Source organism: Tachypleus tridentatus, chromosome 3, assembly GCF_004210375.1.
Source record: "Tachypleus tridentatus isolate NWPU-2018 chromosome 3, ASM421037v1, whole genome shotgun sequence".
NCBI lineage: Eukaryota > Metazoa > Arthropoda > Merostomata > Xiphosura > Limulidae > Tachypleus > Tachypleus tridentatus.
Genome location: NC_134827.1, coordinates 92,582,823 through 92,727,001, shown reverse-complemented (window position 1 = coordinate 92,727,001; position 144,179 = coordinate 92,582,823). Strand labels below are relative to the sequence as shown.

At 33.1% G+C, this 144,179-nt stretch overlaps 3 protein-coding genes and 1 long non-coding RNA gene across 5 annotated transcripts in view; 1 reads left to right on the top strand and 3 right to left on the bottom strand.

Annotated features, from left to right (window-relative positions):
* Stip1 (Stress-induced phosphoprotein 1) overlaps positions 1 to 40,750 on the top strand; it is a 50,819-nt gene extending 10,069 nt beyond the window's left edge. The window contains exons 2-9 of the mRNA XM_076495692.1: positions 6,250 to 6,376; positions 11,422 to 11,524; positions 14,248 to 14,368; positions 18,233 to 18,329; positions 32,035 to 32,196; positions 33,875 to 33,978; positions 34,313 to 34,476; positions 38,820 to 40,750. Coding sequence (XP_076351807.1) covers positions 6,250 to 6,376; positions 11,422 to 11,524; positions 14,248 to 14,368; positions 18,233 to 18,329; positions 32,035 to 32,196; positions 33,875 to 33,978; positions 34,313 to 34,476; positions 38,820 to 38,892 — 951 coding nt within the window. The 3' untranslated portion in view covers positions 38,893 to 40,750. The remainder of the gene's footprint in view (positions 1 to 6,249; positions 6,377 to 11,421; positions 11,525 to 14,247; positions 14,369 to 18,232; positions 18,330 to 32,034; positions 32,197 to 33,874; positions 33,979 to 34,312; positions 34,477 to 38,819) is intronic.
* A 23,265-nt stretch (positions 40,751 to 64,015) lies between these two features.
* Positions 64,016 to 94,510, bottom strand: LOC143247477 (transmembrane protein 115). Of its 2 annotated transcripts, XR_013026564.1 has the most exons (4): positions 93,777 to 94,510; positions 87,337 to 87,513; positions 68,354 to 71,311; positions 64,016 to 68,146 (listed from the first exon to the last, which is right to left on the bottom strand). XR_013026564.1 is itself a non-coding variant. In XM_076495690.1 (3 exons), the coding sequence occupies exons 1-3, from the start codon at positions 94,481 to 94,483 to the stop codon at positions 71,053 to 71,055; spliced, it is 1,143 nt and encodes a 380-aa protein (XP_076351805.1). In that variant the 5' UTR covers positions 94,484 to 94,510; the 3' UTR covers positions 64,016 to 71,052. The 2 variants fall into 2 exon arrangements, 1 of the variants encoding a protein (XP_076351805.1); XM_076495690.1 differs by having other exon boundaries at positions 64,016 to 71,311.
* Positions 94,511 to 108,626: 14,116 nt separating this feature from the next.
* LOC143247478 (ubiquitin-conjugating enzyme E2 N) lies at positions 108,627 to 128,391 on the bottom strand. Its single transcript, XM_076495691.1, has 5 exons — positions 128,225 to 128,391; positions 120,103 to 120,204; positions 119,105 to 119,249; positions 111,048 to 111,188; positions 108,627 to 109,602 (listed from the first exon to the last, which is right to left on the bottom strand). The coding sequence occupies exons 1-5, from the start codon at positions 128,252 to 128,254 to the stop codon at positions 109,565 to 109,567; spliced, it is 456 nt and encodes a 151-aa protein (XP_076351806.1). The 5' UTR covers positions 128,255 to 128,391; the 3' UTR covers positions 108,627 to 109,564.
* On the bottom strand, positions 111,196 to 119,098 carry LOC143247479 (uncharacterized). Its single transcript, XR_013026565.1, has 2 exons — positions 114,441 to 119,098; positions 111,196 to 114,237 (listed from the first exon to the last, which is right to left on the bottom strand). It is a non-coding gene; the product is annotated as an uncharacterized LOC143247479 (long non-coding RNA).
* Positions 128,392 to 144,179: the final 15,788 nt, after the last annotated feature.

Sequence of the window (144,179 nt, the reverse complement as noted above, 5' to 3'; positions counted from 1 at the left end):
AGGCTATGCATTTGTCAGAGTTTTTTAACTCCTGTTTTCCTTTATTTGGGACTGATTCACCAATGTGACAATAGCCCACATTTTACTGTCATGCCATCGGTATAACTGAGAGCAACTGCAACGTTTTAAACATTTTTATCATGAGTTTACTCTTGATGTTGGATAGTGTCATTAGTGATGGTGACACTGTCCACTTCAGTTGTATTTTTAAGGGCCATTGGTCTTTTTAACTGATTTAAGATTTTAGTTTGAAAACAGGACTGTTTTAGTATGATTCTTTTTCTTACATGTTTTAATTTTACCTTTTTCCTGGTTGTTTGGTGTTGATAGCCCAGTTGCTTTGTGCCAATAAATGCTAAACAACCAACAAACAATCTGTTTGTTGCACCAAGAAGATGAAGACTGATGTCTCGTCTCAATCAATTCCAAGACCATCAAAAACTCGTATTGGAGTCATTCCTTACTCTGTGTTAGAATTTTTTGCTATGTTTGTCGATGACAAAGCTCAGTTTTTGCCAGTGCCTATCTACAAAATCTCTCAGCATATTTGTCCTGTCACTATATGCATTTTGTGCACAAGGATCTAGTGCTCCAGTTTAGGACTCTTCAATTAGGACTAGCATTGGCTCCATATGTTTTGCTGAATCATGCAAATCTCTTCTAATCGCCTCCTTTCTCTGGACCTACTTTCATACTACTCCATGTACATATGGCTACTGCTGACTCCATCTTGTCAGTTGGAGGTGTGTCATATCTAGATGCTGTTTTCTAAAACAACCAAGGCAAGATTTCTTATCAGGGTCAATGTCTCACTTTTAACACAATATAACATCCATCTTGGTGTCGATTTTTAACATTTATCTCAGTCATTTTCAGCTGACTTCCATTCAATACCACCCAATGATACAGGCAGTCTTACACTCATGTTTCCGTCTTCCATGGTTCTTTACTTATTGGGTTGAACCCACTTCATCCAGATGTACCAACAAAACTTAGTTTTGGATCTAGCTCTTTGACAGGGATTTTGCATCTTCCAATGATTGTTCTATATTGAGCTGCTTTATTGGCTACCTTTAAATACTCAGAGACAGTAATTATTTAAGTCCTCAGTTCTCTGTGGCCTCCTGAAGCTGCTTTTGGTCCTTTGCCCTAAACAGTTGGTTCAGTTACCTAACTAAAATATAAAGGGGGTGCTACTTGCTCTTCAATGTTTGTTTGAACCCTTAGCCTCATGTACCATGTATTAATTTTCTCTTAAGGCTTATTTTTCTTTGCTGCTGGCTTGCAGATGTCACTGTTTGTTTGCACTACATGTGCACAAAACACTTTATTATTCTATCTTCTTGTGCCCATCAATGTGGATTTTTGTACATGGTGAGGGGACCTCCCAGAGAAGGTTCTGTACCAGTTTACCTCCTCTGGGATCTAAATATCCACCTGTGTGTTTGCCATGTGTGGTGACCCATGAAGGGGAGGAGAGGATCCTGGTGGTTGAGGGGTCCAACTCCAACACACCACTTTGGCCTTGAATTCCTGTAGATGGGCTGTCTTGAGGTGCCCTCCATCCCAAGATCAATTGGCTAGTCCATTTGGGCCAGGGTCAACTGAATGCTAGCATAGGACGTCTTCAGCAGGTGTAGTGGACATTATGTCTGATACTGGTGTTTGGGTATAGTGTTCATGAAACCCTGGCATCACTGCACTGTTGTGCATCCCCTCTAGGGCTTCATTGTGGGTGGAGTCAGTGGGCACCAAAATATTCTTTTTTTTATTATGGATACCCCTCAAATAAAAAAAAAATAAACAAGCATGACAGTATAGAGAAAAATATGGCTACTGGCAAATAACCATGCATTAATGACTGTATGGTCAAACTCACAACTTGAATCTGTCCCACAATTTTTAATTATACATTCTTTAACTGAGAAACCCTTAGGCAGATGTCCCCATTTTTTATCCAGAATGGTGTAGAAGGGCTTGCTGGCTCACCTAAATTGGTTAAAAAAAATATGGTCTGGGGACATTTTAGTAGAAACAGCTTCATCACAACATTCCAGACTCCTCTTGAAGTTGAAGGCCATTGGGGACATGCCTGTTAAGGTTACTCCTCTTTCTACTTTGAATTCTTCCAGAGTTCTTATAGTTGAGAGGGATTTAAAGACCATTCCAGAGTCAGAGATCTTCACAGGTTTTACCAACCAAGGTGTTAGAGCTGTGTGCCAAATTTTTACTTGTAGAGATGGGATTATGGAGCTGACAAATGTTCTAACATTGACATTTACAACATTGCACCCTCCTACCACAGTCAAGGCAGGATATCTGAATTGTAAGGTACAGCTTGTATATTCCTAACCCTGTTAGATGTTTTCATTGTCAACGATTTGGTCACTCATAAACTTCTTGCCGTGGTTCCTTAACATGTACTTGTTGTGCTGGTAAAGACCATGATGATTTTGAATGCCATCTAGAACTGCATTGTGTTAACTGTAATGGTTGACATCCTTTAATGTTTCATGTTTTTTAGACCTAAATACAACTTAGTTACTGAGCCTTATAAATTAGGGAATTCTGTTGTAACGACACTCTAATTTATGATATTTTGGTGGCTTAACTGTATATATAAAACTTAAAAAATATTTTCACTCGTATTCTCCACATACAAGATTTTAAGATACTTCATGGCCTATGTTCAGTGGCAACTGAGTTCAATGGTCGTAGTTAGAAGAGATAATTGTTTGCTTTACTTCTCTATTGTCTATTGTTCTATATTTTAAGAAAAATGTCTCATAACTTATTTCTAAATAGTAATGTTCTATATACATATATAATGTATAATAATTAAAATGTTAGAAAATACTAGTCCACTAAACCATATAGAAGATGGTCACTTTGTAAAGGCCAAAGGTCAGTTATATTTTTGGACATGGTTACATGAATGCATGTGCACTGTGTCAATGCGAGTTATGTTATGTTAGCCAGGAATGAATGGAAGATTGGTGTAATAAAAAATATATATTTTCATTTATAGTGTTTTGAGACTTAAGCTACTAAGACTAAACATTTGCATTTTTGTGTTATAACATGCTACCATTCTAGCACAAAAAAGCATGACTTATCTTTATTTCCTAACTTTTTTAAGATAGTTATGAAGTCAGTCAAACTGACAGTTTCCACATAGAGAAAATAACAGACAAAGTATAAAATATCACTGAAAATAAACATTTAAAATGTAATTAGGAGTTTTTTATAGATTATACAAATAATAGATTTTTGGGACAAAAAATTATTTTTAATCATATGAAGTCACTTTGCACCTGGACTAGTAATGAAACAGACTCAATATTTTCCCAAACAGATCTTTAGTATAAATACTTCATTAAAAATCTTATTTTTTTGTTTACAAAAAAACTTGTAACCTTCATTAAAAGTTTACCAAATTTTGTGAGGTACACTCACACTATCAAAAGTTATGGTATAGATACTTGTGTATACGAACCCTCTTATACTATATCGAGCCTGCTGCGAAAAGGTTAAGGGCTATGGCCCTATAATTCCAACCTTGTGTCGTAGAACCTTGGCTTCCTGGTTAGGGCCTGGCCAATGGTGGTGACAAATCATTTCAAATTTAACCAGTAGTGCATTATTTAGGTTATGGGTGAATAGTTGATCTGTTCTGAATGTAGTGCAGTTCCACTTTAGGGTTCTAATTTTCTGTCAGAAAGGTTATGATCTCTGCAGACTATTTTATATGGATATTACTCTCACTAGCTCTTCCACCTTTTCTGTGTGGGATTGTAGCTGTGGTGTAGATGGAGGTAAGTATGTTTTGGAAATTAAATTTTTGTAAAGTGAAATGTTTTTCTAATAGTGCTTTACCTCCTTCACACTGCTGCTTTTTTGCTAACAGTAAGAGCTGGTGTTAGAGATTGTAGATCAGGACAGTCTCAGAAAAGTGATGACATTTGGTGAAGGTACTTTATATACAGTACCAAGATAGAGGGTGCATTGATGTAGGTGGAGATTTTTCTGCTTGTTATATTTTTCATGCTATAGGTTTTAAATTAGTAAAAGTAATTCACAAAATTTGGCAGCTTATTGGTAAACATTACAATGCTTTCGTATACAAAATATTAGATTTTTATTATTAAAACTTAAGATTTGTTAAGCAGTTTTTTTTCATATGTTTATCCAATGTGTAAAGAAATTTCCAATTTCAGATTTATAATACGTTTATACATCAGAATTTTAAATTTCACTTGCAAAATCTTCAGATATCCTACAATTTTCAGATATTTATTAAACATTTCCAAAGAAAAATGTTATTTTCACTAATGAATCTTTATATAGGTTTACTCAATCTGATTGATCTTTTCACTACTATAGAAAATAAATATAAATTGTGCCTTTTGATGGGTCTAAAACAATATGAAATTTCAAACAAATGAGGTGAACAGGGCTACCTTTATTTCATTCAGTACATTAGTGATATCTCTGCAAAAAAAAAAAAACAAGATGTTATTATTTTATATTCTAGCTTGTTAATATTGGTAATATGAGTTCTTAATTCATCCAAAACTGTAGACTGTATTTGAAATTGCAGACATCTGATTTGAACCAGTGCTGTATTCAAAATACCATATGACACACAAAAATTGAAGATTAAATGTGTGTTTTTAATATTTATTTGTAAATTATGAAATTAGATAATGCATAATATGAAAATTTGAATTACAATCTACAGTTTGATACTGAATTTAATGATATTAAGTCATAAAATATAATAGTCCAATAAAATTTTTAATGCACATCAACAAACAAAATGATGTCCTTTGACTTGTGACCTGTCTGGAAAGGTGTAATGCAACATATGATCCACTTGGAAAAATTAGCTCAACTTCAAAATGACATTACCAGGAAAAGCGTAAATCATCAGAGATAATTAAATTTGAAAAAACATAATGCATTAAATAAGGGTGTGGGATTCATGGAAGAGAATTTAAATAGACGGTGTAATATTCTTTAAAAAAGGAATGTAGGATATCACGTGATTGAACTGAGGTCACAAAACCATTACATATGTTCTGATGCTTCAAGACATCTTCAGGAGTGTGCAAAGCAAACCGTTTGTTTCCCCTTAATTTTATTTATGTACATATGATTTGCTATCTTCAAAATTGGTGTTGTTTGTGATACCTACATCTCCTATATCATCATTATTACTGAATTGATTTTCATTGTTTAGAAGTTAACATTATCTTCAGAAAGATATTTTTTGCAGTGTGTTGTATAAAATACGTGAAAATGCAAGCGGTACGATTCTATAGGTAGCGACTTTAAAAAGAAAAATTGTTAAACAAGGATTCTGTTTATCAGTGTTGTGGTTTGTTACTAAATATTATCATAATTTATTAGAAATATTTAATGTTATTTAAAAATATCTGAAATACTTTTTTATTTTAATACCAATTGTATTAATACAGGTGATTATATAAGTTTTGAAATTGCTAGCTTTAACCTGTCTAAGCATAAATTAATGTCACTTGAACTTTTTTTTTAGGTTATTTTAGAAGTATATAGTAATTATTGATTAATGTAAAAGAACTTATTATCATGACAGTTTCTTATCTGTAAAATTCAAATGTGATTAGTGTTTACAACTAACTTTTATAAAGTTAATGGATATACTGTTATTGTAAAAGTTAAACATTATTATTGCTAGTGTGAAGTTAAATGTTATTTGTTAACACAGTAATATAATATCTGGATAGTTTCTAGTTGGCCCAGCAGGGCCAGGTGGTTAAGGTACTCGACTTGTAATCTGAGAGTTGCGGGTTCGAATCCCAAACATGCTCGCCCTTTCAGCCATGGGAGCATTATAATGTGATAGTCAATCCCACTATTTACTGGTAAAAAGAGTAGCCCAAGAATTAGAGGTGGGTGGTGATGATTAGCTTCCTTGCCTCTAGTCTTACACTGCTAAATTAGGGACAGCTAGCACAGATAGCCATCGTGTAGTTTTATGCGAAATTGAAACAAACAGTTTCTAGTTTCAGAATGCAAATTTTATTGGTGTAAAACATTGTGGAATATATATTCAGAAAACCTAGTATAAAAGCTGATAATTATATGTAATGAATTAATATGTCCAGTATATACAGATAGCTTTGAAAGTGATACTCTGTTCACGAATTTAGTTTTAGTTTTCTGTAACATTTTATGATGGAATGAAAAACTAAAATGTTTTTGCAGGCACTCAAAGCGAAGGAAGCGGGTAATGAAGCATATAAGAAGAAAGATTTTGAAAAGGCCTTGGAACATTATGATAAAGCTATAGAACTAAATCCTTCTGACATGACATTCCTACTGAATAAAGCTGGTAAGTACAAATCCTGATACTTTTTCATTTGCAGTCAAGAATGAGAAATTACAGTTGGTTAAATTGTGAATGCATTTGTTATATACAGGTCCTGAAACTAAAATACTGTTTTCTGCTGTATTGACTGAAAATGTTAACACATTGGCTTTTAGCATATTATGTTTTTGGATGTGTAAAAGTTACTAAATGATTACTATTATGTTATAAAAACATTTTAATGAAAATGTGTAGCTGAAATGAAAGTTTTGTATTTGTGAAAAATTAATGTTTATGAGAGATGTTCGTGTATGGACAGTTACTAAATTTTGTTTCAAATGTGGTACATAACCACTAATATTATGTTGTGCTATTTGTTTTATTATTACCACAGATTTGATCTTAAAGGTAAGCATTTTTCTGTTTTATTTTTACAATTTTTTTTAGAAAATAAATTAGAATAAGAAGTGGGGGGGAAAAAAGAAAAAGATGTTGGCACTGTGGTTACACTAGTCAAAGAAAATGTTTATGAACATGCAACTGCACAAGAAAATGTAGTAATAAAAACACGACTATACAAGATTATCATTTATTTACTTTATTTTTGATACAATACCATGTTGCTTTCTATAGACTAAGGGTAGTGGTTTGTTGTCAAAACTGAACAATGTGTTGCAAGTACATCCAACTATTTCATGAGTTCTTACTTTCTTCAATCATGGACAGTATGTACTAGTTGGAGCAGTATCAGCACACCAATTGAGAATTTATTTTAACACCTGTGTAATAAATGAATGTTGCTCCATTAAACTTAATGCTAAAGATGATTGAAAAAAACTTGATCTTATGTTACAGGTGTTTTTTTATCATAAATTAAATTTATGTACATGTAAATGACCATTATGTACATCACATTTAAAGAGGTCTCCGTTTCCTTCTTCTTTTTTGCATTAAATATAGCAGGTGGTCATAAACAAAAGTTTAGGGCAAGATTGGACACTATATCACAAACAGTTTCTGAGATGAGCGTTTTTTTGTGTCAAACTTCTTAAATATTTTTACATGCATGTTGATAAGATTGAATGATATCCATGAGTCTGCTGTGATTTCAGAATGGTGCACAGTTAATATCAGTTATATGTAAGTCTTTCAAAACCACTTTCTGATCTCCCATCACAGTAAAATTCTTGTTTCCACAGCTTGTTCATTTTGAGTACACAATAAATAGTGATAAAAGAACAGCATAAGTCTGAAAAACTGTGGTAGTAGTTAAAATTCACTGTTTTTAAGTGGAAGAATGATGATAAATGCAGATGTAAAGAATAAACAACAACAAAGAAATTATTTTTTATGCTGGTTATTTTGGAATAACCTTCTGCAATAGGAAAATTATTTTATGAATATTTTATATCTGACTGTGCAATCTAGGGTCAGCAGGGTTGTAAAGCAAAAAATTAAACAATGTTCACCTAACCTCTTCATTTTCTGCTCCTACTTTCTGCTGTTTTGTAGCACATAAAAATCTTCTTTCTTTGGGAATTTTTTTAAATGTTCTTGCATAAGATTCATGTTCTTTGCATCTCAGGGTGGCTGATATGGATATTAACACTTACTAATAAAGCAGAGAATAATATTTCAACTTCTTAGTTCATCTTCAGGTTAACAACCTTTTTACCTCAAGTGGGTTTTGCATCATCATAAGTCACATCCTTTATTGGCAAAATTTTTAAGCCAAGAATTGCTTGTAAATTTTTAGTTTTTAACTTTGTATTACATTAATCAAATCTCACATGTTTAGTTTCTCTTGGCACCTAAACAAGTACTCTGTGTGGTCAGTAGTGTAACTACAAAATATGCTCCCCTACCTCCCAAAATTGAGCTTTGCTGGCAGTTCTTCATATCATAATGTCGTGAATAAAACAAATGGTACAACTGAAGAAAAATCCTTTTTTTTTCCCAAAAATCTGTGTATACATGTGTTATATTTTGTAAAAGTTGTGCATTATTTATTAATTTTTAAAACACTTTTAAAATTCGCCCTTGATCATCAAAACCTTGCAGAAATTGGTCTAACTGAATTTATTTTCCTTTTACAAGTGAATAAAACTATTATTAGATAATCAATGATATTTAATGAGGATTCATAAGATAGATTAACCAGAGTTTATCCACTGTCATTTTCAGCATCTGGAAAAGGAGCCAAAATTGGGTGTTAAATTGGAGATAAGGTTATTGTTTTATATGAACTATAGTCCCTGATTTGGATTAATGTGTGATTATCAACAGTATCTGTCATATGGATCATCAGTTCCACAATAGTAAATGGTTGTATTAGTCATGATACAAAATACCACTTATCATGGGTGCTAAATAGGTAAAGTTGTGAACATGATTTGAAAATTTTTCTTTTTTACAGGAGTGATAATGACCAGCTTATGTGAGAAATTAACAAATGCACATAAAGCAATATTTGCGTGTATTATCTTTATGTCCAAGTTTTGTCAGCAAGTTCATTTTCAAGACCCCTTACTTTAACACATTTAAGAAGCATTTTTTTTTGCACAATTTACAAATTTGCATGTGATAAAGTACATGAGGTAAAAGTTTTCAAAATATTATTTGAGCTTTCAATCCTTTCAAAAATTTTGCAGGCATTTTAAAATTTAATTTTCATTGATCACTATGAAAATAACAGTTGTTTGTTATTAATCTTTTCTTCTTAAATAAGTACCAATTTAAAAACAATTTCTTTTTGCCAGCACGATTTGCAGCTACTCCATGTTATGAAAATAAGTGTTATCCCATGGAAACAAGCCACAGTGAACATTATTTACTTAAGCAAAGAAAATATAGAAAAATATTTATGTATTAACAAATGCATTAAAGATTTTGAATAAAAAAATGAACAAAAGTTTATGTGAGAAGCCAGAAAATAATTGATGCTAGTGGTATAAACAATTGTGAATATTTTGGAACTTGTATCATGAATTATTGTGATATAACCTCAGTTTTGGAAATATTATTGTGGCATTCATTTCATTAGTTGATAAGGGGAAATTTTAAAAGATTTTGCATTGTCAATATTGTCAGAAAAAAGTTGACTTGCTGTAAGTTTGTGTTAGTGATGGTTGAGTGCAGTGTTTCAAGGAAACAAGTTAGTCTTGATTCAACTTTTCAACATATATGAATCTGTCACAAGAACTACATCAGTAGTTGTATGGCTCAGAATTGTTCCATTGCTAAAAGAGTTTGGAAAACACTGCTTTAGAAGTGTATTTCCTCAATTATTTTATTTTTTCAATTGATAGTCTATAAAATAACATAAAGATGCTTTTGTATTTCTTTTAAATGTGTCAAGCTTAAAAAGATATTTGCTTTAATAACACAGTCTTGCAAATTTAAACTTCATAAATGTTTTGTTTTGAATAATAGATTTTCCATTTAAAAAAAATACTAGTTTTCTTTACTATCATGCAAGGATTTTGTTTACAATTGGGAAGAAGAAAACTTACTTAGATCAAATTTACCTCAAATAGAATATTTTAGGGTGATTTACACAACCTTTTGTAGCCATAGCAATGAATAAATTATATTGAAAAGAAAAAATGTGAAAGTGCATGCACAAATAAATACTAACCACAATTGATGCCATATGGTTGTTGACCCTTTATATACTAGTGGTGTGTGTCTATTTTATTTGGTTGATGTTGGATATAAATGAGATAAAAGCTCAAGAAAAGGAGAGTTATTTATGTATTTTGCAAAAAAAAAAGATTGATACAGTTTATCTTGGAAGACTCAAGTTTTAACCACTTCTTTAAGCTCTGTTTGGGAGCAATATTTTGTTCTAATGCAGATCATCATTTAGCCCTTGCAGACAAGTTATGACAGATTTAGGTTAAATATAGCTCTGAAAGGGATTTTCTTAAATGTAACTTCATTTAAAGAAGGTGGATCTGTAAAAGACAGTTTGGTTTGGAAGTGGTGATGAAAACAGAAATATTGTAGATTTTGTTGCACATTTGTGTGTGTGTGTGCACACGTGTGTTGGAGTGGATATTTTAGTTGTTTAGGATTGTGATGAATAGTTTTGTCTTCAAAATAAAAAAAAAAGTAATGAAGCTAAACTTAAACAATTGAGTTTGGCATGTGTCTTCATGGTGGTTCTCTTGTCAGTGATACTGTGCTTTACAGCTAGTAGTGACACAATTTGTGGTTAAAGGGATCATTAATATTTTGAATCTAACTTGAAGAAATTGAGTTCTGTCAGTGATAACTGCAAAAGTTTTTTCCATTGAGGCCTATTTCTAAAAATATTTTTTTGATGTGCAATATTGAATGTTAGGGATTAATTAATTACCTGGTGTTGTCCAGGTGATTGATGTTACATAAAGTTGTGCAAATAGCCCTTGTGTAGCTTTATGCTCAATTAAATAAAAACAAATATGGAATTATCAGATTAATTGAAAATATAATTTTACTATTTTTGTGCAGATATCTGATAAAAAATGTAACTTCAGTTATTCCATTACCATAATTTAGTTAAGTTTATTGTGTTTATAAAAGTATTTTTTTTTAGTCAAGGTAGTATGTAGTTTTATATATTCAAGGATGTTATCTGGTGCAAGTTTGGTTTTAAGGTGGAATCTTCTGTAAAGATTCAAGTTTTGAACTGTTAGAAATAGGTAATTTGTAAATAGGCTCATGACAAAAAATGACAGTAATTTTGAGGTATTTCTGGTAAATTCTCTGTTTATTAATATATTTACTGTATATCTATATTTTTTTGCTTTAAAGTGTTAACATGTGAATCAAGAGACAAGTTGGATGTACCATTTGTACTAATAGTTGTTGACTTAAATATTAGACTTGTGATACTTTATTCAAATCATACAAGGCTGTGAAAGTAGTACTGAGTTAGATACTGTGTAGACTTGTGCAGTGCCACTTACAATGAAAACATATTGCTGCATTAAGATTTTGTAATAAGTTAGGTTTTGACTCAAAAATGTGTTGCTTTTAGTTTGTATTTTATCATTATATTAAATGAAAACATGTTTTTCTTGCAGCTGTATTTTATGAGCAGAAAGATTATGACAAGTGTATTGAAGAGTGTGAAAAAGCTATTGATGTTGGAAGAGAATACAGAGCAGATTTCAAAATTATAGCAAAGTAAGTACATGATGTAATCATTGAGATTAAAATATTAGTTCAAACTTGCAAGAATTTGTATTAAAACTGCTTTAGAAACACTTATTCTAAATTGTCTGAAAAGTAGCACAGTTTCTAATTTTGTGCTCTATAACTGTCTCAATTTAGTTTTAGCTGCAGTTCACACTGAGAAAAATTTTAATTCTTCAACTGCAGCTAACTTCATATAATTCAAACAATTTGCATACAACACTTTTGAATAGCCTGCTGCGAAAATTTAGTGAATCTTTGCACATGGAATTAGAGGCAAATTTACACAAACTGCAAATGAAAGGTTAAAAGTTTAGTTATGGCCTGAAGTGCAATGGTTTTGTGCTTTTTCAGATATTGTTTTTCTCTTATTTTTTTTAGTGAACTGATTTTAACAGTATAGTGCTAAGTAGGTCTGCTTTATGATGGAAAAATTAACAAGGTAAATTACAAAGTAGGTTTAAATTTAACTACTGAGTTTCAAAATAAAGTATAAAGAGACTGGCATGACATGATTTACAAAATAAAAACTATTTATTCAATAAAAAAACAAAACAGCTTACATGTTTGCATTGGAGCACTGGATAATCATCTTCCATGGGACTCATAAATTGAGCAACCAGCATTTTCCATAAAGATGCTTTCCCATAAACCAACCCACTTTATCTGGTTTAAACTGTATAAAATGACAATGGGAACTGTCAGATTTACATATAGTGACTAGTGTGACATGTGTCTGGTCATTCCTATTTCACATGGGAGCTGCTGTAACCTCTAGACATAACCCGTCATTATAACAATATACTCTGTGAACAGAACATTATTATCCCCAAAAAACAACAAAAGCAGCTAAAACAAATAAATTTAATAGTTTTTGGATCATGTTGTGTGAAAACTGCATAGGCACAAAAAACTTTTTGCATATTTTTAGTTTACTCTATCTTGTGGTCAGGAGTCAGAGGGCATGTCATCACATTTGTAGACTTGCATCCAAAATTGTATTGAACTACTGTTTTATGAAGTTTTGTTAATATCTTTTGTATCAAGCTGTAGATCCTAATTCAAGTTGTAGTGTTATACATTAGTTAATTTCTTAACTTGAAAGTAAATACTGGAAAAAGGCCTAAATATTGATTTTTGTGTGTCACATGATATGTTAAATGTAGCTTTAGTTCATATTAGATTACTATGGTGTTCAAATATGAAGTATATATATATATCTGTTAAGAATTAGAAACTGAAATTATCAATATTCACAAGGAAGAACATAAAATAAAAACCTTCATTCTTTTTTATTTTCTGAAATAGTTATATTTGGTGAATCCTTACTGTACGCTTATCTCTTCTAGTTTTTGAAAATGTGTAATTGTGGTTTTTTTTTTTTGTAGTATGTGTTTAATCAACCAAAAGCTTAGAATGCCTCCATGTTATTTTTCTCAGTCTCTGTGAAGTGTTTATTCAGGAAAACCTTCCTTTTTGTATTAGAATTGAAGTGGAAAGTTAGAAGCTAATGGAGCTCAAAATTTCAGCTTGGTTACTCAGCCTGATGAATTGTAGTGGCATTCTATGTTACTGATTTAATAATTTATGATTTTTGTTTGTTATTTCAAAATGCGTATCTAAAACCTAAAAATGCTGTTTTACATCTGCCACATGTGCAATTCTTAAAATTTAACTTTAAAAATCTGAAATTTTGTATGGAAAAGGCTTGTAATAAATACTGTTAATATGCAAAATTTCATGTAAATAAATATACCATCTTAAAATTCAACATGAGAACTAAAACAAGCACAACAGGGTTACAAAGTTTGTCACTAGGACTGAGCCCATGGTAAACAAGTTAAAATGAGAAGGTAGAAAACACACTTGTACACACCAATGCAAGAAGTTTTCTCATATTTGTGTGCACTTACAAGGTTTTTCATTTTGTGGTAAGATATTGAGGTTTATGGGATAATATTGATATAATTTATGTAGTTAGATTGATCATACAAATAACGAATGTGAAATATTCAAATGAAAGTTGATTCTTACTAGCTAATTTTTTTGTTTAGCTTACTAACTGAATTCTAGAACTGGATAACTGGTAATAAATTTAAAAAAATATATCAAAACCTATTCGATAGTTTTACAAGTTTATTGGTCTGCAAGTTGTGTATTGTGGTTAGTTAATTGGTAAATACTGTTTTTTTAATAACTACTTCATAAGATAAAATTGCTTTTTTTAAACACATTACCATGTAGCTTTTTGTTTGTGCATATCTAATGTATGTCAATATTATTTAAATATTGTGTTTAGAAAATTTTGTTACTGTTAGAATTTGATTGTAAATTTACTTGTATGTTTCACAGTAAAATCAAGACAAAGGAGATAGTTATTTTGGAAAAAGTATCTTGGTATTATTTGAAGGTTATAAAATAGTTTTTTTAGCCTTATTTCAATTTTAAAAACAGAAGTATTATTATGCCATGAAACTTTCTAGGACTACAGCATCTAGTACATGGGATAAGTAAGTCATTTCAGGAAACCAAAAACTAGTTTGTAAGTTCTTTTTTAGAAATTATTGACAGTTTTGGTTATGGCCAATTAACTCTTTAGACATTGTTTAATAATTTCTAAAACAGTTCTGAAATATCTAACCATTTTGTCTTGCTTTAGAACAAAGTACGTATATAAAACTTTCATTCATTAGGGGAATTTTGTTTTTCTTCAGGGCTTATGCTCGAATGGGTGGAGCATATTCAAAGAAAGGTGATTTGTATAACGCAAAGACATACTATCAAAAATCTTTAACAGAACACAGACTACCAGCCACACTAACAAAACTTTCAGAGGTACAGTTGTTGTTTTTTTCATTAATTATGTGAAATTAATAAGAATATATCTGAATGTGTTTTAAGTAAATTGAGGTGGAAAAAAGTTAGACCTAAAATTGTATGGTTTGTGTTTGAATATTGTCTTTAACTGATGTATTATCAAAATACTATGTTTATATAAAGCAGACAGAGTTTTAGTAAACTACTTTATACCAATTAGAATAGCCTAAAATCTTAGCTAATAATCCATATTTTAATAGGATAAAAGTTTTAAGTTCTTAATTCTACAAGGCAATATTTTACTTAACACTCCTACGAAAAGTGGGGCCTAATAGGCCCCAGAGCAACTTGAAAGGTTATTAATATTAGGCTAATAATTTTATATTTAAATGAAATTGCCATTTAAATCCATTAATGAATGGATTAACGAGATTCACACTGTCCCTATCTACTATCTAGCAAAACCACAGCCAGGGGAACGGGCTTGGAGAAATCAGGACTAGAAACGTCTTTTCGTAGGAGTGTTAAAGAAAATTCTAAATTTCGTCTAGTGTGACACGTGAAACATTTTCCCTTAGAATGTAATTGCCCCTTTTTATCCATCACCCTTGAAAAAGTACAGAATTAAACATAATTTACCCTCTATACAATTGTCGCTGCTGAAATAAATCACATTTATAGTCTTCAACTTTGTTTGGTTACAGAGATTTTGATTAGAAAACCAGTCCATGTCTGTCATATCTTCTCTTTTATAATCTCTTCAAAGTTTACTCTTATGTTTAGTTATATATTACCTGTATATAACCTGTAGAAACTCAGGGTTTTCATTTGTTAAATGACATGGCAATTTCAATCAAAGTATGAACAGCATTCCCATGAGAAAGTTTAGATGAATTTGTAACAACTATCACTGCAGAGCTAGAAAGCCAGGAAATTTATATCTCTTCATGGACCCATGTTTAGTATTGTTGGGCTCTTACATTGACTCCTGGGAGTTGTTTTAGTCTCTGATCAAGGAGGCTTCTCTCTGTTTAACCTTTCTTGAGCCTTTGGCAATGTGCACCTGCTAACTCTGAGGGTGGTCATATTCTGTCAAGATTGGAGGAGTCTTCACATCTGTGCTTTCCCTCCTAATCAGTTCCTCCTTAGAGTTCTATCCTTGTTTCAAACCACTCAGTGTCTTGTTGTAGCTGGGGCTCTGTTTTAGCCAGTACAACCTTTGTTCCCACTGCTCCAGCTTTTACTTATACAACCTCCCCTGTCAGATGGGCATTGTTCATCCAGATTTCACCAGTTTCTTCACATGTGAAATTTATTCAGTACATTGTCTTAGAACCCTGGGATTGTCTCCACTTGTAGGATCTTTTGCCAGTCCATCAGATCTTTTTCCATTTACCACAGGTGCTAGTATATCTTCTACCTTTGGTATCTTGGATGTGTTTTTTGTCAATCTCACTTTTCATTTTTTCATCTTTCCTTGTTCTTCACTGGTTGTTTGAAAAAGGCTTGTCCATTTAAATATGTTTAACTATCACATGGCCTAGTCAACAATCTTTCATTTTTCCAAGCTCATCTGGTTTTCCTTCCTCTGTTCATTTCCCTCCTTTTTTCTTTCCCTTTTGAGTTTTCTTCATTTTCAAGTCAGTTCAGATTTCAGCATTGTCCTCATACTCTTCTTATGCTCCATTTAAATCTTGCTTTACTTGTTCTACATACCATCTCTCCTTCCAGATCTATTTCATTCTCCTTGCATGCAGACATCACCATTGAGATATTCATGCCATTAATGTTACTCATATCCTTTAACACTCTTCCTATGTCATCTTCTGTCCTGACCAGTTCTTCCTAGGACCTATGATGTCCATGAAGGCAAGTTTAGTTTTCAGACCAATTTACCACCTACATTTCAAATCTGATTCTGATCAACTTCTTTGTGTTCAGCTTGCTCCTTAAGGTGTTGTGACATGTACTGCTTCTTTTCAGGGTCCATGTTCCCTTATTTATTCCATGGAACCATTTAATTTTTCCTGATCTGTCCACTATCATGCTTACTGGTTTGGTTTGTTAACTCATGAAGCAAGCATATTTGGACTTATCCATGGAAGGTTGTCATTTTCACAGTGTTTCTTCTCATCAGATTCATCACATCATTATTTCCTTTGCTGTACAACTTAACTCCTTTGGAAGATATTATTTTGGCCAAAATATAAGTTATTTCCAATACTTTTGTTGATCATTATCTTTATGACCTGGCTGCATTTTGTTTTTCTTTCAGTTGTGTTGAAATAATTCCAGAACACCATAATGTTGGGTTGGTTTGTTTTAATTCCAACTTCTACAGTTGTTTTGGGAGTTTGTCTGGTTCAAACTGAAAGGTTACTTTCTCTTTGTATTTCTGCTTGCTTGACATATGATACTGTCTTTACTTGCAGTCAGGGTTGCTGAGTCTTTATATCACATTCCATATTCATGTACCCTAACCACTATGTTTATGCTACATTATGTTAACACTGTATATATTTCTAATATCCACTACCTCGTAATTCTGAGGAAGAATTATACACCTCATTTGTTGTCTGGTTGAGGTTCCATATGTACGTAGGTATTTCTGATAATTTACTATGCAATGCATCTCTCAGAACTGACAGTATTTTTGCATGTTTACCTAATGTCTGTCTGGTTGAGGTTTTGTGTGTACATATCTGATTCTGTTTATATTTTCATATGGATTGCACCTTTTAGAATTAATTGCATTTGTACATGCCCTTCTAATGCTGAGGACAACTTATTAAAATTTGTCTGTTTGGTTGAGATTATATATATATTTGCCCATATCAGATTCATTTCTTACTTCAAGGACGAAGAGCAAATTGTTCCAAAGTAGTACATTACCATGTGTGTGCTCAGTTCATCTCAGAGCACACCTGTTCATTCTGTAATGTTGAATTCTAGCTATGTTCTTACATGAAAATAGAGACAAACAAAAGTTATGTACCAGTATTAGACAGTGTAAGGATCCAATTGTTTTTGTTTTTTTTATATCTCAGTAATAGTAGTTTGCCATTTATGTGAGATGTATGGTAGTTGGTTGGACTTTACATACAGTGTAAGAATTTCCTGTTGACAGTTAACATTGTAAGTAGTTTTTTACATGTAGTTCATTTCTTTTTATGTATATTCAATGCAAGCAATATTGTTGATGTAATTAAAGTACATCATCAAGGGTTCCACAATTTCTCAGCATGAACCCCTCCTTCATGACATCAAGCATCACTATTGAAGACATATCTAAATAATATAGAAAAAATAAAATAATGTAGATAACTTACTCTTGTCTATTTTGTCTTTGCTATTATGATAGTGCACACTATTAATGTCTTATGTCAAGGTTATTTAGAGATAAATCTTGTACACGCTAACTCAGTTTTCTCATTGTGTTGAATAGTGCATACTGCTAATGTCATGTCATTGTTATTTAGAAGGAAATCATGTATGTCTAACAATATTCATTGGTACGTACTGTTGATGTTGGCATTTTATGTGTCAAGGTTATTCTGTACCAAATATTGTGTATGCTGGTAATGTTTTATGTTTTCTGAATGTGTTGAATGTTACATATCTTTAGTGTCACTTACCAAGGTTATTTATGAAGTGTTCTACTTTATGATGTATTTTTTCATTATACTGGATGAATCTCTAATATATTTTGATGTGGTTTAAGACATTCTGCCATCTGTTTCATTAAGCATTAAAACAAATCAACAAGGACTGAACAACAGTTTTTTGTTGTTTTTTTAAGTTATGCAATAAAACTTGTGAGGTTTAGATTCATTTAAGCCATATATACATTGTAGTATATTTATTTTGTACTTAATATCTTAGGTTGAAAAAATAATAAAAGAAAATGAGAGAAAAGCTTATATAGATCCTGATAAAGCATTAGAAGAAAAGAACAAAGGGAATGAATGTTTCCAAAAAGGTCAGTATTATCTAGTAATAAAATAATGATTTTTCTTTGCCTACTAAAATAAAATTAAAAGTTTAAACATAATGTTAGTAGTGTAAAGGTTTAATGTGTTTAATAAAGGTATGTAACACTTCTCATTATTAATGTGCTATGTTATAAAAAATACTGGAGCATTGGACATTGAGAAATGATTAGTGCCATTTACCTTTTGGATAATTGTCTGGATTATATTGCGAATAATTCCAAAAATCACTAGAGTACACCTGTTTCAAAGACAACTTCTCCACTCCTCTTGTAAAACAGCCCTAAGTATAATGAGATTTGAGCCGTCTGAAATATTCCAAGGAGTTTCCTTTAAATTCTTGTTGGAAGTTTTTTAGCTAGTGAAAACAGATATTCTTATTTCTGAAATCTTGTGATATGATGTGGCACTTTCTTTTGTGTAGTTTCTTTCTACCAGTAATGGTAATACAGCATTTTGAAATGGTGCATTACAGTAAAGAATTTACGATTCATTTTTCTATTGCTAGTGAGTCAAGCCCATATTAGCTTGCACCATGATATTATTCTCTAATATTGAACAACAGTCAAACCCAAAGTTGCTTTCAGTTCAGGTTGCCATCAGATTTAGACGTCTCCATCCACAGCAGTAAACAGTTAAAGTGGACTTCATTACCTAACTTATTTTCCATTATTTTTCACTGTATCTTACTCTGCACAGTTGTGATGATTTGGTTATGATATGAAACTATGTGTGAATGTCCAGTAGCAAGTAACTCTTTGACCTACACTTATGAACTGAGAGTCAAGATGTGTGGTTTCATTTCTTATATATACTTCAGTAATTTTCACTGATCAAAAATACTGAAATTTGATAGGTTGTGGTAGTATGTCATATAATGTCTAGTGGTATTGAATGTGAGAAAGCAGATTAGTGCACTAAGTAATAATTACTGTTTCAAATTTCTTAAACTTGTTTCTTTAAGGCATTTTGTTATTTCTGTCTTTGCCCTGTGGAATTTGCCTACGCATACTTAATGTGGATGTTTACAGTGCTAGCTGAGGTCTGTTCTCCTAATGCTTTTGTTATTGTTATATACACATATACTTGAACTGCAATATCATATTCATTGATTTTTAAATATCATTCAAAGATAGAATGTTCAAGCTTAACTATGAACATTAATCCTCTTACTACAGGAAAGTCAAAATGTGCATGTCAAGATCTCTTATTAGAGTTGCATTGAAAATGTTTAAATAGCTACCGCACAATCTCTGCACACAAATAAAGTTAGCATCAAAGATAACAAACCTAATGTTAATATTATATATGAGTTAATTACAAAATGAGACCCACTTACATTGTTTTATACAAATTGTCAAGGGTTCTATATGACATTTTGTACTATGTTATTTATAACCACTAGAATGTTAGTTTTAGTATATCAATTGATATATTATAATACATTATTTTCAGGACAGAGAATTGTCTGTTTGGTCTTTTGTTTGAAAGTTTCTCTTAGTTTTCATATTGAAAGGTTCTAAGAATTGTTTTAAAGTTGTTATACAACAGTTAAATTATGATAGTTATAGGGACACTGTTTACTTTGTTTATGGTAATATTCTGAGTTCTTAGATGCATTATTTAAGTAAATTAAACTTTAGTGTACAAGTACCATTATTATGAAAAGAAAATTTGTAAGATATGCTCATGAGGTATGTGTTCACTAAGTTATTTATAACTTGTGTGGTAGGATTCAGTTAGATACAATTAAAAGTGCAATAAAAGTAGAAATGGATGTATTTTGAGATTTTAAGCTATTTAAAATAAACAAATGTAGTTTTCTGTTGATAATCTGCAGTCATTTTCAAAAAGAAAAAGGTAATTTAAGGCTTTTGGTTCTGTTTTAAAGCAGTGATTACAAGGTGGGTCAAATTGAGTTTATATAGAGCTTATGTAGAGAAAATAATAGATAAGATATAATGTTTTACTCAAAAAAAATTGATACTTCAGGAAATTTTATGAGATGCATAAATGAAATTTAAAAATTGTCATTTGTCAAAGCACTCAATAGTTAACATTCATATCTCCATGGACACATTTTTAGTAAAACATTAATTAAAGTATTGATATATTGTGTACCATAGAGTTGTAATGTTTATGAAAGTACATCCCATTTTATGAAAAACAAAATAATTTACAGCTATTTTGTGGAAAATCTGATTGACCAATTTTATGGTTGAAAAGTTGGTCAATCCTTTGACCTTGTGAGAAAAATGTTTGACTAAACATGTTTTCAGCCATTATTATCATCTCAGTCCATGTATCTTTCTTTTATATTTTTATACATAAAATTTTTCTGACCAAATACCCTAAATACTCAGAGAAAAACTTTGTTTATGCAATAGTAGCAGAAAGACTAGGAAATTTGTTGTAACACTCATGTGGCCTATTGGAACCCCTATAGCAGGGGTTCTTAACCAGGGGTGCGAGGATGCCCATGAATAATTAAAGCAAATCTATATTTTTACATAAGAGTATGCTTTATATTTCTCCTAAGAAGAAACATTGAAATTAATTTTCATTATGTACCCTGAATTTTGTCTTGAAAAAGGTATGCTGTATGTATGAAGATTAAAAAAATTTTTGATTACATCAACTTTGTATTTTTAGCTTTTTTTATATTTAAGTTTCCAGGGGGTGCGAGAAATGATTACTGATTTGAAAGGGGTGCAAACACTGAAAAAGGTTAAGAACCACTGCCCTATAGAGTATTATGAGAAGAAATTTGCTCACACAGCTTAGATAGTGCCTGATTGCTAAGTCACTTAAAGGCAGGAAATAGTTCAGTTTAAAGTGACCTTCAAATAGTGCACTATTTTTCCATAAAAGATATGGCTTTATGAACTGGTAATCAGTTACATTTGAATAAATCTTTCACATAAAAAATCTCAATATTTAACACTTCTGAAAGTGTGGGAAGCATTTCAGTGAAAAGTTAATGTTGCCCAGTAACTGTTTATTATAATTAGTAACTGTGTTCATAATGTGGTGCGGAGGAGTTTATTCACTTATCTTGAATTTGTGCTAAAGGTCTTTGACCTTTGGAAGTGATAAAAGCTTCATATAATTTTTGGCTCTGTAATATCAAGAAGTTTTTAACAATGAGGTTTAAGAGACTGTTTTAGAATTTGAAAAAAAAATTATTTTTTCCCAGTATTGTAAATGACATCACAAAGTAAACCTAATTTTTTTCTGTTTTATTATTAGTTAAGAAATGTGTTTTATTTGTTCAGTTTTATTGAACTAATAAACTTTTGATGCTGTATGTCATCAGAAGAAGTGGTCAACAGAATAAAGATGCCATATTTAATGATGACCTACATGTTTTACAAATAGGTTACACAACTTTTGTTAAAGCTCTTATCAAAAAAGAAACTAGTATGTGAAATTGTTTGAAATTTCCTAAAAGTATGTAGTTTAAAAAAAAACTTAATTTGTTTTTTGTGCTATTTTAATAAAAGATTTGGTGTTAAATGCAGTCATTTCCATTTGGACTCTTGAATATTTAACATTCAAGATGATTATTTTGAGTACAAAAAATACTACTATATTACAGTTTTAACATTTAATTTGTATTATCTCTGGGATCTTCAAAATGAATTTCAAAAGTTTCTTTTAAGATGAATGTTTATACTTTATTTTACTTTGTTTCTATCATATCACTAACTAGCTATTATCATCAGTGTATAATGCAGTAAAATGTTTAACATTAATAAATTGAAATATATGTGTTCCTTTAATCACTTTGAATCATGTTTGTCTTTTCATATGTATAATTTCACATTTATATCATTTCACTTTGAGATTATTTTTGTTTTTCCATTGCATTTCTTACTATTTTATCATTTATGGTAACATGTCAGAGAATGCACAATGTTGATTATCATGTACCAATGGGAATGAAGGGGAAGATGAGTTGCTGTGAGCAAAATATATTCCTTCTATCCTTTTTATACCCCTCGGTGTGGATTCCTGTACGTCGTGCGGGGACCTCCCAGGGAAGGTTCTGTTCTATCTGGTTACCTTCTCTGGGATCTAAACATCCACCCACGTGTTTGCTGTGCGTGGCGACCCGTGAAGGGGAGGAGAGGATCCTGGTGGTTGAGGGGTCCAACCCTAACACACCACTTTGGCCTCGAATTCCTGTAGACGGGCGGCCTTTGGGTGGCCCCCCCCTTGGGTCAATCGGCTGGTCCACTTGGGCTAGAGTCAACCAAGTACCAGTGTTGGAAGTTCTCAACGGGTGTTGTGGACATTGTGCCTGATGCTGGTGTTTGGGTATAGTGCTCACGAAACCCTGGCATTGCTGCATTGTCCTTGCGTGACTTTGTAGTGCGTCCCCTTGTAGGGCTCCATGGTGGGTGGGGTCAGTGGGTACCGAAATTTTTTCCTTTTCCTATGGATCCTCTAAAAAATTTAAATAAAATTGAAAAAAAACAGTCAATGGGTAAGCAACCACGTCTTGAATACTCAGAACAGCAATCTTCAACATCAGTAACACACGCATACCTCATTTTCTTATATTACATTCTCTTTCGAAAACCTTTAGGGCAAATGTCCCCTTTTTTTTTATTCAAAAGGGACTAGAGGGACTTGCTGGCTCTCCAAAGTCAGTAAAGAAACTTCGATCTGGTGACATATTGGTTGAAACATCCACATCCCAACACAGTGAACTCCTCTTGAATTCAAAGGCAATTGGGGATATACCTGTTGAGGTTACACCCCATGCTACCTTGAATTCTTCACAAGGAGTTATTGTTGAAAGGGATTTGAAGAACGTCCCGAGTCAGAGATTCTCTCTGGTCTCTCCACTCAAGGAGTTTCTGCAGCAGGCATCTCCACTGCAAAGATGGAGTTACACCGCCAACAAGTACCCTCGTTTTCACATTTACTTCACCACGTGCACCTGCCACCATCAAGGCAGGTTATCTCGTTTGCAGGGTTCGGCCATACATACCAAACCCTCTTCGATGTTTCCAATGTCAGAGTTCGGCCACTCAAAGACATCTTGTCGTGGTTCCCTGACATGTGTTCGTTGTGGAGGCAAGGACCACGATGCCTATGACTGTGACATGAACCCACATTGCGTAAACTGCAATGGTTCTCACCCTCTTACTTTCATTCTTGCCCAAAATGGTTGGAGGAAAAGAGGTGCAGCGTTTGAAAACGACACATAACATTAGTTATCCTGAGGCTCGGAAATTGCTGTCCACAACTCCATCTCAGAATAATGCTGCTGCACTTCATTCCACAACTACAGTGGGAGTGCAGACAGATCTCTCTCTGTACCTCCAAGAGAATCGTTTTCAAAACAAATGAAAAGCCTTTTGACCTCCGTGGTTAAAAAGGTTGATGAATCGACTTCCACACCCATCTCTGTTCCTCCCATACCTTCCAACAAACCTCAAGATCCACGTCCTTCAGTTTGAAATACAGGCATTTCTTCTGATACATCTTTTTCTCCCACCACAAGAGAACAAAACAATTATTCGTTCGCGTCCTCAGTCACTGGATTCCCCTTCCAATAACAAAAACCGTCCCACCCGACCCAGAGCAGGATCCATGGAGGGTGATAGACCTTCTCCGACTAAAGACAGTAAAGAAAAAAGACGTCGTAAACCGAAGGGTTCTCCAGCCACTTCACCAACCCGTTCTTAAAAATGGCCACCTTGATATAATGGAACTGTCGAGGTTTACATTCTAATCTGGATGATATCAAAACGCTGATTGCTTCCTACCATCCTGTTTGTCTTTCTTTACAAGAAACATTTCTCAAAACTGCTGATACTGTCTCCATTCGGCAGTTTTCTCTGTACAAAAATGACAGGTTGTGTGATGGTCGAGTTCATCGAGGGGGAGCACTGTTGGTTGATCAACACGTGCCCACCCTGTCTTTGTCACTCAACACACCCTTGGAGGCTGTAGCCATCCGTGTTTCCTTGGGTCATACCATCACTGTTTGTTCTCTGTACCTGTCCCCTGGAGAGACATATGATCAATCAGATCTTGATGCTCTTGTTGAACAGTTGCCATCTCCATTTCTAATCCTAGGGGATTTTAATGGACATCATCCCCTCTGGGGAAGTGCTATTATTGATGGGAGGGGCTGATCTGTAGAGCGGATGCTCTCTGATCACAATCTTTCTCTTTTCAATACTGGTTCTTCCACTTACTTTCATGCACCTAGTCAGTTCTTTACCGCTATTGATCTCTCAGTTTGCTCCCCTTCATTATTCTCCCATTTTTCATGGAGGGTTGACAGTAATCCACTAGGCAGTGATCATTTTCCGATCCTTTTGAGAGAGACTGGCTGTGGTCGATGCCACCCTACCCGCGTGCCCCGGTGGAAGCTGGATCAGGCAGACTGATCCACTTTCACTGCTCTCGCAGAACTTGATCCTGCCATCGTAAATCGGCCATCAATAGACGACTGTGTAGCAACGGTAACTGACTATATTACACATGCAGCTGCTCAGTGTATTCCTAAAACCTTGACACCTTTTCCACGATATCCTCGTCCGTGGTGGAATCCTGCTTGCCACTTAGCACGGAAGGCTCAAAAGCGGGCCTGGGATACTTTTTGTAGATATCCCGCACTTTCAAACCGGGTTGCTTTCCAACGGGCCCGTGCACATGCTAAGTGGGTAAGACGTCAAAGCCAGATGGAATCTTGGATTAAGTTCACAACCAGCATATCTTCTACCACCAGTTCCAAGATCATATGGGACAGGATTCAAAAGGTTAATGAGCACTACAATTCTGTCCCCCTCTCGATCTTACTCTCTGGTGGTCAGGAGGTGACTGATGTTCGGAACATCGCTAACACTCTAGGTGAAAGCTTTTGCTGGGTATCTAGCACTTCTGCTTGTTCCTCCACCTTCCTTGCCATCAAGACTCGGGCAGAGCGATCACCTCTTTCCTTTTGAACTGACTGTTTCTTTGACTATAATTGTCCCTTTACCCTGGTGGAACTAAAAATGGCCCTTCATCGGTCTGCCAGTATGTCTGTTGGACCTGATGATATTCATTATGACATGCTGCACCATCTATCTCCTGCTTCTCTTGATGTCCTTCTGATTGTTTTCAACCGAATCTGGCAGGAGAATGTTTTTCCTGATCCCTGGTGCCAGGCTATTATTTTACCTTTCTCTAAGCCAGGGAAAGATCCCAAGATTCCTTCAAACTACCGTCCAATTGCTTTGACGAGCTGTCTCTGTAAGACATTAGAAAGGATTGTTAATGCTCGTCTTGTTTGGTTCCTTGAATCAAACAACCTCCTCTCGCCCACCCAGTGTGGGTTCCGTCGACAGCACTCCACCACAGACCACATAATTCGTCTCAAAAACATCTATCAGAGAAGCCTTTCTCAACCGCCAACATCTTGTATCAATATTCTTTGATATAGAGAAGGCTTACGACACAACATGGAGGTATGGCGTTTTGTGAGACCTCCATACATATGGGTTACGTGGCCATCTACCTATGTTTATTAAAAAATTTTTTAATGGACAGGAGATTCCAGGTTCCTGTGGGTTCGACACTTTCCCGTTCTTTTGTACAGGAACATGGAGTCCCTCAAGGCTGTGTATTGAGTGTTACACTCTTCAGTATAAAGATAAATGCCATCACTGAACAATTCCCTCTCACTGTTGCGAATGGGCTGTATGTCGACGACTTTCACATCTCATGTCAGTTGTCAAACATGAGATATATTGAGCGGCAACTACAAACCGCCCTCAATTGTGTTCGGAAGTGGACTCTGGCGAATGGCTTTAATTTCTCTCTCTCCAAAACTGTATGCATGCACTTTGTCGCCGACGGGTATTCACCCTGATCCTGAACTTCATATCGGTGAAGTTTTGCTGCCAGTGGTCCCGGAGACCAAGTTCTTGGGGCTTATCTTTGATCGTAAACTGACCTTTATACCACACTTAAAGCAGCTTTGGGTCAAATGCACAAGAGCTCTGAACATCCTCCGTGTTCTCTCTTCTACCAGTTGGGGGGCAGATCGCTATTCAATGTTAAAGGTATATCGTGCTCTTATTAGATGGAAACTCGATTATGGATCAATGGTCTATGGCTCTGCCAGACCCTCGGCCTTAAAGATGCTGGACCCCATTCATCACCAAGGACTTCGACTCTGCACTGGGGCTTTCCGTACCTCTCCAGTTCAAAGTATATACATTAAATCTCATGAGCCTTCTCTACACCTTCACCGTTTGCAACTATCTTTACAATATACTTCGAAACTTCATTCCTTACGAAAGCATCCCACCCGGAAATGTGTTTTCCTTCCTCGGTGGGCAGTACTTTTTCAGAACAGACGATCTGTCATTGCTCCATTTGGCCTTCGCATCTGGGCGCAATTGGATGAATTGGGTCTGTCCTTGGATAACATTGCAGATTCCACAGGTCGGCCCATCCCACCATGGCTTATTACAGCCCCCAAATGTGACCTTTCTTTCAGTCACCTAAAAAGGCAGATACTCCAGATTGGAAGTACCGTCTTTATTCAATGAATATCTGCTATGGTTTGCTATGGGTCAGTAATTGCATGCAGAATCCCTTCTACAGCTTCTGTGTTCATTGCTGAACTGTATGCCATATCTCTTGCCCTGGATCATATTGCAGCTGAGCAGTACTCCAACTGCACTATTTATACTGATTTGCTTAGTTCTATACTTGCCTTGGAATCGCTACACGTTAGCTCACATCCTATTCTCGCTGATATTCGAAACCGATTGGCCCATTTCTCATTAGCAGCTACTTCAATCCAGTTTTTCTGGATACCAGGCCATGCTGGTATTCGCGGGAACGAGCTTGCAGGCATGGCAGCTAAATATGTCTGCTTCAGCACCATCACTCCTATGCCTGTTCCGTACATGGACTATGGTGTTGTCTTCAAGGCTTGGCTCCATGCCAGCTGGCAGTCCACTTGGAGTGAGCAACGCGACAACACACTTTTTCAAATCAAACCCAAAATTGGACTTTGGCCATCTAGCTTCCATAAAGTTCGGAAGGAGGAAGTTGTTCTCACTAGGCTACACATTGGTCACAGTTTTTTAACTCATCATTTTCTTTTATCTGGAACTGATGCACCAATGTGTAGTTTGTGTAACACTCAAATCACTATCAGCCACGTTTTACTTTCTTGCCATCGTTACAATTCTCAACGACGGCAATATTTTAAACATATTTTTCCCAGGGTCAGTCTGTAACATTGGACAGAGTTATTGGTGATAGTGACTCTGTCTACCTTGATAATGTTTTTAATTTTTTAATGGCCATTAATCTTTTTTAATCTCATTTAAGTGTTGCATATTTATTCATTACACCTTTTTAATTGTGGTTCCTTTTTTACAGTTTTAATCTCTCTCATTCAATTTGACATTGGACAATGGCCAGAACATTAAATAACTCGACACCAGGACTGGAAAGGCCAACTTCAGGTGACTAACGCTACTGTTTGAACTACTCGTTAGTCGTCCTGGCGAGTTGTTATTATACTTTTGCTGCATATCATTTCACACTTTTACTACTTAACTTTTAGTACTGGCCATATTGACTCATAACCCGGAACCAGGACTGGAAAGACCAACTTCAGGTGACTGATGGTGGTTTTAACTTACCTGTTAGTCTTCCTGGCAGGTTATGATCATTACCATTCTGCTACAGGTATATTTTACAACTTTGTTGACTGGATGTCAACATTGGTTTTACACCATTTTCTGTTTTAATTGCTGTTTTGTTTTTACCTTCATTTACTTTTACAAATTTTACTCCATTTACTTGACTTTATCTTTTACTGGACATTTGGCTACTCATTATTACAATTTTGCTATGTGTCTTTTAAAACTTCTATTCTTTTACATTTTGATACTGGTTGCTATGACACATAACCCGGAACCGGGGACTGGAAAGATCAACTTCAGGTGACTGACGGTGGTTCTTGAACTTACCTGTTAATCTTCCTGGCGGGTTATGATCATTACCTTTTTGCTAGAGTAAATACCTTATAACTTCTTATACTCTGCCTTCTATCTTAACATTGTAGACTAGGTGTCAACATTGGTTTTATACTTTTTTGTTTTACCTTCATTTCCATTTATGTCTATTACTACATTTATTTTTTTTTTACATTTTTACCGAATGTCTGGCACAGGTAGCCTCGCTGCTTTGTGCCATAAAACACTAAATCAATCAATCAACTATCCTTTTTACAAGTCATGAAATAAGTAAATCAGTTAAAGTAATTATTAAATCTTTCAAACTAATTTTTGAAATGCAAGTAATGCGTAATTAACTAAATTACAAAGATAAAACCTAAATGCAAGTAAATCTAATGTATAAGGCAAGAAAGTGTAGCCAAACACTGGGGATCATCCCACTTTCATTGAGGTACTAAGTATTTTTTCTACTTATTACAAACAGCCAACTGCTAATTTCTCTTGGCCTAGTTATCTAAATAGTGGAAAATTTGCTCTTTCTGTTGGTTTAAAATTATGCCATTTAACTCAAAACAGTCATTTAGCAACTGAGTTTCTATTTTGAAAGTTGGCATGGTTAATCTTTAACTGTATAATTTTTAAGTCTTTTCTCCAACTTTAGTTCTGTAAATTCTCAGACTATATTGTACTTTGATCAAGTGAAGGAAAGCAAGCTCACATTCTTACACTTGTTTCTCTTAACCATCTTTCCCCAAGTATCCTTTACTGCTCATGACATACAGTTTTAGTGTCTTACATTCAAAATTTTATTGAACTACTACTTGTTAAAGTTATACTAGATAGCATAGCATAAAATCTTAGCTTAATAATTTATATTTTAATTGTATCTAAGTTTTTAATTTTGTAAGATAATATTGTTAAAAATCCTAAATTTCTCCTAGTGTGACTTGCAATATTTTCACTAGGTATTTTCTTATCTCTGTCTTAACTCCCACCCTAAAGAAACAAAGTGTAAATTATTCACTATAAAATTATCATTATTCAAAAAAATTATATTTTATAGCCTTCAATTTTGTTTCATTACAGGACTAGTAAGTCAGAGTTCCTGTCTATCAGGTGACATTATATAATGTTGAATTCTGAACAGATAAACTTGGATTTCACTTAAAGTACAAACTTCATTCTAGTGAGCACAAAATTCAACAAAAATTACTTACTGTAAAATCACCATTGCTCAGATAAACCATAATTTTTATAGCTTTCTATATTGTTTGGTTACGGATAGATGATCAAACTCCTCTTGCCACACCCATGAAATCCTGTCTTTCTGGATTTGTTAACAGTTCTCTTTTCCATTTAATTCTGTATTATTTATAACCAATAGAAAGCCAAGGTTTCCATCAGTCAAATGACAATATATTACACTGTGTTCTGAACACAATAGTTTTGCTTGTAATATAACTTTGGTTCCCTTGGGAATCACAATTTTTCAGCTAACTTGGATGTATTTGTAACAGCTCTTGTTGCATTGTTAGAAAGCCAGAAAATTGTGATTGTTAGAAAAAAGTATCTACTTTTTTATTTTTAGTCTATGCTATATTTGTGAATTATTTAGTTAAATAAAATCTTTAATCATTACTACCATTAGTATAAAAAAGGGTTAATTGCCATGAATAATCAACAGAAAAAATATGCAGGTAGATATGTTATTTCTTGTTTTCTGTGTTTATATATTACTGTCAAAATAACTGAAATGTGAATATAATCTAGATTATTTAAGGTTGGATTGGGTAAAATAATATAGAAAATATGTTGTAAGTTATGCATGTGGGTAGCTTTGAAATACCTCATGGGTAACTCAGTGTGATAGTGTAATGTGAGAAGCATGTTCCATAAATGATTTGAAACTTATGAATAGTGGTTACAGGTTTAAATGACAATAAGATAATAAACTTCAATAAAAAAAATAGAGGTATACTGCTAGGAGTTTAAAGCTTCTTAGGATAAATGAATGTTGTTTCATGCTACCTTTGAAGTCATTCTAGAAAGAAAAGGGGAATAATTTTGGAATTTTTTGATAATTAAGGGGTTAATCAAATTGACCAAACTTGTATAGCTAGGGATAGAGAAGTTAACAGATAAAATATAAAGTTTTACTGATTACACAAATGAAAATTGAGATGAAAAAAACATTTATCTTGACATGAAAATCACTTTATACACAAATTATTTAACAGAAGTAATCTGTGATTAAGGACAAACCCTCCTTATTACCGTGTTTACTCGCTTATAAGACTGGGATTTTTCCTCGAGATTTCAGGCTCAAATTGGGGGGGCCCGTCTTATAGGCGAGGTCTACAGACATAGAAAATAAATTTAGTTCACTCAGAACTGTGCAGATATTTCAGACAGTGAAAATAGGGAAGTGAGCTATCTTGTTATTATTAGATCTGTGATTGTGAGTCAGCGCATCGTTCGTTGAAGGGATGGTCAACGGTGAGAAGCAGCTGACGAAGGCGGGAAACCTTAAACGACCGGAATTAGCTACAGTTTGTCAGTGGATTGTGGACTCTTGGAACGAGATTCCGTCAGATATGGTTATTAGATCGTTCCTCAAATGCGGAATTTCGAATTCCATTGACGGCAGTGAGGATGATGAACTTTTCAGTGAGTTTATTGGCTGCAGAGATGACGTAGAGCAGGAGGAGAACATGGAGGAATGTGACCTCTACGATGATGGATTGTCCGAGGAGCAGTTTTATGAACTGTTTGGAGATAGCGACAACAAATAATTTGAAGGCTTTTGAATTTCATAACTTGCATACTGATTTGCTGTGTTCTATTAAAGTGCAGTTTGCGTAAACTCTTTAATACTTTGAAGAAATGTGGTTTAAAAGTTAGCATAAACGTACTTTGATACTGAAATATGTTGTGATAAGTTTTGTGCGTTAGATTGTTCTTTGTTATGTGTTTTAAATATGAATATTTATCATACAGTAAATAAAATAATTGATGAAATTCCATTAAACGCTTGAACACCGAGTTTGGATTTATTCATGTATTTTCACTTTTCTATCTCTTCTATTTTTCTCCTTCTAATCTGAAATCGAAATATCGATACCTAAACCCAAAATTAGGTTTCTATTAATTTCCATTTTTTCACTTTTCTCTTGTTACCTGCTTTCCTTCCTTCGTCTTATAAACGAGTCTAAACAGAATATCGACAATCTCTCAGGTGAAGTTGGGACCCGTCTTATAAGCGAATCGTCTTATAAACGAATAAAAACGGTATTTAGTTTATTTAGATGTATTAGAAATTTTATTAAAAATATGATTTGTTACATGTGAAAGGCATACGTTTACTGAGAGATTGCATAATTTGATGAAGGTGGAGACACTCAAAAGTTTGTTGGTAGTATAATAACTGTAAATTCAGTAAAAGGTCACAGTCTGCACATTTAGCACATGTAGAGAGAGTTAAATAACTGCAGTGGTGTTATGTTCAAGTTTTGTTACTGTTTTAGAGGTTCCTTTTGAAACAAAGGTATGTAAAACTTTGAATCATATTTCATAATAGTAATAATTATTTTCTTTAAATTTGAATGTAACTCAGTAAAATGCACAGAGCAGGGTTTAAGAAATTCCATTGTTTCCATAAAGTTAAAGTAAATTCTGAATGCTTATAGAGGTAACTTTTTGTTGTTAGGGGACTATCCAGCAGCAGTAAAACACTATACAGAAGGCTTAAGACGGAACCCTGAAGATCCTAAGCTCCGCAGTAACCGAGCAGCCTGCTACCAGAAATTAGCAGAGTTTCATCTAGCCTTAAAGGACTGTGATGAATGTATCAAATTAGACCCAAGTTTTGGTAAGTGATGAACGTATCAAGTTAAATCCTCGTTTTGGTAGGTGATGAACGTATCAAGTTAGACCCTGTTTTGTAGGTGATGAACGTGTCAAGTTAAACTAACATATTTTGTCCCCTTGTGTCTTTTCCTTTAGTGATTACAAGGTCCATCAAAGTTACTGGATATGTGTGGAATTATGGTTAAAATATTTCTTTGAATTTATTATGTTAATCTGACTTGTCGTAAATGAATATCAAAAGTTTTCTCAGTAAATTTTGTATTTGACTGGTTATTTTCTCTGCTGTAACACTTATTCCAAAATAGGTAATGTATGGTAAAGTATAAGGTAAAAATTACCAGATAAATCTAAATTATCACATTTTCCATTTTTTGGTTGACTGCATACTGTAGTAGGCAATTAATTATTTATCTAAAAAAAGCTTCAGACTTGAAACAATTTATATCTGTTTTCATCTGCTTTTTTGTTTTATTGTTCTTTAAACTGTTTCTAAATAAGTCATCCAGCAAGAACCTGCTGTGAGCTAGAATATTCAAAGTGTTGAACTATCTTGTGATGACAGTTTGTATCCATTCCTTGTAGAGAATTATTTTATTTATTTTTTTCATTTAAGTAGTCTAATCTAATATAACCTAAGTTTCTGATTTGTACATTTTAATTACTTGTATATCAAAAACAAAAGGTTGAAAGAAGAACAAGACATTTAAAACTTATCTTTTTTCCTATCAAGAAAAGGAAATATACAATGTAACATAAACCTACATTTCTGTGATAATGTTGGTCTTAAAAAATTCTTGACTTTTTTATTTCAAATATCAATTCAGAATATCAAATATCATACACAAAAGGCACATTGTTCTAAAGCCACTGTAACTTAACTGCTTTTCTAACTAAGCTGTAAATAGGTTTAAAAACATTGTTAGCTGGTCAAGACAAACTCCACACTGGCAGACAATGAAATTGAGGTTTAAAAATTCAGTAAAGTAGAATTTTCTCTTTCTATTAGTCAGAGGTAATCCATTAGCAGGTGTCTGAGAATTACTGATATTGTTGAAAGAAGGAATATGATAGTAATAGTATGAGATATGGGTTTAAATTTACATTTATGACTTAGTAATATTTTTAACATTAGTTGAGTGTTATATACTGTTGAGAAATACAGTCACATGTTTATATGATCATTCCTTAAGTATGCAGTTTAATTTGTTTTTATTGTGCACTTTGAACAAAAGTATATTGCTCAACTTCTTGTCGTGTTGTCTTGAACTTCATTGAATGAAGGGAGTTGCATATCACTGGGAAAATGGAACATAAAAAGTACCAAGATACACAGCTTTTGTTTACTGACTTATTTTTCTTTGAAAAACTGATTACATTTTGCAGCATAATTTTGTGAGTGGCATTTATTATTTTGAAATGAAGGTTCTGTTGTAAATGGATTAACTACAACAATGTAAGAGGTGACGTAAGAGTTGGTAAATGAGTATTCTAGGAATACATTTATAGAAATTGTTTATTGTACTTGATGTGTTTGGTAAAATTTTCTTTGTTTTAAATGCATGTTTCCCTTCTGAAACCTACTTCAAATTAAGCATGTTGCTGTCTAAAAATTAATTTCTGATTTTAAATAGTAAGCTGGTGCATGTTCAGTTGCTATTAATTCATGATAAATTTTTTAGTGAAAGGTTATATTAGAAAAGGAATGGCATTGATGGCCATGAAAGAACCTAGCAAAGCTGCTACTGCTTTCCAGAAAGCCATTGAATTGGACCCTAACAGTCAGGTAAGAATGTTATGTTTAATATATTTTCTGTAACAGTTAAGTTGATGTAAATACTATTCATTTCAGTCCAGTATTTGAAAATGATCTTCATATGATATATTTGGATCACAAGACTTGGATATTTTGTATTTTGCATTAGTTAAACCCATTGCATGCTTAAATAACATATAGGACCTGTTGCTCGATAGTGGTTTCATGGCACAAGCAAATTACATTGATTGCAAATTCCCTCTGCATTGTCCTGCTTAAAAGTTGTGATAATACATAATATGCTACTGTGTTGATAGCTGTGGGAAAAAGTAGTCAGTATTCATATGTTTATTTCTATGTGTAGGAAGCACTCGATGGTTATAGGAAATGTTTGTTGGCATCTGATGACAATCCAGAGGAAGTCAGAAAACGGGCAATGGCAGATCCTGAGGTTCAAAAAATTCTTGGAGATCCAGCGATGAGAATTATCTTGGAACAAATGCAGAGTGATCCAAAGGCTTTGCAAGAGTAAGCGTAATAGAATATAATAACATACTGTGTTGTGTCAGCTGTTGGGTATTTTAAAATTAAAGTTTTGTTAGTACATTTATAAGCTATATGTTAACAGGAATCCAAAACTTTTATTATTAAGAATCCACTGACATTTCTTCTTTAGGTGTTATCCTCATATATTAGACTTCTAAGCATCAGGGCAAACTGTATCTAACCACTTTTTTAGTTTTTTTTTCATGTGTAATCCCTATTTCATCCCCGTTTACAAAACTTTAAAATATGACTTTTACTTAATTTGTGTACATACACAAACATAACATCTTAATCTTGGTAAGACAAGATGTCTTAAAATATTGCATGCAAGGTAGCATGATTTTTGTCAGTATTTGTGATTGTATAACATTTTTGAAGTCCATAAAATGGTGCAGTTTGGTCAATGTGAACATAATGTTGATTCAACAAACAGCCTTAGAACTTTATAATGGAATGATTGAACAACTGGACGTATCTTGTTTTTCATATATTAACTATTTAATAATATGGTCTGCTAACTTTTTTTTTATTTAAATATTACAATCTTCAACTAAGCACAGTTTAATGCAGTATTAATCTCTCCAGGGGTTATTTTCACACATCATTCACTTGCACTACATAATATGTTATTTAATATTCACTCTTTCTACATATGTTTAAGTAAGTACTGTTTAATATATTAATCTATATAACTGAGGTTAAGAACTTGCATTTGTTTACCAGTAACTTCTGAATCAAAATAAGTCACCAAATCTAACCAAGTGAATAATGTAATTAATTTTATATTCTTGTCTAACTAGCATTTTCGAATCCCTGTCACACCAAACATTCTTGCCCTTTCTGCTGTGGGGGCATTATAATGTGACAGTCAATCCCAGTGTTTGTTGGTAACAGAGTAACCCAAGATTTGGAGGTGGGTGGTGATGACTAGCTGCCTTCATTCTAGTTTCACACTGCTAAATTAGGGACAGCTAGCACAGGTAGACCTCGTGTAGCTTTGCGCAAAATTCAAAACAAACCAAACCTAACTAGTATTATATGGTCTTAAAAAGTAATATATATAATGATTGTCATTAATCAATTGAGTAATGAACTTGGACATCAGATTTAATATTTAAAGAGAAGTTATTGTTGGTTAGCAGTTAAACAGAGATTTAATTATCAGAAAACTTTGTTTATTAAAAGTACTGTTTATATAATTTTTTTTTCTTAAATACCAACGTGTTTAGATACAATAGATTAAATCAGTATATTTGTAACATGACTTGAATCAAGTTTATTTGCTTAATTCACAATAGTCAGTAAAGAGATTCCCAAACTATGACTTTCAACCAACCTTTTACTTTAGTGTTTGTGAAGACAGGGTACTGTATAAGGGGTTTTATAGTTTTACATGTAAACCTGGAAAGTTATATTAAATGTAAATGTGAGGATTAGTGATTTGTGGACCAAATGTTACAATTTTATCAGATAGTATGTAATGATGGGTATTGTTGACTAGCTGTGTTTTCTCTCCACTGTCAGCTCAAAGTTAGAGACAGCTAGATAAACAAAGACGTTTTGTGTCCTGGCACAAAATTCTGAAATAAATTTTCGAACAATCATATAATGCTGCTCGTGGACTGTATTCCTAAATATTAATGGGGTACGTGTAAATGTAGGGATATTCATAAACCGAATTTGTTTAGAGTTACAAGTGGAAATGATTGTATGAACATGAAGATTTGTGCACAGTATAAAAAGTAAACCCAGAACTGGAGCTTGGCAGTTAACTTGAATAGAGAACATGAACATATGTTATTATCATGTGAGATTAGTGACTAATTTAATTAGTGTCAAAGAAGTTATCAGTTAATTTAAATTAGTAATTTTGTTACTGTTTCAGAAATTGCCTGACAAACTAATAGTGGTAGTATGTAATACCTTTAATTCATTAATCTGTTTACAAACAGGACTCGTGTTTGTCTACAAACATCTCTAGTTAGATAGGAAGTGCTAAAAAGAAGTTTAGTTGTTATCACATTCTATTTGAACATTGTCTAATACATGAAACTTTGTTTTCTATTTCTTAACATGCGTATGTGTTTTAACAGTTACTTCCAGCCAGCACTTTAAAATGTAAACATTTTAACAGTTTTAAGGTGTTTGTTCTAAACTTGTGTATGTGTCACTACCTTCTCACTTTTCACTAAATTATATGTTTTCTATTACACGGTGATACCAGTTTATCTCTAGGTTTAGTTAGGATGTTTTTTTTAAATATATCGGGAAACTCGTAGAATTTTTGTACTTGAATTGAGCTTGTTACTGGCTACACCATACATTTCGTATAAAAATTTTCTTGTACAACAATTTAGGACTTTTTTAAATATATAGGGAAACTTGTAGAATTTTTGTACTTGAATTAAGCTTGTTACTGGCTACACCATACATTTCGTATAAAAATTTTCTTGTACAACAATTTAGGACTTTTTTAAATATATCGGGAAACTCGTAGAATTTTTGTACTTGAATTAAGCTTGTTACTGGCTACACCATACATTTCAGATAAAAAATTTTCTTGTACAACAATTTAGGACTTTTAAATATATAGGAAACTCAGAGAATTTTGTACTTGAATTGCTTGTTACTGGCTACACCATACATTTCAGATAAAAATTTTCTTGTACAACAATTTAGGATATTTTAAATATATCGAAACTCGTGAGATTTTTTGTACTTGAATTAAGCTTGTTACTGGCTACACCATACATTTCAGATAAAAATTTTCTTGTACAACAATTTAGACTTTTAAATATATAGGGAAACCGAGAATTTTTGTACTTGAATTGCTTGTTACTGGCTACACCATACATTTCAGATAAAAAATTTTCTTGTACAACAATTTAGGAGTTTTAAATATATAGGAAACTTAGAATTTTGTATTGAATTGCTTGTTACTGGCTACACCATACATTTAATAAAAATTTTCTTGTACAACAATTTAGGACTTTTTAAATATATCGGAAACTCATAGAATTTTGTACTTGAATTAAGCTTGTTACTGGCTACACCATACATTTCTTATAAAAATTTTCTTGTACAACAATTTAGGACTTTTTTAAATATATCGGGAAACTCGTAGAATTTTTGTACTTGAATTAAGCTTGTTACTGGCTACACCATACATTTCGTATAAAAATTTTCTTGTACAACAATTTAGGACTTTTTTAAATATATAGGGAAACTTGTAGAATTTTTGTACTTGAATTAAGCTTGTTACTGGCTACACCACACATTTCGTATAAAAATTTTCTTGTACAACAATTTAGGACTTATTTATTCTTAAATTATTAAATAAAAAGTAGTTTGAAACAAATTTAGAAAAAGGAAAAAAAACCAAAACAACTGTAAATAAGAAGGTCAGTTTTGTGAGAATAATGAATTAACGATTAACACATTCCATTAATCATGCTGCTAAACTAATATTATAATCATCTGACATTTATTGAAACAAAAACAAGCTACAAATTGTTATCTGTTAAATCCAAAATTAGTTCTGTTAATGTATTATTTAAACTTGTTTATTTTTGTAAAATGTTGGTAGTTAGTGCTTTCAATATGTTACTATTGAATTTGTTTTGTTACAAATTTAATTTTGCTGTTTGGAAATCAATCTTGTATTAATGACATGTTTATTTTTAAGTGTTACAGTTTTAAAAGTCTTTAATATTGCTTGGTAAACTTTTACAGAAGAAAACACCGATAGGCTTGCTGAACTTGTCAAGCCTAATTTGGTCTGAATGTTACTCTTGGGTTGTTCAAGGCTAAGACTAGTAGACAACAGTAATTAAAGAAACTTACCTCAGTTTCGTTCAGATGTTACATATTTGTTTTGAAATATAAATAGTGCCATTTACTTAGGATAAAAATATTGTGTACTGTGATCTCGGGCAGCTATTCTCTTTTAATCTACTATTTTTTTATTCATCTTTCGGACTTGTGTGAATGAATTAACCTCAGAAAAACTGCAAAATTACTACAGATTTTAAGTTTATTTATGATGATTATTAAAGAGAAATGAAAACCAAGATCAGCATTTGTGATATTGATATAAAATGATGCTTCAAAGTTGTGGTTATATGTTAATGTATTTGATTCATGGTTGTCTTTTTTCAGAATTGTGGTTATATATTAATGTATTTGATTCATGGTTGTCTTTTTTCAGAGTTGTGGTTATATGTTAATGTATTTGATTCATGGTTGTATTTTTTCAAAGTTGTGGCTATATGTTAATGTATTTGATTCATGGTTGTATTTTCTTTTTTTCCTTCATTTTCTTTCAGACATTTGAAAAATCCTGATATTGCAGCCAAGATTCAGAAGCTGATAGAGTCTGGCCTTATAGCTATACGTTAAGACTGATTTTATTCTGGTCAACAGCTTGCTTTAATTAAATCAGTTAATACTTAAGCAAGGAACATAATATTAATTCATCCTTAGCAAAAAACATAATATTGTTAAAATACTAATTAATTTTCTTCATCATTTCTTCCATTTTAAGAGTTAAGAGTAGTATCTAGCTGTTATTGTAATAAAAATCAGTTACAAACTCTTGAAAATTGTCTGTTATTATTTATGTGCCAGTGTAATTAATTCCTACGAAATGCAAACACTATTGAATAAGTAATATAATTCCAGTTTTTCAGTAGGGAACATAGCAGTATTGCAGTTTATCCATAGACACTGTAATGTGTAAAACGTGTGAATAACAGACTTAAATATAGGAAGTCTTGAACATTTAAATATTGTGCACAATATAATGTCTTTTTAATCCTTATAATTAAGTTTCAAGTGAACTGTTTTTGAACTTATCAGTGAACTTTTACAAAGATAACTGTATTCTAGTTCCTCACTATTAACTCTTTTCTACTGGAAACTTTCTCATTGGTACATTTTCACCAGAACATTGTAATAATAGTAGGAAAAGAAATGTAAATCAAATTTTAAACTAAGTTTTCTTTCCTGGTCAGTTAAATTATACATGAACAGTTTGAAAGTATTCTGAAATATAAGCAGTGCTATTTATTGAGGATAAAAATATTTTTACTTTTTTCAAACATGCACACACACACAGTACATTTTTTCTATATAAAGGACCCTGTTGTTTAACTTGTTTATAATGTATAACAAAGGTTCCAGTTTCCCATTAAGTAACTAGGACTAGAGACGAGAGTTTGTACACAGTTTTTTTTTATATAAGTTTCTAGTGGTAAATTTTACGAATTGGGATTATAACTGTGGAAATGCATAGTTGTCGAATTATGCAATTGTTAGTATATGTTTTCACAAAAAATTAGGTTTCAGAAGTTTCTGGTGTAATAACAATACTATAAAATGGTACACCAATAAATAAAGATTTTTAGTACTACAGTTTATGTTCAAAGAATCAAACACTACTCGGGGTGATAACTGGTTCACTTCTGTATGGTTAGCAAACTTCTGAGATTTCCATAAACGAAACTCTTTTTTTCCATTTAAAAATTGTAAACCATCAGAAAAACGTAATATATTTAGTTTAAATTTGAAGTTTTAAAAATGTCATGTTCCACTTCAGTAGTAATATTATATTTGCAGGATCTCAGTTTATAAAAACAGGTGACCCTTTTTACAAAAAAAAACTTTCCGTTATAAAGGTAGGGTTCCTTTTAATCCAGTTTGTAATACAATAATTTCTTTTCCGAATATGTTTGAAATTGTATTTGATGCAAGCAGTGTTGACTTGTTTATGTAATTAAGTTGTGATGTCACCTCTGATGTGTACCAGTATATATGTGAATCAAGCTGTGAGGTCACCTGTTGTGCACCGGTACAGGTGTTTTCTGGTTTTTTCTTTTTTTGTGAAATGCTAATAAAGTTGTACTCGAATTTGCACGTGAAGATAAAATACAAAAGAGACTTATTACTGAAATGTAAAACATTATAAAGTGTTTTCATATGGGAAACAAAAGTGGTATAAAAGAGAAGCGTATATATAAACAACTAAAGAGTCTGGAAATACTGTTGATTTATTATTTGTCTTTTAGGTTTATTGTTGTTATGGTAACTTTTGTTAAGTTTTATGTCACATTTTATACATATGCTTATTTAAAAAGTTCACAATTGGTTCGTTAGTTGCAATTGCAACTTTTGTTTAGTAAAACTGTAAATTTGTATTAATAAAATAAAAAATAAATAAAAGGCACCATCAAAATGACACTCATATTATTGATACCCAGTCAGTTGTTTTGACCAATTGATTTTTGTCAGCAGTTATTACAAGTTTAATTGTTTTGTCTGACATTCACGTTATTTTCGGGGTGAATTTATAGATGTATGTCGGTGCTATGGTTACTTCGTGTTGTAATACTTTTCTCACTACGTCATAGTTAGTAATTCCATCGTTCCAAAGAATACAAGGCCTGCTTGTATAGCCGGTGTATTTTCATCTACAGACAATGTCACTGGTTTCTAAGGCAAATAATTGTGCGTATATTTGTATGTGTGTATTTTTCACTTTCTGATTCATACGTATTGAAAATTCAACATATAAAAGCTAGGCTGTGATTGGTTAAGTTTTGATAATTGACCAATGAAGATGCCCTTAGGCTTACAGATTTTAAGTGCATTTAGTATCCTTAGTAGTGGCGAATGAAAGAAACCAACTCGAGTTTTTAATTAATTAGAAATGTTTTTGACGTAATTTACGTTGGTATATCGCAGCGTGAGAGCGTGCAAGTTTGTGAATCCCAAGGTCAATGCGTAACACTTGACAGGTCTCCATTATTCCACTATAAAATGTAAGTTTTATGAAAATGTATTGAAAATACACGATAATGCCAGACCGTGTTTTTTCAAAGGAATTCCTTTAAATCCCTTTATGTGTATATATATATAATTTGGGTTGTCTTGTATTCTTTGGAACGATGGAATTACTAATTGTGACGTAGTGGAAAAATATTACAACATGAAGTAACCACATCACCGACATATATATCAAAGTTTATTATGATGAGTTTACAAACAATCAACGGACTTAACATCATTGACACTGCATATATATATTTTTAACGAAAGTAGACTCGGCTATAAATTTTAACCGAGTACTAAGCAGATGCTCCTTATCGGTAGGCACAGAGAGTGGTAAATTGTCAATAAATGTTTACAAATCGAAATTTAGAGGTATTGTCAGTGCTGTCGAATATCGCTTTTTGAAAGCTCATAACTCAAAGTATACAGTGAACAATAAATTACGCAGTAGGTTATTTTTCATTATGTATCAATATATCTCTTCTGCCAGGTGGTTAAGGCACTCGACTCGTAATCTGAGAGTCGCGGGTTCAAATCCCTGTCGCACCAAACATGCTCGCCCTTTCAGTCGTAAGGGCGTTATAAAGTTAGTCAATTTCTACGCTGTGGTAAAACAATAGCTCTGTTATTGACTGTGGGTAGTGAGGATTAGTTGCTTTCCTTCCAGTATTTCACTGTTAAATTAGGGATGGCTGTACAGATAGCCCTACCGTAGCTTTGTGTGAAATTCATAACGTACACGTGTAACAATGATTCGAAATGGAAAATATTCACATATTCATCAAATCATCTATTTTTGTTTAGTTTCATCACAAATGTCTGTAAATTTTAAATTCGGTGACATGACCAGTTGTCATATCAACATGGATGGAATATTATCAAGCGTATAACGCATAATTTTTTCATTAAACTGAAAGAGGCCTTCACGCACAGCCATATCTAACACCAGTTGAGATGTGCCGAATGGATTCTGTAACTTCATCTCTGACGAAGAAAAATAAGGATTACCAAACCACATCAACGACATACGTTACATTAGTTTTACATTGAAATGAAGACAATTTTTTCGTGCACTTTCTTAAGGTCTACGTCATAAGAAAAGGGACTTGAGACGAAAAGAAACATACTCAGAAAATTAGTCTACTTGGAAATCTGCACGCTCCATGCAACAAAAATTAGGAACTTTGAAATGTATTATGCAAATATAATTTCAAATATGCTCTGAAAAGATTTAGACTGAATTACTATTAATTATTTGTGTGTTTTTATCAGAGCAAAGCCACCTACTGAGACGCATCGAACATCTGAGTTTAGCATTGTATATCCGAAGACTTAGCACTGTCATAGCAGGGGACCAATTAATTCTGAAATCTTCGTTCAAAAACAATAATATGAAATAATCCACACACAGAAAAAGAAACGATTAATCAAGCATAGAAAATACACATCTCAAAAATGAAAATATCTTTAACACTACTATATTCCTTATAGCGAAAACCTAACTGAATTATGGAAGTAACTGGTAAAGAAACAAAAAGAACATCAATATAAATTCCATAAAAGTACACAAACCAGATATTAAAATTAAGAACCTTAGTATTAATGACTACCTGCTGCAAATATAAAAAAAAGTCATCTACAAAATGAAATGCAATTCATGTAATCAATTTTATAAAGGACAAATCGGAAGAGAAATGAACAGCAGGCTTAAGGAACATTTTGAACATGTCAATGAAATAAAATATCACTGATAACAAAATTGAAATCATCCGAAGAGAACCAGACAAAAGCAGGAGAAAAAACAAGCGGAGTGGTGTTGATAAAGTCGCCAAAGGTTAAAACTATCCATAACTCTTCCTGCCTAATCTATATCACTCTCAGATGGAAATCTTGAAGAGATTTGAGTAACTTTCAATGTACTGTTATATAAGGCCTGGCATGGCCTAGCGCGTTAAGGCGTGCGCTTCGTAATCTGAGGTTCGTGCCAAACATGCTCGCCCTCCCAGCCGTGGGGGCGTTATAATGTGACGGTCAATCTCACTTTTCGTTGGTAAAAGAGTAGCCCAAGAGTTGGCGGTGGGTGGTGATGACTAGCTGCCTTCCCTCTAGTCTTACACTGCTAAATTAGGGACGGCTAGCACAGATAGCCCTCGAGTAGCTTTGTGCGAAATTCCAAAACAATGTACTGTTATAAACGTTCCTCATTTCCGGTGCAGTACTACTGGAAACAAGAATGTTAGGAGCAAAGAAGTTAGAAATGTTTTAAAAGAAAAATGATAAAAAGAAACAGTAAAATAAAAGAGTGTTATAAAAATCGATTAAAAAGGAATAATAACACCGATACAATTAAAAATGACTCGAAAGTTATAAATAAGTAATTATTAAAACGATTAGGGGTAAAGATAGGGAAATTATATTATATGAACAACAACAAAAACTTTATCTGACAATGTACACGTAAATGATGGGATATTACTCATTTCAATATTTTGAGTTATTCAAAGAGGTTAATTACTGTTTAACGTTGCAATCAAATAGGCTTTCCTCATCTTTCTTTCAGCTTTAGTTTTCAAATCGGATTCAATGAAGATGAAATTACTGAAATGACCGTATTGGTTAAAGTTGTGTACAATTGGGAGATTTTTTTCGATGTTAATATAAAACTTATATTTGTTAAATGCTCTCCGGGAGTCATTTGGGTCTGTCCTGTATTCTTGTGACTGCATTTATTACATTGTGTAAGGTAAACGGTGTTTCGAGTTTTGCAAATAATTTGTTCAGCAATTTTGAAGAGTTTTTGGTCATATTTGTTGGGGAAGGAATCACCGGTTTTAATAGACTTATAGGCTAGACAAATAGCTGTGTTCCATAGATGACAACCTTACTTTGATGGGATGCAATTCACTATTGCATACACAAAGATGTCTTTAGGACTTCTGGTCTTCCGGAAGAAGACAACGAGAACTTTAGGAAATATTTGTGTAAGGCGATCATTCAGTTGTAATAAATTAAAGTGTTTTTCCGAATATGATTTCCGGTCATTAGTTTGTTCTGTGTCAGAATTTTTTTGTTGATACAGTGTGATTCTCAGTCTTTGTCTCTAATATTTTCAATATTTATGATAATTTTCAGGTTGTTTTTGAAGATCTGTTTAACGTTCCTTTTTTAGATCAATCTTCATACCTCACTTTTATTTTTCATTATTAACACTTAGTGTAGTTTGCCTTGACTAATTTTCTGTTTCAAATGATACATTTCCAACTTCTCTACACCTAATGTTCTTGTTTGCAGTAAGTATTGCACTGAAAATGAACACGCTTGGCCATGCCGGCCCCGAAGGTTGATGGAGCAGTTACTTTAATCTTTCCTAAAATAATTTCATAATAAATTGTTCATACTTGGACCACCAGAGATTGATTATAATAGATAATTCATTAAAATAATTTCTGACTATATGGCTATGCTATAGATCTCTATGTTCGATTAAACCTTCAAATAACAACTGAATTATATTATGACATTTCTTTAAAAAAAACGATATTATTAATTTTTATATAATATAGTTATGAATATTACTGCAACTGCATTATTTATTTGATCTCCTTCCAATGGCTCAGGAGTAAGTCAGAAGGCTTAGAACTCTAAAACCAGGTTTCGATATCTCTGGTGGGCACAGGATAGATAGTCGATTTTGTTGTCTCGCACTTAACAACAAACAAATCTTGCTCCGAGGAAAAGTTTGCTTTGATTTTGAATCCTTTTGCTAGTGAAGTTTGTTTTATTTTGAATCATTTTCTTGGAAAATTTGTCTTAAATCAGGTGTTGAATAATCGATCCACAGAGACTTAATTTGATTTTAAATTGTATGAATAACGGTATTGTTCACATGTTTCACTATGTTTATCTGAAACACTAACGTCCTCTGTTAATTAAGTGCTAGATGACCATAGGATAAGCTTTACTGAACGACGCTCAGAGAACTAGAATTAATTCTATACATTTCTTCGTGGCAAGTCGGTTAAAAATAACAGAAATTTCAAAAATCCGCATTACCCAGATGACGTCTACGTCGGTAATGACAGAAGACAGATCACCGTGCTTCTCGAATAGTATAATTACTGTCAGCCCCTAGCGGAAAATCAATTAATTATTGCGTCTTGAAGCTTCCATCTATAATTACGCTAGTCAGGACTGTCATGGAAACATGGCCGAGATAAGAACATGGTACTGGAAGATTAACAAACTAAATTCCCACTTCACCATTCCTGTAATACACAACAGATATATATCATGACGTAAACCACGTGGCTTTTAATGTTTTTATCTCTTCAAATTAATGACTTTTTCTCTTCTTTTTTTTTCTGTGCTGGAGCATAAGATACATAATTTTGCTGTTGTATTTTCCATTGGGAAACTATCTTCGCTAATTGTCCTCTAACTTTCCTCTTAGAGTAACAACTTTAAATTACTTTGAAAGCGTGCGTATTTTCCGTACAAACAAAGAATATTCCCCGTAATTAGTAAAACAATATGTTTATATAGATTTTTTACGTCTTCCTATGAGTTGTTGTATCGTACTTAGTCCAAGATCTTATTTCTTCAATGTTTGTTTGGTTTTTAATTTCGCGCAAAGCTACACGAGGACTAACTGCGCTGGTAATCTCTAATTTATCAATGTAAGGCTGGAGGGAAGGTATTTATTCATCACCACCTATCACCAATTCTTTGGCTACTCTTTTACCAACGAACAGTGAGATTGACCGTCATAGTATAACGCCCCTATGGCTGAAAGAGCCATTTGGTGTAATGGGGATTCGAACCCGAGATCCTCAAATTTCGAGTCGAGGGCTCTAATCACCTGGCCTTGCTAGGCTACTTCGTCAAGGAGTGCTCAGTTCATTAATATAAGCGTTTGTTAACATTTATGTGTTTTTATGTAAATATTAACACAATTCACAAAACATAAGGAATATCCAGTGAATGTGAATGTAACTTATAAAATCATAACGATTATAATTCTCTCACAGGATCTTTAGTGTTTTATGCTCCGCGTTATACAAATAGGGGAAAAATTAAATGTAATTTTTATTGCTATTTCAGAAATGTAAATTAAAATTTGGAGAAATGAAAATAAATATTTTTTTTTGTAATTTCATATTTTGCTAGATTAGTTTAATTTATGTCAGGCTAGATTAATTTACACTAATTAGCAAATAATTACACGTTTATTTAAGTAAAAAATGAATTTAGTTTTAAAAAATCCTACTCCTAAGTGTGGTACATGACTTACGCTATTTCATGTTTTAATATTACAGTATTTATATAAGCTTTTCATAGTGTTATTTTTTTTATTTAATTTAGGTTTCTGTGCATTTATTTGTAGTTCCCCAGGTAGGTGGGAGGTATACTTACAACACTTAAGCCCGTGGTTCGATCCCCTCAGTAGATTGCCCAAAGTGTTTTTTTTTTTTTGCTTTGAAAATGAGACACAAGAGTACTTGGAAATCCTGTACTAAACATTTCATGGAAATCCAAATGACCTTCATGACGTCACACAACTCCCTTTATATATATATCACTTATTCGATTACACTACCATTCCCAGTAGTCCCTGAAGAAGAAAGGTCAACCTTTCGAAAATACTCACTTTATTGAATTTTCATCATTTTGTCTCAAGAGTTCTTGAACCTACGTGTCTTTTCTAACTTCATGAATCTCATTAGTATAAATATTGTTAGAATGTATTTGGACAGGCATTTGTTCATTCGTTTCCAAATGTGTTCTATTTTTATTTACGCGCACAATGTAGTGTAAAAGTACAGTTGGCTTACTCCTTCAAACATTACTCAATACCAGATGTAACTTTAAAACATGGATTCACAGAAAGTTTTAGTAAAAACAACCCTAAACTGCTATAAGAAAAAAGGATTACTGGATTTATAATGACACGAACTGGAACAGGCAATTTAATTTGAACATTGTAAAAAAAAAAACACTTTCATGAAAATTAGAAGTTATAAATGTTTTCTCTCTTCTTGTGAAAGGCCTCGTAAAACCCACTTTTCTCTTGTTCTATATAAAAGCAATAGATGGAACTGTCATTATAATCATGATAATTCAATCTGTGTAGTTTCTGAAACAAGTCGTCGTCTGTTCCTTTCAGGCAAAGCCATAAAACGGGCTATCTGCTTTCTGTCCACCACGGAGGAATCGAACGTCGGATACGATAATTTCTACTCTTGGCGTGTGTCTTTGGATTTTCTCGTTGTAAAATTTTATTAATTGCAAAACGATCGTTGTGAATAGTATAAATTTGAAATTAAACAGTATAACACTCATAAAACAAGGGTCCCAAAATAAACAATAATCAGAGAAAAAAACGACAACAAAAACACACAGACAAACGCATAAACGTTCAATTTAATTACACTCATGTAGAATATCTAACTTATTGGCATAAAACTCTTTTACCTGAGATTTCTTGCAAAAAAGAACTTAATTACCAGAAAGTTTCGGATCCGACTAGAACAGCGGTAAGTTTTCGGATTTAGAACGCTACAATATGCAGTTCCGATTCTTTCATTCCTAAATATGTATTCTAAGTATAACAATTAACCATCCACTCTTAAGGCTTCGACCAGAATCTCCATCACATCAAACATGCTTTTCCTTTTAGCCGTGGGGGCGTTATAATGTCACGGTCAATCCCACTATTCATCGGTAAAAGAGTAGCCCAAGATTTGGCGGTGGGTAGTGATTACTAGCTGCTTTCCCTCTATTCTTATCCTGCTAAATTAGGGACAGCTAGCGCAACTAGCCCTTGTGTGGCTCTGCGCGAAATTCTAAAACAAACAACAAACTTACCTAATTCATTGTTTATGAAACGTATATATCGCGTATTAGAAAGAGTTTATATGTCAATACATGTAAGATATACCAACAAAATGAACATGCACTGGTGATGTGGTTTTTGCTTGTTTGGAATTAAGCACAAAGCTACACAATGAGCTATGGAAACCAGGTTTCTAATAGTGTGAGTTCGCTACATGTTGCAAAACCAGTAGGGGGCGGAGTATATGGACGAACACAGCAAAGTGTATATCAGTGAAAATGAAGAACGTCGAACATGAACGGACATGTTTCTGATAGGAGTACCGAAATTACAAAGTGATTTTAAATTAATATCAATATCCTAATCTAAGCTGTAAAAAAATAACAAACTTTCATACGGGAGGGGAGGTTAAGGTAGATTTTTCAGATTTCACCCTCCAAGATCCTGACGAAGTTGTCCTTTCTATAGCTTTGTAAACGAGAAACAACGACAACTACCGACTAATAAGTAAACTTACTTTATTCTAATTCTTTTGGCTTTAACTAATTTCAATAAACGTATTTAACGACAGCATGGAATAGGCGATTTTGTTTAGTTTGTTTCTGAATTTGACGTAAAGCTACACAAGGGCTATCTGCGCTAGCCGCCCCTAATTTAGCAGTGCAAGACTGGAGGGAAAGCAGCTAGTCATTACCACCCACCGCCAACTTTTAGATTATTCTTTTACCAACGAACAGTGGGATTGATCGTAACATTATAACGCCCCCATGACTGAAAGGGCGAGCATGTTTGGTGGGACGGGGACCCACGATCCTCAAATTGCGAGTAGAGCGCCATAACCATCTAGCCAATATTGAGATCAAGGCTTTATATTTAGTTTTCGGTTATTAGTATGAAACAAAACAGCTTTGGACAAGAACAAAAACATAACATTAATTTAATGTTAAATATAAAAATAAAATAGTTTCAGAGAAATTTATTTAAAAACGTGAGTACATTTATTAAAAATATACATTTCGCATTGTTAAAATTATCTCCACTCATAACACTTTGTAACACAAATTTTGTTCCTGGATAGCATGTGCTATTTCTTAATTGCTTATGTTATAAAAGTACAAAAAATGGCCGTTATTCCTTTCAAACTTTGCTTTTGTGACCAGGATAATTAAATTTAGAAATTAACCTATTTTCTGTGTAAAAACTGTCAAATTTGTTCATTTTCATTTACATAAGATGTAAATAGAACAACAAATATATCAAGATTTACATGTATTTATACTAAATTTATACAAAAATGTTTAGAAATGAGTAGTTTTTTCCAGATTTGCGACTGTAATGTAAACCACTTCCACGTATCAGCCCCCAAATATAGTCTACCATCATGTTTTCGTTACACGCTCCTTAGTAGCGCCATTCAAAGTCAAGACATCTTGGTGGAAGCGTTCGCTCTGCTCCTCTGAGTATGCTACCATGTTCTCCTTGAATTTATCAAGATGATCGTCAAGGATATAGACTTTCAGGGACATCCTGCAGTCCTTTTTGCCGTAGTACTTCACAAGACCCTCAACCAGTTCCACATAATTCTCCGCCTTGTGATTGCCCAAGAAGCCTTGAACCACTGCGACAAAGCTGCCCCAAGCTTTTTTGCCCTTCCTACTGAGCTTCTTGGGAAATTCTGTGCACTCCAGGATCTTCTTTATTTGTGGTCCAACGAAATCATCAGCTTTGACCTTTGCCTCAGACAGTTTAGGGAAGTCTCGAAGGTACTTGAAGACTGCAGACTCCTTTTCAAGAGCTGTGACAAATTGTTTCAAAAGACCCAATTTTATGTGTAATGGTGGGAACAACACCTTCTGGAGGTTCACTAATGTCTCACACTCGACCTTGTGTCTCCACATAGAGAACTCAGTCCGTTGTGGCCAGTGCCTTCTGTTGTAGTTCGCTGCGGTGTTCCTGCTGTCCCAAAGGCAAAGATAACATCAGATAAAATCAGGTAAGTCTGTGTGTGTTCACTTAGGCAGCTAGAACTAAACTGAAGTGGTGAGCCACTGTATATATAGTAATATATATATTACTATGGAAAGTTCTAGAAAATTCTAAAAGGTTCTTGAAAATTCTTGTAAGTTGGAGAAAATTCTCTATCAGCTACTTAGCACTGAATCTACCTCTGTTCTGGAAAATGTGTAAATTTTAAAATTTCATTACCCAGGTCGCAAAAGCAAAGTTTGAAGAGAAAAATATGTATTTTCCATTTAATTTAGGCAAAAGCAATTGGGAAATAACATTTTCTGCCCAGGAACAAGAAAAAGTAAAAATTTTGTTACATAGTGGAATCATTAATCGAAGTTACGAGCGCCACTTATAATCACGCAATCTCCCATTTTACTAAAACCGATTTTTATACGTGTATCATTCTATAATTATTGTGGTTTTTCAAAATTTAAAATTTTCCCACATTATCATTATACAATTATGTTGGGAGAATATATAACAAGATTATAGGAATCTATAAATAAATTCCTAGTTTTTAATTATTTTCCTGATGTGAATCAAAATATATTTTAATAAATTATTTTTTTTTAATTTAAGCACAAATCTACACAATGGGTCATCTGTGCTCTGCTCATCACGGGTTTCGAAATCCGGTTTCTATCGTCGTCTGCAGACATACCGTTTATGAAGTAAAATATATAAAATTATTATATTGTGTGTGTTTGTTGTTTGCCCGGCATAGTCACTTGGATTAAGGTGTGCGACTCGTCACCTGAGGGTCGCGGGTTTGCATCCCCGTCGCACCCACATGCTCACCTTTTCAGACGTGGGGGCGTTATAATATGATGGTCAATTCTACTGTTCATGGGTAAAAGGACAACCCCCACAATTAGCGGTGGGTGGTAATGACTAGTTGCCCTCCCTCCAGTCTTATACTGTCAACTTACGAATGGCTAGCGCAGATAGCCCTCCTACGCTTTGTGTGAAATTCAAATCAAACCTGTTTGTTATTAAGCACAAAGCTACTAATTTTGCTCTCTGTGATGTGACCATCATGGGTATTTCTTGGATAAACAAGACTGTTCAGTGTAAGAGTTATTAGTTAGTTTATTTAGTTATTTAATGTTTATTTGGTTTAATAACAAGAGTGTTAAAAGTTAATAATTTTAAAAAGCGATAATTATGAAAGTTTCTTTACACAACTCTGTACGAGTTGTACGTTGTTTATGTAGTCTAATTGTATTACTTGGCTTTTGTAATAATTTTCCAATCTACTAAAGTTTCCTCGTTATGTTTAGTATTGTTGTTACTAGGGGTTAAATATTTTAAGATTTTTCTGTCGCGTATTATAAATACGTACAGATATAGAAGTCAGTTAGTTAGAAGCAAGTACGTCAGTGAAAGTAAAAGAAAAAGTGAAGTTATACTGCGTGATTGTCAGTTTAGACATAATGGGCGATTTCTAATATGAAAGTATAACAGCTTGTATTGTAATAACAGAGATACAAAATGATAATCCTTCTTGTTGTCCCTTACCTAGGAGCGATGGACTAAAAGGTTTTTGTTTGTTTGTTTGAAATTAAACACAAAGCTGCACAATAGGATATCTTTGCTCTGCTTAGCGCGGGTATCGAAACTAGGTTTCTAGAGTTGTATGTCCGCAGACATATCGCTGTGTCACTAGAGGACAATAATAGAAGGAAGACAGTTCAAATTCTTAGGCTACTTTTTATCATTGAAAAGTGAAATTGGCTGTAACATTATAATGCCTTAACGGCTGACAAGATAAGTATGTTCGGAGACAGAATTCGAAACCACAGCTCGAATATTGCGAGTCAAGTGCCCTAACTACCAAACCATACATACTAAAATTATTCTGGGATTCAAATGCTTCAATGTGCCAATGAAGCGCCTAAAGTATCCACAGTTTCTTCTATAGCTTCCCAAGTAAACCCATTAAGACACCCTTTCGTAAGTAAGTGTGCAATGTATGGAATGTATGGTCCTGTTATCTTACCACTAGAAGCGTGAATACTGTTTCAGATGTGGCGTCTCTAAAATTCCGAAATGGCAAGGAACGCAAAATTCAGTGTCATATTTGGGTTCCACCTGCGTGGAGACCAAACCCTTAATTTCCATCTTGCCTGGTATATAGACTACAGAACTTATATTTAAAAAAAAAAAAGCCTTAGAGGTTGCGAATGAGCCAGCCAAGTTTGGTCTCACTAGCTTCAAACTAGTGAGAAGAGTTCACACACACAACATTATAGGTCAATAATATTGAGACTGCTCGTGCCCGTGTAAACATACAGACAAAAAGTGACCATCTTATCATTTAATGATATTTTTGCACGGCCACCTTTAGGAAAAGTAAATATTTATACCTATTCTCTACTTTTCAAAAAAACGTGGATTTCTTTCTTAAACTGTTGTAAAATATTATTTTCTATTCCTGACTACGAAAACGTATTCCATTTGCTAATTTATTGCTACGGAAGAAACATGTACAAACTTGAACTTGGTCTGTCAAATCTTAAACTTGTGTTCTCTCGTCCTGTTGTCTCCAGAATAGAGAACCGGAGAAACTGGTGGTGGTGGGGCTTTAGTGTAAGAACCCTTCCGATAATCTTGTACACTTCAATAAGATTACCTCTTACCATTATTTTTATCTTTTCATCCTTGAATCATCACTGATGCACTTCTCTGAACCTTTTCCAATGAGAAAATAAATTTATTACGTAAGGAGACCAAAACTAAGGTGGTATTTCCAGTAAAGTATAATTCAGATGGCTACCTGATTTAACTTGTAATCAATATATCTACAAATAAGCTTTAAACTATTGTTAGGTTTACTACTAACAACACAATGTTAAGATCCTTATAATGCTAGAAACCTGGTTTCGATATTCATAGTGGACAGAGCACATATAGCGTTGCCTTATGCTTAACTTCGAACAAATAAACAAACAGTCATACTACTTAGTTGTTTCCATTTAAATGTTGACTTGTAGTCCAAGTTACGATAATCCAAATGTATCACCTTGCATTAGTCGTTTTCCAAATATTACTCTAACTAACCAACTGATTCAAAGCATTCTGTAATACCTACTGCCTTTAGCAAGCTTTATTGGTCTTCTAATTAGATCCTATAAGCATCATTAAAGTAAGAAAGAAAAATGTAAAGACCTAATCACTGAACCCTGACCATATTTGAAGTTCAATACAAAATAAGGTTTGGTTTGAGTTTCGCACAAAGCTAAGTTAGTCGTCATTAATTTAGCGGTGAAAGATTAGAGAGAAGGCATCTGGTTATCACCACCCATCGCCAAATTATAGTGGGATTGACCGTTACATTATAACGCCTTCACAGTTGAAAGTGCAAGTATGTTTTATGGGAAGGGGATTCAAACCCGCGATGGGAATAACCACGTCTTCACTTGTCAAAAAGTATGGTAGGTGTTTATTAAGTTTAGTTTTCAACAGTCCAAGTTCGGGAGTAACTTTCTCTTTGGCAAGCCCGAACCGCAAATCTGAGGTTTCGTGGGTTCCATCTTTTTCCTATTGAACTGTACAAATTGATAGTTATGATAGAAATATGATTGGTGTATCGTTTGTAGTTTTTTTATTATGGAGTTATTTATTAACTTCCAGGAAAATTATGTTTCTTTCATGCACAAAACATAAGGCTTCAAAATAACATTTTTTTTTCCCATGGAAAATACGTTAGGCCAATTGGTTAAGGCACTCAACTCGTAATCTGAGGATCGCGTTAAGGCACTCAACTCGTAATCTGAGGATCGCGGGTTCGAATCCGCCTTCGCACTAAACATGCTCGCCCTTTGAGCCATTATAATGTGACGGTCAATCCCACTATTCATTGATAAAAGAGTAGTCCAAAAGTTGGCGGTGGGTGGTGATGACTAGCTGCCTTCTCTCTAGTTTTACACTGCTGAATTAGAGACGGCTAGCGCAGATAGCCCTCGTTTAGCTTTGCGCGAAATTATAAAAGAACGTTAATTATCCGCTTCGCATGGTCATGCTGATGTAATATTTATTATTCATAAACGTTTAGTAATATATGTTGAATGATTATCAAGTTTATTCTATGAATTTTTTTCAACGATAGGTTTCCTGTCATGATAATAACAATAATAGTGACAAATAAATATAGAGATATTCTGGCAATTATCCAACTTGATTGTACACAATTCACTATTGGTTTTTCTCGTATGTTGCATTGTAAACATGTATTGTTATAAACTCAGTTTTTAAAGTATAAGTCCGTAGTCTTACTGGTGTGGGAAGATTCAGGTCTTTCCTTATTATAATACTCAATGCAAATAATTCACTAAAACTTTGGTGAAATCAAAAATTTTCTATATAAAATAGTAATGAAATCAGTAATGTTATATATAAAGTATTGATGAAATCAGTAATTTTCTGTGTAAAATATTGGTATAATTAGTAAATTTCAGGTATATACAGGACCCAAAAATAATTAGTAATTCTAATTACAATATCTATAGTGATGAGATTTTCACTTTTTTTTTTTGTGAGTCGTCTGTTTATCAGGAAGTGTGTAACAAATAATGACATGGACTCACGAGCATTCTGGTGCACAGATACTTGAGGATAATGTTCTTATGTCGCTTAGGGTTAAGACAAATGTGTTTAAAAACCTGGAGTGAAGGAACGTGTGTTTAAATGTCTACATTTAAGTATCCAGACATTTAAATTGTACAAAGCTCTTGTTTGTTTGTTTGTTTGTAATCATAAAAATGTGTAACAAGTCATTGCCTACCCCCACCCAAAAGTGGCTTACAGATAAATTTGAAAGTTTATAATGCTGAAAATCAGGTTTTGATACCAGTGGTTGATACAGCACATCGTGTAGCTTTGTGCTTAACCGCAAACAAAGTAAAGGTAAGTAAATATGATACGTAACTGTTCATTTTTATATTTTTCTCAATTTTGTAATTTATCAACACGTAATTTAGACTATTGTTTCTTTAATGTTGCGTTCTTTAACAGCATTGGTCATAAGTTCACCATAGCTGTTTTGTTATTTCTAATTTTGGATTAAAATACATATTTAAGGCTAACCTAAATATCCTAAGCTGGCCAGATCTCGTCCGAAGATATTGCTAACAGCGAACATACCCAACTATTGGAACAATGTATTATAATACCTTTATGTATATAGAATTAATTTTCATATTATTGGGTTGTTTATTAGTTCTGATACATATAGGAAGTTTGCTCTGATAAGAAATTAATATTAATTCTTTTATTGGGAATGAAATGGCGCAAAGGACTAGTAACTCAAATGGGTTAAAGGACTGGAAGCTCAGATGTTACAAAGGACTAGTAAGCTAAATGGCCCATATAATTAGTAATCCAGAGGTCACAGAGGACTAGAAACTCAGATGTCAGAAATGACTAATAACCCAAATGAGTCAAAAGACTAGTAACCCAGATGCCACAAAGGACTAATAATCCAAACGATGATATCGTAAATGGATTTCTCTAATGTGCAGTTGATTAGAAACTATTGATTACAAATTAAAATATTTGTACAGTTGAAAATTCGCCCATATTGTAAGTTGAAGTAAGAAAAAATAAAAAATAACAACAACGAATAATATTTAATATCGTAAATTTTCATTCCAGAGTTGATACATGGTCTTTGTGTTATAGGTCCTAATTGTAATTCAATTAGGTGAACAGATGGCATTGGTGCTGAATTTGCATAGCTAAGTGTCTTTTTGTTTATTAATACAGTAATCTGTTTGTTTAGTAATTTCCAGGTCTGATGAATCATGGTGACTTGTGTCAATAAATAGGTCACAATAATTTGAACTCCTTTCTGTGTGACTTATTGTGGATATTTGGTTAAACATAAACGCTAGATAACAGTAAGAAATAATAATACGTTTTCTCTGTCCTGATACAAATTTCATTTCGACGAGTGCAAACAAAAGTCGAATGCCAATATACTTTCGTAACACTTTGTCCAAGAATGTATTAAGGTAACCAAAGTTTTCAGGGAAATCTTATATTAGGTTGAAGAGCAACATTGTAAGTTAAGTTTATTTACTGAAAATATTTAGTGGAGTAAAGTTTAGTCCTAAGTAAACTAAGTACAAAACCATACAGAAGTTACAGTTAATTTCTTTCTTTATCAAATACAGATCTTATTTGGGTTCGGCATGGCCAGGTGGGTTAAGGCGTTCGACTCGTAATCTGAGGGTCGCACCAAACATGCTCGCCCTTTAAGCCGTGGGGACGTTATAATGTGGTAAAAGAGTAACCCAAATGTTGGCGGTAAGTGGTGATGACTAGCTGCCATCTCTTTAGTCTTACACTGCTAAATTAGGGACGGTTAGCGTAGATAGCCTTCGAGTAGCTTTGTGCGAAATTCAAAAACAAACAAACCTTATTTAATAAAGGCTTAACAAACGTTAGGCCTGAGACCAGTTCACTTATAGATTTTGTTGTCTGCAATTAGAATTATTTTGCATGACTTTAAAAATCCTATACTGTCGCAATATAGATACTTATCTGACTGTAAATGTTTTGCAGGTCTCTGCTAGGACTATAATAAGTTTGCTTTACTTACAAGTTTCCGAGATGTCTTGTGGCTTCACTAGTCACGCACAATATACACAACACGTCACGTCTGTTAATCCTTTAATTATGTACTAATAATATTCACAAACCCCTGCTTAAACCTAAGTGTCTTAAAGGTTTCAGATCCTAACAGACTATTAATCAATTCACTCAAACTTATTAGGTCACGAGAAGAGTAGATAGAAACTATGTTTCTGAGAGCTCGTGATTATCTTTCAGGTGTCGCTCGCTGGTACAGCTGTACGTCAACGGATTTACAACGCTAAAACCAGGTGTTCAATTCCCCTCGGTGGACTTGACAAATAGCCCAGTGTGGCTTTGCTATAAGAAAACGGCCCGGCATGGCCAAGCGTGTTAAGGCGTGCGACTCGTAATCTGAGGGTCGCGGGTTCGCATCCCCGACGCGCCAAACATGCTCGCCATTTTAGCCGTGGGGGCGTTATAATGTTACGGTCAATCCCACTACTCGTTAGGTAAAAGAATAGCCCAAGAGTTAATAGTGGATGGTGATGACTAGCTGCCTTCCCTCTAGTCTTACACTACTAAATTAGGGAAGGCTAGCACAGATAGTCCTCGAATTTCAAAAACAAACAAACAAACTATAAGAAAACACACATCTTTGAAGCCTAACAAATGTAGATAAAAATTATTAAATTACTAATTTCGTTTGATATACTGATCCGAAGACATTTAAAATGTCATTCTCAGAACACTCAGGCTCAGCATAACCAGGTGGTTAAGGTGCATGACTCATAAGCCGAGGGTCGTGGGTTCGAATCCCCATCAAACATGCGCGCCCTTTTTGTTGATAAAAGAATAGCCCAAGAGTTGGCGGTGAGTGGTGATGACTAGCTGCCATCTCTCTAGTCTTACACTGCTAAATTAGGGACGGCTATCGCAAATAGCTCATGTGTAGCTTTGCATGAAATTTGAAACAAACCAAAACACTCGTGTTTGTTTACAACAGGCAGTTGCTATCGATTCGCTCAGTTCACTCATCAACTATTCTACTTTTTTTTGCTATTGAAATGACCATCACTGATTGGGTGGTGCATGCGCACTGACAGGAGCGGCATCACAGAAACGTATATATATATATGAGTATATAATTCCATATTCTCCTAGTCTAAAATTTCTGGAACAGTTGATGTTTAACAACTTTTTCAGTTCAATACGTCCTCTGGTATCACATCGGTATGTCTGCTGACTCGCATCGCCAGAAACTGGGTTTCGATACCTGCAATGAAAGCCGGGTTTATTGTAAGCTGTCCTCATTTGCCGATTAATTTTATCGATTAAATTTCACTTGTAAAGAAGTTATATTTAGCTCCTGTTGCTCTTCAAATTATTTAAGTACTGCTCTTAGTTATAAGGACACGATATCTGTGTATCTGATACCCCTGTAAGACAACTTGTCTCTGAGATGATAGGGCAAAACCAGCAAGCCTTAAACGAACTCAATCCTCAGTTTAAAATAAAGTTGTTGTTTTTTCTAATCAACGGCCAACAGCTGCCTATCAATTAAAAGTCGACAAGTTGGTATGTAATAGTCCTGGCATTTTTCCTGGGGAATTTGATGCCGTAGGGATTATACATGGTGAAACTGTCAAATTAGATTGAGCTCTGTTATATTTTCAAAGTACAATACCTTGTAAATGGTTCGAAGTTACCAGCAGTTAAGCAATACTGGTTATAAAATATAATGGAAACTTTTTCTTGTGATATTTTTCCTCAAAAGACCGGCCACTTTCATCATGTTTTTTTTTTTTTTATTTCTTCACAACTACACGAGGGCTATCTGCGCTAGCCGTCCGTAATTTAGCAGTGTAAGACCAGAGGGATGAGTATGTTGAATTTTAAATACCCAGAAGGGTCAAGTGCGCAAGACCTCTTCCTCCATACCTAACTTTCATGTCGGCTACTACTAAGTTGTTGTTGTAGTGCTTTGGGGCCAGAGTAATCCACAGTACTCCGGCCCTTTTCAGGGGAATGACCATGTATTGTCTTGATTTGCCTTTTTTTTATTTATATTTTATTTTATTCCGTTATTACTTTTATTTTTTATTTTTTGTATATATATATTTAACAATCTGTATTAGGAGATTGTTTGTTTGTTTTGGAATTTCGCACAAAGCTACTCGAGGGCTATCTGTGCTAGCCGTCCCTAATTTAGCAGTGTAAGACTAGAGGGAAGGCAGCTAGTCATCACCACCCACCGCCAACTCTTTTACCAACGAATAGTGGGATTGACTGTCGTATTATAACGCCCCCACGGCTGGGAGGGCGAGCATGTTTGGCGCGACGCGGGCGCGAACCTCAGATTACGAGTCGCACGCCTTACGCGCTTGGCCATGCCAGGCCCGTATTAGGAGATACCAACTTAACTGGAGCAGTTGATTGGCTAGTCACCACCCAACTGGTGAAGCACTCAGGAGCTCTGTCATCGATAAATTGTTGTGCTACTTCCAGTGTGAATTGTTAAAATGTGTCTTATAAATTGTAATTATTTATTTAGTTACTTTTTTGGTCTTTCTTTAAATATACATGCATAGAAATTATAACATGGAATATTCTGTTACATACGCACACGTGTGGTTTATTTTGATTATGTTTTACCTTTAAAGGTTTCTGGTGTATGAGATCTCAGCAGATTGGCTTTTATCAATGAAAACAATATTTTAAAATAAGTTACGTTTATGGACCTTTCAAAATTGTGCAACCCGAAACGTCAGATAAAATAAATAAAGATATATCCGAATTCCTGTGTCATCTTCATTGAAAACGTAAAATTTTTTACGGCTTTTATTTGGGAATAAGGTTTCATTTTGTATGTGCATTTCACTTTTAAAGGGTTTCATTTACATTGTTTTAATATATGTTGCAGCTTCATGCTTCACTGTTAAGAGTATTTGTTGTTTCATATGATTATAACTTTGCAATTATACTTTAATTAAATAATATGTAATTTAATGTACTACGAATTTAAATTTTATGTTTCGTGTTAGGCTAAATCGTAGTTGTAATTTTGGTATGCACTGTGTATCGGAAATTAATAAGTACTTTTGTATAGTACGTTACTGCAATGACTTATTAATGTTAATGTTTATTTTTTCATTGCGATATATAAATTTATTTGTTTGTAATTTCGTGCAAAGCTACATGAGGGCTATCTACACTAGCCATTCATAATTTAGCAGTGTAAGACTACAAGGAGGGCAGCTAGTGATCACCAACAACTGCCAAAACTCGAGCCACTCTTTACCAAACGAATAGTGAGATCGATTATCATATTATGACACCCACACAGCTGAAAGGATGAACATATTTAATGTGATGGGGATTCGAATCGAGAGTCGATCGCCCTAACTGCCTAGCCATACCAGGTTCTTTGTTAAAATGTATTTTATAGTGCAAATAGCGAGTTGTATTTCATTGCGAAATGTCCCAGGGTGAACATTATCTAGTTTTGTGCTTAAAATACAAACATAGTTAAACAATGTTTTTTTATCCATGTTAAATGGATATTTATATTTTGTCGTAGATTAAAAAGTAACTAAAACACGGTAGTTTTCATAATAGGGATCATCCATTTTGTTTTACTTTTATTATTGTTCCTATAGCAGAAATGAACAATGGTATTTTATTTAAACCTGGACAGTATAAATGAATGAATCATTGCATAGGTTATCATATTGGAACCCATGTTCTCATTGCCCGTTGAAGTTAGCTTTCTTACACTCTCCTGTCTCTTTAAGATTAGATACAGGGTGAAATAGAAATGGCTAGTCAGTAACAAATGTAGGTAACCCAATGCTTTGTACACTACACAACCAACTCTATATTATGTATGAAGTGAAGCAGTAAAAATATATATACATATAGTATTAAATTTTATTACATACATTTATAGAGTAATTACTTTAAAAGACAAAGGTTTACTGAATGTAATGTTTAAGAATCATAACAAGACAACAAGTAAATATACTTGAATTTAAAAAAAAATGTTGAAGAGTGTAATGTCGACAAATGTGCTATATTTCATGCTGATATTGGCTTTAATAGTAAAGTTATGATGCTAATAAATCAATAAATTATCAAACAACTTCACTATACAAGGTGAAGCACAGATAATAAACACTGGAAGACTAATACTGATGGATATATGTAGTACTTGTGCAATCAGTAAAGAGTGAAATGCAATTTGCATATAGCTGTTATTCACTCCACTAAGTTGGCTATAGAATATTCATTGTTTGATAAGTTAATAGAGCTCATAGATAACTTGATAGAGAGCACATGGAGAGATTCATGTGGATCAAAGAGCATTTTCTACATCTAAGTTGGTTTTAGTGTGAAAAAGTTGGGTTTCACTCTACTGTCCTCATTGTGATGACTTGGTTGAACTTCTAGTAGAGAGTGCCAAGTACATGCTTGCAAAATTAGTGAGCCCTGGATAAACAGGCTGGAAAGAGTACCTAATATATATATAATGATGGGCATATCATGCACAAATTCAACAGTTAACTGGTTTTCCATAAAGATGATATTTGGACAAAAGGTACAACAACCACAGGATCTGGTGTATGGTTCTTTACCCAACACAGGTGTACATTATCTAAAAGAATATATGGAGTGATGGCATTTTCCAGTAGGTAACTCATTAATTTGTATACCACTAAATAAGTAAAGCTACAGTTCATAAAATATTTGTATTGCTAAAACTGTATTGGATCAGAATTTCATGCCTAGAAACTGCATATACGACACACGTGAAAAACTTATTTTTGGTTTGACTGGTTAAACTGTACAATCTTAACTCAGCTGATAATACATATCCAAGATTCTGTAAGCAGTTAACACTCCTACGAAAAGTGCGGCCTAACAGGCCCCAGAGCAACTTGAAAGGTTATTAATATTAGGCTAATAATTTTGTATTTAAATGAAATTGCCATTTAAATCCATTAATGAATGGATTAACGAGATTCCCACTGTCCCTATCTACTATCTAGCGAAACCACAGCCAGGGGAACGGGCTTGGAGAAATCAGGACTAGAAACGTCTTTTCGTAGGAGTGTTAAATGAAATAATGTCAGTAGGAGAGATGCTTAAGTGCTCTGGCATCAACTCAGATGCTTACACTTGTCTTCTAATCATTATGGATGATAATGACTACTAGACAAGCATTTAAGATGGTCACTTGATTAAACCAATCAATGACTAAAAGAAATCAGCATTACTTGCATTTTGACTATTATTGTTCACAGAAGAATGTCTACAGATTTTGTGAGATAACAGATAAGCAACTGTAAAAGCATTGTAGTCCTTACTTTAAAGTTATCAAACACTATTTGGTAGCTGAAATTATGATGAATCTTTGTAGAATGGATGGCAACTGCCTGTTATGGAGACACAAGTGTACAGGATGATGTTTCGAAAGTCTTCCACCTTTCATCTTCAAGACTTTTGAAATGTCGTCCTCAACACTTGTGTCTTCACAACAGGAAGTTACTGCCCATTCTACAAAGTTTCATCATGAATACACTGCCTAAACAATCTATCAAAGTGAAAATTATGTTGTCTTATACTAATTACTTGGCTTATTCAGAGTTAAAGTGGTCTTTTCAGTGAAGAAAATCATTCAGTGTTCTAGCTACACATCTAAGTTAGCAGGCCTTAAAAGATCTATGAAACTGATGGCTGGTTTCAACTATTGGAAACCCTGAAATATTAACTACCTGAAAGAACTTGCAAGTTCTTGCCTTTTAAGCATTCCTCTTAGTACCGAAAGTTGTTCTCTAACTCAGCACAATAAATTCACACAAACTTCATAAACCTCTGAAGAACGTGCATCATGAGGACACTACTGAGAGATATTTGCACATAAATGATATGGAATTTACCTGAATATACAGTACTTGAATAAAGATACATTTTTATTCTAATTATCTTCAGGGTAAAAAATTAACAGTTCAAACTGTAATGGTAATAACTGAGTAGCAACTGCCATCCATGCAGCTAATTGTCAACTAAATAGTGGGATTACCATGATTTTTTAAAATTAAAAGCAAACTTATTTGTACTGAATTCAACTTTTAAGTGATAGGAGCAATTATCTCTGACTTTTATTTCACCTGTAACCAAAGAATTAGTTTTGTTTATAACGTTTGCCCTCTCTTTTCCCATACTTTTTTTTTTACTCAAGCATAGTTGAAAATTGATTTGACATGTTAAAAAATAAAAAATGTGTATGAAAATTCTAATGTATTATACACACTATTTCTCAAATGTTTCTAGAATATTAAAAATGAACATTCAACAATGTTTCATTTGCTAAAATGTTCACAGAAAGAAAGCTTGTAAGAATTAAAATGTTGAACATATAAAATAACAGAAATGTGTGTGTTGGGACAGTGAGGTGTTTTCTTATTTACCACCAACAATGACTCAATCATAAAATGAATGTATAAGAGGTATCATGTGACAATTATGACCATCATCAATGACAAAAGTTGCTACAAGCACTAGTCGTCATGGTGGTAAGATATGAATATATATTTCAAAAACAATGTATGACTAAAGACTTTACAATGAAATATAGTTACAAAAGTAATGTTTCTTTCTCGGCAAATTCATGGAAAAATACTATAAATAAACTTCAATTTACACACTGTATACAAAATATATAAAGTTAATGCCATGAAACTTTTATATATTCTATCCTCAACTGATAATTTGAGTGTCATGTGAAAATCTTTATCAGTTTAGTGTTCTTTTATGTCATAATGATAAGGTTAAATAAACCAATTTATTTGCTGCTAAAATCAAAAGCTTGGGTTATCTAATTATGATTGCTTGGTTTCCTTTGAATTTTGTGTCATGTTACATGAGGGCTATCTGCAGTAACTATACCTAATTTTAGCAGCAAAAAACAGTTAATCATTACCACCCACTGCCAACTCTTGGGCTACTTTTTTTCTTTTTTAATCAGGGAATAGTGGAAATGACCATCACATAATGTCCCCATTGCTGAAAGGGATGGGGATTCGAACCAGAGACCAGAAGATTGAGTTAATCTCCTTAATCACTTGGCCATGCTAGGCTTAAATGTGATTGTAAAATTCTTTTGTGTGTGTTGTAATTTAATGACATAGTATTTACAGATGAAACTCATTTACCAGATGTTAAGGCAATTGGAAATTATTCTCATGCAAGTTAACAAACAAAGTGGAAAAAACGGTATTCTTTTTAAACACATTTATTGAACCAAAAGTTTAAAAATTCCCAAAAAGAAGTCTGCAAATTTTTTACCAGATTTTGAAAACTCATTGTTCTATTACCAAAACCAGAATTTTTAAAAGCCAATGTCACAATGTTTACAAATCACAAATAATGAAGGTGCAATAAGGCCAACCTTGAACATTCACATACAATTTGAGGAATCTTATTTTAAAACATTAACTCTAAATATGTTAAACTTTATAATTTATAAACTCATGATATACATATGTACAACCACTTTTAGACTCTTGTTACATAGCTGAATAAAGATTTGATCTGTTGATGTCTCTGTCTTGCCAAAACATAAAGTGTTTTAATAATTAAATATGCACATAGTAGTATGTTAATTAGTGTAACAGAAATTTATTCATACTGCTATTTTTGAAGAATGTAATAAGCCATATTATAACATGCAACTTTTTTTACCTCAAAACATTTTAAAATTAAGAAATATTACAGGAAATCAGTTTATTACATTTTGAAATGCTCATACACTGAAGGTAATGCATACACTAAAAGATAACATTACTGTTATGAAAAATGTACATAGTATCATATCTCATTGTGATGGAAACCATGTTTGTAAATATCAAATTATTTCAATATATGAAACATGGGTTTCATAGCATTTAAACATCTTTCCAAGTAGCAGCTTTAAACAATATAGACAAATCTTTCTTGAGTAATGTCACAAAATAACTGGTTTAATCCCTAAAAGCTGATAATGGGCATAAGATATTGCATGTGACTCTATCAAAAAGGAATATTTTTAATAACCAACATAAAATATATGATATTAACTTGAATAAAATTTTGAAACAGCAAAAAAAAATTTAGAAAAGTAAGTTGCTTATTTAATTTGCAGCTTACTTTAAAATGTTTGACAATGTTCATTCAGATTGGTATAATAACATTCCAAATACATACTGTTTGGGTTCACAACATAAAATTAAAAAGTCACCCACAGGTATTTCAAACTGACAGTTTACTCATTTTTATAATAATGAGCACTTATAAAGAAAAAATAATGCTGGATGTAATAACACAGAAAGGACTAGTACCAAAATTTATTCAAAGAGGAACTAAACTGAACACACTAGAATTAAAAGTAAAAACTTCAAAAACAGTTGGTAATTTGTTTTGGCATTATACATGTTCTAGATTTTAATTCTTGGTCTTATTCCCTCTGATTCAAGCCCATTTAGTGTCATGACTTTTTCAGTTTCAATCCATTCAGAATTACATCCATGCACCCAAACAGTACTTGCAAGCTGCTTTGGAATTTGAATTACAGGCAGTTGCAGTAAAATCCTAAACAAAAGTGAATTATGATGCCATCAAGCCTAGTTTCAAGTACTATAATAAATAAAAGATACAACCATTTCTGCTACATCTACAGTCATCTGATCATTTTGTTCATCTGAACTGTTATTTGATAAATTTGCCTAACCAACAAAACTTTCCACATGCATTAAAAACAGTTAAATGATTAAGAAAATTTCAAAAGTTTTTAGGTGTTTAAAAATAACTTAAAATCTAATTATATGTTTACAACGAAAAAGTAGCTTACAAATTACTTTATGGGTCAATTACGTATGTTTTGAACTAAGTTTAAAAATGCAAATTCTCTTAAATAATATTAGTATTAACAAAACCCTTTTTCATGTAGAAAAAAGCATGGAAAACATTACAAGAAATGACAGTTTGAATGTAGCCAATATTTAATAATTCTGTTTGAATTATGATAATGTTCCATCTGACTTGATAAAATAAATGAAAAATAAATTCAAATGACCCAAAAATGTGGATCCTTGCAGCTACATACTAACCTAGTATAAAAACTATGCTTAACATTTCTTTCTTACCACTATATATGATGGCCAAAGCAAGAAAATTATAGGTACAATTCTTGACAAGTTTTTTAATTAAATAATGCTTTCATTAGGTTAGTGATGTTAGGTAAGAGGAATAGTGTTTAAGTTGTCATTTTTTGACATAGTCTTTAGAATAGAAATTTAAATATTTATTTGGGTTTTTATTTATTTATACAAATGTAAAAGTAAGTTCTGAGAAGAAGAATAAATGGTAGTATGCTAATGTTATCAAATCCTATCTTACTTGACAAGCTAAATGTGATTCCTCTTTTTATTAATAATAAAAACAACAGTAAAGAAATAGACTAATCTATCAATTTGACAAAGATACTGAAAGATATTTCATTAGAATGTTGCAGATTTTTTGTAGGGTTACGTGACAAACACAAGCTTTATATAGTTATCGGTCCAAGGGATAGGACTTGACAGAACCATATTTTCTGGTTCTCCACTAATACTAGTGGAAGACTCCTACCATTTTGGTTCTTCATCTTTCACATCAAGTGTTAACAGGAATGGCCAGTTGGACATTAGTTTTATGGTAATATTGAAAATGAAAAAAGTGAATTTCTAATTAAATTTACTGTTATCCAATACATAGTAGATGGATGACAACATAATGGAAGCAGAATTCTGTCATATTTAGGACTTTAGATTTTTACTTCAAGAGCCTGTATAATATTGTAGGCCACATCAATCATTCAACAAATGTGTGTTAATGTTATGTATTTAGCATACTTTTATGATTTTATTTTTCTATATATACATAACACTTGTATATGTACTTGTCACATACAACTTAAAGATGAAATCCAGATCTAAAACTATAAAACTAATATCAACAACATTCAAATACATTCAGCCACTGGTAACTTAGAAGTTATTCAACAAGCCATACTTGCTGGAAGGCAACAGAAACCAAGACAGAAAATTTAAACTTTAAAGCATCTCCTGGATCACAGGACTCTTTCTGAAAAAAGAGAATTTACATAACAACCTAAATAGACTGTCTATAGAAAACCTTCAGTGTACAAGATACAAATATGGCCACAAAAAAACTCTAGAAGATAAAAGTGTAAGAAAGAACAGTAATTACACCTGTTATACTACTTGTAAATGTTTCAAGCTTTAACTGTCACAGCCTAGTACAGTCCATGAGCAATAAAATGCTCATTGGTATTTATTAACATGAATAAATAATAAAAAAATGATACTTTTAATTTGAATAATATACTTCATCTGTTAATGAAAAATGTTCTCATTCTCGAGGCTATTAGAAATTTTCTCAATACCCTTGAGAACAAAATCAACACTCCACATGTTGTCATACTAGATTGATTTATTTTAGGGTGGCAACACAATTTTCATAAAGCAGATAATAAACCTCAATTCCAATGTCTCTGATAATTAAAATTTTTTAAACTATAGTTGTCCTTGTAACACAGCAGACTGAATGTACTGGAAAAAAATATTTGAAAAGATTATTGAATTCAGAAACCACAAACTATTTTTTATTTCAAATATGATAGCAATTGTTAAGTGTTAACTACTGAATTAATCAATACATGCAGTTCTATATATTACCTAAGATGCCAAAATGGTTAAGTTTTTCTGGTTATCAAAAGCAATAGCTTAGTAATTACAAAATCTATTCAATGTTATTCAGTTAAAGCTTTTGCAGTTTCACATTTACTTTCACATCTAATATTAGCCATGATGAATGAGTAGTAATAAAAGTTTGGAATATAATATGACATAAGCATTCAAGCCCAGTACAAAAACTGTTTACAAGACTCTTGCTTTATTAAAGGAAATTTTATTATCTGTCCAACTTTTATTTTGTGCTCTGTAATGGTATTCTAATACATAAGAATACTATATACAAATATAAACTTCAATATATGTACAACTGACAATTCAGCAAGAACTGCACAATATATTATTTACTTAATCTCGATGTATTTAAGGGATTAAACTGTACACCATGTTTTAATCTTTAAACCAATGATATAAATAAAGTGAGATGTTGCCCAATATTTTTAGCTTCACTATTAATTGAAGTTATAAAGTTTCATATTTCTAATTTGTACAATTGAATGCATTTAAATTGCTGCTGTGGGTTATTGTCCTATTTTGAGAATGAATATTAAATGATAAAGTTTTAAATGAAACTTCACCTAACAAGGTTCATTGTTTCACTGTCTATACTTGAACATACCTTAATGTAGTAAGTCACTGAACTTCACTTGACAAGGATCATTGTTTCACTGTCTGTACTTGAACATACCCTATTGTAGTAAGTCACTGAACTTCACTTGACAAGGATCATTGTTTCACTGTCTGTACTTGAACATACCCTATTGTAGTAAGTCAGTGAACTTCACTTGACAAGGATCGTTATTCCACTGTCTGTACTTGAACAAACCCTATTGTAGTAAAGTCAGCGAACTTCACTTGACAAGGATCGTTATTCCACTGTCTGTACTTGAACAAACCCTATTGTAGTAAAGTCAGCGAACTTCACTTGACAAGGATCGTTATTCCACTGTCTGTACTTGAACAAACCCTATTGTAGTAAAGTCAGCGAACTTCACTTGACAAGGATCGTTATTCCACTGTCTGTACTTGAACATACCCTATTGTAGTAAAGTCAGCTGAACTTCACTTGACAAGGATCGTTATTCCACTGTCTGTACTTGAACAAACCCTATTGTAGTAAAGTCAATGAACTTCACTTGACAAGGATCGTTATTCCACTGTCTGTACTTGAACAAACCCTAATGTAGTAAGTCAGTGAACTTCACTTACCAAACAATTACTGTTCAGGATTTACAAAAATGAGCACAAAATAAGATTAGTTATATGAACTTTACCAGCCATTCACTCAGTTATATTTTCTATGCTTCCAAAAAATGAGTGTAGATCCTATGTTTATAAACACATGCATAAATCTTGGTTTTGTGCTTGTAGAACTTCAAAAACCAATTCTTCACTGTATCAGACTAGAACACATCAAAATTACACTTGTTGGTCTTCAACAGTTACTGACCGATCACAAGCTACTACATTTAACTAATAACTGAATGCAAGTCAGAAGTCAAAATAACTACTTCTTTTCATTCTGTTTTTCATTACCTTTACATTTAAGGATTTATATCTGCCACTGAGTCACATCTTACTTTTATACTTGAAGGTCACAAAGACAATGTGTTAATGGTATTTTGTTTGCCTAGGACTGAAAACTAAACAGACTTTATGATAATGGACTCTTACCTGCATTATCTACTTCTACTATTTGAACATAAACCAGATATATTCTAATGAAACTTGTCATGCAAAGGTTCAGTGTAATATATACGATAACTATTGTGCTAATAACAAAACACAACATACATTTAACTAACTAAACAAAAATGTTGAAGTGCAAACATTTATTGTTTAACATGGATTTTTAATAATAAAACAGTTTTTGATGTTTAATGCCTTGCAATTTACATTTCATCAACAATCAAAACAACTTACAAGTCAAACAAAGATATGCAAATAGTATGTCAGCCATGCTATGGGTGTCATAAACTGTGCCAATGAAGCCTTTTGTCCAATATCAAGGTTCATTAGGCCAGCTGGGATACATATTAGATCATTATACAAATATGGCTGCTGCATGTTTAGATTTTATAAATCTTACATAAATAAAATTTATTCATAAATGTCATCTTTATATACACATTCATCATATTTATGACATATAATTACATCTAGACCTGCACATTGTCATTTATTGTAGAAAAATATTCACTCAGGTTATATATTTTTTATGAAAATGTATATGATTTTGTCGCAAATTTTGCTTCTTGGTTTAAAAATTAAATGTTACTTGTGTTCTGTTGCAAGGTTTGAGAAATGTGAAAATCTTTACACAAATTTAAAGTAATGACCTTGAATGAACTGTAATTCAGCTAGTTTATTTTTCAAGTTATATATATGCAAGTTTTATGTAAAGAAATTATAATTACTCTTAACATCTCATTCCACAAAGAACAGTCAAAATCATTTTAATCTTTATGATGTCACCAACTGAAACAACTTCAACTCAGGATGTCTAAATTAAACTGTTTAACTTTTGTATTGCTTTTATAAGGATATTTACTGACACCTTGCAGTTATCTTTTCTTCAATACTGTTAATGTTTGATTGTTCTTTATCACCTTCAGCTATGATTTAAGTCAGTACTGTACAATATCACTTATGTTGGCTTAAGTCTAGTACTAGTACTAAGTATAGTTGCAATAAAATACATCTTAAAAATTACAGTTCTTAATCACCATAGCACACCAAAAGATATTTCAACTAAGTGCATCTTGATGAAAATAACCTTTAACCACATTAATATTTTACTTGCCAGATAATCTTTATTTTGAATGATTACAACAAAATGGTGTAATGGATTACTGGAAAACTTCAGATTAGGTGCATTTATGTAGTTTCAACTAAATAAATGTATTCAGAACTAGAAAAAAACAACAACCTACTATTAACACGATTAAACTTAAGAAATTTATTTTTCCTGCTGGTTATTTTAAAATAAATATTTCTGAATTATCTTACTTTTCAATTCCATCAACATTCAACTTTAATAGTGTTAATTCATTGTTTTCATCATATCATGTCAGTTATCAAGGCTATAACCAGATATTCCAACATAGAGATACTTGTTTTTCAAGAGATTAGGTAACTTTTCAAAAAGTACAAATAAATAAAAAACATATAAATCTGATTAAGTAACTGGTGTTAAAATTTCTTGCCTTCCACAGATTAAAAATCCATTAAGGTTACAGCAGTATAGTGTAACATACTTCGACCAACTGTTTTAAAATGTGTTAAATGTTTTTTTCTTGAATACAGAGCAATATGCACTTGATGTAAGTAAGTTCAGAAGATTCATTTGATGTCAGGAGTTTATGTAGCTTTACATTACTAAAGCTAGAAGACTCTGCTTGCCTACCACCAAATCATTTTATGTAGTCTCCAAATACTTTACAGGTCAGCCAGTTGAAAACCTTAAAAGTTGAAAAGTGTAATATTTTCAAACATAAGCCCAAAATATTTTCTATACTTTCATTTTTATGAATTAGATGTTGCTGGAGTCACCGTACTGTGAGTTGTGACAATAGTTTCACTAGGTTTACCATTGCCACTACTTGTGGTTGACATTGACTGGGGAAGAGAGTTCTGATGTGGTGATGTTGGAGGCATAGCTATGGTTACCTTTTTTCCTCGATCTTCCTTGGTTTCTGTTGATCTGTCATCATCCACCAGAGAGGGCCAGGCAGACTGATCTTGCTTGCTAAGCCGTTCACTTAGAGCTTTTAATGCTATTTGTCTAAGAATAAAAGACCAATAGAAAATAAATTTATCAAACATACAGAATAACAACTAGTTATGTGTGGCAAAGACAAATCATAGCTTGGTAATGTGAATCACACATTGGTGTTAAGCATTCACAACTTAATCTACAATAAATACTTTCTAGTAAACTAGGTTCAAAAAGAAAAGTTTTCCAACTAGCTTCTAGTTTATAAATAACTTATCTAATTCACAAAACACTAACAAACTGTTCCTCCTGAACTTATAAATTAATTACATGAAAGAAAAAATACAGAACTTAGAAAATAGCAAATGAATGAAGGGTTTCCTAAATTTTAGATTTCCATTGTTATACCATACTGTTAAAACTGTAAAGTTAGTTTTCTATCCTCAATAAACGGTAATATCATTTTCACAGTATTCCAGTAGAATTACAAGTTTTAAGGATATTAATCCCATTTATCCAAACAACAACTTTTTTAGATACTTTGAAAACTATATCATGTAACTGTTCAGGAATCTTCTTAACCTATAGCCAAAGCAGTACAGAAATCAGACAATTGTTTACTTAACCATTTTGGATCCTTAGAAATTCTTTACTTAATGAGTATCTCTTCAAGGATTTCGAACATGTTTGATAGGAATTGCCTACATCCTTACCTGCATCATATCATGGTAGTGGCAGCTTAGAGTAAACTAAAAAAATGATTTCTATTTGACTCTCTTAATTACTGAAAAGCTAAAGTTGAGCTACTGAAAATAGCTGTGTATTTATTCCAAACACACATACACACTGAGAAAAATTCAGTACTTCACTGATGATTATACCAGCCAATATAAAGACCAGTTTGTTGTCATTAATCACTATTACCAAACAGGACTTCAACTTGGATTGTGAACAATACTTTCTCCAAACTTTGCAAAGCAAAGGGCCTGAAGATGGTACTAGGGAAACAGTTCAGAAGAAGACTACCAGATTTCAACACCACAAGCTATGTTTTCATTCTAGATTACTGACCCAACATAATTCCATCTACATCTTTGATCAAGAGATCAGCACAGTTTGTAAAAACCTTAAAGTCAGCATTAACTTCCTAAGGGCACATAATACTAAGATTTATTCTCCTTTTAAAGGTCCAGCTTCAATTCTGAAATTGTGAAAACCTCGAGTTGGTTCAAAGTTATACACAAAAATCTTTGTTCCATACAGAAGTTGTTTCAAATACATACTGGAATAGATTATTGGAAACCTTATTAAGTAACTTAACATTATCTTGAATTGAAAATTATGTTCAATGATACTAGCCCCTCTCCCACTTACAGCTATTACTTGACTGCTAGGGTTTATTCCTCTGTGCATCTGAGCATTGGTCTGATGTTTCCTTGCTTGTTCCAATTTTTTTATACCCCCACTAAATTGTCCACAGTGATATTTATCTCATGAGATTCTCCACCCACATCAATGTATCTTCTCTATCCTGAAACTATATATAAACACCTCATTCAGATAATGTTACTTTTCAAGACAGATTCCATCCCCGTCCCTAACACCAGTTCTTAGTGGGAAAGAAGAGCAGGAAAATGTCAGCAGATGCAAGTATTATTGGAAATACATATTTGATTTATGAAACTATTAACCTCCAAAACATGCCTCCTCTCACACTTATAGCTAGAATCCAACAAGATAAGATGGAGGTGCTGGTAAGGATACTATCCGTACAGGTGGACAAGTGGACCACACACACACACTATCCGTACAGGTTAGGACAAGTGGACACACACACACACACACACACACAGGGAGAGAGAGTTGAGTTGAAGAGAAAGTTTTTCCTCCATTTCAGTGTTGCTTACTACCTCATTATAATTCTGGTCATTCAGAACATCATCAGGCCTAACCAATATAATGCCAGACCAATGAAGAGCAGGTTTAAAGAGGTGATTATAGTCATAGAAACAATCAGCCCGAAAGGAAAGAGACAATTGTTTCACCTGAGAATTGATGACCAGGAAGATGGGGGAAGAAACAGAAGTGCTAGATGCACAAGAAAAAAATCTCATCAAGAGTATCATCAATGTTCTTTACATCAGCAACTTCCTGGCTATTTAGAAGCAAGATGGAAAAGGAATGAGATGACTTCCCATTGACCTTCAGCATCTTGTTATAGGTGATTTTAGAAGTGGTGGTAGAAGAAACGGTAGTTGTGAACTTAGTGTAAGATTCCTTTTGACTTTGATGCCTGACCTGCCAATTGAGGGTATGGGCCTGCTGATAAAGGATGGGTTAGAAAGAGAGGGATACTGTCAAAAGGTGTCCCAAGTTCATTTCTGAGCATTCTGTGCCTCCTGGCAGGCAGACCTTTACCATAGAAGAGGATAACATGAAAAACATATCGAGGTCTTATAAAAAAATTGAGCAGCTACCTGGACGATACAGTCAGTTACAAATCCCACACAGTCATTTATCAACAGTAGACAGATGATGGCAGGGTCAAGTTGAAAAAGAGTTGTAAAAATGGACCAGTTGGCTTTGCCTATCTTTCACTAAATCACATGGTTTGGGTGACTTCAACTATGGCCAATCTCCTTGAAAAATGACATGAAAATGATTACTGCCCTGTGGGTGACTCTTTAACCCTCCAAGGAAAGGAATGAGATAACTTCCCAATGACCTTTAGCATCTTGTTCTAGGCAATTTTAAAAGTGGTGGTAGAAGAGATGCTAGTTGTGAACTTAATACAAGATTCCTTTTGACTTTGATGCCTGACCTGCCAATTGAGGGCATGGGCCTGCTGATAAAGGATGTGGTTACAAAGAGAGTGATACTGTCAAAAGGTATCCCAGGTTCAATATCAGAACCACTGTTTTTCTTTAATAGGAGGAGGTCTGTCAATCTGCACAAACCTTGCCTTGGGTAAAGTGAGTAGGTCTCTGTCAACAGTTGCTTGGTGTTTTATGGCACAAAGCAACTAGGCTATCTGCATCAAACAACTGGTAAACAATTAAAAGTAAAGTAAAATTATTAAAATTCATAAAAAGGAATCAAGTTAAAACAAGACAGTTTAATTTTGAATTAAAAACTTAAGTAGCATTAAATTCAATTTTTAAATCTAGTTTACAGCAGCAAGAGAGAAAGTAAAGTAATACAAGTTTTAAGACTTTCTGTAGCATAACCCACCAGGATGACTAACAGGCAAGTTCAAACATCAATGTTAGTCACCTGAAGTTGGCCTTTCCAGTCCTGGTTTCGAGTTACTTGACGTCACAGCCATTTTATAATTTTGTATCAAACTAATTTTACTTAATTTGTAAAAAGGAATCATGTTTTAAAAGAAAAAGGCTATTTTATGAATTACAAACTTAAATAGTGTTGAAAATACCAATGGCCTCTAAGAAACAAAAACATTTGTAAAGTGGGTAGTGTCACCATCACCAATGACACTGCCAACATTGGGGATAAACCTCAGAACAAAATATGTCTAAAACGGTGCTGTCATTGAGAGTCGTAATGATGACGACAGTTAAATGTGGGCTATTGTGACCTGAATGTCACACAGACTACACATTGGTGCATCAGTCCCAGATGAAAGAAAATGATGACTTAAAAAACTGTAACCAATGCATAGTCTAGTTAGGACAACTTCCTCATTCCGATCCTTAAGTAAACAAGACAGCTGAAGTCTAAGAGGGTTTTATCTGGAAAAGCTTGTTTTCACATTGATCACTCCAAGTTGACTGCCAACTGGCATGGAACCAAGCCTTGAATACAGTATGGAACAGGCACAGCAGTGATAGTGCCAGAACAGACAGACTTAGCTGTGATGTCGACGAGCTCGTTCCCATGAATACCAACATGGCCTGATATCCAGAAGAACTGGTTAGAAGTAGATGTTATAGAGATATGTGCCACTCAGTTTTGAATATCAGCAAGAACAGGGTGAGAACTAACATGAAGCAATTCCAGGGCTAGTAGAGAATTAAGCAAGTTGGTGTAAATAGTACAATTTGAGTACTGCTTAGCTACTATGTGATTCAGGGAAAGAGAAACAGCATATAGTTTGGCAGTAAACACAGAAACTGTAGAAGGGATTCTTTGTGCAATCACTGAACCACAACAACCCATGGCAGAGTGCATGGAGTGACCTGATTTTGAACCATCCACATAAATGGGAATGGTTCAAAAGATGTTCAGCAAATTAAAGATGGTACTTCCAATTGGGAGTATCTGCTTTTCTCAGATGACTTAAAAGAAAGGTCACATTTGGAGATGGAAACAAATTATGGTTGGATGGGTTGATCAGTGGATACTGCAATGTTATCCAAGGACAGGCTCAAGTCATCCAACTGAGCCTTGATATGAAAGCCAAAAGGAACAATGGCAGATCATCTGTTCTGAAAAAGGTATGGCCCAATAAAGAAGGAAAACATTCCCAGGTGGGATGCTATGGTAAGGATCAAAGTTTTAAAGCATACAGTGAAGACAATTGCAAACAGCAGAGATGTAGAGGATGCTTGTGAGACTGTACAACCTCTGGACTGGAGAAGTGTAGAGCTGAAGTCTGTGATGATGAAAGGATTCCAGCAACTTCAAGGCTGAGGTCCTGGCAGAGCCATAGACCAGAGAACCATAGTCTAGTTTTGATTGAAAAAGATCACCATGTGTCTCTAGCAGTGAACATCAATCTGCTACCCAAGTGGTGGAAAAGAGGAGACAGAGGATGTTAAGTGCTCTTGTATATTTGACTCATAGCTGCTTGATGTGTGGTATATAAAGGTCAGCTTACAGTCAAAGATAAGCCCCAAGAACTTTTATTCATGGACCACAGGAAGCACAACTTCACCGACATGGAGTTCAGGATCAGGATGAATACCCCATTGGTAGCAAAAGTGCATGCAAACAGTTTTTGAGAGAGAGAGGTTAAAACCATTTGCTGTAGTCCACTTCATTAAATGGTTGAAAGCAGTCTGTAGCTGCCACTCAATAAACTTCACATTCAACTACTGCCATGAGATGTGAAAGTCGTCGACACAGGGCTTATTTGCAATAGTAAGAGGGCATTGTTCAGTGATGACATTAATCTCTATGCTAAAAAGTGTGACACTCAAAATACAGCCCTGATGGACTCCAAGTTTCTGTAGAAAAGAACAGGAAAGTGTCAAACCCACACATCACCTACCCATTAAAATAAATTTTGATAAAATGGGCAAATGGCCAAGTAATCCAATGTAAATGGAGGTCTTGCAAAATGGCATACCTCCATGTAGTATCATAAGACTTCACATGATCAAAGAATATTGATACAAGATGTCATTTGAGAAAGGCTTCTCTGATTGATGTTCCAAGTCAAATCAGGAGGTCCATGGTGGAACACTCTCGTCAGAACCCACACTTGGTGGGCTAAAAGAGGTTGTTTGATTTGAGGAGCCAAATAAGATGAGCATTAACCATCCTTTCTAAGGTCTTACAGAGACAGCTCATCAAATCAACTGGAATATCAGCTACTTCCTGGCCATCAAAGAGCAAGATCAAGAAGGGGACAGAATTATATTGCCCACTGGCCTTTCAAATCTTGTCCTATATAACTTTGGAACTGGTGGTAGAAGAAATGATAGACATGTATTTAATCCAAGATTCCTTTGACTTTAATGTCTGACCTGCCAAACATGTGCACAGGCCCACTGAAAACCGATGCAGTTTGAGAGTGTGGGATACCTACAAAAGTCATCCCAGGCCCAGTTTTGAGCCTTCTGTGCCATGTGGCAGACAGGAGTCTGTCACAGATGACTATATCATGGAAAACGTGTCAAGGTTTCTGGAATACATTGAGCAGAAATATATAATACTGTATAATACAGTAGGTCACTGCTGCCATGCAGTTCTCTATCAATGGCTTACAGGATCAAGTTCTGGGAGAGCAGTGAAAGAGGGCCAGTTAGCTTGATCTAGCTTCCAATGAGGCATACAGGTCAGGTGGCATCAACCATGGTTGTCTCTCTCAAAATGATAGGGAAGCAATCACTACCCCGTGAGTTACTGTCAAGTACAATTTTTAATTTTTGTTCCTCACTATCTTCCTTCAACAGGCCAAATATGCCCACCTAGTTCTATCAATAACTATAGTTTTATTATCATTTGACTAAGCAAAACAGTTTTCATGATTTTTGACTATCTACTTTATTATTATTCTGTGCAAAATTAAAAAATATCATAATTCTAGTATAAATGCTGTTATATACCCTAAATGCTAGCTTTTTTACAGAAGTTATAACTTTCCTATACTGAATGGGATAAGTACTTAACCCAAAATAGCTGTTACAAAAATAGCTGTTATCATGCAGTGCTGCAATTCTTGATGACAAGAAACCCACTTGAAATAAAAATGCATCTCAGAAAATATGGTATGGATATTAGCACTTTCATTAATAAGCAGAGAACAACATTTCGATCTTCCTAGGTCATCTTCAGGTTAAGAAAGAGAGAGTTTAAGTGTGATCATTGACAGACACATCTTACGGACCAGAGTATAAACACGTATGGGATTGTAGGGGGTGTTGAAAGTGGATGTTACGTTATTAATTAGCACAGGTGAAAAGGTGAACACCTTTATCTTGGTTTAATTTTGGTTTTAGTTGCTATATAAGTAGGACTTCTTTGATTTTGCATTTGTTTATATTTGTTTCCCTACTTAATATCTGGGTGTTTTCTATGGTTATGTTATATTTATTTGATTTGCAGTGTTCAGAAACATATGAAGATATTTTAAACTTTAACTTTATTCTTAATCAACTAAATCATAAACCCTTAATGGTCAGTTTTGATGTAACCTCACAGAAATCCCAACAACTGAAGCCTGCAAGATGACTTTAGAACTTTATATCCAAGACCCCAACTCATTGATACTCATCCCCAGAAACCAATCAGCAACTCTTACAGAATTCAATACCACCAAAACTAAACTTTATGTTCAATAACCAAAACTACCTACCAATAAATGGCCTAAGTAAGGGGAATCCTGTGTCACCATTTCTAGCCAACATTTTTATCACAAAGATTGAATCATAAGCAATCAATTCAGCCTTACACCCACCACTGTACTGGTACAGATATGTTGATGATACAATTGCTGGATTCACATCTGTAGAACACACACTGAGTTCTTTCAACCACATTAACTCTATACATCCCAACATTAAGTTCACCTGTGAACAGGAAAACCTACCTAAATAGCATTTCTTAACCCCAAGATCACTAGAACCTATATACAATTCAAAACAGAAATCCACAGAAAAATCACCCACACTGGATTGTACATTCCCTGGGACTAAGCACATAAAACAAAATAAAAACTCAACATATTAAGAAACCAAATAAACACAGCTAGAAAACTATGTTCACCCAATAAAATTAAAGGTTAAATCAACAAAATAAAACAACACTTCATCAACATAACAAATATCGTCAAAAAAACCGTGGCAAAAATTATATGCACACACCTAGACCAACAACACTAAATCCCAAGATACAACAAACTACAAAACCTTATATTGTTGTATACCATAAGTTCCCAACATAAGTGAAAAAAAATAACCAACATTTGGAAAAAACTTAAAACACAACATTCCAGTAAACACCAATTTTATTCAAAAACCAGGTACAAAATTAAAGTCCGTACTATGTAAAAACTACACTGACAAACACAACACCAACATTATTTATAAAATACAATGTAACAACTGCTATGACTTCTATATTGGAGAAACAAGCAGAAAAATGGAAACTAAATTCAAAGAACACAAAAAACACCTTCGCATGTTTTTGAACACTGCAAATCAAATAAATATAACATAACCTTAGAAAACACCTAAGAACCTTAGAAATTTGTATGGAAACAAATGTAAACAAACACAAAATCAAAGAAGCCCTACTTATACAGCAACTAAAACCAAAATTAAACCAATATAAAGGAACATCATTATACCTATACTAATTAATAACCTAACATCCACCTGCAACACCCTCTACAATCCCGTACCTGTTTATACTCTCATCCCTAAGATGTGTCCATCAATGGTCACATTCCAACTCTTTCATAACCTGAAGATGATGTAGGAAGGTCGAAATGTTGTTCTCTCCTTATCAATAAAAGTATTGATACCCATGCCAACCATTCTGAAATACATTCAGTACTGTCCTCTATATGCAAAAAATGTTTTCCACATGCTACAAGCCTTGAAGCTCTCACCCATCTAGAACTGACTGATTCCAAAGTGCCTTGCATACAAAACATCATGGAACAATCCTCCACCAATAAGAGTGCAACATACTCTCTTGATACAACACTCCCTCTATTCAATTTTACCAAACTATCACCTTTTGTTTGACAATACTTAGGTTGTGACCCCTCCAACCAATGAACAGGACACACACTAGCAATGTGAGAAATACAAAATGTAAAATCAAGTGCAGTAACATCTTCAGAATAGTAAGAATATTGAGGGACAGCAAAATGGAAAGGACTGTATTTATCTGCAAGTACCTCCACCGTGACCCACAGCATGGATGAAACAACATTTTGAGAAGACTGATGGAATGAGAAAAAACTAAAGTTATAAACTTTATCAAATCCTGTCTGAGCATATCAACAGACAGGCCATGTGGATGATGAATCAGAGATTAAAAATAAACAACAGGTCATTTTCCTTGGAAAAGTGTGACAAAGACTGGTAAATCAATCACCAACAAGGACAAAAGCACCTGGAACACAACCTAGCAGGAGATGTATGTTAGGCATATTGGTTCAAAAATAGAGATCCATTATCTACTACAAAAGGAACAAGAATGAGTGTTCCTTTGGTGAGTGATAGAAACAATTACCATCAAGTAGTCTAAGTGAAATGTTTAAAATCCCGACAAAAAGAAGAAACCAAATGAAAGTACACTGGACTGGTGAAAGTGTATGAAAGTAGTAAGAATTTTTGCCTGTAGACCTTTGTCCTGAAGCCTCCAATCTTTGGAGATGAGCATCGTTGGAGAGAAATAATCCAGAAGAGAGGGAGAAAGTATCAGTTTGTACATATGAAGAGTGAAGAATGAAAACCAATTGAATAGCTCAGATATATCCACCCCAAAGAGACTAGAATGTGAAGTATGGAAAAGGAAAAACACATCCAACTGGAAATTCCAACTACCCAAACTAAGAGTAGAAGAAGCACATGTGTATGTTAAGACCAATCCTGTTTAGAAGCTGACTGAAGCTACATATTCAATGAATGGAGTAGGTAAATACCACTCAATATAGGAAAATTGGGCAAAATTCAGACCATCCCACAAAAGACAACCATAACCAAAACAAGTCCAAAGGGCAAGGCATGAAATCAAATCACATGGTGAAAAACACCAAAGAAATGGAAAATAAAAACATGTACTGTGGGAATTCCCAAACATGCAGAAATAGCCTATTCAAATGTGATCAAAGAATATATATGAAAACTGACAATACCCAAGAAGTGATTGAGAAAGGACCAATCAATCCAAAGACCAAGTTAGCATCAGTCACACAAGACAAGAGAAAATTTGTAGGTAGGACATGGAAAGGATGATAAATTGCCAAACGTGTAAAAGAATGGTTACAAAATCTTAGAATGAAATAAATGAACAACTAAAAAAGAAAAAAAAACGTGTGGCAGATACCTCATATGATGCTATATGCACAGGAGGAGCCTCAAAAGATGAATTGGTGGATAAAAGACATAACCTTAAGACCATATTAGCAATGGGTGGTAAACAAAGAGCACTGTCCCATCCAAGAAGACCCCAAAAGTAAAGAAGCCACATGTGGAGGGAAAAGAAACTGAAGATGGAAAATGCCACAACATGAAGAGGAGGGGATATCCCCCCAAAATTTTTAAATATAAGTGGAGCATCTAAAAATGAAGTGGAAGGTAAACATTACCTGGAATAAAATAGATATAGTAATACAAAACTGAAAAACTAGGTAATGGAGAAAAGGGATAGGATTAACACTGATCTGAAGAACATAAAACCAAGCTAATGTTTATAAGCTAATGCTAAAAGAAGTAAAGACTGTATGGGATGAGGACTGTAAGTACCCACTATAAAATGAAAGACAAGAAGATCTACATGAAACAATGTTAGGACAAGGGGAATATAATGTGAGATGTGTCTAAAAAACTTGTTATACAACTAAAATTATTTCAAAAACTATAAAGGTATAATGTCTCATCTTTCCAAACCTGGCAGACTGTATGTCAAAATGCATGGACCCTCAAAATCAAGGCAAAGCCCAACAAAGCTCAGTTCCTTGGACAATCAGTCTCCCAACAAGGTAAAGCAAAAACAACTTCCCTGTATAAATGTGATGACAGAACATATGACCTCCAAAGTGGTAATGTTGAATTCATAATCCAAAATATGTAACCAAATACAACTCTGTTGGCAGAGTGAAATTCTAAAAAATGTTGTAATAAAGTAATATGTTCCATAACCTGGTAAAAATATAAAATAATAACAAGTTACAAATATTATTATTGTATAATAAAGAGTAAATTTGTTTGAGAGAAATTAATATAAAGACGTGGAAAAAGTTAAAATTTGAACGAATCACAACCTGAATGTCACAACACACACACTGTCAAACAAGAAGTGATAGTTTAGTAGAATTGAATAGAGAAAGTCACATAGGTCAAGATAGTATATGTTACACTCTTATTGGTGGCAGGTTGTTGCATGATGATTCACTTTTGAGACTCATTGGAACCAGTCAATTCAAAATGACTAGGAGTTTCAAGAATTGTGGTATTTCATTCTCCATCTAAAGTAGAGTCAGCTTAGTCTGCTATGTGATTATTAGCCAATCAAGTGATATGTCCACTTACATTCCTATATTGTTTGGTATGTTAAGTTTGCTAGAAAGTTCTACAAAACGTTTTATTTAGTGATAAATTTTTTCACTTATACTTGTGCCTTTAGTAACCAAATAGCCTTGATCTTCTCTCTTACCTTTCATTCTAACAATCCAATATTAAGCCTAATGTTACAAGTTTTAGTTCAGCTGTATCTACAGTAATAAATTCTAAAAGTGCCAAATTCTAAGCAAAAGACCTATTCTGAATTTTAATTATACCAATATAATATTTATGTATTCTCCATAAAACATTATAAACTACAACTAAATTAAACATTTTAAACTTATTTGTCTCAGAGATAAAAAAAATCTACTTCTTTCAACATCTCCCTATACCTTTTTATGATCTCCTTAATCAAGTAATCAACTAACATGAAGCCTCTGGAGGTCTGAAAATGGGAATATGAGACAAATCTTAGCAGAAAAAGGTAATGAAATATCTAAACTAAAATGGAATGAATAACAGAGCATCCTTAACACAATGACTGGATGACAGTGATTTTTGATAAATCGTTTTGCTACCATATAATGTGTTACATACTTTTAAACAGTAATTGGTTACCCTTTGTTGTACAGAACTTTCTTAAAAAATGTTCTTCTGAATAATGCATAATAAAACTTCAAACTGAAAAAAAAAAAAAAAAGACTTGTAATGAAAAATCCATGATGGTTGCTGTAATTAACAAAATGCTTAAAGGGAAACAACCACAGATACACTGAGAAAAATGAAATGATGATCCTGAGCAGTGAATGTCATCTGGTACAAATATAAGAGGCAAGGTATTTGATGACAGACAGTCTAATCTTATTTTGAACTTCATTTACCTGAACTTGATTCAGAAAGAGACATCATATGATGATGAAATAAGAGTGACATAAAGTGTAACAACCTATAGAAATTAAGCCAGTTTAATTAAACTTTATTTGTTATGCCAAACTTCTCTCTTGGTAAATACTTCAATATTATTCACTGAAATAGTTTGGATGCTGATTTTGGTGGGAGAGAGAGATGACCTTGGTAGGCCAGCTAAATGATTTTCTATCATTTTTTTTGCTTATGACCTCAAATGGAAATGACAGACTATTTAGCTTAGGAAAGGTTCAAGATGTAAATAGAAAGAAGTAATGATCTCAACTGAGTGAATGGTGTTCTATCAAACTGATTGTTTTGCGAGTACTTTCTGACCTTGTACATATTGAATAAAAGATTCAGAATTCCTAAACAAATAGTTTCCAGAGCTCTAGTAGCTTCCTTAATGCAGAGACATTAAGCTGAAGGTTTTAGGCACTTAACATTAAAATAAAAGTACATTTTTATCTCCTTCACGATCCCTTAACTGTCACTTTCTCAGACACTGGTGGTCTTCTTACCAGCAATTTCTTTTTCAAGAGGACTGTATGAAACCAATATTTGTGTTTATTCAAAGCTAAAGAAAACTCTACACACATATTTAGACTTAGACAGTATACCTCATTTGCCAAGCTCTGTTTCAGTTTTGATTCAACAGATTAAGTCACTTAATACAGTTCTCCGACTTCTAACAACATGTTGTCAATTACCGACAGTTGGTAAGTGGCACTAATGAAAATACAAAAATGTACACCTATTAATGACATGTTCTGCTGTCTAGTAACAGGTCACAGAACTTTATTATGCAACATGTAAATTTTGAGGGGCATTGGGGATGCAAAATTTTTCATTATCATGTCAACTTTCTGGGCTTACTAGTTAAACATTTTTTTCTAACTTACTATAACCCAAATGCATAAATTTAGTTCAATAAAAATTCAAAGTCATTTTTCCTATTTTTGCCTCTCTCTCTAAAATGCTAGATTCTTCTTTATGAAATAAGTCATTGCCAACAGTTCAGCATTTTCACCAAATGCAGTAGATTTATTACTCTTCAGGAAGTATCTATCAAAATAGCCATTATAGAAATTTGATTTGCTTCATATTGTAAATTGGGTCACACGTGAAATTTGCATTAAACTAACATTCAAAGGATTTAGATAACAGTGACTAGCTATTGATACAATATATGAATAAAAATTTATATAATTTTGTATAGTATCATATCCTTTAATTAACTGTTTGAATAAACAAATTGCAACAACAAAAACAGTTAAATGTTATGTAAAACAAATGTACAAAATAGAATATATTATTCTTATATTGCCTCTATTGATATGCAAATATTTATTACAAAAAGGAGTAATATAACTCATCACAATTCATTGTAACTACTAGGTTAATCACAATAATTTATTTTTACACTGAACTTCTAAGGCCTGAACATATATTTTCAATTCTTAAAGCTAGCCCCAAAACTCATGGTTCCAGGTGTGCCAAACCAACTTCACTACTGTTTGTACCAGAAAATGAGGAAAATGTTATTTTTCTCTTCTTCAAATTTTCTCAAAATAATACTGCCAATTGTATTCCAGACAATAATTTACATGTTTTGGAGAAACTACTATTCAGAAATCAATTCTGGCCCAAAAATTCAGGTATTGTATGATATCTGGAGTTTTTGTGTGTAAACCATAAGTTAGCCATGTTAAGCCATGCCTTGACCATTAATTTTAGCTGTTAAGACAGGAATACAAAATATCTGCAGGCTAATTAACTATTTGATTAGTGATTAAAAACAAAGTATAGAGAAATGTACAAAATATACATTACTATTTCTCAAACATTTCACTCAACTTCATTTATTGTTCACTGTTCTATGCTGCAAAGTATGCATCCTTTAACCTCGGATGCACTGACAACGAAAAACTGACCAACTAGCCAATCGAATGACACAACTTTAATATTTTTTGTAATAATGTGGTTAACCAACAGTAACAAGATTATAATTTAAAACAAAAACTTAAATACATTAAAAACTTATTTAGATTAAACAATGGACTAACTAGTGAAATACACCAGTGCCACTATTATCATTTGTTTCTGTCAGTCAGAATTTTTTCTTTACCCAGGATAAAAAGGATAATCAAGGCACCAGTGTATATTTATTTACTTTCACAGCAACAAAAGCATACTAATAATAACATAATATCAACAACTACTTGATAGTATTGCCTGAACTAACTGCCTTTGGTACCATTTGAGTCCACACACACATACTGATTGTTTGGTTGGTTGGCTGATTTAGTGTTTTGTGGCGAAAAGCAGCTAGGCTATCTGTGTCAAACATCCAGTGAAAAGTTAAAAGTAAATTTATTAAAATTCATAAAAGAAAATTAAGGTAAAACAAAAAAGTTTAAAAAAACATAAATAGCATAAAACCAATGTTTACATCAAGTCTACAACATCAAGAGAAAAACTACAGTAATTCAAGTTATAAAGGACTTTCTGTAGCATAACTAATAATCATAACTCACCAGGAAGACCAACAGCTAAGTACAAAAACCACCATCAGTCACCTGAAGTTGGCCTTTCCAGTCCTGGTTTCGAGTTATTTAATGTTAAAGCCAGTTTCCAATTTCAAATTGAACTAGATGAACTGTGATTTTTAAAAGGGATGCAATGAGGGTCCATTTCACACTCGTAGGCATCATGGTCCTTGCCACTGCAACGAGCACACATCAAAGAACCACGACATGATGTCTTCGAGTGACTGAACCGTTGACACTGGAAACATCGGAGAGGGTTTGAAATGTATGGCCATACTCTGCAATTAAGATAACCTGCTTTGATGGTGGCAGGCGGACGAGGTGTTGTAAATGTCAGAATGAGGACATTGGTCGGCATCATAATTCCATCTTTGCAAGTGGAGATACGCCTCACTGTAGAAACTCCTTGGGTGGAGAAACCAGCGAGAATCTCTGACTCTGGGATGTTCTTCAAATTCCTCTCAATAATAACTCCTCATGATGAATTCAAAGTAGCATGAGGTGTAACCTCAATAGGTATATCTCCAATTGCCTTTGAATGCAAGAGTTCACTGTGTTGAGATGTGAATGTTTCCACCAATATGTCAGCAGACTGAAGCTTCTTTACTGACTCTGGAGAGCCAGCAAGTCCCTTCAGAATGAAAAAGGGAGACATTTGCCCTAAAGGTTTGTTTAAAAGTGAGTGCAATATAAGAAAATGAGATACAATAGGTGGTATGGATGGTGAGAATTGCTGCTCAGAATCTTCAAGACGTGGTCGTTTACCTATAGACTGTTTTTTTAATATTTTATTAAGATTTTTAATTGGAGTATCCATAATAAAGAAAGGGAAATTTCAGTGCCCACTGACCCCACCCACCATGAAGCCCTACAAGGGGACACACTAGAATGTTAAACAAGGACACTGCAACAACGTCAGGGTTTTGTGAGCACTATACCCAAACACCAACATCAGATATAATGTCCACAACATCTGTTGAGAACATCAAACACTGGTATTTGGTTGACCCTAGCCCGAGTGGACCAGCCGATTGACCCAAGGGGGGCCATTCCAAGGCTGCCCGTCTATAGGAATTCAAGGCCAAAGAGGTGTGTTAGGGTTGGACCCCTTAACCATCAGGATCCTCTTCTCCCCTTCATGGGTTGTCATGCACGGCAAACACGTGGGTGGATGTTTATATCCCAGAATGAACAGAACCTTCCCTGGGAGGTCCCCTCACCACGTACAGGAATCCACACTGAGGGGGAATTGAGAAAAATAAAATGGCACAAAATTAGTAATACGTTATGCAATCACAGCACTTTATTCCTCAAAAAAAAAACAATAAACATGAAGTATTAAATCTTGCAGAAGTGTTCTAGATTCATGTTCCATTTAGCACAAATTAAATTTAAGAAAACACTAGATGGCAAGATGAAATGTTAGTTGTCATGACAACCTGAAGCCAAGGATTTGTTGAGGCCTGATATTTGTGTGTGTCTATGTGTTATTACATATTTTTTAAAACTTAGTTGTTGAAGAAAAGAGTCTACTGTTTAATGTTTCTTTGAAAAATTTTAAGCATATGATTTTAATGAGCTTGATGAGCTTAATTTAAGTTTGAAAACATTATATCACAAAAAAGTATCACTGATTAAATAACTGGTAATGTCTGGAATTCAGTTATTACCACTAGAAATAACACTGTGGATTTATGGCTTGTGCTATCTGACTCACCTTCTTCGCTCTGCATCCTGTGGATCTGTTCCAGGTAGATTGACTGTAATCGATGAAGAGGAAGATCCCATGTTATACTTCCTTATAGGTTTCTTGCACAGTTTGATTTTAACCAGAAACTCAAAAACAGCATTGCTCACCACAGCTATTGGAGGTTGAAGAACATTTGGGAAAAAGCTGCAAAATATAATCTGGATTGTCACAAAAATATTAGATATGCTGACAGTTTAAAACTTCTGTATAACATTTGATCTGATTTTGTGATACATGGAAAAATTCACCTTATGATTAATTCTCGTTTCACTACTATATATTATCAAAACTACCATAATTTATCTGATTTTCTAAGATGTAAATGAATTTTAAAAAATTCCTTTTGCATTCAGAGTGCCAAACCAGTCATCATATAAAGCAATTTTCCTGACCAACCGTTTACAGCATGAAAATTAAACAAATATTTGTAAGCTTACATAGAGGAAACTCAGCTCTTTCCATTGGTCATAAACTTATCTTTCAGCCATATATAGTTGGTTAAAAAACAATCTTAAACACTGGAGAAGAGAAGAACTTCCCTGGTTAGCTTCACACATTTATTACTATCTCAGTAAATCATGAAAGTAGCAAGTTCAAATTTAAAATTCTTGCTTGAAATTGTGAAATAGTTATGATTCCTAACTTGCTAAAAACTGCTACTTTCTATTTTTAATAAAAAAATCACTTTTCAGACATATTAAATGATGCAGAAAAATGATGAGGAATAATTTATTACCTATTTTTTTCTTTAGATGTACTTAACATGCATGCCCTAAGACAGTTGTCATAAGAGAAGTTATGCAGTGTATCAGACTGGCCAATGACTTCTATCTCTAATGATTGAATTGCTTTACAAACACTTTCTAATACTTATTTAGTGATTAACAGAAATGTTGGATTAAACTTCAAGTTATAATTTTATATCTTCAGTTCTAATAGACTGCAATTCATCCCTTATATAAACAAATATTGCACACTTTTTTTTAAAGTCCATCACTGTTAAATGACTTATAACAGAAATTTTAAAATAATTCATATTTTTAGTATTCTCCAGCTCTAAAATGGTTCAGCAATTCCCAGTGTGATAGCCTATTTAAATGTGAACACTGAACTCACCCATTTTGTTCCTAATGATAGTAATTATGCTTATCTCTTAATATACTTTCTAGATTTGATACATGTATATTTCAAACTGTTTAACTTACACTTTTTAATCTAGAAAATTTTAACTGTACTTTTAATTTTATACTTATGTGTTTACAACAGCATTTCTCTGCATGCAGATTTATGTATACACCTAGTTTGCAATGATCAGTAAGGTTAATTCCTTAATTAGGATGTACATTTATAAATCAATCTTTCATCATAAGTGTAAATTCTACAGTTTGCTACGACAGGTTACTGGTTTCAGTCTACAGAAGTGTATGTATGAATTGATAAAAATTCATTTTAAGTTATATTTTTCAAATTCATCTAAACAAGAAAAAAAGGGAGGGAGCTTTCATTGTCAAGTGTATAGCAGATGATTCAATGATAAAGGTAGTTAATACCAAAGTATTGGGTGGGTAGGTAACACATGGATGACAAAGTACTATTTAACCCTTCAACACCCATCCTTAAAGGTCCCTCTTATGATAAGAAGCCTACAGCTTAGCACTATACTCCAAATGAAGCCTAACCAGTAACCTATGCAAAAAAGTTATAACCTCTTTAAATTCCTGTTTGATATTTCTGTAAGAAAAAATGCAAAAATCCAAGTTGCTTAACCACTAACAACAGCACACTGATCAACTTTAACAGTGGATTTTACTCATATCAATATTTATGGCAATTTTATTTTTCTAACTCATTGATTTGACTTGTGTATTGATATGCCAAACAGTAATGGGGGCCAGAACTTTGCAGTTTATGAAAGGAATCAGTGACTTCTTGAAAAATAATGATTGGTTGGATTTAATATGGAACAACAGCACCATAAAAAACAACTTAATGTGTGTTTCCTAAAAATCTCATTCCACATTCAGCAAGTAAATATAAAGGATCCAGTAGTTCTCAAGTGAGATAAACTGACAAGGTTGGTTTAAATGTTTATGTTTCTAAAGGGTGGGTATGCAAGAAAAGCTTTGAAGGACCAAATAATCCATATTGTTATTTTAGCCCATCTTTCCAAATCATAAATTTACATCCTCTCATCCTTCTATCTTTAGAAAAAGGAAAAAAAAAATCACAACGACTTTATCCAGATAATCTTAACTTCAATACTATAGAGCTATCAACACTTATGCACCTGGGCCCATTTTTAAACTTAATTTATCAGTAAAAACAACAATAAAAACACAACAGATCAAATTCAGCATTACATTCATTCAGAAAATGCACCATTTCATTTCACTGAGAAAAAACACTTCATGACTCATAGCATTTTACCATGCTTTGTAAATTTATTTTTTGAAAAGTCTCACATAAACAGATTCCTGAAAGTTATCAGTTCTGTTAACATCACACCTTATCTATTTTCTCAAGAGAAAATAAGTTAGTGTTCCCGTAAGATAACATTTCCATCTCAGATTCATCCTAATAATGCACTTTTTAAATTTTTTCCCAATAAGTTAGTATTTTTCCTTAGATAAGAAGACAAAAACTTTACAGTATTCCAAAAATGCCTAACTAAAAATTTGCATAGACAAATAAGTTAACTCTTTTGTCTTGTAATCACTATTACGTCCATAATTACATGCTAAAATCAGATTTTACTAATAAAACACATGGCAGTGCTTTGACAGCTTTAGTTACTTATTGATAACTATGCCAAGATTTTTTTACAGTCATGCTACTAAGTAAGTCTCCATCTACATTAAACTTATGTTCCAAATTATAATAAACCAACTGTATTAGCTTCCATTTTCTATAATTCAAATCACTAATCAATTTTGCCTTAATTACCAACTGATCCAAGCCATTCTGTTACTTCTCAATACAGCTAAAAATATGCATGAGTTAATGCTACCAGAAACTTTATAAATTATTAATTATGCTTATATCAATATTATTATTATTATTATTATTATTATTATAAGTAACTGCAAAGACCCAAGTATATGGCATGAAAGCACTCCACTTGTAATAATAACATCTTGCTTTCTCTCAACCTGGTAATCAATGTAGCCAATTAAATATATTTTCCTTATGTTTCTACTTTGCTGTGGTACCTTGTCAAAGGCTTTTGAATATCTAAATATTTAAAATCCACATCTTAATATCATATAAATCACATATAACATCCTCTAAACAAATTAAACCATTCAGGATATATTCTAGTACCTTCATTCTTGATAACAAAACCTTTAATTTTCCCAAGTTAGTCACACAGTGCAACAAATGAATTGTTACAAAAATAAATGAAAAAAACTTAATATCTAAATATTTAACCCACCTAGTATTTATGTGAAAAATAAAATAGTCTCATAACATCAAACATTACACAATAAAAATATGAAAGATGAGAAACTTTCTAATTTTGGGTTTCAATCTAAACCAAAGGATGAGTGAAAGAATCTTTTGTAACAGCTAGATAAATAATTTGCTCATCAATTAACCATCACTTTAATTTATCAAATACATTCAATAAATCCATTACTCTATCCTTATAAGACTGCTATAAAAAATAGGTAAAAGACAGTCTATTGTATAGCTTTATGTTTATGTCTGTACACATAAGGTTGGTGTATTTGAATAAATTTGTAATCATAAAACTATTCATAACTCTGAATGGGCTAAATGTACCTTCATGAAATTTGTTGAGTTTGAAGAAAATATTACAAGTATGATGTACACAAGATTAGAATTTTTTAATGAAGCATTTTTGCTTGATATTGTCTGTGTACTTAACAAGACATAACAAGTGCAAATAACATAAGCACTTTCAAAATTCATAAACAAATGGAACTAAATGTTTACATTAACTATAAAAAAAGAACCTACATACTTATTCTACCATTAGTTTAGTGCTTGCTCTATTTAATATTCAAATGTTTCTTATGGATAATGTTTTCAATGGACAACAGATTTTTTAGTAAAAAATAAATCATTCTCTGGAATGGACACAAATTCTAAAAAAATACATGGAATTAAAATACAAAATTGATTCTAATATTTGTGTCATAAAAACTTTTATCAAGTCCTAGCAAACGTTAAAAGACAGAGAAACCCTCTCTCTAAACTTAAGGCATAATAATTTAGGATTATGTTACTTTTTAATCCAAAACTTTATACATTAAAATTTATCATAGAAACAATAAAACTGCACTGTTTAATATTTAGAAACAATACAACTGCACTGTTTAATATTTAGAAACAATAAAACTGCACTGTTTAATATTTAGAAACAATAAAAGATTTCCTTATTAGTGACCTGTTGCAAGATTTTACATATTCATGTTCACAAAAATGTTAAGAATCTTCAGTGCTTATCTGTAACTATATGCATTTACCAAATTCTTTGGAATAAACCAGGGTAGAAAATTAATAATCTCAAGCACTTACAAGGTTTCCCCACTAAAGAAGTCTAAATGGTGTGTAATATCTAGAGCCACTCTTAGATCTTTACTTTAAAAATGCTAGCAACTGATGAAGTTTTATAGAATGCTCTGCCTAAACAATCTATCAAAGAATGATAGCAACTCTTCAATTGTCAATCACCTGACAAGGTTTATTGACCTATAAAAGTTGAAGAGAGGCTCAGGTATCTGATTATGTGATCTTTAACATTCTGCAATGAACAAGGAGTGGTTAGCCACAATACTGGTAATGACACATTTTTCCACTTTTAATATGGCTTAAGTGCATGAATGATGAACTCTTCTCATGAGATTCTGAATTGAATAAAACTGAAAACACTTTTATATGCACATGTATCTTGTTCTACCAGCATCTCTAATTTTGAAAGGAATAATAACATCAACAATTACAACTATAAATTTTCCTCATTAATTTTCTTATTTTTAATACCATACATCTATTGCCTTAACTACTGGGTTGATATGCTATTTTATCTTTTTTTGCATACTTAGAAAGAAAAAAGGAAACATAAAAAATCTAAGTTACTGTTATAAAAACAATTTTTTGGTTTAATAGATATTGCGAAAAAATATAAATGTTGAATTCCTCATGGGTTTTTGTCATAAATGTCTGTAAAAAAAAAAAGTGTGTGTGTGCATAAAGGAATTTGTCATTACAAATTAAAAAAAGGAAACAGTAATTTTCAGTGAATGATAGCATTAAATTTCTATTAAAAAGGTTTTGTAAACTAATTAAGGATTATTTGATATGCAGCATCAGAAATAATGTTTTTGGCTATAAAAAACAGAAAATTAACAAGTAAATGTTGCTATTTTAAGATGTTAATGTTGTAGTTCTCCATGTCTTTCCTTCTGAAAATAATTAAATCAAGATTTCAAAATTAGAATTAGTGAAATTTGCTCAAAAATATATTTTGTGGTCTAGCCTAATTTTACTTTTCTAATATTCAAGAAGATTCAGAATGTAATTCAATTCTGAAGTTTGTGAGGATTGATTATCCATGTAAATAATCAAATTAAAAGAAACAGCAATGCCATATGTGATAGTAATCATTATCAACACCACAGGCAATGTGGATAATTTCAGATAGTATAAAAAAACCAAAAACTGATGCATTATGTGTTTTAAATCTTTTTACTTCCCATAAACAGGTTAATACAGATATGATTCAGGCCAATTCATATACTTCCCACAGAATACTGAAACCTAGTAAAGGTCCACTACTTGTTACTGCTAACATTAGGCCAAATTTTAGTTTTGATCTAAGCTGATAATTTACTTTGATCAAAATATAAATTTCCTATAGTCCTATACATCATCCAGCTTAGCTGTCAATTTGAATATCTTAAATTTGCAGCATTTATCAATGACTTTTCTTTTTTATATCTTCAGTAAGCCATAATGTACATTTTAGGCTTAGCAAATTAAAACATTGAACAAAATTATCACCACATAACGATTTTATTAATCTTCTAACAGTTATATATTACTTGTAGCACTTTTAAAAAACGTTAGCTTGAAAAGGATTACTGAACAAAAAACTTCAATTCTCAAATGTTACTAATATACCACAGTAATGTTAAAAATAAAATTACACTTGTGAATAATATTTCTACTTTTAAATATACTATAATAATATATTGTTATCTTAAATAATATTTTCACTTCTTTTGTTAATACACTGACAATTGTAAACTAAAAATAATAATGGTAGCAACACAAATACTGACGTATATTACTGTATATATTTGCATTTACTAATAGCATTAGATTTTACAAGTTGGAAAAAGTCAGATCGATACAGATAAGTTTATAAACTTGTGTATCACCTTGCAACTGTAAAACTTTCTGCCATATCTCCTCTTGTTCCATTACTGTGATACTGGTAAAATCTTAGATAAGCCCACGAAGTTAGCAGTCCTGCTGTGTGCATGACTGGGTAAGTTCCTCGTAGTAGTCCTACTAACCACAAGACTAGGCTTAAAAGTAGAACATTTAGAGGTACATTTCTATTCCTTAATTTTCCAAGTGGAGTTGACAATAGCACATGTTCAGGCATTATCTGCTTAACTGCAACTGCAACACCTGCACAGTATCCAGCTAACCCATGGATATGAATCAAAAATAAAAAGTTGGGGTCAGATGTAACGGTATACAATATGATGTAATATGTTACGGACAAAAAAGCAACAAACGTATTTACAATTGCAAAGAAAGTCAACATCTCTATTGCACCCCATAGTGGTTCGATAAGTTTTCCACAAAGTCCAACAGTAATTATGTCAGCAAGAACAAGCCAAAATCTATTCTCCAGGAAGCAATGTGTGAATGCTGTCCACACCCAGAAGTTTGGAGGAATAATAAAACCTGGTGTTACGCTAATAGCATTCACAGCTGATTCACTGAAAGATAAAAAATAACACAATATTACCGTAACGCAAATACACTTGACAACAATACTACTATTTCCTAACGCTGCGCTGAACTGTTGCTTGATATAGGGAAGATTGCGTTGAATAACTACTACAGATGCCATGTTGAACTGGACGCTGACATCACAAATGCTTTTAGTGCTCTCTGTTGGATAAAATCAACAACAAACAATTTATACCAGAAATATAAGAATATTTTACAGAATGTCTTAGTATATTCAATTTTCAAATTAAAATAAATAAATATTTACTAATTAACGTTTACAAAATTTTATCTACAAAAATAAATAACATATTTTACATAACTGGTTAAGGCTCAATGTAACAAAAATCAAATAGCACTCTGGAATTAAATAATGTTCAAACTCTTACATCAAAAATAAATAAAGGTTAAAGAGTGGATTATCTCGAGGTTTATATAGTGTATTAAATGCCACGGTGACTATCTCACCTTCTATAGAAGAAGTCATGGTAAACTGTGATTTAGTAGCTTATTATATGTGTTACCCAGTGAAAGCAAGTGGTTCCGAAACGTTTTCACTGACGACACCCTAATTCATCTTGATTTGCGTGACACTCCTGGTGCTACATGCAATATTTTTCTAAAGTTTTTTTTTTATGTTCTTAACCAGTCTTCGTTTGCGACGACATTTTGAAAAACACTGGTGTTGAGGTTAGGAGTATTTATTTTAATTTCATGAAATGACTAAGGTAAGAGCGCAGTCTGTCAGAAATGGACCTGATGTGTTATATATACAAGGGTTCAATATTTTACGTTAACAGATATTAAATATATCAAATAACAAGTTACGTAATAATCATGGACGATATAAAGTCGTTTTATAGGTAATGTAATGCCACCAAAGATGTTTCTTTCTTGGGGAGAGGGGAGTAACAACCCTTTCAGGTGCAACGTATTAATACATCCACATTACAAATATGTGGTCAGATCAGATCTTGAAATTTCCAAAATAATATATCCCTTATTACTTAATGGCATCGGAAAACAAAGATATACGGACCGTATCAGGGTCACCCAGAGAGAGATTTACCCAGCTGTGGTAAGCAAAGTGTAGCATCTTTTAGTAAGCGAGAGCCCATAAACACAAAGGTCTATAGCAAAAGTCACCCACTTTACCAGCAACAGCATGCACCATCATCAAGAAGAATCTCCATCTGAAAAAGAAAAAAATTAATGTATGCATAAGTTGTTTCCATAATGCGTTGTTTGACCATTAAATACCTCAAAGAGCTGGAAAATAATACTGGAATTCACATCGTTACACATAAAGTTATACTAGTAAAGTCTCTAGATACACAGAACCAGGCTTAAAAGCAAAACACATACATATCAATTTATATTCCTTAGTTTTTTAAGTGGAATTAACAGCAGTACGTTTTCATGCATTATCTGTGTGGAATTGTTGAAAGGAGCACTGGGGCTTCTGCTCTGTATGCATTATGGAAAACAGCAAGGATGAGAAATGCTCCTTGGACAGCATTATGATGGTGCCTTTTATAACAGAAATTACAATATACGAGTATTTAGAAGATTATCGAATCTGTCTCATATTCAGAAGATACATTTATATTTAATAAAAAAAACGATGTCTTCCAAGAATGACACTCTCTGAGGTATGAGGCATACTACTAAGGTCACAAAAATCATGCCACATCCTTTTATCCTTACTAGTTCACCGTGGCAATCCATTTCTCCATTAACTGGGGCCAGAAAATACAAGTTTTTCGGGCCTAACTTCAACTGATACATATAATTCTATTGTTGTTTTAACCTTATGATGGCAAAGATGTCGCCAGAAATGTTTTGTTTCACCAACTGCAAATCCTTAAATGTTCTTGGCAAATAACTACCTGGAATAGCTGGATTTGGGGATGGGTGATGGAATGAATAATGCAAAATCTGGACAGTCCAGCATTAAAACTTAGAAAGTACTGGGATTATTTCATTAACTGTTTATTCATAAAAGTTGAGTTGCATCAACATTTTAACTCAGAGAAATGGGTATCTAACAAGCCGAGTCTAATGCTTAAACAGAAGAACTCAATGAAAGTTTGAACACATTGTGAATGATGCCATTGAAGAAATATCACAGTATAGCAATTAGAGATAGTGGATATATCCTTATTATTAATTAAGAGTAAAACAGTGTGCCATCACATGGTGTTAGAAACATCTACAATGAAGCAGTTTATTATATGTCTATCAAAAGTTGCAGTAAGTCAACTTCTACTGGAGTAAAGTCCAGTGATGTCTACATCTAAAATAATCTTGAGTTCAATCCTAAACCCATTCTATCACATACACTTCTTGTTGTTTTGATGTAATTATCGTGAATGTCAGAGAGTAGTAGTAAGGGCTTCCAATATTATCCTATAATTGTTGTGTCACAACAGCAACAGGCACCTGCTCTTGAATATAGACAGGAAAAATGAAGTCTGTGCTACGATTGTTGGTCAGTGCAGCATTTCAAATAAAATGGCCTATATTTTTTAGAAACACCATATTCCATCCAACCTCGGAAAATGGGCGTGAAGATTGTAAACAACTTTGTCTGTTACTACCCCTACTTCATTAAACTAGTGGAGCCTAAGCCAGATTTGACCATTGACCAAAGTTACAGTGTTCAGCCTAAGAGTTTCATGCCCGCCTAGCTCACACAGAGCTGGAAGGGAATTAGTATAGGCCAATAAAAGCTCACTGAAATAAGGCAGAAGTCATGATTTATACAGAATCTGCCAGAACTTTCATTTCACATTGAGATGGATATCACTGTACAAAGTTCTTATAAATTTGTTTTGACTAAAGGTGACAGACCAAATATCTAGTATTTTTTGGCTCACAAGTTTACCTCAAAGAATTCAGTTAAAGCCCACTAAGTGGAGGATCAGCAATATCGAGATACAAGGCAGAAAGAGAGAAAGAGCACAAATTTCAAAACTTTATTAGGTACAGAAACAAAACACAATACTATTTTTACTTATGTTACCAATGTTTTAATTCGAGTAAGTTTGATTAAGATTTATATGGATACGATAATGAAAATTATGCAAATCAATGAAGCATTCAGCTCACAAACAACTTTTTCTATAAAGATGCCATCTTAGGTCAATACATTCTTTCTAATTGTTTTGTGTTAATAAACAAAGGTTATTTCACATTGTTATGCATACTGTGTCTAGTCTTTTACAGCTCAGTTAAACTCACAGAAATCAGAAGTACTTTGCGATACTTTTCTGATAAACCTTTTGTTACTCTGCAGAATATATTTGATTACACTTAAAGGAAATCAGTGTACCTGAGAGTACCACTTATTTCAGATATTGTCAAATTCTGGATTTAACTTTTGTTAGAGCAAAACCAGCATAATTTCATTAACATGGAATGTGTTAAGGAAGTAGTTCATGTAGCCTTCAAACAGTCCTAAACTTCTACCACTTAGTTTCTTATATACAGTGCTTTACGTAAATCCATAAAATGACTCTAATGCTTTTCATTAAACATTCATTGAATTCATGTATTTGGGGATCTCTGGACTACGTGGCTATGAGTTATATAAAATACAATGTGGTTTCTATGTCCTCGTTATCTTTGCAGTTACATAGAGTTTCTACAAACATGTTTATCAAGAAGTCATTCAGTTCATTTTGCTCTGACTACTTATTGTTTTATATCATTCACCCACAGTATTCATGGAAAAGATAACTTCAAGGGCATTCATATTATACGAAGTTAAAAAAGTTATATTTTTACAGCATTCAAGTGACCTCTTTGTATTTTAGTTTGGAATGAACAGTCATCACGTAGTTAGTGCTCTCCAGGTAAATCTTTAGATTGAAAATTTAAGTAATTAATTGAGATTTATTCCATGTGAAACCTTAAATAACTAAATAAAAATTTGTTTATGATTCAATTTAGAACATTTTCGGTGTCATTTCCCCAGCAAGGATGACTGCCCATTGAAGCAAGTGAAATACATAATTTCACTGTCTTTATTTTTAAGAAAAATTGTTTATTGTACATTTGTGTTCCACCAAATTTTTTTTTATCACCAACTAAGTCAGAAAATGTAAAATTATTCTGCAGCACGTGTTTTAACATATCTCTCATTATTTATCAGACTTTTCTTGCCACTCTTGTGGTTTGCAAACTCACAACACTAGAGGAGAAACCGGGTTTCAATACCCCCAGTGGGCAAAGCATTGATAGCCCTTTGGCGTAGTTTTCTGTTTAGCTGCAAATAAACATTCTTGAGAAAAATTAGTTGTTCCTAAAAATCCACAAGTACATGCATTAGTCGGAAAATAAATTTGCCATCATAACAATGTGATAAAACAAGAAGAAACAGCTTAAAGAGTTTTTAGTTTACTGTAAATTCCACACCCTTGTGCAAATTAATTGAAACAAATGGTCATTTTACAATATTTTCAGCATGGCGGCCGGTGTAGGCTCGCTGGACCCGCTGATTTCCTTTAATAGTCATTTTTTCACACAGACGGCGTCATTAGCTGTGTATTGCAGTATGGTCAATCTATTTTTGGGATATATGATGAAATTTTGAGGAATATTACGTCATTCGAAATTGCGTTAGAAGGGCAAGGAGACCAGTCAAAAAACAACTTCTTACCAACTCAATGAAGAAAAAACGGTATCAATTGGGTCTGAAATACAAGAACTGGACGCAAGAGCAATGGAAGAAGGCGTTATTTAGTGACGAGACTCATTTCTTCATACATGGTCAGAAAAGTCTGCATGCTCGCAGATCTCCAGGTGAGAATCTCACATCAATCAGTTCGTAAAACATGCCTTAAAGAAGATGTTTTTGGGCTTTTTCGGCTACTATGGCGTCGGAGGCTTACATATCGTAGAAGGTATGATGCGAGGACCACAGTACATCGAAGTTTTGCAGAGGAGAATCGTTCCAGAATTGAAAAAGAGATTTCCAGATGGATCTGGTGTTTTTCAGCAAGATCTGGCTCCGTGCCACACATCGAAACTTGTGAAGAATTTTATAACTACAACGCGAATAAAGGTGTTGGACTGTCCTGGAAACTCTCCAGACTTAAATCCTATTGAAAATCTTTGGGCGATTTGTAAAGAGAGACTTCGGGGAAAATACTGTACCACATAAGATAAGCTAATTGAAGCCACAATTGAGGTGTGGTACCGCGATCCAAAAATTAGTAAAGATTGCAGTCAACTCGTGGATTCAATGCCAAAGCGGATTAATGATCTTCTGAAAAATAAAGGCGGTTATATCATGTATTAATGTGCGAGTAATTTTGAGATTTTCAGAAATAAAACGCAAAAAATTGAAAAAATCGTAATTTTCCGTCTTGTTTCAATTAAGTTGCACAAGGGTGTATAAAGGATTTAATGTTTAATGTATTGGAAATTCGATTAGATGTTTGTAGATTACAAAAAATGTTTTATTTTTGCACCAGCAAGAAAAGAGGAAAGTGCAGTAAAGTTAAATGATTTTTATCCCTCCTGTACTTCACACTATATCTGTCTGTCTGTTTTATTTTAATTTCTCGCAAAGCTACTCGAGTGCTATCTGCGCTAGCCGTTCCTAATTTAGCAGTGTAAGACTAGAGGGAAGGCAGTCATCACCACCCACCGCTACTCTTTTACTAACGAAAAGTGGGATTGATCGTAACGTTACAACGCCCCCACGGCTGAAAGGGCGAGCATGTTTGGCACGATCGGGATTCGAACCTGCGACCTTCAGATTACGAATCGAACGCCGTAACCCACTTGGCCACTTTTATGTCATTAGTACCACCCCAAAATAAGTATTACACGCGATTAAGGAACTTATATTGAGGTTAAGTCTGTAAAAATCTCTGTTGACATTTCAAAACTTGTGCAACTCCGTAGGTTTTTCCATGTATAAATCTTGCATGGCGTAATCATTTACCAAATTTTCTAACACGTCAATATTAACATTGGTAGACCGTTATGAAAAGCAGTCTTCAAATGTGTACATAACCTTCCTGATTGGTATAAGCCCATCATCATAATAAAATATAATTATCACTTCACGAACTGGTGGTGAAAATATTTTTATTTCAGCAAGCTAAGTTTAGATTAATTATACGATGGTTAGTAACACTTGGGGGGAAAAAGACGATACTTTGATGTCGAAGAAAACCGGTCTTGAAACTTGCGTACAAGCTGAAGCGATTGTAGTACTTTTTACCGGTAGTAGATTCTTTGAAAAGTTATCGAAAAACCATGTAGTAGTGTAACAGTATGACCATATCACTATAACAAGAGATAAAAAGTTCTTGAAAAATTTGTTTTTTGCTTCACATACATTTTGCCTCAAATTTTGATTTGTCCTTAACAGATTACATACTTGATCCAGAGAACACGTCTATGTACTGCTGATAAACAGTGCTGTAAACAAAGAGAGAATAGTTTTTTCTCGGCTTAATGTTTCAAAATATGGCTAGCCTATTGGTAAGTGGCTAAAGTACTTCAGAAATCCACGAATTTAACTTTAACTCATAACTGCAGACATATATAAAGTACCAGTCTTATTTTTAGGTGACTTTGAATCACCCTTGTTGTCAATAATAATGAATGATAAATTGTAAATCGCATACTATCACGTTTAGAGACATTTTGTAAGCGTAGGATAAAAACAAAAGGCTTTCAATGATATAAACTGGATATCCGTCCTTAAACTAAAAGCAGTTAGCTTGCAGCAGTTACAAATTACAAACATTGTTGTACGCATATTTTATATTTTCAGTCTTATAATATCGAACAAGTAATTAACGAAATCAGATTGCTTGCAGTGCCAAATTAGAGTCCAATAGGCGCAGTTTTTGTTTGTTTGTTCTGTTGTTTTTTGAATTTCGCACAAAGCTACTCGAGAGCTATCTGTGCTAGCCGTCCCTAATTTAGCAGTGTAAGACTAGAGGGAAGGCAGCTAGTCATCACCACCCACCGCCAACTCTTGGGCTACACTTTTACCAATGAATAGTGGGATTGACCGTCACATTATAACGCCCCCACGGCTGGGAGGGTGAGCATGTTTGGCGCGACCCTCGGATTACGAGTCGCACGCTTGGCCATGCCAGGCCCATAGAGACAAAAAGAGATTTGCTTGAGTTTACGACTTTGTTCCAAATTTGGAACTTTTTAAAAAAAAGACTGATGAAAAAAATCATTGTTTTGAAGAGTTGTTTTATGTTACATCAACCCTTGGACACCATTTACACCACATTGCTACATTTAATGATAACACATTTTGTTCCTGGATACTATGTGTTATTTCTTCACCACCCACCGCCAACTCTGGGCTACTCTTTTACCAACGAATGTGGGATTGTGTTGTAGCGCGAAAAGCACAGAAAATAAAAGCACAGAAAATGCCATTATTCCCTTTAAACTTTGCTTTTGAGACCTGGATAATGAAATTTAGAAATTAACCTATTTTGCATGTAAAATCGAGCAAATTTGCACATTTTCATTTACATAAGGTCTGAATAAAACAATATATGAATCAAGATTTACATGTATTTATACTAAAGTTACACAAAAATGTTTAGAAGTGAGTAGTTTTTCGAGATTTGCGACTAATGTAAAGAACTTTCACCTATCAGCCCCAAAATAGTCTCCCATCTTTTTTTCGTTTTACGTTCCTTGGTAGAGGCGTTCAAAATCCAGTATATCTTGGTGGAAGCGCTCGCCTTACTCCTCTGAGTATGCTTCCATGTTCTCTTTGAATTTATCAAGATGAGCGTCAAGAATATGGACTTTCAGGGACATCCTGCAGTCCATTTTGCCGTAGTTCTTATCAAGAGCCTCAACCAGTTCCACATAATTTTCGGTCTTGTGATTGCCCAAGAAGCCTCGAACCACTGCGACAAAACTGCCCTAAGCTTTTTTTTTCCCTTCCTACTGAGCTTCTTGGGAAATTCTGTGCACTCCAAAGAAGACATGTTTTGACCTTTACCTCGGACAGCTCAGGGAAGAAGTCTCGAGGGTACTTGAAGGCTGCAGACTCCTTATCAAGAACTGTGAGAAACTGTTTCATAATACCCAATTTTATGTGCAATGGTGGGAACACCTTTTGGAGGTCCACTAGTGGCTCACACTTGACAGTATGCCTCCCCACATATAACCCGGTCTGTTGTGGCCAGTGCTTCCTATTGTAGTGCGCTGCAGTGCTCCTGCTGTCTCAAGGGCAAAGATAACAGGGAAGCTTGGTTAAGCTTCCTTGGAGATCCTTCAGGAATGCCACCATTTTGATATCTCCTATAACATCCCAGCCATACTCATACTTCAAGGCTTCTAGCAAGGTCTTGATGCTGTTGTATTCCTCTTTTAGGTGCACCGAATTTTAAAAAAGTATACCTTATCATATTTGTATCATATAAAATCTTACTATTGAAGCAAAAATTGTCCATCTTACCTTCTGGAGTTTTTGTGCAGTGCTTGCAGGTAAAATGAGGTGCCCAGGATTTGTCTTGATTCCTGACAGGCATGCTGAAATATGCCTTTTTGGCTTCACACATTTTAACAGATGCTGTCACAAAATACTTTGTCGCTCTTGTCTTTACAAATTGGCCACATACATAACAGAATGCGTCTGAAGAATGCTTGCAGCTTCTTGATACAATCTGATAGGTTTACGTTTCACTAAGACAGCTGATACTAAACTGAAGTGGTGAGCCCTTCTGTGTGTGTGTGTGTGTGTTACTATGAAAAGTTCTAGAAAATTTTAAAAGGTTCTTGAAAATTCTCTTAAGTTTTACATCATTCTAGAAAATTCTTGCAAGTTCGAAAACATTCTCTATCAGCTGCTCAGCACTGAATCTAGCTGGAATGTTCTGGAAAATGGGTAAATTTAAAAATTTCATTACCCAGGTCACAAAAGTAAAGTTTGAAGAAAAATAGGTCTTTTCCGTTTATTTAGGACATAATCAATTGAGAAATAACACTTTCTGCCCAGGGACAAGAAAAAAGTTTTGTTACATAATGTTATCAAACAAAAATAAAAAGTCATGGAAAGCGAGAAGTGAGAACAAAATTAGGAATAAAATCAATATTACTGTATTAAAATATGCGTATATTAAATGTACATTACATGTAATTCAGGGTTTGAGAATGCTACTTAATTTGGAAAGTTTTTTTTAACTAATAATTGTAGATCAGGGTTGGTTTTGCAAAATATAGTGAAATTAGATACGTCGAGTTGGGATCCTGTTTTTACTCTATGTTGGTCTGTAGAAGAATCATAGGGAGTTACTCAGCTTTTTTTTTTTTTTGTAAATTGAAATGCTTAAACCACAGGGTTCTAGTGGTACACGTTTCTTAAGATAATCTTTGGAAATTGATGTAATCCATTTCATGATCGAATTTTACCTTGACGAGCAAAATAGCACGAAGTCATGCGGTGTTCACCCTTATTAATGATAAAACAAATTTTTAACATGGTTTCCTAAAATACAAGTTTACCACAGGATCGCCGACTATTTAAACGAGTCCAATTTTGCGTGATATCAAATTCTAGACTCAATAAATGATTATTTAGACTGTAAGACTTTTTGTTCACCAAATTAATTATTTTAGAGTCCCAAATCTTTCATAAAGAAGGGCTATATGGACATTGTTACTGGGGTGAACTAAGGGCAAAGTATTTTGAAATACAAGAAATTTCACGAAAATGACAAAGTCATCTTCTTGTTGTGATCTTTCTGTTCATATATTATTTATAGAATCGTTTGCAAAAGTTTGAAATGGCAAAAAACTGATGAACATTATTTTCAATACTACGATTAGGTTCTAGGTATTTTAAAAAGGAGAGACATATCTGAGTGGAAGCTTAAACAAATTTCGTCTTTTAAATAACACTAAAAGCAATATCTAATCCAAAACTATCGGAATCTTTTTTTTATAGTTTCTACGATACACTTATACAAGCAAAGATGCAACTGTTAATTTTCTTAATACACTACTTGATGATGTGTCCTGGGATGAATACCAAATTGGAGCCAAAAAATTACACCTAAAACAATCATCTAATGTTTTATGTGCGACTAAGTGATTTGTTCTAACACCAGGGAATAACTGTAGTATATTCGCATACCAGACTATGTGGAGCTGAAATAATGAGTTAAGCTTATACTTTTGGACTTCTTCTACAGGAATGGTAGGTAATTCACTTAAAGCTGGTGTGAGGATATGTTGTAGAAACAGGTTATTAATAATCTATGGTTATTCTCCGTTTTCTGAAGTTAAGCTCAAAGCCTCACGTGGGTATCGAAACCCGGTTCCTAGTGTTGTGGGTTTTTAATTTCGCGCAAAGATACACGATGGCTATCTGCGCTAGCTATCCTTAATTTAGTAATGTAAGACTAGCTAGTCATCACCACCCACCGCCAACTCTTGAGCTACTCTTACCAACAAATAGTGGGATTGACCGTCACATAACGCCCCCACGGCTGAAAGGACGAGCATGTTTGATGCGATGGGGATTCGACCCCGCAACCCTCAGATTAGAAGTCGAACGCCTTAACCCACCTGGCCCAAAAGTCTGAAGACATACCACTAGGGGTACTATCTATGAATAAGGTCAACCAAAATGGTTGGATAGGTTTTGATGCCATAACATAGCCAAATATTAGTAACTTAAATGTTTATTGACAAATAATTACGAAATATTAACAAACGATCTAACGTTGCCAAAATATAATTACGAATAAGAATGGCATAATCAATTATGACTGCGCACATTAGAGACCACTGTTTTGGCGATCACGGAAAATAAGATCAGATCAAAAACAATCGGATAATTCACCAAAATTCAACTTTGTTCTTAACTTTCGCGAAAAGCTACACAAGGGATATCTGTGCTAGCTATCTTTAATTTAGCAACGATACATTAGAGGACGGAGAAGTGAAAGTCACAAATAATTCCCCTCAATGCGAGCATGCTCTGTGACGAAAACTTGAACCCGCAATCCGGAAATTGCGAGTCAAGAACCCTAACCACCAGGCTAAAAAGGTCAAAATAACCTATTGTACTATCTACATATCGTAAATAAATTGAAATCTGAAGGATAATTAATTCTTAACATTGTTGAATGATATAATTACACACACACACACACACACACACACACATAACGACTTTAAGAGCCATGACAATAAAACCATGACATTTTGAAACTTCTTTAACGACAATATGGTCGATAAATATTTCTCTAATTTACCTCTACAGAAGTGCTAATATTGTCGTACTTTTATCTATAGTCTAAGCGATTTTTGTTCTGCTTTTTTCACTTGAATTTTATATTTTCCACTTAAAAGCAACTTATACCATTTAGCTTCTTGACACACTGTACCCGATAACTATTCCATCTCGTAATACATTTTGTATTCAGAGAGATAGTTATATAAATAATATATTTCATAGATAATTAAAATCGTTTTATGTTTATACAATTTTAAAATCTGAACTGAAACCGTTAATAGTTTCCACTCTAATTTTTCGACACCGTCTTCAGGAGCTATCTGCAAGATACACTGATTTATACGTTTTCTTGTTGTCACGTTATTTACGTTTGTTTTTTTTTGTATTTACATAATTCCTTAGTCATCTTTCATATTACATCACTTCAATATCAATGCTTTGACATAAAGACCCTTCATGCGTTTAATATTTTTTCCCTTTCAACGCAAGTATTGATACCTTGTCTTGTGAAAAACAGTTCCAATTTAACACAACATCAGATTAGTAATAGTATAAACACAGAAAAGTATATCATACATAAACTTCACAGAAAAACCCCCCAACAATACTCGCTATGATACCAAAATTATTCACAATAAATAGGTCTATTCCATTCAGGGACAAACAAGGAAAATATCAAACCACATATTTGTTATACCAAGTGTTTAATAAGTCTGATTTGACCAAAAGCCTTGAAGTCACGCACCCATCTGGCTAGATCTATCGAACATGTTTTCTTACCATTTCTGTTTCATAGATGACACCTGATACTGGTCTTTATGGCAGACGAAGTATCACTCCATGACTGAGTTCTATAGTTAACTTCTTGAGATCTAATTGGCACAACTAGGTCAATGATATCATGAAATACAACTTTACATGGCTGCTGTTGGAAAAGTATTTACCGGAAAATTCTGATTACAGAAGTGTACAAAGTAAAACGTTTTACTGTTAGCTTTGACAATTAATAGATTCTAAATCATTCTATACTGCAGGTGCACTTTGAGATATATTAACGTCACTAAACAAAATCATTTTAGCATGCTGCAGCTTATAACTATTTCAACAGATGACCAGGAATGTATTGAGATTTTACAGGGCCCAAGAAAGTTGTTCAAGGACATATGAATTTTCTTTATGAAATACATTATTCTTAATATTAATATTGAATGGCATTATACTAATGTTTGCGGGTAACATTCTGGTATAAGATACAGCATATTATTATAACAAGAAAAAAAGCCATTTCAATAAAATTCTATATAAAACAAAAGGTACAAAGAATATCTTCAGACTTAGGCCGTTTGCTGTCACGTTATCTGTAAAAATTTTAAACTTGCAATGCTTAACAGTTACACTACAATCCCAACGGTAAGCTAATTGAAACAAGTGAGCACTTATTTGCAATACCCCTGTTCCACAACACTTGACATCTATTCAATGATAAAGGTCCTGAGAAACTACACAAATTTAGCAAGCTTGATAAATGCACAAACATGAAACGCATCACTACCTTTAGGAAGACAAACCATATCACCCCTACTTATGTCACCATATGGGTACAAATGCTGTTTCACTTTTATATATCTAAAAAAAAAATAATTTAAACTACAATATTTGTTTGTTAGTTCTCATTATTAACAGCAGAAAATGCAATAAAGCTGTTACTTTTAATGGCATTTTTAATAATAAAATACAAGAATGTATATTTATTCAGAGATGGATACTTTGGGAACACTTTAAATTTTCTTATTAGATAATACTGTAAAATCAACTGATACTAGTCTTTTACAGCCCACTATTCTTAAAATGTATCATAATAAGTTTATAGAAGTTCTTTTTATAAGAAAATTTGATATGTACAACACAAAAACAGGGTGAGCACTAAATTAAATGCATTTGTTTGGACATAGCTTCATGTACAATTTGTGCAAAACTTTAGAGTAACAGTTCTAAACATAATGCTATTGCTAATTACAAAATAGGTTATTAAAATATACTTAACTTCACTTGTTCTTACAATGCTTTCCACCATATTGTATGCACAATTTAAGCTATGAATCCAGTAATCTTCAATCAAATCCTGCCTTCTCTTACACATTCTGTTGACTATCTCAAAAAGTAGTTTTATTTAAAGTTTATGCAATCATGTCTTCTCTATATTTTTTGTTCCAATAAAACTACACTGCACTTCTGAAATTATTTTAAGAATTATCAACACTTGTCTAGCTAGCTCTAAAGTATATTCTTTACAGAATGATTTACAATGAATAAATAGCAGTTGCATCAGTTAAGGTCATATGTACTTCACGATGTTTATATTTTACAAAGTATTGGAAGTGTTTGAAAACAAGCAGTTTAGAACTTGGATGTGTTACTGGTAATGTTTCAGTTATCAAGAAGACTATTTAGAAAACAGCAACATCATTCATGGATGAAAGAAAACTAGAGTGAGCAGCTCAAAATAAAATGCAAATTACCTGGCCATAATTATTTCAAAATGTCTAATGAAAGTCACAACATTATAAGAACTAAAATTAAGAGCTGATGACTAGATAAGTTTTAGTACAAAAAAACCCAACAAAACACTATTCAAGGTACTGCACACAACATTCATGAACAAATTACCACTATCTTTCCTGAAATTTATTTTTCAATGAAATGGACTGATCTAAAAGGACTGCCGACTAAGACTAAACATAGTAACAATCGTGCATGTCCTATCTATGCTAAATGGTAACATATATCAAAGTACCATTGTTTCTTCAAGTAGTGTTGAAAGTTCATACATAACATAATAACTATATTATTCATTTTTCTTGTTAGTCTGGGAAAGATAAAACACAGTGAAGCTTTATAATAAAATATTTATCTTCAACATCACGACCTGAAGATGTGGGAAATCTTTATACAACTGTTTCTCTGGGTGTAATTCAGGACTGTCTTTGTACACAACTAGAAGAAACTACAACCATACTATAATACAACAATGCATGATGACCAGACATCTAGCACATTTTTATTGCAGTAACGAAAGCAAACATTTTGACAAAACTACAGTAGTTGTTCTTTCCAAGATATTAAAGTTGCCAAAAAGACTCAACATTACTTATTTACATATATTTCATGTCAAACCCAAGGAATTATTTCTTAACAATAAGTTACATTTGAAAATGTTTTTATCTTTCATAGGATGGCATTTGGTACAGATAGGCAATAAAAAAATAGAGCACAATTAAACAATAAAAATTTAATCAGTGAAATCGTTTACAATATACATGATTCAAAGATGAATTGAAAAACAAAATTTATGATGATGATGGCTGACTTCTGATCTACATGCTTTGATTTGGTAAAGGAACCACAAGGAAAAAGCTCAGGCAAATTATTTTTTCTCTTTAAAAATGTATATTGGGTTTCTTTCAGATTTTTCTCAAAATCCTATCTTGTACTATGGAGTGTGACACTGTATTTTGTCTTTTTCAGCCTTTTTTAAAGTCTACTGAATCAAAAGGTATGAAAAGCAAGAGCCACACTTTTACAATAATCATATTTCTATGTAATTACTTACTCTGCTTAAAAAACCCAACATCTGAATTATTTTTTTGGAAAATACAATTATCAAGAACTAATTAAACTTCAGTCTCTTTAATACTGTGATGAACACTGTGTTTGAAGGAAAGCTGAGGCTCACATATATACATACCAGTATGAACATTAACCTTAAAGAAAAAATTAAGCAATAAAATGGTACAGAGTAGCTATTAACATTCAAAATCAAGAGTGAAAATTTATTATTATTCATTATGTTCCTAAGGTGAATGTTGTATAAGTGTTTCTGGTGGAAAGAAGATGGTCTTCACCTATGCTTGCTTCCAATTATGTTAAACTATTCCCTAACTTGAGATCAAGTCCTCAGGCGCTTTGGGCATACAGTCGTGTCCATTCTCGAGCTTAAATGAAAAAAAAAAGAAAAAAAAGACAGCGAACTATGTTATTTTAGAATTCCACTATAAATAATTATTTTGTACATCAACAATATTAAATATGTCAGAAAAAATGTTATGAGTAATACAAGTAAAAATCAATTTACTTCTTCACACTTTTCTTTTACATTTATTTTGTAGGCAAAAATTTTCACTCCTGACCTCTTGCACATTATTTTATGCAGTTGAACTATCTTGTTTAACACATTACTTCTAACAAACAACTTCAATCAATATCCTAAAACACAAACAAGTTGTCAATTTTCTGAGACCCTTTCTCAACTGAGAAACAGGGGGTGTTAATGCACTATTTCAGTGTAGTAGTGCACTTGTTTTGTTTGTTCAAAATAATTCTGAATTATTATTTTATAAATAATTTTAAATTAGTAATAGAATGCTTTACTAAATTTTGTTCATCCCAATACCTTTCGAGGCTCACCTAAAGGTCATGACTAACAGTTTGGAAACTGCTGCTCTAGAAATACGTTACTCGAAATCAAGGAAATAGTAACCATTTTAACAAAATTCAAATATCCTTTGCACATTGAACAAGTTCATATTTTCCTGCACAATTTATTTATGCCATACAGACTAATAAAAACTACATTATTCTGATGTAATTGCTTCAAAGAAACAGGAACTAGATACATGAGACATTAGTCTTTTACATTAACAAGCAAGTAATTTCATACAACTAACCTAAAAATTGGGAATGTCATTTACAATAAACACCTTAAATATAACACAATAAATGAGAATCACTTAAAACATTTTGAGTTTACACAAGTACAAAACACCACAATTATAGACATGGTGAAATACATCATAATTTAAAAGCTTGGAGTCTGTACATACCAATACCCAAATTATTCACTCCAAAACAAATAAATATGAAAAGCAGCGATGTTTTCTATTAAAAGTGTAACTGGCCTAATTAACTAATTAGCTGCAATATTCTGATTACAGCAAACATACATATTAATAGTACATACTTTGCTTTTCTGTCTTAAGAAGCTGTTGTCTTTTAAGCTAAAGAATATTCAAAACAGTAAGAAACACCACTGGAAAATGTAAACTTCCAGAACAAAGAAAAATTGTTTTTCTCTTCCTGTTTTACAAATGTGTACTGATCATAAGCAATGCAACATACTGATAAAGTTTTCATTCAGCAGTGCTTCTAATCAAAAATATGCATGGAATTTTATCTACTAATATTGGAACTAAACTCTTTGATAATATTGATTGTGATTAAGATAACAGCTGTCAGACTGTACTTTCAACAACTGATGATTCAGCTAATATGTGGTAAGAATATTTACTACTTATGGTCTGTTTCCATCCATGATTAAATTTTATTTAAAACAATTAATGAAAAACACACTATAAGAATGACAACACAACAAAAGTTGTACCAGTTCTGATTGCTTCTGCTTCATTAATTTTCCATTGTTCAGCTACATCATTGGCCAAAGGATCGTCAGGGTTTGGGGCACTTAGTAATGCTTGAATGGATAGTAGAACTGTTCGTATTTGTAAAGCTGGACTCCATTTGTCTGAAAGACCAGAACTATTTCATGTAACATTATACAGTTACAAATTACAATATACTATGTTAGACAACTTGCTATGAAAAAATTTCATGCAAAACACAAGAATATTCTTTGTGAAAACTAAGAAAGTATAAGTATAACATTGTGTCATCTCAATGGTTCTAAATGTTTCATTCACTTAAAAAAATCAATAACATTTTAGAACTGGAACATTTCATAATTGTCAGTTTAGTCACTAAATAATTGTTTTATTATTTACTTAAGTTTAAGTTCTACAATTTCCTCATTTCTTTAGTTCCTTATGCCCTGTCTACCACAACATGGTTGTTTCTGACCTCTGTATTCAATTGATGTATTCTTTGCTGGTTACTTTTGAAAATAATTCACAGTATTAAAATAACACAAAAAATACTCATCACCAAAATGTATGCTTTTTTTTTTTATTAATAAAAGAATAAAGAGCTGCTCATGTGCATACAATGTGAAAATTTATTATTTTACCTAATCTAACCTTAACTACTATAGTTTCCTAGTTTTAAATTTTAAGTTACTTTTATAATACCAAATAAATAATACACATGGAAAACAAAAAATAAAGTGCTTACTTTGAATTTCATTCTATTTGCTGTCTACAAGACTTAACCCTGCTTTTTTCTTTTTTTATACTAACGGTAGTATATATGTACTAAATTTTAATTTAAATAAATAATGCACCAAAGAATGTAGAATAGTTAGTAAAAAGCAGAAAATGTCTCAAATATCAAAATTTGTCTGGCTTCTAACTATATGACAAGACCCATTACAAATTCTTCCAAAAAGGTTTTGTTACTCATGGGAACAAAGCTTGTACTGAAATGATTTTTTTTGTAGGGAAAACAATGCAATAATACATCATTTGATAGATGAAAAACCTTTTCTATTAGTTAAAAATAAAATAATAAATGTATGGGAGCAATTGACAATTAGAAGAAAGGATGTGATAAAAATAATCTGATTTTCTATCTGTTGACTGTAACAAAACAAAATTAAACGTTATGAAAATTATGCTTCATCGGAATGATGACAATAAGTAATTTATTATTAAACTTCATATTTTATGGGAGGGGTGATAAATCAAAAGGGAGATGCCTTGAGAAAAAATATCACATTTCTCACACTAGGGATTTTTCAGGATTTTTTTTTTTAAGTCTTAGAAAATTACGAACTTAAAACTTGTATACTATTAAAATATGGAATATTAGCAACGATTGTATGCTCTACTAATTGGTATAACATGATCAAACAAAAGACAGTATAACTAAATTCTATATGTAATTCACAAAAAACCTTGTGGCATGCACAATAAAGGATGCAAAAAGGGTAATTACTGTTGAAAATTCACTAGACATTTTCTTTAAAAACAAACCAAAGAGACCCTGTTGTGGAAAGTGATAAGATCTCACTAAAACAAACAGAATAATTAATCTGACAAATTACACTATGTAACACAAATTTTGCTCCTGGATAGTATTTTTATTTCTTAATTGCTTATGTTGTAAAAGTACAGAAAATGGCCATTATTCCCTTCAAACTTTGCTTTTGTAGACTGAATAACATAAAATTTAGAAATTAACCTATTTTCTATGTAAAAACAGGCAAATTTGCACATTTTCATTTACATTAGGTCTGAATAAAACAATAAATAAATCAATATCTACATGTATTTATACTAAAGTTATACAAAAATGTTTAGAAGTGAGTAGGTTTTCAATATTTATGTCTGTAATGTAAATAACTTTCATGAATCAGCCCCCAAATATAGCCTCCCATCTTTTTTTCATTTTACGCTCCTTGGTAGAGACATTCAAAGTCCAGTATATCTTGGTGGAAGCACTCGCCTCACTCCTGTGAGTATGTTCCCATGTTCTCCTTGAATTCATCAAGATGAGCATCAAGGATATGGAGTTTCAGGGACATTCTGCAGCCCAATTGCCATAGTTCTTCACCAGAGCCTCAACCAGTTCTACATAATTTTCGGCCTTGTGATTGCCCAAGAAGCCTCGAACCACTGCGACAAAGCTGCCCCAAGCTTTTTTTCCTTCCTACTGAGCTTTTGGGAAGCTTTGTGCATTCCAGGATCTTTTTTTGTCAAAAACTGTGACAAATTCTTTTATAATCCCCAATTTTATGTGCAATCTTGAAAACAACACTTTCTAGAGGTCTGTTGTGGACAATGCTTACTGTTGCAGCGTGTTGCCGTGTTCCTACTGTCCCAAAGGCAAAGATAAGAAGGAAACTTTGTAACGTTTCCTTGAAGACCCATCAGGAATGCCACCATTTTGAAGTCTTCGATATCCTCCCAGCCATACTCATCATACTTCAAGACTTCTAGCAAGGTCTTGATGCTGTTGTATTCCTCTTTGAAGTGCACCGAATGAGCCAGGGAGATGAGTACTTATTCCTAGTTATGGAGCAGCACAACTTTGAGGCTTCTGGATGAGCTATCAATGAAGAGGCACTACTCATTCAGGTTACAGGCAATTCCAATTGCCTTGCACAGACTGGATACATTGTGGCAGAAGTAAAGCGCATCTTGACTAGTGAAGAAGCTTGAAAAATGTCAGTGATACTTCCTCTGACTTGCAACTTACACACTTTCATGTAAACAATCCTACTCCTTGAGCCAAGATGTCAAAACCTCAGAATCTGACTTTGTTAGACCAAGATCTCTGATCAAGTCATTGAGGTCTCTTTGGTTAGGGTGGTATGGGTTTCTCTCACCAGCTGCACCTTTGAAATTGTAAGCTGGATCTTCAACATCTACCTCTTCTGATTTGCTGCTCTCTTCTCTGGATGGCTGCTTTCTCTCTGGCAGAGTGGGTACAAGGAGCTCAGGTCAGTGTGGCTATGGATGATGGAAGGTCTGGATATTTGATAGAAGATGGATTTTTGCCAGCCCAATATTTGGAAGGGTCCACCATGCAGAAGTAGCAATTGCTTAAGTGGTCAGTGGGTTCAAGCCAAATTCTTGGAATAGCAAACTTCATGGCTCTCTTTTCCCCTCTGTACCATCCTGCACAAGAGCAAAATAAAATTATTATGAAGAATAAATTTGTTTCATCCATAATTAACGTGTAAGAGATTCATGCAAAATATTTTATGTGATATTTTTTCTATACTATTGGAAATAAAAATAAACATTTAAATTTTAAAAGGTCTAAAATTTGTATAATATAAAATCTTACTATTCAAGCAAGCAAAAATTGTCCATCTTACCTTCTGGAGTTTTTTCCAGTGCTTGCAGGTAAAATGAGGTGCCCAGGGTTTGTCTTGATCTTTGATAGGCATGCCAAAATGCACTTTGCAGGCTTCACACATTTTAGCAGATGCTGTCCCAGAGTACCTTTTAGCTCTTGTCTTGATAAACTGGCCACATACATCTGGAGAATGCTTGCTGCTTCTTGATGCTATCTCATAAAATCAGATAGGTCTGTGCATTCACAAAAGCAGCTAGAACTAAATTGAAGAGTGAGTGGTGAGCCCCTATATATATATATATTACTACGGAAAGTTCTTGAAATTTCTCGCAAGTTCTATAACATTCTAGAAAATTATCTATCAGATATTTAAAGCAGTGATTCTACCTGGAATGTCCTGGAAAATGGGTAAAATTGAAAATTTCATTACCCAGGCCACAAAAGCAAAGTTTGAAGAGAATAATAGGTCTTTTCCCATTTACTTTAGGCATAAGCAGTTGGAAAATAACACTTCTGCCCAGGAACAAAACAAGTAAAAATTTTGTTAATAGTATTATCTGTTGTAACCTTGTTCAGTTGCAATGTCAAATCATCTGTTTCTCTGTTTAATCAATCGTTTTATTATCTTGTGACAGGTGAGGTGTTTCTTATTTGTTGCAATTTTAAATTTTACTTTATATAACAGGAACTGTTGCTGCTAATCAAATCCACTAACCTATATTGTTCCCCGAGATACATGCAACAGATAGTAGGGTTAAGTACTAAACTATAGATTTCAAAACTGCCATGAAAACCAATTAGTTAGGTATTACATAACAATGTTGCCACAGTCCAAGGAAATGCTTTAAAATGCAGTAAAGTCTGGAGAAAAAAAAAAGAACATAGTTTATGACGAGACTTGCAGTTTGAAAAAGAATATCATGATAAGACAGTACTGTCCAAAAAAGAAGTGCATGACAAGGCTTCCACAAGCATAATAACCAGTAGGCTATGTCCACCATTAATAATTAGCAAAAGAAAACAACCAATTGCAAAGTAAATTGTATTCTACAGAGTAGCTGTGCCAAGCCAAAGGTTGAATGTTTAAATATGTGAATATAACAATGTTATTTGCAAAACTGACCACACAAGATATGGATTTCTCAATCAAAAATTATTAATTATATATACAAAGCCAAAAGCACACCCTAAAACAACTTTTGCTTAGAAGGTGCATTCCTAAACTTTAAAGTACACATCTGTTTTCAAACTTAATATGTTGAATTGTTGGAACTGGAAACATCAGATTCTTTGAGTCTAAAAGCCATCTGAAACAACAGTTGAAAGTTGTTGAAACACATCTTTACAATGTCTACTATTATTTTACAATGTTTGCTTAAGACCAAAATAATATAAAATATAAAAGAATAAAAACTATTATTTTGAGTAGCTGTACAAAACTAGAAACACTGCATTTAAAAATATACAAATTTGTTTTTTTTCTCAAATACACTAAGAAAATAAAAAGTCATGAAATTGAGGCAAAATATCAGGAATCAACACTACCATGTTTGAGAGGTTAGAAGCACAAAACATAATTATAATTCTGTCAGTTATGAGCATTCCAAAGATGCATTTAAGTTAGTTTCTGACAAACTAGACTATACTGCTAGTCTAGATAGTCTTTATAAAAAAATTATCATTAAAGGTAGTAATAAAGTTAAATATTAATTCAATTCTTCAAAATTCTGATGTTATTAGGGTATAACTTTGTATTAACTTATTAGAATTTGTCAAAGAGTCCAATTTGTTTTTTAATTGTTGTCATTATGAATGACTTGAAGGGGTACCTATTGGTTTATGGACTGCAACAGGTTAAGCAACTTTGTTTTCAAGTAACCCGAAAAAAAAAAGATAGTTAGAAAATTGTGCTTAACAGATTACACCTTTATACTAAAGAACATATATTGATGACACAATTGTAGTTTTTAAAAATAAATTTGATATTTAGGAATTTCAAAACTACTTAAACAATGAAAAGAACAATATTAAATTTACAACAGAAAAACAGTGTTAATACTTTACATTTTTTAGATACCAAGATAGAAGTTTTGAGACTAAGTGTTATCATAAACCAACATTTACTAGGTAATATTTTTATTTTGACACTTTTAACCATTTAAAGTTATGAACTTAATTTACAAACTAACTTAATATATTGGGTCTAATTATAATTTTCCTTTTCTGGGTTCTATGAAGTAAAAACGTTTTTACAAAAGATATAGTTTTCCTGTCATTTATTTACAGTATTTTAAAGAACTATTTAAAAGTTCTGTACTTTTTTAAAACCATTAAACATTAAAACTAAAGAAATAGTTTGTTTTCTACTTTTTACTGACAAACATGCAATAAAATTAAAGTAAAACACTACCATCAATTTTGATTAACATTTTTTCAATAAATTAAGTTTAGAATTGTTTTAAAAACCAATGTCACATGTAATAATTTGACAAAATAGGCTCCATAAAACACACTGTTCTCATACCATTTACAAATTTACAAGCCCAAGGTGGAACCTTGGCTGTGTCGACTCTACAGTTTATTCTTTGAGATCAAGAATCACAGTATGCACAAATACAGTATACAATCGGTAAGCCACCTTTCATTAATTTTGGTAAGACAGGGTTATCGATATTATATCCAATGGCCAACAGAAAATACTCTGCACTTAGGAAAGCCTGTAGAAACACAAGGTGCATTCCGAGTTAAACGTAAACACAACAGTAAGGAAAGCCTGTGGATACACAAGGTGCATCCCAAGTTAAATGTAAACCAAACAGTACTATCTCTGCTTCAATTCAAAGAAAATAGAACATCACAGTTTCAATAACTAGTAGGATTTGTTTGTTTCTTTATAATTTCTATCAAAGCTATATGAGAACTATCTGCTATAGCTGTGCCTAATTTAGCAGTGTAAGACTAGAGGGAAGGTTGTCATTACCACCCACTGCCAAATCTTGGGCTACTCTTTTACCAAGTGAATAGTGGGAATGACCATAACATCATAACACCCCCACAGCTGAAAGAAAGGTCAAACATGTTTGGTGTGAGGGGGATTTGAACCTGTGACTCTCAAATTGCAAGTTGAGCACCCTAACCACCTAGCCATGCTGGGGCAACTAGTAGGAAGTAGAATATATCCAAAGTTACTACCTGAATCATTTCACAAGTGAAGAAAGACAAACACCAGCACAACGTGCATGATAACTGTCAAAACATATGACACAGGCATGAGACAATTAAAGTAAGGTATTTTGAAATGTTTTCAGTGCACACAAAAAACTGCCTAAAGAAACGTGGCTGACCATAATTTCCAGCTTTAAAATTTGGAAAACAATTACACAGCATGAATTAAGGACATATGCTATAAAATGAACACATTAAATAGAAAAAAGGAGTCTCACTGACAATCCATTGGGATGTAACTGCTGTCCAGTCAAACTGTGCAAAAAGAGAGGGCAGGCAGACTTAAAATACCTGAGGTCTTGAAAAGCCCTAAAACTCACCGAGGATAAAAAGGAACTGCACCTGGGTAAAAATAAAATAATCTTGCAGAAATAATAGAAGTTAAATATTAATGTGGTCCTTACTTAAGAATTGTGTGTAATCTTAATTAAAAAGTCACCTATGAATGGAAAGAAATTAATATATCAGAGGTTCAATATCGTACCAAAGAGACATAACCAAACTGCAGTCAACCAGATCATCATTAGACTGAAATAAAATGTCATCTTGAAATAACCTGTGAACCACATTACCCAATATGATCATTTGTATTAACTAAAAAGAGAACTATTCAATTAGAAATACAAGCCAAGCTAAATGGTCAATGTCCAAGCTTTTAATCCAGTTAGAAGAAATGTCACATGAAAAAACAAACAAGTTCACAAACACAAATATTTTTTTCTAGTGAACCAAATGGATAAATTAGCATTAAAAAATTCATTGTATCAACAAATTCCAATAACTACATATGGTTTAATCAAATAAGGCAATGACTATGTAAAATGTGAAACTGGCACATTTCATTTAATCTTGCCTCTTCACAGAACTAAACATAGTAACCACAAAACAGATACAATGAGGAATCTTCATAAAACCTGGCTTCCCATTATGTATGGGGAATGATTGTTTGAGAGCAAAACCACATTTCTCAATCTGCTATGACCACTGTGGGAAATCAAAATTCCAATTTTTTTCATTGTAAGTCCATAAACTTACCAATATCCAACCAGGACATGTATATGGTATGCAGACAATTTGGCTAGTAAAGAAAATGATTTGCCCTGTCCTTGTAAGAAATGGCAAGAATTTAAAAATTTAGTAGAATGAAAAGTTAGACATGAAAAATCAAGACCTTGATGTTTTCTATATATACAACTTGAAAAACAAGTTAGTTGGGAAAGAAAAATACGCAGTGAAAAATAAACCCTTTTCATGCTTGTGGTTGGTATAAGCTGACAACCACAAAAAATACTGCTGAATTTGATTAATTAGAAATCAGAATCTTTAGCAAAATAACCTAAAAACAACAAAAGAAAACCCTCAGAAGTGAAAACCAAAATATGTATATATTTTAATACTTTTACAATAACACAATTTTACAGTAATAAATGTACATTATATGTGTAAAATGAAATTTACCTTTAAGTATATCTAAACAGATTCTTCCTAATTTGTCTATGTTGGGATGATAGATTTTCGTCATAAATCGAACTTTAGGAGCTGACATTGGGTATTCCTCAGGAAGAAATAGTTCCAGTTTAAATACTCCTCCTTCAAAAGGTGACTAAAGAAGAAAATGTCAAAACAAGATTTGCAAGGATAAAAAGTTTTCTGAACAGCCCACCAATAAGACATCTGTATTCTGTGTAAACTTTTACAAAGAAAACATTTTGCATTTACTGAAAATCTGTTGAGAAAAAAGATAAAATCAACAGTATGTAATTTTGAGAAATATAATAGAAAACTTTTATCAGCAGTGAACGATGTTGATTTTTACTTCTGTACATTTATCGCTGAAATAAAACATTTCAGATCAATCTGTAAAAGAAAGTTAGTTGTCTTGTTTGCTTGCTTGTTTCATATCAGATATTAAATCCAGTCATTAGAACAAAATGTCCTTTCTTATAGCAGTGGTCCTCAACTGCCATTGCATATTGAGATTTCAGCTAGTCTGATGAATTTTAAAATATAGCCACCAAAATAGTTTTACAATGGAATATGAAAGTAATTTTTAAAAAGTAAATATTGTACAAAATGACCAATGAAATTTTGGGATCAAGACTAGTTGTTTTTTAAGTTGAAAAACAAAAGTATTAGAAACATCTTTATCAATTATTACAGTGACTATAAAAAGAAATCTGTCAATATTAGAAGTTATGATATATTGTTCTCAAGATATAAACTTAAATTTTGTCAAAATTAAAGACATTAACATACAGCATTTTAAATACTACTTTATTTTACAATTAAAGTTTAATGAGTTTGAATGAAAATTTCTAATTTTTTCAACTTCCACCCACTCTTGTTTACACCAATATTTTTTTCATCTTCTATTATAAATCTTAACTATTTAGATGCATACATAACTTCAAAGTTACAAGTATACATTTAAAGTTATTTGATAATACAACACTTACTCCTTCTGGTCCAGCAACAACAACATGGAAATATCTAGCATTACTCTCGTCGGGAGTTGCACTAATTCCAGGAACCGGCTCTGCCATTAATCTCTGGGTCTCCTATGTATTTTTAGAGAGTATCATACAAGTATTGTAACAGTTTTGATTATATACTTATATTAATATTGATGTTTGTGCAAGTTAAACTTATATTTAGGAATACTTCTCGTCCTAAGTGTATTGCGAAATTCCCACCTATTCTATAAATAGAACATTCTTGAGTATAAAAATCAGCAGTATGTTTTGCAAAAGCACTAGTGTATTGCTGCTATACTGAAATTTCTAAAACCTCACATTAGCATTTATAAACTTACATGCTGAGATACAGCTAAAACTGCAGTTGATATACTATAATCCTCTGAAGCTATAACTGATTGCTTATTAATCAGGAAACTACAGATACCTGGCCAGGAACGTTTATAGATTTGGATCATTATAAACAGCTTAACATTGGCCACTAGTATTTGTATATGGACACATTTTCACTGGAGAAAAATCTTATTGCAAATACTTTGAAACCACATAAGAATAGAAAGCTAGCTAGCTACCTGTTAAGTGAACTGTACTGATAAACTCGAAATGAATTCTGTACTGTTAGTAAAATATTCAGTTTATGTCAGACTCAATACTGTTTGAAAGTGTGCAACACTTTTGTGTATAAATCATTATTCATAATAATCATTATACAATGTATTGTTGTTTGCATATTAAAATATATTTGTGTTAAGAAAATTGTATATCAATCTCATTGGCAAATATACATTTGATATACATCAACATTCAATTAATTTATAAAAAGTAAAAATTTCAGGTTATTTGAAATTGTAATACCCAAGGTAATAAACTGGAAATATATCTGGGATAAATTATATTATGTAACATAATAAATTTGCTATTTGCCCGAGATTTGAATCAGAGACAAAATCTGATATTAATTAAAATTCAATTTATATTTATCAGTGCCAACAATATTTAATCATATTTGGCATTAATATTATTGGGAGTTCTACTAATTCCAGTAATAAGTTCTGCCATTAATCTCTGGGTCTCCTATGTATATTTAGAAAGAATATCACGTAAGTGTACACTAAAGATTATAATATTCATCACAAGTAGTTTTTTTTTTTTTAAATGCTTTGGTTCACTATTTTGTCTCATAATATTGATCATATGCATTCACAAGTATTGGTCTGATTTAAAAAATGCAATGACCTTGCATAAGATTAAATGTGGAACAAAAGTCATTCATTTAAAGGTGCTTAAAAATTAAACTTCTGAAGATCTACACAATTTAATGGAAACATTCCACTAATTTTTGGCCATTCATGTAAAAAGAAGATTCAAATAACAGCAACAAAACAAACTTCAAAGAAAAATGTGAAAGTGTTAGAAGTTAGGATAAATAATTGTAACTGTATGTAATAATCTTCAGTCATCCCAGAAAAAGATATTCATTTTATCTTACATTTTAACTTTCCATTACACTGTTCATTGACAATTTCACTATAACATTAAGATAGAGTAAAAAGATAAAAGTACAGTTTTACCAAAGGAAAAACAAAAGCTTTTGATTCTGCAAAAGCAAAAGATTCTAGAGATTATGAACATGAAGTATAAATCTTCCGTAAATGCAATTCTACACAAATGCATATTCTGGGGAAAAAATTAGGACACCCTACCCCCTAATAGCTAGTGTTACCCCCTTTGGCTAAAATAACTGCAGTGAGACACTTCTTGTAGCTATCTACCAGTCTCTGACAGTGGTCTGAAGAAAGTTTGCTCCACTCCTCAATGCAGAATTCTTTCAGCTGCGAGATGTTTGAGGGGTTTCTTGCATGTACAGCCCATTTCAAGTCACCCCACAGCATGTCAATGGGATTAAGATCTGGGTTTTGACTCAGCCATTCCAGAACTCTCCATTTCTTAGTTTTCAGCCAGTCCTTGGTGGATGTACTGGTATGTTTTGGGTCATTGTCGTGTTGCAGGGTCCAGTTCCGCTTCACCTTTAATTTTTGTACAGATTGTCTCACATGATCCTCAAGCACCCTCTGATACACAGAATTCATGGTGGATTCTATGATTGTGAGCTGTCCAGGTCCTGCTGCTGCAAAGCAATCCGAAACCATGACACTTCCACCTCCATGCTTCACAGTTGGTATGAGGTTCTTTTCCTGGAATGCTGTATTTGGTTTATGCCAAACATGTCCTCTGTTCTGGTGTCCAAATAATTCAATTTTGGACTCATCTGTCCAAAGAACATTATTCCAAAAGTCCTGGTCTTTGTCTACATTCTCTCTAGCAAACTTCAGTCTGGCCTTGATGTTTCTCTTAGAGAGCAAAGGTTTCCTCCTTGCACACCTTTCATGCAAGTATTGTTTTTTTTTTTCTCTACATATCTACAAATTGAACAATGACAAAATCCCTTGGTACTTTGCGTATTCCAACTGAAGTCATTCTAATTTAAATCTTTGAAACTTTTAAGGCTTTTTTTTTTTTTTTTTTATTACCTACCTTTAATTTCAGATGTTACTCAGATTTTTCCAAAGGTTTTATGTCTAACTATTCTAGATATTCTGTGCAAATGACGAACACCACTATGAACAGCAACAGAGAAGTTTGATTTCACTGCACATTTAAAATGTAATTGTATCTCTAAATTAATGAGTAAATGCAATTTATATTACAATAACATTTTATACTTTGCATAATGAATTATTACTGACTATGACATATAATGTAGGACAACTTTCTCAATCAACATTAACACTCATCTGTAGCCCACAGGATAATTAATCCAATTACATCCATGAATACTATACACAGTCATCCTGTTTTGATATTAACTTTCAACAATAAATTTGTTTAAACAGTGTTCATATACTGTTGGTGAAAGATTAGGCATACTCTTACATTATGTGTGCAGAGTTGCAGGTATACATATAAGCATTTAGTGCCTTGGTGAATTAATTTGTTTGTGTGAAGAGTTTAGAAACTACGTATCTGATTATACTGTTTGTTGCCTAAAAGACTGGGTAACTGACTAAGCTGAAAAATTACAGCAACTCCAATTTTAGAACTCTGAAGCCAAATTTTAAGAGCACTTTGCACAATTACGTGACCCAATAACTACTTTATTATAAAATGATAGTGTAACTTTAGGCCTTCAGGTACATATTGAACAAAAATTACAGGTGTATAAATGAATAAATATTTCCTGAAAACAATCTCATATCTTGACCAAGCAAAGCAAATGGTATTTCAACATCATAACAACACAGTAAAGAGGGCTATAAATAACTCTTACAGTATTAGTGAAAGTATGTATTCTTTTTCAGGGCTATGTTCTTATATCCTACATTTCCTAACAATATATTTAGTAAGTCAAAATCAATATACTGCACACAAATTTTCTTTCTGTTCTTACTTGCATGGAGAAGTAGATATGTACAATTGAGTTTAGTTTTTGAAATGATCAAAAGATCTGGCAACCAAAGATAAAGTAAAAACATTGGCAACTGCTTGAAGAAAGGTTATTGTTATGACATGAAAACTGGAAGATGGGAGTTATACGGAAATCAAGACACTTTTGACATGTGAGTAGGGCTAGGCACTTGGGAAAAATTTGGTAATTAATTAGGATCATTAGTCATTTACATTCAACTATCAGATTCTCATATGACTGCTAAGAAAACAATTATTCTTACAATATAACAAAAACATTCTACTAATTTGGTTTCAATAATCGTGGTGTGCAGAGTGTAAACAGCATTATGTTTGACAACAACCATATGGGAAATATTGCAATAACTTTACTTTGAATAATTGAAAATGGTAATAACTGAAGACCATAATATCACTTGGTTGTTCTTGCAAGTCTTGACACAAATTAATCGAATGGGCACAGGGCTAGTCCAATGAATTGACCCCCATACAAAATCTAAATACATCTTAGTTATGAAGCTTAATAAATTATAGTGGAATTCTATATCAGTATAGTTATTTCTAATTTTTTTGGTAATTCAACTGTATATATAAAACCTAAAAAATAAAAATTGACATCCTCCACATGCAAAATTTTAAAAGACTTAGCAATTACGTACAACAGCAGCAGAGTTCAAAGGTCATAGCTAGAAGAAAATTGTTTGCTTTATTTTGTTGTTCTGCATTAAGTAAAATAAGTTTAAAAATTTATTTCTAAATAGTAATAACCTTTTTACATATATAATTTATAATAAATGAAATGAGACTACAGTATAAAATACTAGTCCACTAAAACAGTCAAAACAGGAAAGACTAAAGGTCAGTTTTATCTTATTGGATACATAAAATGAGTGCATATGCCAATGCAAGTTATGTAATGTTAGTTAGGTATGACTGGAAGGTCAATATAATAAAAACTAAATATATAGCATTATGAGACTTTTAGACTAAGCATTTGTATTTGTGTTATAATATATAGTCATTTTAGCATGAAAAAACCATGTTTATTTCCTAATTTATTTATGATGATTATGAGGCTGATTAAGTGACAATTCCACAAGTTAAGGTATAGAAAATAAAATATAAAATTTTACTGAAAACAAACATTTGAAATGTACTTAGGAGATTCTAGAGATTACTAAAATAACATCAGATTTTTGAAACTTTTTTTAATCATAATATGAAATCACCTTGTATTCAGACTAGTAACAAAAGTCTCAATATTTTCACAAATCCTTAATAAATAGTTTATTAAAAATCTATTTTTTCTGTACAAAAAAATTGTAACCTTTATCAAAAGTCTACCAAATTTTGAAGATACCCCTGCATCAAAGGTTAGTGCAAATACTGATCGCATGCAAATGTGTAGACAAACTCACGTATATTATACAGAGCCCATTGTGAAAGGTTAATCACAAAAAATTTGCAATATTATTATTATAATATAAGCATTCATTTAAACATTCTGCAGATTTGGTTGATGTTAAAAGTGAAACATTACTGTAGCAAGTTAAAAACTATATATATTAATTTTATCCAGACTTAAGCAGTTTTAACACAAGATTGCTTTAAAATGAATCCCTTATCATTTTGTAATATTTATTTAACATAATTCATGAGGAACAAAGTTTATATTTCCATTTCTTCAGCTGCAAAGTTTTGTCTGTAAACAAAACAACCTAAAGAATAACTAGATAAGAACCTATGACCCCTTGAGAATATGATACACTTCTTGATTTTCAATCACTTCTCTTAGTTTCTGTTAAAGGCTTGGTTTAAACCAAATGATGCCACATCGAGTGGTTTGATCATTAACAAATGAGCCAATGCTCTGTAAACAGCAAGAAAAGTTAACATGATTTGATAAATATTATCATGTAATAATAAAGATATCAGTGTAAGTTTCTTATTGTCTCGTAATTTTTTGTTCTTTTCATATGTGAACTGTGAAAGCATTTGTCTGTGAAATTATACCTTTAATGAAGCTATAAACATTCTTCAAAGACATCAGAAATCTAGAGCGAAGTTTATAGAGCTTAAATGGATAACAAAAGATGTTTAACACAAATAGTTTACTAGACACAAAGTGATTTAGATCACTTCGCAAATAAATTGCAGATGACGTTTAATTATAATAAAGACAAGATCATTGATGTGGGTTATAATATGAATTATGAGTGCTGTTGTGATGAGAATAACCTTAACAGTGCTATAAAAAGAGTTTTTGTGTTCTAATTTGTCAGTCTACAAACATACCTTAGATGAAAAGATTGTCATATACCATAAGGGTTAGATATCAGATATTTTAACATGAAAGAAGTAAAAAAATCTGACTGAGGTGTTTATGATTACTAAAAGAATTAATAATGTTGATGCAATCTTTTTTACATACTTATTGGTGAGAATGGCAGGACTACAGGATAAGTCAATATTATAGCAGGGTAAAAGCTATTGTGAACTAGGAGTTTTATCTTTTTTAACAATATAGTTAGCCTTTGGAATGAGTTGCTTTCATATGTGGTAAAAGTAAATGCAAAGAAGTTTAAGGAAAGACATGACAAATATTTAAATGATAAAAGCTCTCTGAGCTTATATATACACACAAGTAATTTTGTTTAGTGGATGTAACATCCAATTTAAGAATGCTTTCATCTGTTCCAATCCCTTACAGCATCTCCCTTTTCAACATTGCACTTTCTATGTCCACTCTACTGATGTCAAACCATCTCTCTTTTTTAGGTATCTCTTTGGCAATATACCCTAGAGTTCTATCAATCTGACTGCATTACCAACATATCCTGTTCCTTGCATAATAATTATACATCATTTGAGTGGTTTCCTTTTATTTTTCTGTTATGGTTTGAACATATTTGTTTCTTCAGATTAACACATCGTGAATTGTCTTTCATGATAATTCCACAGATCTACCACAATACTTTTAACTCTAAGTAATGTTTGAATTTATTTTTCCCCACACTGACCAACATTCACTTCTAAACATTTTGACTATTTGGCCTATTATTTTGCATTCTATTATTTTCAATTTCATAAGCATCTGTCAGTCATATACAACTCTAAATACTTCACATCATTCTTTCCATCCTTGCTTCCAAATTTTCAACATTTCTATCACTCTGAATTACAAGTCTAAGATTTTTGTGATCACACTATAGGTTTTTCCAAAATTAACAGTTATGCTATTTTATCCATCATGACAAAAACTAAATATATTCAGTTTTTTATGTTGTGAAGCACAGTTCCAGCTTAACTTCTCTAGTCATATTAACTATTAACAAAGTGGCTCTCAATTTAAGGAAGTCGATATGTTTCCTGTCTGTGCTACTGAAGGGATGCCCTAGCTGTTGTTCCAGTTTTTTTTAAGGACTCAATCCTAAGTTTTAGCTGTTTAGTTTTCTGTGCCTACCATCCTGTGATGTACAACCACAAACATGAAAAATATTAATCAGTCCAATGCTTTCAGGTGCTGTGATGCTTTCAGCTGTTATCATCAAAGCCAAATTTCCATTTTAACTTCAATGATACGACAAGAAATAACAATGAACTTTATAAGATAATTTTAAGACTTGTATTAAGATCATTATTGTTTTATAGTACTGATATTAATTGCCTTTGAACACTTATTGTAATACAATAAAAGTTTAAAACATTTTATTTTATGATATATTTTTCTTGTTCTTTTTCTCATATAAATACAATACTAGGGTTCCATATTTTGCTGGAATGATGCAATTTTTAGCACACAAAATACCGTGAGACAACAATAATGTAGTTATGGGGTGTGATGAAGTTTCACAAAATTAATATTTTAAATCATCTGTACTTGGTGAAATTTCACAATTAAATACTGCAGAAAACTACTAATACCATAGTGATACAGGTTTCATCCATAAAAACATTGCCTTTAAGGATAAAACTATCTGTAAAACATGCAGTTCTCTGTTTTCCTTAAAACTAAATATCATAAGTATGGCAGCCTGGGTAGTAAAGAACTTATGGAAATAACATGTATGAGGTAATTGCTTTAAGTTAGAAAAGCAATACATACATTAACCTGTTAAGAACCTACACTGCATTCAAAAACCAGTGTTTAATGCAAATTAATATGAATACAACTCTTACAGTTTTCAAATCCTAAATAGGGTATGAAATAGAAATATAATAAGATGACAAGCAAATTTATTTTAATTGAAGTGCATAAAACAAGTTATATATTTTAAAATATGTATTTAAACAATAAAAATGTACTAGTTTGACATAATTTATTAACACTACCAGTGATGGCGAAAATGCAAGTCCAATCTATAAAATTAAAAACTATTAATTTGTTCCCGTGTACCTTAATTAGAACTTAGAAGAATGAAAATCAACAACGGAGTAATTAAATATAAAATATTAAAATCCATTTCTTTTTCATTATAAATATATTACTAGTTAGGCCTACAAATACCGGTTTCAGAAAAAGAAATACTCATTCAATTTATTGATTAACTACAAACTTAAATAATCTTATAAAAACACAATAGTTATAAGGAAAAAAATAATTAATTTTGCAAATGAGCAATACAATACGTGTACTTACTTTAATTATTCGACGAGGTAAATTAGCCATTTCAAAACACAAAAATAAATTTCCCGAACTTCCTCTGCTCCTGTACTAGCAAGTTCAAATGATCTTGCCGAGTTTTTAACAAACCTTCTAACGTTGACCACCGATCACTGATACGGATAGTCACCAAAAGATGGCTGAACTAGTTAGCGCCCTCTTTGATTATAATTCAGGAGACTTAGTGTGTAAATATAATTTAAAACTTCTTTAAAGCAAAATTTTAAACTCAAAGTAAGTATGGTTACCAGTTGTTGCATATGTTATTTTACTTGAAATTACCTGATAAAACAAATAAATGATGTAGTTAATTTTAACTTCTCTTCAGAGAAAGCTACCTATTTAACCTAAAATGCAAACAAAAATTTACCTAACAGTTACGACTAGATATTTTATGTCAAATCTTACTCAAGAAAGATCATAATGCATCTCTTCAAAATCTGGGTACCCTTACTGTTAATGATATCTTCCGCTGTAAACTCACCACCTTACGAAGTTCAGTTAGCTTAGGAGATTTAAGTTCTCCTACTTTATATGCTAAAGTAACATTGCAAAAAAAAAAAAAAAAGATCTACTCTAGGAATATAATAATTCGTGTAATGTTTTTAGATGAAAATTTTAAATATCCATATCAACCATATGGACTATATAATCAAACTACATATATTAAACATTCAAACCAAAGCTGTTAATGAAAATAACTTTAAAGAATGAAAGGGACATTCCTTACCTAAAGAACACACAATAATTATATCATAACTCCAAATTTTCTCTTTTGCTTGAACTAAATACTTCACGTTTTGCTTTAAAACTTTTCAGGCACGATCTACTAAAACACAAACCCCAATGAGCAACACAAAGCTTTAAAGCAAAATATTAAGTGTCCAATTAAAGAAATATAAATTTAGTGTTATAATGTATAATGTTTCGCTTACAACTAATGGTCAAAAATATCAGGCCTTCACATAAGTAATGTCCGAAAATTTGATACACTAAGTACATCATTATTTCGGTCTTTGTAGAAGGCTTTAATGACTAAAATATGTAGTAGGACGTGCATAAAAAAGTTCAAACAAATAAAAGAAACTAACCTAACTCCACTTTTCCAGATCATTAATCAAATAAACTCTTATGAAGATCGGGTGTGTCTGAGGAGTACATTAGGCATATAATGCTTTATGAGCTTTAAAAAAAAAAGCAATAGTGCAGCAGAAACTACACGAAATATTCAATATTTATGGCGCGGAGTCGAAGGTGGTTTCAGAAGTTCAGATCAGGTAACTACAGCTTAAGTGATGCGCCACGTTCAGGTCGGTCGTCCTGTTGAATTTAATGATAACTTGCTGCTGGCCGCACTTGATGAAGATTGTACCGTAACAGTTCAAGAACTAGCACAGAAGCTTAATTCAACCTATTCAACAGCCCACTGTCATCTGAAGCAGCTTTGAATGGTGTTAAAACTTGGAAATTGGGTTCCCCATGATTTGACAGAAACCAACCTTAGAGCAAGAGTAGACATTTGCACTTTTTGCACTCTCGTGAATGCAGCTCACCTGTTTTGGACAGGTTAGTGACTGGAGATGAAAAATGGCTATATAATAAAAATTTTAAACGTCGCAGACAATGGGTCAGTGCAGATAAACTGGCTATAGCACAGCTCAAAATATACCTCCAACCTAAAAAGTCTTGTTAAGCGTTTGAGGAGATATTGTTGGTGTGATCCACTTTGCGTTGCTTCCACTCAACGTAACGATTACACAAGACTTCTATTGTCAACAGTTAGAGTGCTTGAATGTTGCACTGAAAGAAAAGAGGCATAGAAGTGGTATTTAGAAGCTTATGAATCGTTGGCAGGAAGTAATTAATAATAATGAAACATACATTATTGATTAAACGACATTAAAAGCGTGAAATCTTTTCTCTTTTTTTGAACCTAAAATCGGGCATTACTTAAGGGATGACCTGATACTTAAGTGTTTGGATAACAGATTGCCTACATTTCACAATGATATAAGGCCTTCTTTATTATTTTTTTTACTTCGTTCTTCCAAGCAGAAATGCTTAGCCGTGAATTTGACAAAGGTATTTTGCTGCAGTGGGTGCAGTGAATCAAGGCAGAGATTAAGCATCTACATAATCTTGTCTTCAGTTAAATTTAAGTCATCGTTTGTTTGTTTTAGCACAAAGCTACACATTGAGCTGTCTGCGCTCTCTTCACTGTGAGGAATCGAACCCTGGAGTTTAGAGTTCTAAGTCATTAGAATTACTGACGAATCAACGGGAAAAGCATGTATTGGTGAGGAAGATAAATTAATATATATAAACACATGAATCAAAAATGAAATAAATTTGTTTTATTGAACAAAAATTTATTAAAGAATCCTAGTGTTGAACTACAAGTACAATTTTTGGAACTTATTCGACATGAAACGTTTCCACAGTTATCAAATATTTTATACATAGATGAATTTCAGAAAACTGTGAACCAGAAAAAAAATGCTTTATATTTCTAAGCCTTGTTGACAAAAATTACTTGCTGTATAACTGTAAATTTAGCTTTGTGACGAATTATACATTTATTTTGACACCGATGTTTGTTGAAATTAAATTTATATTCAGAAATGTACATAATTTATACTGTTACATTTGTTTACGAAATTTCCGCTTATTCACTAAAGCCGCAGATTATTCTTTAGTGTAAATATAAAGAATACGAAGCGTGATCAAAAAAGATCTAAGACTCCAGTTTTATTTCGAAGAATAATGTACAAACATCAGTATTATATACTATCCCCTTCAAAGTCATCTCCCCCTGCTGATAAACTCTTTTTCCAACGTTCTGGTCATTGTTGGAAGCAATACTTCATTCAAGTCTTGAACTGTTATGCGACAAAGTTTTGCTTTCACATTATTATGGAAGGTTGGAATGTCATCAAACCTGTTTCCTTTCAACTTAATTTTGATTATTTGGAACAGATAAAATCACACGGGGCAAGATCGGGAGAACACGGGGAGTGTGGTATCACAGGAATGTTTGTTTCTGCTAAAAATTCTTGAACAGGCAGAGCAGTGTGTGGAAGTGCTTTGTCATGAAGAAACCAGCGACCATTCTTCCACAGTTCACTGCGGTTTCTTCTAACTTCCTCCCTCAAGCGAATTAAGACCACTTAATGAAGGGCCTGGTCAGTGGACGATATTGATGGTCGCCCAGAACGTGGGTCATCTTTGATCGATTCCCGGCTATCTTGGAATCATTTTATTTACTTATAAACGACAGCCTTACTTAAGCAGTAATCACCAAAGGCACTTCTTAATATTTCGAGGATTTCTGTTCCTCCTTTACCATTTTTCACACAGAACTTGAAGCAAACACGTTGCTCTTATTTTCTCTCCATTTTTATTACGACAGGAGCAAGAGATACGTCTGTTTCTTAACACGTTTATCGCAACACGGGTATGAGATCTAGAGAAATGGCTTGTTCGTGAGGTAGATCACTATTTGTACTTTGTACACATCTCAGTTACGCTTAATATTTCTATAATGACACTTGTAACAGAAGAAGTCTTAGAACGTTTTGACCAGACCTCTTATATGTATGCGCATAAACAACAGTTTATCCTCAGTATTGTTGTACAAATTGAAATTTCTAGAATCTCTCCTCACGCCAATAAATGTAGCCCACGCAAGGCGCCAAGAGACAGTATATATTATTGGCTTGTTACATTTGGAAAACTGTAAACCTCGGAAGCAATTAATTGGAAACTTTGGATATTTGACCAAGTTATATATTCTGAACATTACAAACCATTTAATTTTAGTGGATTAACATTGGGCATTATTATCTTTACGAAAACATTATAAATCTTCCTCAGTGAAAAACTCCATGAAGAACGCAGTGCTAGTTAGCTCCATTTTAAGTGCATTGAACCTACCTATATGAACTCAAAATTAATCCGCTCATCGTGAACCCTCGATAAGAAATTCATTTCTAGACCTTACAGAAGACTCATTATTATTTGTAATTTTGTGGAAATGAGTTAGTGTTGGTATATTAAAATATATTTGTATTAAAAAAACTGTGTATATTAATTTTGTTTGCAGATCTCATAAATTAGATACATATCGGCATTTTTTAAATTCTAAATCTAAATTGTACTTTAACCCAGTTTCAGACTATTTGAAATTATAATACGTAGCATAATAAACGTGAGGACTCGTGTTCAATATCTGAATTATAGAAATAAATTGATATAAATTAATATTTAAATCATAATACAATTTATATTTATCGGTGCCACAAAGATCTGATCATTTCTGATTATCAAAAGTTTCTTGAATTACTTTTTCTCGAACAAAGATATAACAAAAGTAAATTGTCTGAAACTGCAAAAGTTTTAGAACTAGAGATTAAGAAAACAAAGAGGTAATTCAACCAAAAACGTGTATTATTAAAATATTAGTTGACGATGATTAGTTGCTTGAAGAAATATTATGTGAGTACTCTAGTGACTGCGCTAGTCGATCGGGGTTGAGTAATTAAGTTAGAGAACCAGCTACAAGTTAAACAAATCGAGCTTGAACAAGCTTGTATCGAAAGTAAAAGAGACAATAAACGTCTCAAGGCCGAAAAAACTTACATTGAAGTCAAAAAAGTAATCGGCCCCAGCTAGTACAGCGGTATGTATCCGTATTTACAACGCTAAAATCAGGGTTCGATTACCCTCGGTGAGCTCAACAGATAGCCCGATGTGGCTTTGCGATAAGAAAACACAAGAGAAGAAAGTAATTAGGTTGAAAGATATTGAACTTAGACTGAACTGCAATCAACCAAAGCAAAATGACAACTTTGAACTTAATCGATATGATAAAGTACCACCATTTAATGAAAACAAAGTTTATAAATATCTTTAACATTTGAGAAGGCTGTCCAAACTATGGAATGGTCTACCGGAAAATGATCATTATTATTACGAAGTGTTTTAACTGGGAACGCACAAGAAGCTTATGCCGCTCTTTCTCTAGAAGACTCTGTTAAAGCAGCTATTCTCAAAGCATACCAATTAATACCGGAAGTTTATCGCCAAACGTTTTGAGGGTGTTGCAAGAAAGATAATCATACAAAAATGAGGTTTATTTTGATCGATAGCGTAATTAATTCTATGCATATTGGCAACAGTTTCGAGAAACTAAAACAATTATGTCTAATTGAGGAATATGAACGTTATGTATGTTACGATCTAAAAAAAAACACGTGGATAATTTGTTTGTAATTAAGTATAAAGCTACACGATGGGCTATCTGTACTTTGCCCACCACAAATATCTAGAGCTGATTTTTAGAGGTTTGAGTCCGCAAACACACTGCTGTGCCACAGGGCGGCATTACTTGGATGAGAAAAGAGGTTCGAGCAATACATTAAGCACTTTAACACATAAAATCACTTTTCATAAAAAGAAATTCCTGCCAACTCAGTAACAACCCGTATCTGTTCAATCCACTAAAGATGAGAATTCTTATAAAAAAATCTTGTTTTTCTTCTAAAACAAACAAACTAAATGGACTTCTCAATCGGTAAAGAGTAGCCCAATAGTTGTTGGAGGGTGCTATTGGCTCCTTATCTTTATATCCAAAATTAAGGACGATTATGTAGTCCTTGTGTAGTTTCGCCTAAAAATCTGAAACAAAAAAGCCAAGAATGACAAAAATAAACTTTTTGTTGTCCTCATAAAAATTCGTTTCAGATCATAGTATCTAACAAAAATTATACTTTTACTTCTAGCTTGTTATATTGTTAGACAAGTCGATAACAGAAATAAATTAGACGATAGTTTTTAGTTAGATGGTGTTATAATAGATAGGCAAACTACGATTTATAAGCTTTTCCTTATGTTTATAGATTGTTGTTTGCCTACCTATTATATAGTTAGATGGTAAACAATTTTATTCAACAATTTTTATGTTTTTTAATTCAGTTATCAGTAAGAAAATAACTTGTTTATTAATGCAAAGATACACAATGAGTTATGTTTGCTCTATCCGTCGTGAAGTATCGAAACCCGAATTTAGTGTTGTAAATGTGTAAACGTGCCTTTGACCTACCAGAGGACTTAAGAAAAATTATATTTAAAAGTTTATGCAAATTAAAAACAAACGATAATTGGTTCTACAAATTATAAACACTAGATGGCGCTAAAGACAAATGTTCTTGCATGCGTAATTTCTGTGACCAAGTTCAAAAACAATGGGTCATTCATTGCCATACTATGTTGAAATTACAAAAAACCTTCTAACTTAACTTTAGCTGAACTAATAACGCAAAAAGTAATGCTTCAAAGTGTTGATGGTAGCTGTGTAAAATTCAAAAACTGATAGTGTTTATTTCAGTTTTTAATATGCAAGAAATTACTAAGAAGAGAGTTATCTTATGTGAACAAAACACGATTTTGACTGTATCAAAATTTCTATATATGAATATGTAAACTTATTTTGTAGTTTAACACACACAATAGGGTCCTGAGCGTCCAGAATTTCAACAAAATACGTCAAGAAGTAATAAACAATATTAATATGTTATTAAGCTGAAGGTTCTGTGAAAGGAATGTTAAAACTTCACAAGGTGAGAAAACTATCATCCCATGATATGTATTTGGGAAACTGAAAGTAATTCATAGATAAAAGTCGCATACAAAACTGGGAATTTAAAAATCCTGCAAAAAGAGATCGTAAAGAAGTAAGGAGACAAGGCTAGAGATAAATATCCATAGCATCTCCAGCTTTGTTTTCATACTTATCTTACAATTCATATTTGCGCGTTTTAAATTCCCAGTTTTTTCTTTACCTTGTTTGCTGTTTTTTTTATACTCAACTATGAGAAAAGTAGTATTTGATATGGTAGCTAACTTTATACATTGCAATGATATAATAAAGGTAACTAGTAGCTAGATGATATGATTCATGATGATTTACTGTAGCTTTTGACTATTTGATTACATTAGTTCGAGATGTAAAATCGGCAGCAGGAGTTTGCCATGGATATTTGTTTGAGAATATAGTTAGCATTTATGACTAAACTATATGTTACTAAATTCTCTAGGTATAATGCATAGCATTGGACAAATATATGAATAAACAAAGACACAGTTCCCACTAATCAATACAAAATGTTACCAGTAGAAAAAAGCCTTTTCAAATAAAATATATACGTCTAGAACACTGTTTTAAATAAAGAACAGAGCAACGTTCAGTTTAACCTGAATATGACCTAAGAAGGTCGAAACGTTGTTCTGTACTTTATTTTAATTAAAGTTTTAAAACCCATACCAGCCATCTTGAAAATCCATAGATTCGATACTACAGATATTGATTGTTTTTTTTTGCTCCTTCACTTTAGAAATAAAATAGGGGCTGGATTCCTAAAGACACCGATAGTATAGAGTACAAAGCATTTAATATGTACGTGTTATATTCAGCTAATGCTCATCGATTATAGGTTAGTCATTTCTGTTTCACCCTGTACTAAAGCTCTTTAAACGAACGACGACTATTTGTAGCTGGCTTCAATAAATAACGAAAACATCGTGTACACCATAATTTTGATGTGGTTTCTTTAGCTTATGTAAAATATCCAAGAAATAGCTTGACTTTTCAAAACCCTTTACTTTCACAATACTTTATTTTGTACAAAGGGTTTGGATGCACTATATTAAGCTGTTTTTGTTGTAGGCTGATATTACGTATTATCTTGGACGAGTAACTCATTTATTATGTTATGTTATCTATTATATTTCCTTCCTTGCTTCTATCTCCATAAGCTCTTTCTATTTTAATGATGTTGCGAATTTGTATTTTTGAATAAAAAAACTGCACGTGGCACGGCATGGCCAGGTGTGTTAAGGTACTCGACTCGTAATTCGTGGGTCGCGAGTTCGAATACCCTTCACATCAAACATGCTCGCTCTTAAAGCTGTGAGGGCGTTATAATGTTACGGTCAATCTCACTATTCTTTGGTAAAAGAGTATCCAAAGAGTTGGCAGTAAGTGGTGATGACTAGCTGCCTTCCCTCTACTCTTTCACTGCTAAATTAGGGACGGCTAGCGCAGATAACCCTTGAATAGCTTTGGGCGAAATTAAAAAAACAACAGAACAAACAAACAAAAACTGCGCCTATTGGACTCTAATTTGGCACTGCTAGAAATCTGATTTAGTTAATTACTTGTTCGATATTATAAGACTGAAAATATAAAATATGCGTACAACAATGTTTGTAATTTGTAACTGCTGCAAGCTAACTGCCTTTAGTTTAAGGACGGATATCCAGTTTATATCATTGAAAGCCTTTTGTTTTTATCCTACGCTTACAAAATGTTAAAAAAAAAACGCACATCTCATTGTGTGTCTACTTTAAAACGAGTTTCACATCCGTTCGAATGGTTTTTATAGAAGGTCACAGTTGTTAGTCCCTTATAGCATTGATTCATTACCTTTACTCTGCTTTCGAATACTAGTAACGCATTACTTCGTATCCAGTGATTTACCTTCCTTTATCTTTCTTTGAACTGAAACTCTGGTCATTGTTATTGCTGTTATAAAACCACAAAGCCATCTTAAGTAACCTCACGTTTGATTCTTTTCTTAAGGTGAACAACTGTATATTTCACACCTAATCAGTTGAATTCGTTTTCAAAAAATCGTTTCATAATGATGATTGTTGTGATCAATATTTTTTTACTTTTCTGTAAAACAATTTCATCCATTTCATTAAATTTGTATTACGTTTATTGTATCTTCTATTACCTAGGCCCGGCATGGCCAGGTGGGTTAAGGCGTTCGACTCGTAATATGAGGGTTGCGGGTTCGAATCCCGGTCGCACCAAACATGCTCGCCGTTTCAGCCGTGAGGGCGTTATAATGTGATAGTCAATCCCACTATTCGCTGGGAGAGTAGTCCAAGAGGTGGCGATGGGTGGTGATGACTAGCTGCCTTCCCTCTAGTCTTACACTGCTAAATTAGGGACGGCTAGCGCAGATAGCCCTCGAGTAGCTTTGCGCGAACTTAAAAAACAACAACAAACAAACCATTACCTACGGTCCCCGGAGTTACAACGTTAAAATCAGGGGTTCGATTCCCTTTGGTGGACAGAGCAGATAGCCGGATGTGGCTTTGCTATAAGAAAAAAACACACTCATTACCTACAGTTCTTCAGTTATCGGTTTTTTCTTCTGGTTTCTCCACATACGTATTTACAGAAAGCTAGAAATATTTGGTGAAAGTGTTGCTTTTTCGAGGAATATGAAGGAAAGTAGGATTTTGATTTACTTTGCTTGTCGTAAAAATTAGTTTTTGTTCCATGATCTTTCTTTTATTTATCTTTACATAAGTCGTATTTTTCCCAATCAATATTTGGCTCGTGAATATATAAAATTCACCATTTTGTATTGTACCATTTGTCATACACTATTTTCCAAAAACACCACAAAATATTTCTAATAGTGTTTATACTGGAAAACCTTTTAATGAAGTGTAAACAAGAATCTCTTTCAATTTGTGTTTTAAGTTGATAACTTCAAGGAGTCCCCTGTGGGACAACGGTAAGTCTTTGAATTTATCAGGGGTTAATTCCCTTAGGTGAATGTAGCAGATAGCACGATGTGGCTTTGCTATAAGAAAACATACGAATCCAAGAATATTGCATTGAAAATATTTTATTCCAAGACACCAGAAAACTATAGGAATTCCACCCATAAAAATTCCAACAAAACTGGAATTATAAAATTGTTTTAGTTATGGTTTGACAAATGTTGCGAATTCTTCAGAAGGTGTATGATATTGTACAAATTAGGTACAAAAAAGTATGGGACTGAACGTGGCCTCGTGATCAACGTGCTCATACTATGAATTAAAGGGTTCTTCGTTTCTTCTAGAGAGAAAAGGTTTCTTGCACTTTTGGACCAATGATGTTTTATAAGAGTGACAGTTACGTTTATTGTATCTTCTATTACCTAGGTCCGGCATGACCAGGTGGGTTAAGACTATGCACAGAAAGCACTTGTGTAGCTTTTCGAGAACATTCTCAATCACAAAAAATTGTGAAAATTACAACACAATTTGTAGTATTTTTCAAATTTTCTTGAAGATGGAAATTTAGCCACAAATATAAACTTATCAAATAGAATTCTCTGAAAAAGACACGTACATTTATTTATTGGCGTGGAAATGCAGATTAAAATTGTTTTTCATGCATAATTGGATTAAGATCAGATTATAATTATTGACAAATATCAATACGATAAAACCATTGACATGTGATATTGTAATTAGCGTTAGCTTCTGATCAAACAATTAAATTTAGTTATAGGAGTAGTTTATTTAATATACTAGGTTATGCAGAGTCACAAAACAAAAACGTTTTATGTTTGTAAGGTATTCATTTCTCAGTTTGTTTGTGTGTGTGTGTGAGTTTCCCGTTAATCGCAAAGCTACACAACAGGTTATATGTTCTGTATCAACAATAGGTATTGAACCTGGGTTTTAACGTTATAGGCCATGAGACTTATCTTTAAGCCACTGAAGGGGGGTTTTTAGTTCAGTATACTCTCTGTTACTTACTATATCTTTATTCGTAATATCAATAATATCTTAAAATTTTTGTTTAGTTTATTTTCAAATTCGCGCAAAGATACTCGAGGGTTATCTGAGATTACTGATCGTAATTTAGCAGAGATAGACTAGAAAAAAGGTACATTGATAAAACCACCCTCTATGTGTGTGTGTTTTCATTTAGCAAAGCTACCTCTGGCTATCTGTTGAGTCTATCGAGAGGAATCGAACCCCTGATTTTAGTGTTGTAAATCCGTAGACTTACCACTGTACTAGCGAGGGACTCGCTCACTGCAACCCCTTTGATTACTATTTTATCAAGTGGGATTGACCTTTACTTATAACGCCTTCATACCGAAGACTGCGTGTTCAAGTCCCGCCGAGGATAACGTGGAGTATAATTCAAAATTATTTATTCGCATTTTGGCCCGGCATGGCCAAGCGTGTTAAGACGTGCGCTTTGTAATCTGAAGGTCGCGGGTTCGCATCCCTGTCGCGCCATACATGCTCGCCCTTTCAGCCGTGGGGGCGTTATAATGTACGGTCAATCCCACTACTCGTTGGTAAAAGAGTAGCCCAACAGTCGGTGGTGGGTGGTGATGACTAGCTGCCTTCTCTCTTGTCTTACACTGCTAAATTAGGGACGGCTAGCGCAGATAGCCCTCGAGTAGCTTTGCGCGAAATTCAAAACAAAACAAACAAACGCTTTCATGGCTGAAAGGGCGAGTATGCTCGACAGACAGATTGTGTGAGTCGAGTGTTCTAACCATTAAGCTATGCCAGACCAAAATATCTTACGAGGTTCAGTCAGCTTAGAAAACTTATATTAGTCTTAAATAAATATACAATACAAAACAATTATGATAATACATTCTATATCATATAATTTGCTGGAGTATTCATCCTTCGGATGGAAATTATGTAAATTCATGATTAATGAAAGGTTATTTGAGCCAACCCCGCCTCTAATAATCAGGTATATTTGCGTGATTACAACGCTAGAAACCGGGTGTTGGCACTCACGATAGACAGAGCAAATGTAGCCTATAGTTTTAGTAAAATTAATTCCTGATGTGTAAACCTACTAATAAATTAATTTTTGTAATAATAAAGATATAAATTAACAACATAACTTGAATGATTAGGCCTCATCGGTATGCCCGCCATTCATTTATAAATATCTTTATGAACAAATTGAGTTATTAACGAATTTATCACAAATATCAAATTTTAAAGTGGTATAGTTGTAAATAATGTAGTGAAATCGCATGTTTGGATTGTATTTTCTAATTGTATTTTATTTTATTTATTCTAGGGTTTTTGAAACAAGTTCGTTATTTTTAATTATCCAAAATTATTTTTTTTAATTACATTTTGTCGTATTTTAACAAATAACTGATTCAGTAACATGCTTGATTAAACCTCAGGCTGTTTCAGTACAGTTTTTACCGAAAATGAAATAAAACAAAATTTAAAGAGAGATTTGTGTAATTTAGGTATCACATATCTGTACGGTAAAAATGAAGATAGATTTAATTTAAAATAATTTTCAGCTTTCAAAAAATTGCTAGTTATATCCTCTTTATACCTGGTTTGTAATGTAAAAGTTTGTGTAGTTTTTATTTCATGGATTACAATTTGTGCACGAAAGCGTTTGCAAATAAAGTCGAAATTACAACTGGGGGTAGTAACGGGGTACCCCACTGGTACAGCGGTAAGTCTACGGATTTACAACTGTAAAATCAGAGGTTCGAATCTCCTCCGTTAACTCACCGGATAGGGCGATGGGATTTTGCTGTAACAAAACACACACATCGTTAGCGGTAGGTAAAATAATATATTTCTCCTTGTTTCACAGACTTCAGATTTACATAGAAAAAATATTGAATGTATTGGATATTTATTGAAACTAATATATGCTAATTCATTACCTTTAATTCTATTAATCATATATCTGCATTCTAAAAATTGTTTGTAAAATAATGAAGTTTATAATATTGTTTGGTTTTTCGAATTTCGTGCACAGCTACACGAGGGCTACCTGCGCTAGCCGTCACTAATTTAGCAATGTAAGACTAGAGAAAAGGCAGCTAATAATCACCACCCACCGTCAACTCTTGGGCTACTCTTTTACTAACGAATAGTGGGATTGACCGTCACATTATAATGCCCCCACGGCTGAAAGGGCGAGCATGTTTGGTGTGACGGGGGATTCAAATTCACAACCTTTAGATTACGAGACGAGCGCCTTAACCACTTGACCATGCTGGACCAATTTATAATATAATCGACTACGATTTTTAATATCACCCAAGGACATAGCAATATATCTATAAATTAACAACTCTTGAGACCAGGCGTCAATATTCTTAGTGAACATCGCACGGAGAATCCTTTGTAAAGCTTCAAACAATTTTTTTTATAAAATTTAAGATTTGTATTATCAGTTTTAACGTTTTACAGTTTTTATACATTTAGCACTTATCCTATGTTTTTCTCTAGAGATATATTTTATTATATCGGAAAGATTTTAAGGAAAGAATCTACCAAATAGTTAGGGTAACATTCACAAAGTATGCCACGAACAACTTTTATATTTAAATTATTCAGATAAAAATTATAATTGCATACAGGTGATTTTATTGGAATATCATATTTGAAACTGTTGATAGACGTTAAATATTTTAAAGAAAAATGTTTTATATTACAGAATCATGCAAAATTTTGGAAATTTCAAAATCTTTAACATTTTTGTGGTTAAAATTAACTATTATGTATTTTCATAAATGTAACTTGTTAATTATATAATTGAAGTTACCGTATTTTATGCCTTGCAAGACGCTACATCGTGGAAGACACACCCTAATTTTCGAACGACAATTCTAAGAAAAAATATTTTGACTCAACAACCAACATCTTGATGCAGCCTTGACCTATTTTCAACCTAATGACTAAATACAGTCGAATACATTATATTTTTCACAGTATATCGACAGTATTAGTTAAATCGAATGTTTAATACTATTGAAAACACTTGTAATTGGTAAGTAATAAGATTACGATCTGTATGTTTTAAGTAGATCCTAAGCTAACATCTTGCCTTAACCCATCACTTTTGTCTTGGAAGATGCATGGGGATTTTTCAAGATATTTTTAAAGAAAAGAGTGCGTCTTACAAGACGTAATGTACGGTATTTACCTAAAACATATATTTCATAAAGTCAGAAATTAAATGTTTTAGGATCGGTATTTTGAAAATTAATTATCGTGACGATGTTTCTAATACTTTTAAGTTAATTTTATTTTGATATATACTTCATGGATAAAAGTATGTGGACACCCGACCATAACACCCACATGCGCTTGTTGAACATCTCATTCCAAAATCATGGGTGTTAATATGGAGTTGGTCCCCCCATTACTGCTATAAGAACCCCCACTCTTCTGGGAAGGCTTTTCACTAGATTTTGGAACATGGCTGCGAGGATTCACTTCTATTCAGCCACAAGAGCATTAGTGAGGTCGGGTGAGAAGGCCTGACTTGCAGTCGGCGTTCCAATTCATTCCAAAGGTGTTCGACGTGGTTGAGGTCAGGGTTCTGTGCAGGCAGTCAAGTTATTCCACACCAACCTCAGCAAACCGTGTCTTTATGGATCTCACTTTGTGCACGGGCATTGTCGTGCTGAAACAAAAAATGACCTTCCCCAAACTTTTGCCATAAAGTCATTTTATGCTGTAGCATTAAGATTTCCCTTCATTGTAACTAATCAGCCTAGCCCAAATAATGAAAAACAGCCCCAGACCATTATTCCTCCTCCACAAAACTTTACAGTTGGTACTATGCATTGAGACAGGTAGCGTTCTCCTGGCATCCGCCAAACACAGATTCGTCCGTCAAACTGCCAAATAGTGAAGCATGATTCATCACTCTAGAGAATACGTTTCCACTGGTCCAGAGTCCAATGGCAGTCTGCTTTACACTACTCCAACCAACGCTTGGCATTGCATATGGTGATCTTAGGCTTGTGTGTGGCTGCTCGTCTGTAGAAACCCATTTCATAAAGTTCCAGACGAATAGTTCTTGTGCTGACGTTGCTTCCAGAGGCAGTTTGGAACTCGGTAGTGAGTGTTGCAACTGTGGACAGGCGATGTTTACGCGTTACGCGCTTCAGCACTCGGTGGTCCCGTTCTCTGAGCTTGTGTGGCCTACCGCTTCGTGGCTGAGCTGTTGTTGCTCCTAGACATTTTCACTTCACAATAACAGCACTTACAGTTAACTGGGGCAGCTCTAGCGGGGCAGAAATTTAACGAACTGACTTGTTGGAAAGGTGGCATTTTATAGTGCCACGTTGAAATTCACTGAGCTCTTCAGTACGAATCACTTTAATGCCAGTGTTTGTCTATGGAGATTACATGGCTGTATGCTTGATTTTATGCGCCTGTTAGCAATGGCTGGGCTGAAATAGCCGAACCCACTAATTAGAAGGGATGTACACATACTTTTGGCCATGTAATGTATTTTGTAAAATAAATACGAATGTTATCTAGTATATAAATTTTACTATTTAAATCCATACAGAAATCCATAATTTATACATTCGCAACTTCTTAGATATTGTAAAATCTGTAGCAATATAGAAGTTTCAATGCCTGACTTAAATATATCAATAGTAAATATACAAAAATAGATAAATTTGAAAATAGTGACATAAGTAAAACTATAATATGTACAATAAAAAGTTAATTTCTAAAATTCATGAGTAGGATAAGGATTGCTCATTTGTACATTTTTATATCTTATGTAGATGGACTAATGTCATTGTATCATTTTTCCTTTATCAGGCTTCCTACTGTGTGAATCTCTTTAGAGCTGTTGAAGGTCTAGATATTAGCATAAAAGGGTAGAAGTTGAGAGGTATATTAACAGCAAAAGGTTGGGCTTAGTATAGTAGTACCTTAACAGCTTGGTATGTGTGTCAAAACATCCTATTTGGGGCTGGAATGTAAATTTCAAGAATAATTTTGCTGTTTTTACACCCATGTATAGTACTCTAGTGATTATATTTCTTGATATTATTTTTTATTTTTGGAAGCAACTGCATAAGTCGGTAGAGATAAGAGACACTGTGAGCTTGAGCACTCATTTCTGCTATAATCCTAATTATAAGCATATGAAGTGAAATTGAAGTTAAACCGGATATACGTGTAACTTCAAAGCAAGTTGGGTTTTATTTCTTCTGGTAACACGAAAAAAAAACAACCAAGGCTCGTTAAGTAATAGCACGCTATGATTTTTACTCTGGTGATGAATATTTGTTTTGTAGATGTGTTT

What these genes read in the sequence shown, in the direction of transcription:
- LOC143247477 (XM_076495690.1), bottom strand. Translation starts at nt 94,483, where the DNA reads ATGGCATCTGTAGTAGTTATTCAACGCAATCTTCCCTATATCAAGCAA. An exon ending in GAAAGTTTTACAGTTGCAAG is followed by an intron (nt 87,514 to 93,776) that starts GTGATACACAAG and finishes TATATTTTGCAG; the next exon opens with CTTTTTCCCAAATGTTCTTC. An exon ending in CAGGATGCAGAGCGAAGAAG is followed by an intron (nt 71,312 to 87,336) that starts GTGAGTCAGATA and finishes TTTTATTCTTAG; the next exon opens with ACAAATAGCATTAAAAGCTC.
- LOC143247478 (XM_076495691.1), bottom strand. Translation starts at nt 128,254, where the DNA reads ATGGCTAATTTACCTCGTCGAATAATTAAA. An exon ending in TACCTCGTCGAATAATTAAA is followed by an intron (nt 120,205 to 128,224) that starts GTAAGTACACGT and finishes AAAAATACATAG; the next exon opens with GAGACCCAGAGATTAATGGC. An exon ending in TTGTTGCTGGACCAGAAGGA is followed by an intron (nt 119,250 to 120,102) that starts GTAAGTGTTGTA and finishes TTTCTTCTTTAG; the next exon opens with TCACCTTTTGAAGGAGGAGT.